Consider the following 144,179-nt stretch of genomic DNA (forward strand, 5'->3'; position numbering starts at 1 on the left):
ATCATGTGCCCCTCTGATGAAATGTGGTATGTTTATGGACCATGTCAAAGTACCTCCGAATGTCACTACCTTGAGATCAATAAGTGATGCCAAAAAATCTGATCTGAGAAACCTACTCAGTAGTAGATTCGGAGACAATTGGAAAGAGGTTGATTCACTGAAATTATATGATTTTGTTATTAATAAAAATTGTATTACTAAAAATGAAAACAATGAGAATGAAGAATGTGATTGTATGCATGAAGAACCAGGTATGGGTAAAATTTAAAATGTTAATGAAATTATGTGTGTAATCTAAAGCAATGATTAATACATTTTTTCAGTGTTCACGCCACATTTCATAAATTTGTTACAAAGCTTACTTAAATATTGTAATACTGTATTTTAATACAAATCTTTACGACACATTTTTCATAATTTTGTTATAAAACTTACAAAAATATTGTAATACAAGTGTTCACACATTTCTTAATTTTGTTATTAAAACTTACTTAGATATTGTAATAATTAATACAAGTGTTCACACCATATTTAATAATTTTGTTATAGAGCATAATAAAATATTGATATACAAGGATTGAAGAATAAAGTATACAGGGTGGGCACAAAGTCTCATTACTCCCTATTATTGTGTGTTATGAGAATAATGGGGAACATACTGATTCTTTAGACACTTAGGTATGCACAGTTAGTGAACAGTGGTTATTTTATTTGTAGGTTTGAATTATGATCGGAATTACATCAATAGTGTGCATATTTGAGGTATTTAAGATATTTAAGGGAGCAACGGGACTTTGTACCCACCCTGTAGATGCCATAATTATTTAAAATGTATATTCAATGTGAGTCAGAGATCGACCCGAGTGGCCGCACGATCTAAAGTATACCTCTTTAGGCAGCACGGTCCGAAGGGTTGCAGGTACGAAACTCGCCGTTCTTTATCATTATTTTCCAGCAGAAAACAATAAAAACTATTGATGTATCATCCTATCTAGTATGCTGCTGTAAAAACCACAGAAAAACTGTCTAATGAAACGGCACAATTCAACATGGTTTATAGATGCAAATCGTATTATGTGACAAAATCGCTTCAAAACTTATTAATTACAGTGTGTCGGTGCAAAACGTATTAAGTGCAAACTTCAATTGACAATATCTCGCATCATATTAAACTTCAGTGTCAGTGTTTATTACATTTGGTGTCATTTCACAATGCCTAAAAGGTGACATTGAGATATTTAAAATTTTTCCATTATCTTAGCCGTGAGACGTTTTTCACGTTTCCTGTAAAATTTGTTTTTCTGCATTTAATACGATTTGAAACGACACTTCACATTTGATCTCGTTTTTAAATTATATAATTTAAGTAGTAGCCAATTTTATTATATTATATTGTAAACCAAAGGGTAAAATAAATGTGGTACGACCTAAAGAATAATACTAGTTATGAGTCTCGCAATAGACTCTAGTGAGAACCTTGATTGACAATGGAAAGAAAGAAAAGTACATAAATGTAATTAATTTTTTACAAACTGGAATATTATAATAACTGCTAATAATTTTTCTATTTATGTGACTGCATTTAAAGCGATGTAAATATTTAAATACATCAGTAGAATATCGATACAGTACTTTCCTTTCGATTCTAAACATAAGACCTTGCTTCATTGGTTCACCAACATTATAACAAAATTATTTATAACTCTGATAATTCTTTAACAATGAGTGACCCTCCATTATGTGCTCATGTCGGGAGGTTATAGAACTTAAAAATTAAATTCGGAACTAAGATATAAATAAATTTGTAATCATTTTTATCACAATTTATTGTTCATCAAAACTAACTTCACTGTAATAATTAAATAAAAATTATTTTATTACAAGCGGATAATGACGCACCGATACTGAATATGAATAAAATCCATATGAAAGTTATGCTAAATTGCTGTTCTCAGACAAACGGCATCTACTCAAAATAATTCTTTTCAGTATTTTAGGAATTCTAAAAACGTGTATTTCCTTGAAAAACTCGAAATCTATGACAACACTTTAATTAAACATATAGTTAAATAACATGCGATATCGCGATATAAAATTATTCCTGATAAATTGAAAACATTTTACATTGTGATGCCTATATTTACTAAATCATCATATGTTTAGTAACAATTTTTTACACCTTCCGAATAAATAAATAAACAGTAAGTAAATAAATAAATAAATAAAACAGACTATCCACTCATCAAGCAAGCCTATGTCTGTTTTATCACTGCTCCATTTCCAAAACCCAATTCCCTGTTGGCAAATAATTGTAGGCCTACCACAGAATTTAATATTTTTGCAAGTCCCAAAGACTGAACTTACTTGTTAGAATCTCTGAAAGTGTCTATGTACTTTGATGATATACTTTTCCTTTAATTTTGTGATTGTATTCATATGTATTCAATTCAATCTTTTTCTTAAGTTAACACTTCTATAGCCAATGTATTTTCCGGTATGTTCTTTCATCGTGGTCGAGTGGAAGAGAAAGCCTGATGGCCTTTACTTCTGCCAGAGGAAATAAAATTATTATTATTATTATTATTATTATTATTATTATTATTATCATTAAGTGGTTCATATTTAAAATGAATGAATCCTGCCTAGGTTCAATCCGCCGAACATTGGTTGTTATTCAAGAGTTGTTATAAATTGGAAATTTGTGCACGAAATATTCTGAATCAATATGTGCAAAAATTTAATTTTTCCTTTGAATAAAAAACCTAGATGTTATCATCTTTCTTCCTGGACTGTCTTTTGATATTTTGATAATAATGTATTGCTACGAATAACCCAGCTGCAATTTGAATTACAGTAGAGCATCGATTATCCGAAACAATTTGGGATAGGGGATGTTCGGATAACTGATTTTTCGGATAACCGAACGTTTACGAAAACAAATTGTACCGGTGTCATAGGAGCAGTATGAAACAAAGAAACACTGATATTAAACACAAAACTGTACATATATAATATTTTGTATCACACGTCTTACAAATAACACAGAGAAGTGACTAGCCTAGTTTGACAAGTTCAAAATGGCCATTAAAGTAAAATTTGCTGACTGGAACGCTTTCGGTTAACCGATGTTTTGGCTGATCGATATTAATCGATGCTCTACGGTACTAAGAGCATAGCCTTAATAGTAATCCGGAGTTCAATCATATTCTAATGTATATTCTTTTAACACTTGTGAACCAACTTCAGATTTAAAAAACACGGTGGGAACACCGATGACATTTTTTTTATTTGGTTATTTAACGACGATGTTATTTAGCGTTGATGAGATTGGTGATAGTGAGATATTTGGCGAGATGAGGCCGAGGATTCGCCATAGATTACCTGACATTTGCGTTACGGTTGGGGTAAACCTCGAAAAAAAAAACCAACCAGGTAATCAGCCCAAGCGGGAATCGAACCCGCGCCCGAGAGCAACTCCGGATCGTAGGCAAGCGCCTTAACCGACAGAGCTACGCACACCGATGTTGTGATGAATGTCGAAGCTTGCAAATGTCATAATTCTTCAAAATCAATAATCTTTAAATTAGACCTACTATTTGTAATTGTTTTGTTTCTTGCAGGTGTCTCTCTTAATCCTGGCGATTGATGCCGCAGAAGACAAACAGAAACGTGGCATCCATCTAGGGACTGTCTACAGTTCCGCTGGTGGTCACGGATTCATCAGCACTCCTTACTACTCGTACGATCATGGAGGTCTTAGTAGTTCTGCAGCACTTGGTCAGAGCGGGATAAGTACTTCTACGGCACATGGTCACGGAGGACTAACTACTTCTGCGGCATATGGTCACGGAGGACTAAGTACTTCTGCGGCACATGGTCACGGAGGACTAAGTACTTTTGCGGCATATGGTCAAGGAGGACTAAGTACTTCTACGGCACATGGTCACGGAAGACTAAGTACTTCTGCAGCATATGTTCACGGAGGACAAAGCACTCCTGCAATACATGGTCACGGAGGACTAAGTACTTCTACGGCACATGGTCACGGAGGACTAAGTACTTCTGCGGCATATGGTCACGGAGGACAAAGCACTCCTGGAATATATGGTCACGGAGGACTAAGTACTTCTGCGGCACATGGTAACGGAGGACTAAGTATTCCTGCAATATATAGTCACGGAGGACTAAATACTCCTGCAGTATTTGGACATGGAGATCTGAGTACTTCTGTAACACTTGGCCACGGAGCTACAAACACTCCTACAGCTCTTGACCATGCAAGTCTGAGTCCGTCTGCGACACTGGGACACGGAGGACTAATTACTTCTGCTGCACTTGGTCACGGAGGTATCAATCCCTCTGGAGCATTTGGAAGCGGACTAGGTACTTCTGCAGTACTTTTTCACAGAGGTCTCAGTACTTCGACAGCCCTTGGTCAACCTGGACTCGCCTCAGGATTGGGGGTCGGACAGAACAGCGGCGTCGGAAACGGTGGTGTGCCGGTCAACTTTATCACTCAAACAGTGCCAGTTCCTGTACCTCAGCCGTACACTGTACCAGTCACCAGAGCCGTTTCTGTACCTGTCGGCGTCCCTGTGGCTGTCGCTAGACCTGTTCCTGTCCCCGTACCTGTTTTTCAACCCGTTCCCATCACCGTCACCAGACGAGTTCCAGTTACTGTACACAGACTTGTCCCTGTGCCTGTATTCCAACCTGTCGCTGTCCCTGTGGCTCGACCATATGCCGTGCCTGTTCCTCAGCCTGTACCAGTACCAGTATCTCAACCCGTCCCTGTGGTTCAGCCAGTCACTATAAATGTCCCTGTTCCTAATGTGGTGGCATCTGGTAACTCTGAAGGAGCTGGTACTAACGGTGACAGTGGGAGTCAAAGGGGAGCTAGTTACCTCTCCTCTGGAGGATACAGCAAGCACTGATAAGTGTATATTTTTAATTGTTTGTTTCTCTGTCTTGTTGAATTATTAAACGAGATGATTGATTGTTAATTTTATGTTTTTATGTAATAACTATCTAATGTCAAATAAATGAAATGTATACATATTTGTGTATTTCATCCTATGCACCTCACATTCAACGAACGTAAACGACTCTCTTTGAACTATTGAGTATACTTAAGACAAAAATAAGACAATAAAGCTCCATTCACAAAGATATCAAGCCTAAATATGTATAAGTATATATATGAGAAATATTCTTTGAGTTTTGCACAGTGTCTCTGAAAGATGTTTTAGTCTAGAATTCTCAAGGGAATAGGGAAAAAGGAAAGGCAAAACAAACATGGCACTCGAATATTTGGGGTATTACGAAGAAAGAGAAACGTTGAATAAGTTGATGAACCTGACGCAGAACACAATCCGATGGAGAGACATTTCGAGGATGTTCAATGCTACTGCTACGACATAAATAAGATGATGGTGATGATAATTATGATAGGCAGTGTATTGGACACCATATTTCCAACTCATTCGAATTACGAGTTCTTACAGGTTTCATCAGAGTAATATAGCAACGAAATTGAAAAATACCCTACTCTCTTGAGCCCGTTTTACTTGGCTAATACTAACAAATAGACCCTAATAATGAAACCTGTAAATAGTCCAAAATCTTTCAGAAACTTAAATGCAAATACACTGTGAAAACCCAAACATTTTCTTCTAAACACAATTACTATAAGACAGTGGTTCTCAAACTTCTTAGCACTGCGGACACCCTTTCCATAGATTAATATTTTCTCGGACCCCTTTCAAGTTGTCAGTGGAATGAAGGATAGATTATATTTTGGGGTTAATATTAAGTAGAAATGATCAGTGATATTTCCGTTATATTTTGCAAAATTGAATCAATATTAACTATTGAAACATAAAGAATATAATACTCTCCCGAAAAAAGTGTATGGCCTTCAGTAATATATCTGCAGTGCTCGGGAAAAGTGACATAAGTCAGTTTCTACAAACCATTTTTGATAATTTATTGACAACTTACGGAACATCTGCTCGCTTGGAAAAAAATATATAAGTATTTCTCCCATTACAATAATTCATAACAAATCGACATAAACCAGTGTAAGTTGTCAATAAATTATCAAAAAAGATTAGTGGAAAATGACTTATGTCACTTTTTCCAAGCACTACAGATATTACAACACCACTGATATTAAAATAGTAGAACAAATAATACTCTAATATCAATATAGTCTTTGTATAATATTCTTGTTCTGAAAAAGAAATCAACAATTGAACGAATGTATAAGTTGTACCGACAAGAATAAATGGCAATGAGTTTGTGACGTTGTTGTTGTTTAGTCAAATGTCCGAAGACAGGTTTGAACATCATAAGTAACACCAATAAGGCATCACTCATGAGGCAACTAGGCCAGGAGATAATGTGGTATAGTGGCCAGTTCCTTTCCTCCTCCAATGCATACATCGCCGATTAGCTACTATTCCACTAATCAGTCTTCAGATGCGTATAAACAATTGTTCTTCCTCTGGCGCATATCGTCAAGTGAGATGTACTGCCTGATAATAGATGTACCGGGTAAATATTCTCATCCTGTGAATTGAGAAGTTATGCATTACCGGCTTTTGCAGACTATATCGTAAACACAGTCCCCTGCGGCGTCGTATAACTTTCGGCCGTCGTATAACTGAGCACGAGCAGCTGGAACCACCTATTTATAGGCAAATTCAATGTCTAGAATGTTCTACGCATTCAGAAGAAAACGTGCTTTTATAGAACGTTTCAAAACATAAGTAGATTAGGAAGAAAAAAATATGTATCCAGAGCCGTGATTTGAACCTGGACAATCCAGCGTGTTAACCGTTGCGCAATCACAACACATTAACGCAGGTCAACATTGTACCCTTATCGGACGAGCTGGTAAATGCGATGTGAACACCTGCATTTCGCATCGTCTGTAAAATGCAGGTTTGCCTAATTACCAATCCGCAGGATGAGAAGATTCACCCTGCATATCAACCAGAACCTCAATCATAGGTATTTTTGACATTGCCACATAAAAAAATAAAAATCCTTCTGAAGGAAGAAAAAATGTTCATATCCAGAATATCTGCGGAACACCAGAATGAGCCGGGTGTAAGGGGACCCATTGCTTCATGTTGCTGTGAAAAATGCAACTAACACACTCTAATTTGAAACTTACAGCATATACAAAACAGCTTTAATAGAATTTGGAGTAATTTCAATTATCCTTTGATTTTTCACAGCAACATAAACCTTCAAAACTCAGGTTTAATAATAATAATAATAATAATAATAATAATAATAATAATAATAATAATAATAATGTTTTATTTTCGCTGGCAGAGTTAAGTCCATAAGGCTTTCTCTTCCACTCAACCAGCCTTAATGAATACAATACATATTTAAATTACGAGTATTTACACTACACTTAAAAGGTTCTCCAGCAATATTCTTCACTTAAGTTAACGACTAGTAGACTACATATTTATATTTATATAAACCTATAAGGTAAAGTAGTAACTTAATTTATGAGCTAATTTAATTCAATCAATTATAATTAATTTGAGATAGCTAGTAAAATGATGAAAATTAATTTAATATAAGCTTACTAGAACTATGTTACATGGAGAAAAAAAATATATATAACTAAAATACATTTCTATAATGAGAATATTAATGTAATTGCAATTAGAGGTTTTGGAAATCTATTTAGAGAAATTAATGATATTAATAAGAATGGACAGATATTAGTTTCATTATATGTAATAAATATTAATCAGCAGTTAATTTCTTAAGTAAGAATTTATGTAATTTTGACCTAAATGAAGTTATTGTCCAACAACCCCTTACATCACTCGGTAGCGAGTTCCAATTTCTAGCAACTGAAACTGTATAAGATGAAGAATATAACGATGTCTTGTGGTAGGGTATAATGAGTAAATTGTTATGATGAGATCTTGAACTTAGCTGATGATATGCGGATAAAGTTTGAAAACGAGAAGCCAAATAGTTTGGGGTAGCGGTGCGCAGAATTTGAAATAAGTGAACAAGAGAATGCAGGGCTCGTCAATCGCTTAGCCTTAGCCAAGACAGAGTTTGGAAAGACGGGGAAACATGATCATACTTACGAATATTACATTGTGTGCATTATGCACACGTTATAGCCTGCTGCTCAAATTTGCATTTAGGTTACTTAATATAATATCGCAGTAGTCAAAGTGTGGCATCACGAGTGTTTGTACAAGGATTAATTTTATCCATTTTGAATCTTGATTAATTTTAATTTATCAGGAAGAAAGTGCTTCAGTCGCTTTAATGAGTGAATAATAGAAAATATTTTTTGGAAGTGTGATTCACTTGTTCATTCCATTCCAGGTGACAATCCATATAAATGCCAAGATTCTTCACAGTCGAGCTGTATGGAATAGTAGTATTATTTACAACTATCGGTGGCAAATTTTGTTTGTCACACTTCGATCTTTGATATTCTATTAAGATAGCCTGCGATTTACTTGCATTTAGATTAAGTCCGTGCGTTTTCGACCATATGGATATTGAATTCAAATCGTCATTAATTTTAGTTATAGCGTAATTTATGTTATTAGGTCGAGTATGCAGATAGATTTTTATGTCGTCAGCATAAATATGGTGTCGACAGTATGTTAGATTAGAAGAAATATCATTAATATAAGTAGAAAATAGTCTTCGTGGTACGCCAAGTGGAATAACGATTATTAATGGACAGGCACTGTTGGCGTTCACGAAGATAGGAGTCCATCCACGCTAAGGCATTATCAGAAAAAAGCAGTGCTCATAATTTTGCAATTAGTAACTCAACATCTACAGTGTCGAAGACTTTGGAGTAGTCTAAAAGTGTTAATATTGTGATCTGTCCTTTGTCTAAAGCTTCACGTGTATCCTCAGTCACTTTAAGCAGTGCAGTCGATGTGCTGTGTCCCGTTCTGAAGCCTGATTGATAAGGGTCAAGAATATTGTGAGTATTGAGGTAATCTGTCAGTTGTTTGTGCACAATTCGTTCCAAAGATTTTGAGAGAACAGGAAGAATACTAATTGGTATATAGTCATTAGGTGTTACAGGTAGCTTAATTTTAGGAAGGGGACGAACAATAGCCTTTTTCGATATGTCTGGATAATGTGAAGTCATTATGGATGCATTGAATATATGGGTTAGTGTCGGAAGAATTATGTCCATAATTTTGTTCAGAAGTTCTATATTTATATTGTCTACTCCTTGTGATTTTGACTTGATGCGCTTTAGTGCTGATTTTACGTCAGAAGGTGTGTAGGAAAAGAAGAACTTGTCTCGTCTCGTGCTGGGACGGGTGTAGAGATTAATTCATTAATAGTCTGTTGTTTCGTTGCGGCGTCAGGTGCGTGGGTAGCGGTGGATGTGAAGTAATTGTTTAGATCATCTAGACAAATAGTATTGTCAATTTCTGACTTAGATTGTCCCAGTCCCATTGACCTAACATTTCTCCACATATCGGATGCTCTAATAGCAGGTTCAATGATTCTGTAAGCATGTCTAAGCTTAGCATTTCTAATCGTCTGTATGGTCATATTTCTTAGTCGCTTGTACCGCAAGAAATTTGTGTCACTTTTTAGGCTCTTGAATTTCCGAAAAGCTTCGTCTCTGTGTCTCATCAGTGATCGGATTTCTGTAGTCATCCAGGGAGTTGGAGGTCTCGTAATACGTCTAGTTTTTATTGGGGCATGTTTGTCATATAATGTAATACCAAAGTTGTTAAAAGCTTGTACTTTTTTCGTCTACTGTACGGAGAGTCCAAATATCACGCCATGGCAGTAATAACGCATCAGAAATTAAAGAGGCGTCGTTGATATGTCGCAGTTCTCTATACTGAATGCGTTTTGGTGTTGCCTTAGGACACTACAATGCATAATCTACAAATATAATAATAATAATAATAATAATAATAATAATAATAATAATAATAATAATTTATTTAATCTGGCAGAGCTAAGGCCAGTAGGCCTTCTCTTCCGCCCAGCCAGACTCTAATTATAATTAAATACATTTGGTTACATAGTTATTACATTAATATCTAGATCATAAAACGACATGAAAGTAAATAATGAAAATTGGATAACTAATGTTAGTGTGACAATAATAAACACTGGTAAGAAATAGTTATAATAATAATGATAATAATAATGGTAATAATAATAATAATAATAATAATAATAGTAATAATAATAATAGTAATAATAATAATGAGATAATTTAGATATTTATCTGTGATATATATAACCATTAAACATTGAGAAACCTGAAACAGCTATTATTGTTGACAATAATTGTTAGAAAAATATCTCGTTAGCCTATTCTTAAATTGATTTGATGTCTGACAGTCCCTGACATTACTCGGTAGGGAATTCCAAAGTCGAGGAACAGCACAGTGAAAGAAGATGAATATGAGGATGTTCGGTGGGAGGGAATGGATAATATTGAGGAGTGTTGTGATCGTGTGTCTAGGTTATGATGGGTGGATAAATTTTGAAAACGAGACGCAAGATAGACAGGAGTGGAGAAATGCAATATGTGAAAGAGAAGGGAAAGACAGTGGATTTTCATACGATTTTCTAGACGGAGCCAGGACAACATTTCGAGGGATGGTGTTACGTGATCAGCCCGGCGAATATTGCAGACGAAACGGACGCACATATTATGAACACGTTGTAGTCTCTGCGCCGAAGTAAGGCTTAGGTCAGTAAGCAGAATATCACAGTAATCGAAGTGGGGCATCACGAGTGTTTGCACTAACACTTTTTTCATGGAAAAGGGTAGAAAATTCTTCAATCGTCTAATCGAGTGGATTAATGAAAATACCTTTCTGCAGGTTTCTGCAACTTGAATGTTCCAATTTAAACTTTTATCCATATAAATACCTAGATTTTTTACTGATTCACTGAACGGAATTTCGGTGCCGTGTATTTTAATCGGGGACAAATTTGGTATGGTAATAGTGCTTAACAAACGTGAATGGCCCACAATGATTGACTGTGATTTTTCTGGATTTAGTTTAAGTCGGAATTTCCGTGTTCATGTCCAGATTGAGTCCAGATCGTCATTAATTTTAGTTATTGCATCATTTATTTCGTCAGTGTGGAATTTTATGTATATATGAAGGTCGTCTGCATAGAGATGGTGTCGGCAGTACTTTAGAGATTCTGATATGTCGTTGATATAAATTGTAAATAGTAAAGGGCCAAGAACTGATCCCTGTGGGATCCCTGACCTTACGGCCTGCCAAGGAGAAGAACGATTTCCAGCTATCACACTTTGTTGGCGGCCATTAAGGTAAGAGTCAAACCACAGGACAACGTTCTCTTCTATGTGTAGTCTTCTGAGTTTACATATTAACAAGTCAATGTCTACAGAATCGAAGGCTTTGCTGAAGTCAAGTAAAGTCATTATTGTCAATTTACGTTCGTCCCGGGCCTCGCGTAGGTCTTCTGTGATTTTAAGTAATGCTGTACTTGTGTTATGTCCGGCCCTGAAACCTGATTGATAGGAGTCGAGAAGTTTGTATTTGTTTAAGTATTCTGTCAGTTGCTTGTGTACAATGCGCTCCAATGCTTTGGATAGGGCAGGTAGGATGCTGATAGGTCTGTAGTCGTTATAAGATGTCGGTGTTTTGGTCTTGGGAACTGGGTGGACAAAAGCGAGTTTCCATTGCTGTGGGTAAGTCGAAGTCATAATTGAGGCATTGAAAATGTGGGTGACAGTCGGTAGTATTACGTCTATGATTTTGTTTAATAACGAAATATTGACGTGGTCTGGTCCTGCTGCTTTAGTTGTGATTCGTTTCAGGGCTTTCTTTACGTCAGATTGCGTAATATACCAAAAGAGAAATTTTTCCCTTGAGGGGTTGGTCCGTAGGTTTAAGAGTTCTTCGATTGTCTGTTGTTTCACAATGGGGCTAAGGGTTGTAGTGTGAGTTTTCGTAAAGTGGTCATTGAGCCGTTCCAGTGAGATTGAGTTGCCGTCTACCTGGGCCTTTGTCTTAATCCCATTGTCTGCACATGTTTCCAAAGGGTGGAGGGGCTAGTTCCTAGTTCAATAAGGCTGTATGCATGTCGGATTTTAGCATTCCTAACAGTCTGGCTGGTTGTTTCTCAGTTGCTTGTACCTGTTAAAATTAGTTTCGTTTTTGTCTCGTCTATATTTTCGATATGCCGAATCTCGTTCAGCCATCATGTTGCGTATGTCAGCAGTCATCCACGGCGCAGGCAGTCTTCTCACACGTCTAGTTTTTAGAGGAGCATGTCGGTCATACAAGTCTATAATAAAGTTATTTAGCTGTTCTATCTTCTCGTCCACAGTTCGCAACTTCCATATTGCGTCCCAGGGTGTACGTAATGCGTCGTCTATTAAAGCAGAATTGCCAATACGTTTTAGGTCTCTATAAGTAGCTATTTTGGTTGTCAATTTGGGACACTGCAATGCGTATATTACATATAATATATCGTGGGAAGATATTACAGACGCAGGTAGCTGTCCATGTGAGAGAACTTTGGCAGGATTATTGGTGATGATTAAGTCAAGGAGCGTTTCTGAGTAGGCGGTATGATGAGTGGTTCAAGTGGAAGGATAGTCATATCACAAGCATGGAACATTGTCTTTAGTTGTGTCGTCTGTATTGAGTCAGCGGCAAGTAGATTTGTATTAAAATCACCCATAACGATTACATGTTCATAATATGGCAATAGGATCTGTAGGGATGTCTCCAGGTCAGCTAAAAAATTAACCTTCGGAGGCTTATAAACAATACACAGCAAACATTTCTGAAAAGTAACTCGTATTTCTACGAAGAGAAATTCAGGGCGAGAGGAATATTCGCCGGAGGATTGGTGAATAACTTTGGGCTCGAGATCCGATCTAAAGGTGTAATTCCTATGATGCGGCTGACGTAGTGCGTCTGACGTTCACGGCTGACGCATTAGTAGGCGATTCCTATGAAACGTCAGACGCGTGCGGTCTTTTGGTAGTGAGAGGATACTTGCACAATGAGTGAAAGCGATTTATTGTTATATTTGAAGACCTGACATTCTAAATATGCAAAGTTCCAATTTTTCGAATTTCATTTTATTCAACCTAAGGAAGGAACATCCATATGAGAATATGATATTAAATTGTCTTTGTTGTAGCTCAACTGTAAGTGACTCATTCGTGCGCCGAAAGAAGATGTTGTAGGTATCTCAACATGCATTGCGCAGTGTGTTTTTCATCAATATCTCAGAAAGTTGTTTTTTTTTTTTTTTTTGCACTTAACACGTTTAGAATGCTAGGTCCTCAATTGCTATTGGAAGAAAATGAAGGGGAAGAAATTCTGCTCCAACAAATAAATGAGGGAAACGCTGAAGTATATCCCATATTTAGAACAAGGCGGGAGGAAAGTTTTTTACAATATTAATTAATCGGCACATGTTACAAGATGACAAGATATTTCGGGAGTTTTTAGAATAAACATTGCTCAGTTCAACTGTGTTCTCGATCTGATCAAAGACGATCTCAAGAAAGATTCTTCAAGTAGATATCTGTACCCTATAACTCATGAATAAAAGTTAGCCATAACACTGAGGTATGTAAAGTATAAATGCTTTATAGTAGTATTGTAGTGATATATTTAATCAATTTTTTCTTGCAACATTGAAATGTAACAATGAAAAAACTGTAAAGTAAAAATACTTTATTGGTATAAACTGTAGTAATTTAATCAATTTTTATATTTTAACACTGAAAAACAATCACAGTGATTGGAAAGTTCCCTGGTTTCAAATCCCGTGTAGTCATAAGAGTTACGGACGATTGAATGATTACTGATATTCAAAGTTGATCATGTCATCCAACTACTAGTGCTTGTTGATGCTGAAGGTTCCGGTGGCAAAATGAAAGGGCTTGTGTAGCGACTTTCCAAGTCAAAAACCATCTGCATTGATCTCATTTTCACCTCATGAATCAAATTTGATCTCAGTTTTTTTACGGGTATCGCAATACTTTAATCAATGTCATCATCGTGATTCTGACTCAAACTGTCAATGATATTTTTTCTATCGATACGCCTATCCTCCAGCAAGCCTATAGTTTTTTCGTGGTGTCTTTGGCGTTTACTCGGTGGTCGTAGTGAATTCACAGTTCTGTCCACATTCTATGTTGAAGTATTATTTGTGATTTGAGAAGTTTATGGTGCACTAGCGTCCTCCGTTGCAGTGTCTTCCATCATTAGTATGTCGTCTTCTTGAGTGCTTGTATCGTCACACTGAATATTGGATATGCTTCTGTGACATTAAAAATAACAATTTAATTATTAATTAAGTTACTACACTTCACAGTTTATCGTAGTTTAGACTTTATTATGAAGTAGACCCTAATTAACCATCACCATCTAAAAATCTTATACCACTTGCTAAGGGTGTTAGGTTTGCGAATATTGATGGATTTTATGTGCGAGATTCATTTACGAAATATTTCAGTAGTTACGCAGGGACAGTATACGGGCAAAATAATCGTATTATTAGAACTCACTAAGCTAGTTATTTACACATTGTACAACATGTTTACAACAATACAAATGTGTCACATAATGCTAATAAACTATATAAATTTAGGATAGATGATATTTTTCTTACCTGCTCTCTCGACAAATTCTCCCATTTGTTTCCAAAGGTAACCATGAGTGAATTTTGAAGAAATTCTCTCAAAAATCACAATTTTATTTTTAAGTCCATACTCCAATTTTAAAAGTCCCGTGGTGCTTTAAATTCCAGCTGCGACACGCTCAGTTTTGCGTTGTTTTCTCACATTTTCAATTTTCAGCATTTCATTCCTATAAAATGCTCCTTGCGACGAAGATTTTGTGATAGACAGTTGAAAGTTCAGTTCAGTATTTTTTTTTTCAGTTTCTTAATTTTTTTATTTAAAAAAATATTATACGATATTTAAAAAAATTATTGAAACTTATCTAATCAATCTACACGGAAACCCAGGGCAATTTAAATAAATATACGTGTGGTGAGGCTTTGCACAAATTATGAGAACGAAAAAAAGCTTTCGACCAGTTTTTCATCTTCCAGAACGGTAAATAAATCTACCGTATCAGACATTATACAGCACGGAAAATAGAGGCTCTTTTCTCCCAGACGCACTGCGGCTGCGTCTGTACTGCTCTCGAAGGGGTACAGCCGTGCGGCTCAACTTGCACTGCGGTCGACGCAAGCAGCTGACGCAGCATAGGAATCATTTCCCTAACATTCCATTGTAGCAGTGTAGTGCGTCAGACGCAATCCGTCAGCCGCGTGCGTCAGCCGCATCATAGGAATTGCACCTTAATGAAGGCGTCAACACCACCTCCCCGCTTATTTAAGCGATCGTTGCGAAGTAGATTGTATCCGTCGAGGTGAATTAGGGAAGAGGATAAAGATGGTTGAAGCCAGGTCTCAGAAATTAAGATGGCGTGCAAGTTTAGTGGGGAAAATATAGCGTAAAAGTCGTCAATGTGTGCTAAAATACTTTGAGCGTTTATGTGTGCGACTCGAAGGGCATTGGGGTGGAAAGAGAAAGCGGCCTGTAAAGGTGCGTACACACTTAGCGAACGAACAACGAACGAACGACAAACGATTGCATTCGTTGATTGAAATCGGTACGTGTGTACGTCGCAGCAAAGGCAAACCGATCGTTTGGTTTGCCTTCGGAAGTGATCCGTCGCTTGTCGGTACATCAAAGGAAGTTGGTATTCGTTGTGGACGGGATTTGCCACTGTAGCTTGCAGTTCGTAGCAGAACGCAGCGCTTAGTTCAATTTCACTAACAGGATGTCGAAACTGGAGTGGACGGAAGACGCTGTTATAAATCTTATTAATGCATATAGGGAGCAGGAAACTTCATGGAATCCCAAGTATCCTACTTACCACAATAAAATAAGAAAACATGATGTTTGGGAACCTATTGGAAAGATGTTTAGCTGCAAGATAGGCGAGTAAAACACGTGCAAAATTTGAAAATTATTTTTGTTTATTTATTTTCAGTAGATATATGTTTTTTGTTTATTGTAGGGAGCAGAAGTCAAAAAGAAAATTGAATCCCTACTGACATCATTCTGGAGTGAAAGACAGAATTCCATAAAACGTTCTGGAATGGGGAGTGATGAAGTGTACGAGTCAACTTGGTTCGCGTATAAACATATGTCGTTCCTTTTGGACAAATTCACGCCCAGAAAAAACAAAGTTCCAACCTTGTGCACACAAAATAAATTATTGGCATTGAAAAGTGTCTTTTCGTAAGCATGATACGCATACGACAAACACAGACAAATCTCTCTTTTTAATATTTTAAGATAATTATTGTCAGTGAGGTATCCGTGTACTGAAACTTTCCCCTGGGGCCTATTTCATAACAGTAATATTACTAAAAAGGTAATAACATTAAGTAATATTATTACTGTTCTGTTTCGTAAAAGTAATATTTAATAATATTATTTATTACTGTAAACGCTCATATTATTACTAAAATAAATAATAATATTACTAAAGTGTTTCATAAAGCAGCAAAGATAATTAAATTTATTAATAATATTAACGTTAGTTCCATGACTGTATTTTAAGTAATAGTTTAATAATTTGTAAAAAGTAAATGCCAATGTAGGGTTAGATTTTGAAGATAAAACCATGAAACCATTTGAAATGGATAATTCTGACTCAAATAGTGATGAAGAGGGAGTGTTTGTCCGACGTCCAAGAAATTTTAGACAACGAATATCCTACAACCATATGCAAGAAAGTTACGAATATAATGAAATAGTTGACCTTTCAATTCGAGAACTTTTCGCAAAAAACTCTGTTCCTTCAAGTTATTTTCACGTCTTTTCCCCATTTTAAAAAGCATAAGAGACAAAATGAATGACTAACAAAGTCCCTCTCCATACTTACAAATACTTACAAACTGTCATAGACGCCAATGTAGGTGGACCAGGCTGAAATTGAAAACTATCTCATCTAATTGTAAAAGAAGAACAATTGGAAAGGATGAAACCTAAATTAAATTCAATTACAGTATAGAACTGTTAGAAAGTAATTACTGTATATTTTACATTATTTTATGTTATTTGAATGATTGAACTTAACGTTTTTCCCTCCTTTCTCGTCATTTTTTAAATTATAATAATTGTTCAGAAATATATGCCTATGTGACATCTACATAACAAAATACAGTAATATTAATATTTTCTGTACCTATTGAAATGTTTTTTCAGTGTATACTTGTGACAACCTGAATCTATATACTCTTCACTAATTAACATTGTGAAGATCTTGGTGAGCCAAAATCTTTTGCAGACATATATCAACAAGTAGATCTATTACAAAATATGTGGACTACTTTAAACCACCCCTATTGAGGGCATAAACTAAAATTAACTTACGAGATTTATAGGTACCGTATCCACAATTCCACATCACAATCTCTAATTAGAACATATGTATTTGCATTTTGTATAGTCAGGTAACTTCTTGAAAATACTACTTACAACATAATCAGCAATAAAAACCCATTAAGACAATTTCAGTATTTTTATTAATTTCGTCATAACATTAATCTTCTGCAACATCCACACCTTCAAACTCAAACACTATATTTTCTAGGAACGACTTCACCGCGTAAGTACTTATGTCGTTATTGCATTACTTATTTATTTTTGGTAAAAGAGTAATTTTTATGTGTATTTATTTACGCTTGCACCAATAATTTTAAGCCTTTTTATATAAGTACTTGCGCAGTATTCCGAATTATAACGGAACTTGAAATATCTTACATAAGACGCTTTGCAGGGTCCACTAACCCTGTCGTTAAACACTGTCCTTAAGGCTGGTACAATATTGTCATCAAAAGTTTTCACTGCTTAACATTTTCATATGGTACTTCTTTAGATAACGAGGTCCAATTTTTACACACGCGCGCGCACACACACGCTTCTGTCACTGATACACTGTTTTTGGAATTGCAAACTTTACAACAGCAGAGACGTGAACAATTAGGAATGATAAATATCTGTTCACAATATTTTAGATTTATCATATTGTTTCTTTTACTCGTAAATCAACTGAATCAAATAACAGAAACAATAACTTCGAGTCGCAGTGATTTACAATCTTATCTGAAATAAATTGTCTCCCAAACCTTCATACATATTACGATTTACTCTGTTGTTGCTATTAAAGATAGTACTTCAAAACTTATTTCATTCAACAACTGTTAACAGAGAGAATAATATAAATAGCTGTAGAGTGCAGACCAACTTGGTTATGTTTGTCAGCCTTAACCTCAAATCATCTGGCTACTGTACGTATTTTATGACTCGTGCAAAACGTTTATGAAACAGAATTTAGTCGGTTAATAAAATTGTTTTCATGACTGCAATACTATTACTTAATATTATTACTGTGTTTATGAAACAGGCCTGCACTTGCTATAATTATATTTTCGTCTGCCTTTATAGCGGATAATCAGCGAATGTGAATGTTTTCTGACAATTTGCTGATGATTTGTACGTCGCTTCAAACAGCGAACGAACAACGAAGTTTTGCTTCATCATTCGTTCGTTGTTCGTTCGCTAAGTGTGTACGCACCTTAAGATATCTGCCGTCTGCTGGGGCAGGTTGTTACTGGTAAGGGGAGGGGAATTATGAAGGTCAGTGTCATTGTCAGAGACTGTCAGAATTTCCGTTTGACAAGGGTCCACTTCTACCAACTCTAAGAATATTACACTACTAGTCTAAACTACACTACTTCTACCTTTTTGTTAAAAGTTTCAATCAAGACTATCACTACTTTCACAACACTTTTCCTGTCAATAAAAACTAACAGCTAGTAAGTTAATATTAAATAAGAAAGCAAAAAAAAAGTAGATAGGCTTAAGTACTATGTAATTATAACTAGATTTAACAGAATTAAACCTTGTGTCGTGATACAAAACTCTCGACTTCTAAATGTTGCGAAGATCGCTCCAGCATGTCACACGTCGCTTCGAGTCACCTCTGTTCACTATGATAACACCGTCCTGAGTCCACACACTATTCACTCCAAACTTAGTAATGGCTTCTTTCAGGATGGTATGCGGATTCTGGTCAGGTCTTCTCGAATCGTTACACCAGTTTTTTTTAAGTAGGCGCTTATTTTTGAACACTTCACTCCTCTTCCGATAACTCACGAACTTGACAATGATAGGTATAGGCCTATCATTGCCAACGTCGCGCCTGCCAATCCTATGGCTCCTATCAATATCCATCACATTCACATCTACTCCGATCCGTTTTCCTACCTCCATAACCAACTTGTCGGTGTCTTCTGCCTCCTGTTCTTCCACTGCCTACGTTGATATTGTTCTAGTTCGTCCACTTTAGCTTCCAGGGCTTCGATTTTTTCGCCCCTTTTTACCAAAGCACTTTTCAACTCACTTATTACTTCGCTATTGAATTCAATTGTCTTCTGTAGTTCAGTCACAACTGAATTCGTTACAGTTTCTTTTATCAAGTTGGCAAGAATTTGCAGCATACCGGTGTCTTGTAGAGCTTAATTTACAACACGCTTAACAGTTTCCTCAATTTCCTCACTTTTGTCACACTTTTTAGGGCCCATTGTAAATTAATCAATGCCGAACAACTTAACAGATTAACTATATGTCGCCACTTCCTTAACCACTTTTTATACACCTCCTATGAAGCTTCAAGTCGAGAGCGTTGTTTCAGCGTCTACTCACTATCCGCCATGACACTATGACATCAATATAATATCATGTGCAGAAATCCCAGGCGCCGGTAGTCGTCCGTGCGTTATTATTTTGTGGGGATTTGTAGTTCCTATGATGTCTAGTAATGTTTCTGCAGTTTCTGTGTGATGAGTGGCTTGCGGCGGTAGAATTGTCATATTGCAGCCCGCAAACATGGTTGAGAGCCGTACACTGGAAGAGGTCGTTACTGGAAGATTGTTGTTTCTCAAAACTTTTAATTTTGAGTTGTTTCCTTTTCGAATTGGGCCGTCGGATATGGCTTTTAGTTTTCACGTCAAGCGTTATGATTACATTTAATTCTGCATCGTAAAATTATGGCTTGCTTAGAGACAGGCTGAATTAGCTCTCAGTATTTATAACTGTAATAGTCCACCTATAAAAACAGAAATATATACAACTTTCAGTCATTTGTTTTTTATTCTTCCGGAGAACTAGCTCGGGACCTCGAACAGTGAGGATGATTGTTGATTAATGTTGGCAAGTTGATGATAACGGTGAGGAGAAACGGGAGAACCCAGAGAAAACCCTCGCGCCTGCTTTGTTCACAGGAATTTCCTCCATAACCCAGACGGGGATTGAATCCTGGTCGCTGCGGTAGAAGGAAGCTCTCAGTATTTCTGCTCTACTATACCGGATTTTTCAATAACTGCTGTAGTACGTATATTACAAAATTTTGAAAACATAATAAAAGGTATTCGGCTTGCTCATAGGTGCTCGAGGGACTATACCAGTTTTTTTCGAAGAATTTCGACAGCAGTTGGCTCTGCCAACATCTCTGATGGATGACATTGTGTTAATTGTGTTAAAAAAATCCTGCCAAATTCTAATTAATCACATGGTACCACGTTAATAGCAATTCTACTCTTTCATGCCCTTTTCTTTGTTTCCCTTCTTTAAAATTTAGTATATATGTTTACTTACTGTATGTTGATAATGTTTTTTGAGGTTATACTGAGTCCGTAAGGGCTACCCTCAATGGGAGGCAGCTTAATATATATAAGATTTAAGCACTGATTATTCATGACGGGTTTTTGTCTACCTTGGTTTTGGCTTACATTAAGAATCTCTGCAACCTGAATATCACTAATATATTCTATATTTACTGTTACAGCCTAATTCAGAGGATTCCCGGTCTTAGTCAAATACGATCATTTGTTAGAATGCAATTTCTGGTCAAAATGGATTCACGAATGCAGAAATTATTTGCAAGGTTAACAGTTATACACGAATGCATAAACACTCAAGGATGGCAGCATTAACAATGTTCAGCTCCTTTCAAATGGAAGTGATAGTCTTACAGATCACGCCGGGAAGCTGGAATGTCACAGAGATAAAAATCCCTTTCAGATGTATATCGTTATTTTAATTCAACTTACAACAATCACTCCACCGCCCATGCGTAGCTCAAATGAGCATATAAGCTCATATTACTGCAGATTGCAACATCATTCTCTCTGACACAACACATCTAGCAGACATGAGAATAATCATCCTGGTAAGTTGAACAGCTTTAGAAGATAACATGCAGCTTTACATGTCATTTATTTAATATGAACTGTATAAATACAATTTCTGTAATAAAATTATCTTATGACAGGGTATGATAATGAGTACCGAGAAGATGGCATATACTTTATCATATGTATTCATTTCATGCGTTTTGCAAAAATTCGGTACATTTATCACGTTGCAAATGTTACTCTTTACAGTTTATTTTCTTTTACCATTATTCAAAGGACACACTTCAATCAAATCTTTCAATTCCCATAGAGGTAAAAACCTAGAATTTCATTTCCTGGATTGCACACAACGCTATTCTTTATAATTCAGAAAAAAATATTTGATCTCGTTTATAAATTATATAATTTAAGCAGAAGCCTATTTTATTGTAAACCAAACTGCAAAAGAAATGTGGGATGACCTAAAAAAATATATATTGCCAGTTATGAGTCTCGGAATAGGCTCTAGCGACCTTAACCTTGATGGGCAATGGAAAGAAAGAAAAGTACCGTATATAAATGTAATTAATTTTTTTTACAAAATGATATGAAATATCTGTACGCATACTCTAATAATGTCTAATAATTTTCTGCATTGAAAACGATGTAAATATTGAAATACATTAGTGGTATATCGATAATTTCCTTTCAATTCTAAAAATAAGACCTTGTTTCAGTGGTTCATCAACATATTATATAACAAAGTGGTTTATAGCTCTGTGGTAATTTTTTAACAATAAGTGACCCTCCATTACTTGCTCCTGTCGGGAGGATATGTAACTTGAAACTTCAATTCGAAACCAAAATATAAATAAATTTTAATAATTTTTATCACGACAATTTACTGTTCATAAAAAGTAACTTCAATGTAATATTTAAATAAAAATTATTTTATTACAAGCGGATCATGACTTACGGATACTGAATATGAATAACATCCATATGAAAGTTAAGGTAAATTGCTCTTCGCAGAGAAACGCATACTCAAAGTAATTTTTTCAGTATATCAGAAATTCTATAAACGTGTATTCCCATGAAAAACTCGAAATATATGATAAAACTTAATTAAATATATAGTTAAATAACATGCAATATCGTGATATAAAATTATTGCTGATAAATTGAAAACATTTTACATTGTGATGCGTAGATTTACTAAATCATCATCTGTTAGTAACAATTTTTACACCTTCCGAATGAATAAATAATTAAATAAAAGTAAGTAAATAAATAAATAAATAAATAAAATAGGCTATCCATTCATCAAGATGATCGGGACGAAATTGAAATACAAACTGCTGAGCCATTTATAATCGTACCCACACTTTCTGAAGTCGAAATTGTGATAGAAAATCTGAAAAATTATAAATCTCCGGGTATCGATCAAATTTCAGCAGAATTAATACAAGAGGATGGAAGCGCATTATCTAACGAAATTTATAAGCTTGTACTTGCTATTTGGTAAAAGGAAATTGTACCAGAACAATGGAAGGAGTCCATAATCGTACCTATATTTAAGGGGGAGGGCAAGACTAACTGTAGTAACTTTCGAGGAATATCACTTTCGTTGACGTCGTACAAAATTTTGTCCAATATTCTTTCGAGAAGATTAACTCCATATGTAGATGAAATTATTTGGGATCATCAGTGTGGTTTTAGGCGTAATAGAACAAGTACTGATCAGATATTTTGTATTCGACAGATAATGGAGAAAAAAATGGCAGTTAAAGGGTTCAGTGCATCAGTTATTCATAGATTTCAAAAAGGTATATGACTCGGTTAACAGAGACGTATTATATGATATTCTTATTGAATTTGGTATTCCCAAGAAACTAGTTCGATTAATTAAAATATGGCTCAGTGAAACATACGGCAGAGTCCGTATAGGTCAATTACTGTCAGCTGCGTTTCCAATTCACTGTGGACTAAAGCAAGGAGATGCACTATAACCTTTACTTTTTAACTTTGCCCTAGAGTATGCCATTAGAAAAGTCCAGGATAACAGAGAGGGTTTGGAATTGAACGGGTTACATCAGCTGCTTGTCTATGCGGATGGCATGAATATGTAGGAGAAAATCTACAAACTCTTAGGGAAAACACGGGAATTTTATTTGAAGCAAGTAAAGAGATAGGTTTGGAAGTAAATCCCGAAAACACAAAGTATATGATTATGTCTCGTAACGAGAATATTGTACGAAATGGAAATATACAAATTGGAAATTTATCTTTTGAAGAAGTGGAAAAATTCAAATACCTGGGAGCAACAGTAACAAATATAAATGACACTCGGGAGGAAATTAAACACAGAATAAATGCCTGTTATTATTCAGTTTAGAAGCTTTTATCATCCAGTCCGCTGTCAAAAAATCTGAAAGTTAGAATTTATGAAACAGTTATATTACCGTTTGTTCTTTATGGTTGTGAAACTTGGACTCTCACTTTGAGAGAGGAATATAGGTTATGGATGTTTGAGAATAAGGTTCTTAGGAAAATATTTGGGGCTAAGAGGGATGAAGTTACAGGAGAATGGAGAAAGTTACACAACACAGAACTGCACGCATTGTATTCTTCACCTGACATAATTAGGAACATTAAATCCAGACGTTTGAGATGGGCAGGGCATGCAGCATGTATGGGCGAATCCAGAAATACATATAGAGTGTTAGTTGGGAGACCGGAGGGAGAAAGACTTTTGGGGAGGCCGAGACGTAGATGCGAAGATAATATTAAAATGGATTTGAGGGAGGTGGGATAAGATAATAGAGACTGGATTAATCTAGCTTAGGATAGGGACCAATGGCGGGCTTATGTGAGGGTGGCAATGAACATCCTTAAAAGCCAGTAAGTAAGGAAGTATCCATTCATCAAGCAGGCCTATGTGTGTTTTGTCACTGCTCCATTTCCAACATCCAATTCCCTGTTGGGAAGTAACTGTAGGCCTGCCAGAGAATTAAATATTTTTTGCATGTCACGAAGACTGAACTTAGAATCTTTGAAAGCCAAATGTACTTTGATGATGTACTCTTCCTTTAATTTTGTGATTTTATTCATATGCATTCATTCAATATTTTTCTTAAGTTAATACATTTAAGTTATATGTTTTTTCCGATATGTTCTTTATATTGGCCTGATGACCTCAACTCTGCCAGGGAAAATACAAGCATTATTAATATTGTTATTATTATTATTATTATTATTATTATTATTATTATTATTATTATTATTATTATTATTATTATTATTATTGTGCTTCACATTTAAAATGAATGAGCCATGGGCTGAATCTGGCGAACATTGGTTGTTATTCAAGAGTTTTTATAAATTAGAAATTTGTCCACGAAATATTCTGAATCAATATGTAACATTTTATGCCAAAATGTAACTTTCCCTTTGAATAGAGAACTAGATGTTGTTATCGTCATCTTCCTTCTTGGACTGTCTTTTGATATTTTGATAATGATGTATTGCTATGAATAACCCAGCTGCAATTTGAATTACTAAAAGTAGTGTCTTAATTAGTAATCCGGAGTTTAATTATATTTTAATGTTTATTCCTTTAACAATCGTGAACGAACTACAGATCTGAAAAAATAAAATGTGATGAATGTTGAGGCTTGCAAATGTCATGATTCATCAAAATCAATCATCTTTAAATTAGACCTATTATTTGTAATTGTTCCGTTTCTTGTAGGTGTCTCTCTTAATCCTGGCGATTGATGCCGCAGAAGACAAACAGAAACGTGGTACCCATCTAGGGTCTGTCTATAGTTCTGCTGGTGGCCACGGATTCATCAGCACTCCTTACTATTCGTACGATCATGGAGGTCTTAGTAGTTCTGCAGCACTTGGTCAAGGCGCTATAAGTACTTCTGCGGCACATGGTCATGGAGGACTAAGTACTTCTGCGGCACATGGTTACGGAGGACTAAGTACTTCCGTGGCACATGGTCATGGAGGACTAAGTACTTCTGCGGCACATGGTCATGGAGGACTAAGTACTTCTGCAGCACATGGTCATGGAGGACTAAGTACTCCTGCAATATATGGTCACGGAGGACTAAATACTCCTGTAGCATTTGGATATGGAGGTCTGAGTACTTCTGCAACACTTGGTCACGAAGTTATAAATACTCCTGTTGCTCTTGGCCACGGAAGTCTGAGTCCGTCTGCAACAATGGGACACGGCGGACTAATTAGTTCTGCTGCACTTGGTCACGGAGGTATCAATCCATCTAGAGCATCTGGACACGGACTAGGTACTCCTGCGGTACTTGTTCACAGAGGTCTCAGTACTTCTACAGCGCTTGGTCAATCTGGACTCGCCTCAGGATTGGGGGTCGGACAGAACAGCGGCGTCGGAAACGGTGGTGTGCGGGTCAACTTCATCACTCAAACAGTGCCAGTTCCTGTACCTCAGCCTTACACTGTACCAGTCACCAGAGCCGTTTCTGTACCTGTCGGCGTCCCTGTGGCTGTTCCTAGACCTGTTCCTGTCCCCGTACCTGTCTTTCAACCCGTTCCCATCACCGTCACCAGACGAGTTCCTGTTACTGTAAACAGACTTGTCCCTGTGCCTGTATTCCAACCTGTCGCTGTCCCTGTGGCTCGACCATATGCCGTGCCTATTACTCAGCCTGTACCAGTACCAGTATCTCAACCCGTCCCTGTGGTTCAGCCAGTCACTTTGAATGTCCCTGTTCCTAATGTGGTGGCATCTGGTAACTCTGAAGCAGCTGATGCTAGCGGTGGCAGTGAGAGTCAAAGAGGACCTAGTTACCTCTCCTCTGGAGGATACAGCAAGCACTGATAAGTGTATATTTTTAATTGTTTGTTTCTTTGTTTTGTTGAATTATTAAACAAGATGATTGACTGTTAATTTTATGTTTTATGTAATAACTGTCTGAAGTCAAATAAATGAAATGTATACATATTGGTGTATTTCATCCTATGCACTTCAAATTCAACGAACGTAAACGACTCTCTTTGAACTATTGCGTATACTTAAGAGATTAATAACACACTAAAGCTCTATTCACAAAAATATCAAGCCTAAATATGTATATAAGAAATATTGAGTTTTGCACAGTGTATCTGGAAGTTGATTTTAGTCTAGAATTCTCAAGGGAATAGAGAAAAAGGAAGGCCAAAACAAACATGACACTCGAATATTTGGGAAATTATGAAGAAAGAGAAACGTTGAAGAAGTTGAAGAACCTGAAGCAGAATAGAATCCGATGGAGACACACTACGTAGATGTTTAATGCTACTGCTACGACATAAATAAGATGGTGATGATAATTATGATGGGCAGTGTATTGGACATCATATTTCCAACTAATATGAATTACGAGTACTTACAGGTTTCATCAGAGTAATATAGCAACGAAATTGAAACATACCCTACTCTCGAGTCAGTTTTACTTGGCTAATACTAACAAATAGACCCTAATAATGAAACCTACAAATAGTACAAAAGCTTTCAGAAACTTAAATGCAAATACACTGTGAAAACCCAAACATTTTCTTCTAAATGTAATTACTATAACACAGTGGTACTCAAACTCCTTAGCACTGCGTACACCCTTTCCATAGATTAATATTTTCTCGGACCTCTTTCAAGTTGTCAGTGGAATGAAGGATAGATTATATTTTGGAGTTAATATTAAGTAGAAATGATCAGTGATATTTCCGTTATATTTTCCAAAATTGAATCAATATTAACTATTAAAACATAAATAATATAATACTCTCCTGAAAAAAGTTTATGGCCTTCAGTAATATATCTGTAGTGCACGGGAAAAGTGACATAAGTCAGTTTCCACAAACCTTCTTTGATAATTTATTGACAACTAACGGAACATCTGCTCGCTTGGAAAAAAATATATAAGTATTTCTCCCATTACAATAATTCATACAGAAAAAAATCAAATCGACATAAACCAGTGTAAGTTGTCAATAAATTATCAAAAAAGGTTAGTGGAAACTGACTTATGTCACTTTTCCCAAGCACTGCAGATACTACAACACCACTGATATTAAAACAGTAGAGCAAATAATACTGTAATATCAATATAGTCTTTGTATAATATTCTTGTTCTGAAAAAGAAATCAACAATTGAACGAATGTATAAGTTGTACCGACAAGAATAAATGGCAATGCGTTTGTGACGTTGTTGTTGTTTAGTCAACTGTCCGAAGACAGGTTTGAACCTCATAAGTAACACTAATAAGACATCACTCATAAGGCAACTAGGCCAGGAGATAATGGAGTAGAGTGGCCAGTTCCTTTCTCCCTCCAATGCATACATCGCCGATTAGCTACTATTCCACTAATCAGACTTCAGATGCAAATAAACAATTGTTCTTCCCCTGACACATATCGTCGAGTGAGATGTACTGCCTGATAATAGATGTACCGGGTGAATATTCTCATCCTGCGGATTGAGAAGTTATGCAGTACCGGCGTTTTACAGACTATCAGTCTTACTAATAAAAACTCTATATACAGATGTTTAACTGTCTTATACAATGAGTAGCTCGTTTATACGTCGTGTGTAAATTCCTTACTAATAATCTCTACATACGTCGTGTATAACGGTATAACTGTTACACAGCTACGTCATAGTTTCGTCATTAATTCGTTACGAAATATAATAAAATATCTTAAGTTCTCTATTGCATCCGGTAGTGCGCTCTAGTGTGACGTGTTAAGTATCGATAGTACAACTAGCTCTAATCTATAATCACACTATATTTTGGTCAAAGAGTACAAGCTAAAGCAATATTATTCTAATTATTTTCTGCTCTTTGGTTTGTTCTTCTGTGGTTACAAGGCAACCATCATCGTAAAATGGCAGTCGATACGAACAGCTGTTAAAGGGGCGGCCATTTTTTCTCTATATATAACGCTTAAACAAGGGGTTTCGTGTGTATAACTACTGCAAAGCAATTTCCATTGTATAGTTACAGCCTGTTTATACATCCATCGCTTATGCAGGGTATATTAGTAAAGTTTTATGTCTCAACTCTGCATAAGTCTCGTATAAAAACTATGCACGGTTTATTAGTAAGACTGAAAATCGTAAACACAGTCCCCTGCGTCGTATAACTTTCGGCCGAATTGACTGCTATATACCGCAATGAGCACGAGCGGCTGGAACCACCTATTTATAGGCAGATTCAATGTCTAGAATGTTCTACGCATTCGGAAGAAAACATGCTTTTCTAGAACGTTTCAAAACATAAGTAGATTATGGAGAAAAAAATATGTATCCAGAGCCGTGGTTTGAACCCGGACTAGCACCGGAACAATCCAGCGTGTTAACCGTTGCGCAATCACAACACATTAACGCAGGTCAACATCGTACCCTTATCGGACGGGCTGGTAAATGCGATGTGAACACCTGCATTCCGCATCGTCTGTAAAATGCAGGTTTGCCTAGTTACCAATCCGCAGGATGAGAATATTCACCCTGTATATCAACCAGAACCTCAATCAGAGGTATCTTTGACATTGCCACATAAAAAAATGAAAATTCTTCTGAAGGAAGGAAAAAAATGTCCATATCCAGAATATCTGCGGAACCCCAGAATGAGCCTGGGTTAAGCGGACCCATTTTGACAACCACTGCTGTAAGATGTTGAAATATCGAATGCAAACATAACTTTATTTATAACAATTTTAGGAAGAAAGATCAACATTTAGATGAAGAAACCTATACGTAAGAACAATCAATTTCAATGGTTCTGGAATGGTATTTTGGAATATTTTGCATTAAATTATAGTCAAGACATTTTTTTCCTACATATGAAGTCATGGTATCGGATAGTGGCACAAATTGTTACTGCAAGCAAGTTTTACAGTACTGTCCAATGACTTACATTTTCAAGAGTGTGAAATTAATTATCATGGCACTTGTCTTGTAAATGGCTAAATTCTTTGTTCGGACATAAACTTCATTGAATAAAAGTTGAGCTACAAAGTTAGTATTTTTTCAGTTAGTACCGTTACGTTTGCGTGAACATATTGTGAAAGACATTTCAAAAGGGAAACAAAAAAATTTAAAGTTTTGAGAAAATTGAATTTAAAAGCTTCATGTTGCTGTGAAAAGTCCAGCTAACACACTCTAATTTGAAACTTACAGCATATACAAAACAGCTTTAATAGAATTTGGAGTAATTTCAACGATCCTTTGATTTTTCACAGCAACATAAACCTTCAAAACTCAGGTTTCTCAATACTTTTAATTTTGAGTTGTTTCCTTTTCGAACTGGGCCGTCGGATATGGCTTTTAGTTTTCACGTCAAGAGTTATGTTTACATTTAACTCTGCATCGTAAAATTATGGCTTGCTTAGAGACAGGCTGAATTAGCTCTCAGTATTTATAACTGTAATAGTCCACCTACAAAAACAGAAATGTATACAACTTTCAGTCATTTGTTCTTTATTCTTCTGGAGAACTAGCTCGGGACCTCGCACAGTGAGGATGGTTTTTTATTAATGTTGGCAAGTTGATGATAACGGTGAGGAGAAACGGGAGAACACGGAGAAAGCTCTCGCGCCTGTTTTGTTCACCAGAAATTCCTCCAGAACCCAGACGGGGATTGAACCCTGGTCGCTGCGGTAGAAGAAAGCTCTCAGTATTTCTGCTGTACCATACCTGCTTTTTCGATAACTACTGTAGTAGCCTAAGTATATTACAAAATTTTGAAAACATAATAAAAGTCTTCAGAAATTCCCGGCAATGCTATAAACACATTCTTCTCTTTTCCTTAATCGAATGATGTAGTTGGTCAACTGTCCGAAGACAGATTTGAACCTCACAAGTGACACCAATAAGGCATCACTCATGAGGCAACTAAGCCAGGAGATAATGGGTAGGTTACCCAGTTCCTTTCTTCCTCCATTACATAAATCGCTGACTAGTAACGTATTACACAAATCAGACTCCAGAATGATATTATCCGTTTTAATTTCAAGATAATTTTGGCTGGAACACCCTCATTCAGAGAATAGGTTCTTTTCATACCGTAATTTTACCACAAGGATAGGCATAGTTTTGCTTCTCTTCAAAAGAAAACCATACTAAGAATATTCATCCCCAGTGTCTTCGACCCAGTCTCTACCCATGCAGAATGTAAAAGCTAATATGGTAATCAATAGACCATCGAGATACATACAGTCTAACATAAGAGGTTGCGATTTATAATGGAAAATGTGGGATCACGTGTGATTTAAGGACGCAGTTGTAACTTATAACTTATCTCAGGGTTCTCCTGTTTTTCCATATTTGACATCTACAACATTCCGTCAACATTTCTCCATTTCGTTATCATTCCATAGCATTCTCCCAAAGCCGGCTGGCGATGGAGGGGAATGACTTAGTGACGAGTGAGTTTGCGTGCTCAAAACCTGGTTACGCAGCGAACCTTAGTATAGTCAGCTGGTGTGGGTTTTGGAATGCGTCTAGCTTGAAGGTTAGCGCAATAGATTGTGAAAGGTCGCTGTGCTCGTCTATAAAATCCATTCAATACTACTGTAAAGAAATTAATACTAAGCACTACTGAGATAGTTTCTATAATCTATATTCTGAGTGATACATCTAATTCAATTTCATACAAACAGTATACATTACTTCACTCTCCTATATTCCTTAGTTAACTGTCCGAAGACAGGTTTGAACCTCATTATTATTATAATCCTTCCAAATAAGCTTCATACAAAGATTCATTCATTCATTCTTTAATAGTGTTCTGCCCAAGGGCAGGTTTTCACTGCAAACCCAGCATTACTCAGACTTGCCTATTTTCTGCCTTTCTCTTGTTAGTCTACGCATATGATCGATATATATATATATATATATATATATATATATATATATATATATATTAATGTCGTCTATCATCTGATATCTTCTTCTGCCCCAAACTCTTACTCTAAAATATTACGGTTTCAGAACTAACTTAATTTTCCCTGTTTCTTTAGAAACTTTAGACGTTCAGTTATCCTCTGACGTCATCTTACTACCCCAACTCCCGTCTTTTCTTTCTTGTTATAATACCGGGAAATCATTCACTCCCAATTTCACCTAAACCGATTGAAAATACACCTTTCTCCACTCCCACCGCTTCCACTAAATCCCATCCCTACCAATAGGACTCAAGTAGGAATAGATCTGTCAGACCTAAAAGAATATTATATTTTATTTTTTATTTTATTGGGTTATTTTACGACGCTTTATCAACAGCTAGGTTATTTAGCGTCTGAATAAAATGAAAATGCCGGTGAAATGAGTCCGGGGTCCAGCACCGAAAGTTACCCAGCATTTGCTCGTATTGGGTTGAGGGAAAACCCCGGAAAAAACCTCAACCAGGTAACTTGCCCCGACCGGGATTCGAACCCGGGCCACCTGGTTTCGTGGCCAGACGCGCCGACCGTTACTCCACAGGTGTGGACAATATTATATTATATTATATTATATTATATTATATTATATTATATTATATTATATTATATTATATATCACTAGCTAAAAGCACCCCGCGTTGCCCGGGTTTTCCTTTTTGCTTCTGATTCAAGGAGATCTCGGCAACTGAACTATAGAAAACCAAAACGAATTACTGTCTTTACTAAGCTTTCCTTGTCCCTAAAGATGAATCTTTACATAGCGTCACTTACATGAATTAATGACCTTCTTAGCCAAAACGCCTACTAACATTAACACAATTTAAAACAGATGAATATCAGGCACCAAAAAGAAGAAATGTCATGTGCCTTATTGTTTTTGTTTCTAATTAGCTATGTCTTATAGTTTACTTACTTACTTACTGGCTTTTAAGGAACCCGGAGGTTCATTGCCGCCCTCACATAAGCCCGTCATTGCTCCCTATCATAAGCTAGATTAATCCAGTCTCTATTATCTTATCGCACCTCCCTCAAATCCATTTTAATATTATCTTCGCATCTACGTCTCGCCCCCCCCCAAAAGTCTTTCTTCCTCCGGTCTCCCAACTAACACTCTATATGTATTTCTGGATTCGCTCATACATGCTGCATGCCCTGCCCATCTCAAACGTCTGGATTTAATGTTCCTAATTATGTCAGGTGAAGAATACAATGCGTGCAGTTCTGTGTTGTGTAACTTTCTCCATTCTCCTGTAACTTCATCCCTCTTAGCCCAAATATTTTCCTAAGAACCTTATTCTCAAACATCCTTAACCTATATTCCTCTCTCAAAGTGAGAGTCCAAGTTTCACAACCATAAAGAACAAACGGTTATATAACTGTTTCATAAATTCTAACTTTCAGATTTTTTGACAGCAGACTGGATGATAAAAGCTTTTCAACCGAATAATAACAGGCATTTCCCATATTTATTCTGTGTTTAATTTCCTCCCGAGTGTCATTTATATTTGTTACTGTTGCTCCCAGGTATTTGAATTTTTCCACCTCTTCAAGAGATACATTTCCAATTTTTATATTTCCATTTCGTACAATATTCTGGTCACGAGACATAATCATATACTTTGTCTTTTCGGGGTCTTATAGTTTAGCTAAACAAAAAATCCCGTTGGTCCCTCTATATCCGTTGAGCATAGACGCAATGTTCTACATTGATCTAAAGCTGTGCTGACAGAAATTTAATATAATTTCCTGTCTGTGTGTGCTTTCGCTTGACTTTTAAAGACAGCTGGTGATAATAGGGAATTCTCTTGTTCCCAGTCTGAATCCCTTTTGGTAACTTTTTTTTCACTTGGTTATTTAACGACGCTCTATCAACTACGAGGTTATTTAGCGTCGAAGAGATTGGTGATAACGAGATAGTATTTGGCGAGATGAGGCCGAGGATTCGCCATTGATTGCCTGGCATTCACATTAAGGTTGGGGAAAACCTCGGAAAAACCCAACCAGGTAATCAGTCCAAGCGGGAATCGAATCTGCGCCCGAGCGAAACTTCAGACCGGCAGGAAAGTGCCTTAATCGACTGAGCCACGCCGGTAGATTTTTTTTATGTAACCGTTGGAAATATCTCATAATAGAACCAAAACATTTTGATAAATATGATACTGTTTTGTTTTGCCTTTTTTTATCCATCAAACATCTCTAATGTTATTTATTTCAATGGTGTATGTTATTCAAAGTTACGAAATCTTTCCACGCCGACTAAATGCTATTTCGAGAATGATGAGCAAGACCCGTAGCGCACGAGAGTTCCGAGACGAGACTCGAAAGACAAGTGCAACGAACATAGCGAAAGAGAGCGGCATTATATCATGTTATATTATATTATATTATATCATTATCATCATCATCATCATCATCATCATCATCATCATCATCATCATCACCAATGAGGTGCCAGAAGAAAATGTTCAGAATATGATTCAGTCTGGACTTCAAGAACACAAAAATCTATCGAGTGCTTTACTGTGAAATCAGGTGAAATACATCAAGTGTTTCCAAATGTGCAAAAGGGGGATACACCGGTGAAAACAAGTTCATTTCGATGTCATTTCTTTCTTTTTTCAGATGTGCTCAAACAAGTTTAAAATATTCACTACTAAAACACCAAAATAAATTGAACAAAAAATTGAATTGTGTAATTCATGGCGCAAATCATTGCACATTTAATCTCAAATGCAAATATTTACCAACGTGAGAGTGCGAGATGCAGAAGCAGTGAAAGCAAATAACTATCACTGAAGCGTGCTTGAAACAAAGTATATAAACTGGGGACCGCGGCAACAGCATCAGCATTCTCTCTGCAGACATGAAGGTCCTCCTGGTGAGTACTCAGCATCGCTTTCTGAACATTCTATGTATACAGTTAACTCTTGCTATTACCAGCTAACTGCGTCTGTAGCTCAAGCGCTAGCCCACTAGTCTTCCATCCAGGCGGCTCGGGTTCGATCTCCGGCCAGGTCATGATGGAATTTGTGGTGGACAAGGCAGAAGTTTCATAGGGTTTTTCTCGTGGTACTCTCCTTTCCCTCCATCAGGGGTTCCTGGGGCTTATCAGGCTGCTCGTCCGCGAAACGGACTGAGGCAGGATGGCTAACCAGTCAGCATCGGATTCACAAATGCCACCTGTTATACTTCGAAACCATCGCACATATAGGGCACACAATGGGTCAAAACATGAAGTCCGGGGTCCAGTCCTCGTAAGGCGAGCCAACTATTCATAATTAGAGCTACTAATATTGCCGATTACAACTACCATACGTATTTCGGTGTAGTATGCAAATCATTTACCTATATATTCTCACGATTCTCAACAACTCAGCTCTTTATCATATCAGCAATGTTTTTTTTATTCCTTGTTTATTTTCTTGAACTATCATTCAAAATCAGTGGCGGATAATGAAACCCAGTCTTTTTATATACATTTTTTCCTGGTAAGTCGGTTTACCCAGTTTTTTACTGTTCAAAATTGCTTGAACAGAGTACATTATTTACGTTTGTTAAAAATTAATACATACCACAATGCCATTATTTACAAAAGCGTGTGTTCAGTAATATATTTTGATTCACAACACACTGATACACTATAGCATATACCAGTATTGTAATCCCATTCGCATAGATTGATTACTATAAATACATGGCAGTAAATATTATTCTTAAATCTTATACACTAACATACAGATATTTCAATTCATACCACCACCACATTCAGCCAGCACGTGTTTGAAAGCCAAACTGTGCCATTATGCTGACACTGAAGTATACTAATTCACAAACTATACTCTCGTAGCAGCACTGTGCACACATCCACACAAAGTAAACGTTCCGACAGTGAGATGCTGACACCTACAGGCAAGAATACAGACTATTAAATTTCATACTCGAGATATAGCACGTGAACGATAGCATCGATGCACCTGACATTTGTAGGACAGATTCACTGTTCACTTAACGCTTTGTGCTCTTGACGAGTCATAAGCGGCCAGCGAAAGAGAATTTTCTCCCGCGCATGCGTGAAATTCCTGTAACCTTCTTGATAAGAGCACGGCTTGTACGTGAACGGATGTTGCCAAGTTTACATAAGAAGTTTATGCAAGATGCGGGAAGTTTAAAATACTCGATTCTGATATTATACATCCCCACCACGTCAATACGGTATTAAATAATAAAACTGGTCGTGCATTAATGGAAACAAGGTGTTCACGTGCTTTTGTGCTCTTATTGACGCACCGCCACTGTTCAAAATACAAGAATTAAATACATAGCCTACTGTACAACGACACAAAAAAATAAAACTTTCCATTTCTGGAAAAAGAATTTCTATAATCGCAAAAAGTAGCATATCTAATGTAAGATAAAAATTACTCTTTCCATATAGGCTATCAATCTATTAAACCGTATTCATTAGGGATTTCATCTCTTGAACTTCAGCATTTATTTTTTCTCAAAGAGTTCATTTCTAAAGTTTCTATTCTTTCCTTGTTCCTTTTTGTTAAAGTCCATGTTTCGAGTACATACATTGTCAATGGCGTGGTAATAGCTTTATAATACCTTTTTTTATCTTCTTTTGTATTTTTGAAGTTCTATTTATTGTGTCACACATAATTTGAGAATTATTATGATTGTATCTAAATATTATATTAGATCTATTAATAAACATGTACCCGTGCACTGAGTTATTATTTATGGAACTCCTGTTAATCTACTTGATTTCTTACGATAAAACACAGAACACCTTCTTGTCATTCGGTAATTTACAATAATGTACCTCTAATAACTTGACATTTGAGACATCTGAACTATATGTTTGGGCGATATACGAGTAATAACAGTAGAGTGGCACAGTTCAGATATAGTACAATTATTTGAAACAATTTTCTAAGACGTCGCTATAAGTAAAATCCCGTCACATGTATGCTGATAATGAGGACAATGAAAAGGCAGATAAGGTTGCCAAAATGCCTGTAGATCAAATGTTTGAGAACAAAACATTAAATTCTGATTTTGTGACAATAACTGACACTTATCTCACGGAAATAATGACTACCAAATGACAGTCATATTTTTTATCAACTGAAGCTGGCATTAATTGATACAAGTAGACGTATAACTCCCGACTTTCAGTCACTGTTTTTGAGAGACTAAACTACATTATATTAACACATATTAATGTTTTGTCGCGTATGATGGGCAGCATATTAATAGTATCGTAATCTGAGAAATACTAATAAAATATGTAAAATAAATTTATTGCGTCATTAGTTGAGTTGATTTAGAGAATAGCTGTGAACAGTTCTAGACACTGAATAATTTGTAACATATTGTAGGCTACATAACCTACAAGATCTACAATTTTAGAATCCGCCACCGATAGAGAACGTTATTGCTGTAGCTTTGTATCTACTTCGCTCCTTAACCATCCCATTCTGCTGCTTTATGGGTTACTTTCGAGTGAATCCGAAATCTGTTTCATTTTCACTACCATTGACATAGATGATTCTTATATATCGATGGCTAAGAAGTGATACCTCGTATCTGTAAATTTTGCTGGTGATTCAAGCAACTGTTTTAAAAATTATTTTTTTCTCAAACTAAACAAAATTGAAGGGTTCAGAGCCATAGTGGGCCAAGCGCCATTTATTAAAAATGGAGAAAGCAAGGGTTAAAGTTAAGTGAATACCATAGTTTAATGAAGATTGACATATCATTTAGTTTTAATGTCTATACTTTATATTTAATTTTAACCCTGTTTTCTACGTCTTCAGTAAATGGCGCTTGGCCCACTGTGATTCTGAACCCTTCAATTGTTATACATGTTTCTGCTTTGCAAGATCTTCTAATCGAGGATAAAATGTTAGATAACTATCCACTTTTGTGAACATAATAATGATATAGTTAATCTAAATACGAGGTATCACTTCATAACCATCGATATGAAACTTTTCCATCATGACCCATATATCTAACGACCTTAAAATTCTGATACCTAACCTATTCCAGATCTGTGTCCTGGCTCTCGCCGTAGATGCCAAATCAGCGCAGAAGAGAGGGATAGAAGGACTAGGCTACGGCTCCGGTAGCGTTCATCACAGCCACGGAGGAGTCAGCTACAGCTCCATTACCCGTGGGTCAGGTGGCCTTGTTGGTTCTGGAGGATATGGTTACGGAGGAGTTTCAGGAGGTTACGGAGGAATTTCAGGAGGTTTCGGTCAAGGAGGATTCGGTGGTACCGGTTTCGGCGGTAGCGGTGGACTAGGTGGCGGCGTCGGAGGTTTTGGGGGAGGCGCTGGAGGCGGTGATGTACAAGTCAACACCATCACTCAAACAGTTCCAGTCCCTGTGCCTCAGCCCTATGCAGTCCCAGTCACCAGAACCTTTCCAATTCAAGTCCCTGTTCCTGTAACCATCTCGGTCCCTCGCCCTGTACCTGTGCCAGTTCCCCAACCCGTCCCTGTGACCGTCACTAGACCCGTAGCTGTTCCCGTTGAACGCCCTGTCCCTGTTCCTCAGCCTGTTGCCGTCCCAGTGCCACAGCCCGTCCCTGTCCCTGTCTCAGTGCCTCAGCCTGTACCTGTGCCCGTTTCTCAGCCGGTACCTGTACCTGTAGCCCAGCCTGTGGAAGTGCCTGTACCTGTGATTGTTTCATCAGGAGGTGGTGGTTTCGGAGCTGGAGGTGCTGGTTTCGGAAGCGGTGGTTTCGGAGCTGGAAGTGGTTTCGGAAGCGGTGGTTTAGGAGCTGGCGGTGCTGGAATCGGAGGTGGTTTCGGCTCAGGTGGCCTAGGACATGGATTCGGAGGATCTGGAGGACATGGTCTTCATGGAGGCTACAGTAAACACTGATTGCACTGAAGCTAGGACATCTCTCCATCTTTGATACTAATATTATTTATAAACTTAAGCGTAGTATAAAAATTTTCCATTTTTGAAAACTGTAAAAAAAAAAAGCTAATGATTAAGAAAAATGTTTTATACACAATAAATTAATTTCATTCTATTCTGTGCTTTGTCCTTCAATTACTTCCTGTTCAAGATTTTCACGACTATAAATCTATAGGCAGTGTTAATCTGAGATCTATATCGAGCAAATAATAATTATAAATATTTGGAAGAGAGATAACTGTTATGTACATACAGTGTGGATAGTGATGGAGGAAATAAATTAAATACCGATATATTGATATCGCAATATATTGCAAACCTAATTTCGATAAACGATATATACCGCAGAAAATTTATCGATATATCGAACGATTATCGATTTATCGCTATTCCGTAAGCAAATTACATTTTCGGGCGTACATTTACTGTATTACAATAAAATTACTTACATTTTAATATTCCTTTTTACCATTGAAATTAACTTTATAACAGTCAAAAGCATAAATGTAAAATTGTAACAATAAACAATACATTTTCAATACCATAGATGTAGGTCCTGACCTAAATCATAATTATGGTGGAGGCAAGGGAGATTAAATGATTTAGTGGGAGTGAACTCTACATGGTTGAGTATTTCATATTGCAACACGATTCAATTATTCTAATGTTATATAGGATTCAATCCACGACATAGATATAATGCTCTTTTCTACCAGACAACGAAATCATTTTTAAATGTAAGTAAACAGAACTTGTAATTATTTTTAAATGTAAGTAAACCGTACTAGAATGTTACAAGTGTTAACAAACATCACAGTTGATTTGATACAATCCTCCTATAGTAAATTCCCATTGCAAGTTACTGTTACACTATAACATTCAAACAACAATGATGATGATTATAGGGATACAATTTTTATGCACTAAAATATATAAGAAAACAGAATGTCAGCACTAGGTTGTGCATAGAAAACATAGCCGTAAACAAATGTCACATCGGTATTAAATCCTTGTTTCTCTTTGCATTTCAGAATATAGAAATAAAAGTTTTGATACTGGTTTTGAGGTCAGACGGTTCCCTTTCAGGGTGGGAGTTGCTCCTACCTTAGAGAACATTAATAACAATGTTACAACAGTAGTAGATAAACCTTCCGTCTGTCTCACGTTTGCACACACTGGATTTTGAATTTGGTGCTGCATATTAAAACAGTTTGAATTCGAATTTCAGTCCAGCCAATTAGAACAAGGTACTCAGTGAGGTTGCACAATTATGTACTGTAACTGTCCACCTTCGTTAGCGCCATCTCTCGGGAATTATCGGATTTGTCTAGTGTGGATTTTGTTGTTGATAATGATAATAATTCCACAAAAAAAAAACGATAAATTTATGAGAAAAGCGATACGATATATTGAATCAAAATTTCGATATTGATATATCGTTATATCGAAACGAAAATATCGATATTTCGTAAAAACCGATATATCATTCCCACCTCTAAGTGTGGAAGTGAAATAACCTTGCAGATTGAAAGGGACGATAGGGTACACTAAACACTTAAATGAGTAGCAAACCTCATATTACGTTTTGTCATTAAATGCACGGTTAATTAGAAAATTAAGTTTGAAGTTTCAGCAATATGTCAACAACGCCGCTAACACATTCGTCTCGTAATACAGATGTAAGAGATCAACGAACTCGATCTGTCTCGCTAGGTGAGCTATTCTTTGGCTACGACATTGCAATCTGCTCGCATCGTGCAGTGGCTTGAAATTAGTGAGTTTTAAATTAAATTTAGCCTACGCGAAAACCATTCATACTATTGAAATACGCCAGAGGTATAAATGATTCTTTATTAGATTTCCTAACGATACGGAGAAAGATCATGATCCTGCTTGCAATAGTAACCGAATAAGAGGATGTTAAACATTTTTTTCTGAAAAACTATCAACTTTTCACCAATATTATAGGTTACAGTTTTTTTGTTACATACAACATGAGCTATTCGCTCTGAAAATCTGCAAGGTCATTTCACTTCCACTCTTTTATAACTGAAAGATATCCCATTACCGCTCCAGAAGTTCAGTACTACAGAACGTTCGCTAGAGATGAGGTTTCGCTCAAGTAAATAACGTCGCACTTTCACTGTTAAGGATCTAACGCGTCTGCCAAGAGAAATAGTGTGTACATTTCCCCTGGATCAAGTGTGGGAAGCTTTTGTATTGCGTAATATGAATAGATAACCCATGCTGAAGAGACGTAAAGATCGAAGCATTAGTATACGCAGACTTCCAGTCCATGCAGTTCAGTTTAGTTCGTGGCAATTCAGTACACATTGGAACAGCGGATCATATATCCTACATATTTTATGAGAAATCGTACAAAAAGTGTCATGCTATAACTAGGGCCGTGACATCGGTATATTTGTATTAGCCTGAGATGAACATACGACGCCCCGGACAGAATGTAGTCGACGTGTTTCAAGTACAGGCAGGGAAGCGAATTTGACACACCTAAGCAAGCTCGTTCCGTGTTTTGTATAAGATTATTGCGTGTTATAAAATCAAGACAATACAATCATTGTATAATAATCGGAAAGGTCTAAAATGCTGGTGAAGTTGAGAAATCATACTTAAATTGTCACAAATGTGGTAAAACATAAGCCTGAAAAGATGTTTTTTTTTTCTTATATATTTAGAGTTTTGCATTACAGGTTTAGAAAGCCGAAAACATAATATGGCGTACAATTTTGCTTTCTCTATATTTAACTGTTACATTAATTTATTTATCACAATTTCGTACCTTACTTTTCTTGCGTGTTATTTCCCTGGTTTCGGTTCCTGCTGCAATAAACAACTTTCATTTTCAAAGTTTCAAATGAAAATGACCGCCGAGTGCCGGATAGTATAACCGTGTATGCTGAAAAACTGCGTTGCAACATTGGCTGAAACCATATGTAAAATATTTAATATTATCAATTTCATTTCTACATCACACAGTAATACAAAAAAAACGTGGTTTCAATTCATTATGCAAAATTGCAAAAATTGTATCAGATGACAAGTACGATTGTTATAAACTTGATGTAGAAATGAAATTGATGATGTGAAATATTTTACATTTGCGCTCTTGACATCAGCCGATGTAGAACGCAGTTTTTCCGCATACAAGGTTATACTATCAGACTCTCAGCGGTCATTTTCATTTGAAACTTTGAAAATGAATGTTGTTTATTGCAGCAGCAACCGAAACTAAGCGAACAACATGCAAGAAAAGTAAGGTACAGAATAGATGTGATAAATAAATTAATGTAACAGTTAAAGCAAAATTGTACGCCATATACGTTTTCGGCAGTCTAAAATTGTAATGCAAAACTCTAAATATAAAAAAGAACATCTTTTCAGACTTACGCTTTACCACTTTGTGAGAATTTAAGTATGATTTCCAACAATTATTTTCAACCTCACCAGACCTTTCCGATATTATTCCTTGTTATACAATAATTATATTGTCTTGATTTTATAACACGCAATAATCGTATACAAAACACGGAACGGGCTTGCTTAGGCGTGTGTCAAATTCGCTTGAAACACGTCGACTACATTCTGACCGGCGTCTATGTTCACCTCAGACTAACACAATTAATGTACCGATGTAACGGCCCTAGTTATAACCAACTCTTATTATGAAGTAAACCAATAAACTGTTCCATACAAACAGATGGATCTGCACTTAACTGCTACATCCTTTGATAATACCAACAAACACAAAGAAATATAATCTCGCAAATAGCAGGGTTCTTTTCAAGTCAGAAGAAAGATAAAGCGAAATGAGCTTGAGTTCCAGTCAGTCACTCACCTGGAACATAAACAGATATCTTTGTTCTGAGATAGGAACACATTCTTCTCCATCAGCTCTCAAAGAAACAATAGCCCTTTTATCCCATTAAGTTCTCTTCGAGATATTCTCCAATACTGAGCATTCACTAGAATGTCATAAAACTTTACGTCAATATGACCATGGGTGGGAAAACTCGTGCTCTCAAAGCGTGAACACAACCTCAGTGCAGGTAGAACGGACTCTGTACTAGCTGTAGTGTCTGTATGAGGCTCTTGCAAGACGCAAGTTTGCTCGCGTCTGCAGTTAGTGGCGGTTCGTTTTAAGTGAAAAACAAATTAATCCCCAGATCATTTCCCTTTAGTGATGAGTCGAAAGAGAGAGATTCTTTTTATTAAGAAGGAATGTAAAGCTTGTATTATGTTCTATTACACTTCCTCGCGCATGACATTTTATGTTACAAATAAACACAGTGAAGGTTTTAGTAAAGAAATACTGTCTAGCTCTGCTTTAGAATAGCTAATGGTAAAAATGGGATCAACAAGGTGAGACTGATATCAAATATCGTTAGCACGTTGTGTGTGCAAGTTGCAGAATTGCACGACATATGATCGACTAGCTAAGAGCATTTATGGATAAATTTGAAATGTGGCAGTATCATGTAAAACAGTGATGTCAAAGCAAGCGCATTTTTCTGACCTTGACGTCATGCGTGGGCATCAAGCACTAAGTATGGAAAGAGGAAGGGTTGTGTATATGAATAAGCAACCTGTTGGATTAAGAAAACAGTGGTGCACAAACTTCAAACGGAACATGAAATTTTATGTCGTTATTTTTATATGACTTCTTTCTGTTTAATATTATGTATATTGTCTGAAAAACAAAAGTACTAACACTGATTTCTTAATATTGCACTTGCGTTTTAAATCTTAATAACATAATAGAGAGTCAAGAAGGAATATTCACTTAAATTCCATAGTAGTATAATATTATACTGTATTAAGTGGATGAAACACATCATGCATAAAGAAAGTGATATTCCAAAGAAAGAGATTGAGTATGACATGATAAGTTGGAATTTATATTGATGGTATCTTCAGCCTTACAAAAGTAATCAATAAACTAATCAAAACAATATTACAGTACAAAGCAAAGTTACCTAGGTACTGTATCTGTTTTAAGTGTAAATATTACATAACAAAACTCTTATCGCATTATGCTTTTAAGGTGATATTTGTGAGCAACTTCCTATCATCAGAATATTAAATTATTTTCTCGAAATCTGCTGAAGCTATAGAGATGACATTTTTACAACACATGGGCACGTATCTTTTGCTTATGATGTAACATTAGTTGCTTTGTTAATTAATTTCCTTACAAACAATTTCCATGCGAATATTTTCAAAATTTTCAATACACTATCTTCAGTAATACGTATATACGGTATATTAGATTTAAGAAACCATTCTGTAAGGCTACTAAATAAATAGGCCTATATATGAAAATTTCACTTTTCTATACGGAAAGTTGAGAAAATATTTCTTTTGAAAAAAAATTAAACTTGTGAAAAATGAGCATTAAAATTAAAACTTACATTCTTATAATGCACTTATACTTCTCGAGCAAATCTAAAAATTAACATGGATACAGTTTTAATAAGTTCTCTTCCCTTTATCTATTGAATCAGTGCTGGCCATCCCTGAATATAGCTCGACCAAGCGGCATAAACCACCTCTTTCGTCTGTCTCTGTCCTTTCCGCTGTAAAGCGCTCAGGCTCTCCTGGGCTCTAAAGCACGCGCTTGCTCCTATGGGCATCAATTGACATGTCTGATGTAAAATATAGACAACTTCACTTTCTTTAACTATAAACTATCTTGAAGAGTGATAATAAAATCTTATCAAATATAAAACATTACTTCAAGACCTACAGCAGAATTCACTGTTAAGTTTGGAAAAACAGTGACAATTGACAAGGAATCGAGATTTTTCTGAAATCCTTTTGGCTTGTAGCCGATAAAAGATCCTAAAAGTTCATAGCTTGAATTGATAAATCTACAGAACAGACCGCCACTCAGATTCCAGCGAAATCAGGATTCAAATTGTTCTTAATGCTGCCTAAGTCAGAACAGAACAGCACGCCACTCAGATTCCAGCGAAACCAGGATTCAAATTGTTCGTAATGCTGCCTAAGTCAGAACAGAACAGAACAGACTGCCATTCAGATTCCAGCGAAACCAGGATTCAAATTGTTCGTAATGCTGCCTAAGTCAGAACAGAACAGCACAGACTGCCACTCAGATTCCAGCGAAACCAGGATTCAAATTGTTCTTAATGCTGCCTAAGTCAGAACAGAACAGAACAGCACGCCACTCAGATTCCAGCGAAACCAGGATTCAAATTGTTCGTAATGCTGCCTAAGTCAGAATTTCCAAATATAGGCTACTCTTTGCTTCCATATATACTGTATGCGCTTAAGGCAGAGTTTAATACAAGAAACAAGTGTAAAAGCTTTCAATGTACAGAAAGAGCTTAGAAGTAAGTTTACTTCATCTGCCGTGACCCATTTCATTAATGCCGTCACATATTGAAGTTGCATTTAGTCAGTATTTCATCCCCTCCCGCTGTTATGGTACAAGACACAGAGACAGACATTCCTACGAGCAGTAGCGGCACGCTGCACCTGTGAAATGTTGGCATACATCACAAACGAGTTCTAATTTGTGATACCGGAGCAGCTGCTACTCTAGCATGAACACTATTGAAAACCAAAATACACAATATAGATCAGTCAAACTCACGTGCACGATAGAGGTGGGGGTAGAAGACGCAGTTTCGTTGTGAGTACCCCCACACGTTACCTGCACTTTGTTTACGTTTCCGCTCTACTCTATTCCTTTATTTAACTTTTATTTCCCACTTTAATATGCCATATTTAACTATTTATTTATACAGGATGTTTCCGGGCTAGTGTTATAAATTTTCAGGGATGATGGGGAAGGGCACATGTATCAATTCGAGATAAGGAACCCTGGTCCGGAAATGACTGAGTCGAAAGTTACAAGCAAAAATAGTTGTGTGTAAATTAAATAATTTTTATTCCTCTGTAAACCTCATTTATGTGTATTTATCTGTACATCTTACACACACTATATTCATCTGACGTTGTTTACGTTGTCTGCTTACAATATTCAGTTCAGTGCGCTGTCTGAGGGGTGGAGACAGGAAACTACACTAAAGCAATGCAGATAGCGTAATATGTAACGGACATGGTCGGTCCTGATATGCACGTCTGTGTACAAGTTGCAGTGTCCAGTCGATCAGTCCTAGCGAAATGGAGAAGTAAACGAGAGAGGAATATGCAGACCTAATTTTCGAATACGGATGAGGCAATGGGAACAGTAGACAAGCTCATAGATTGTACCCACGTAGGAAACATCCGGCCCATACCATCTTTCCACGACAGTTCCAAAGGTTAAGGGAAGGAGGGCACATGGTGCCAAATTACAATTCCATTTCAACACAACTAGGCTATTTTTGCTTATAACTTTCGACTCAGTCATTTCCGGATCCAGGTTCCTTATTTCAAATTGATAGCCTACATGTGCCCTTCCCCATCATCCCTGAAAGTTAGCAACACCAGCCCGGAAACAACCTGTATAACAAAATCTTTTGGTAAAATTCACTACAATTTCCATCACTGTTGAATTATACAAAAAGTTCATTTTTTAATAACATTTTCGGTATCCTATTTTTTTCATCCTTCCATTTTGTAGCCATTACTGAAAATAATCGCCGTAAGTGGAGAAAAGCTTAGCAGGAACTTTATTACAAATAGGCTATAATATTTCTCGTTTTTTTGCACCAGTTTAACCTATAAAATACACCTATTTTTCTGGTACTGTCAATAATAGTACTACGCCACCACCAACCACAATGCAAATGTGACTAGATACTGCGTGCGGGATTTGGAATTTGAAAACGGAACATTTAGCGTTCAAGACTCGCACCGTACTCTGAATAAAAAGACCTAAAACCGTATTGTTCCGGGTAAAACTGTACATCTGAGAACCCTAATCCAAGGGCCGTTCTGGACGTTTTGGCAAGGAGAAAACTGCCATCACCCCCCCGGAATTGAACCCGAAACTACCTATTCTATAGTGAATTGCTCTACCAGCTGAGCTAACCGGTAGCATCATCTTATCTGGGACTTGTCCCTAGTAATTAACAGCTAACGACTCAAACGCGTGAGAGAAACATTTACGTTTCAGAAACAAGAAATCTAAACTATGCTTAATTAAACAATTTTCTTAGCTGTCAGAAACGAACTCAACTGTTACATGAATAAATAGAACAAATAGCAAATATTCTCAGTAAATTACATGTAGGCTACAAATTTAATAATACTCTTTAGAATATATAAATACAGAAAATGCAATAAATTGCATCATGTTTCACGCAATCCAAGACGTGCGGGTCCACATCTGTGGAGTAACGGTTAGCACGTCTGCCGCGAAACCAGGTGGCCCGGGTTCGATTCCCGGTCGGGGCAAGTTACCTGGTTGAGGTTTTTTCCGGGGTTTTCCCTCAACCCAGTATGAGCAAATGCTGGGTAACGTTCGGTGTTGGACCCCGGACTCATTTCACCGGCATTAACACCTTCATCTCATTCAGACGCTAAATAACCTAAGCTGTTGATAAAGCGTCGTAAAATAACCTACTAAAATAAAAAAAAGACGTGCGGACAATCCTTGTACTACACAGGACATCAGATATGCCCCATTCACTGGTGGCTGCTTGATTCAGACGTGAGCCACTTAATTACAAATTCTTTACGCTTGAAGCAGTAAGTCAACCACTGAAAAGTGAAGTAAACATACTACATCTCTTTCTCCATAAACGTTCAACTGTGTAAGATATGAAAGAATTGCATCACTGGTCTCTATTCTACCATAACTGTTATATAGTACATTACATTACTAGATGCGATATAGTGGGTGATAGCACAGTTTACATAATCATTAAACTATGTCTCATATACGAAGACAATGGAAACACTACTGGCACTGTCATAACGCTTTCCTCAATAGATTCATCAAGCTTCGTCCCTTTACTCCTATGTATGATACCGTTACTAGAAAAAACAATTTAAATTTTAACATATGTAGAGTACAAAATATCATCTCTGTTAATTTTCGATGATCTCCACGCAACATGGCATTAGTCATTCCATTCGTTCGAAATGGGTAGAAGTTACTGAAAATTAGCATATACTAAAATTTCGTCTGTCTCTGTCACTGTCACATTTAAAACATGTATTTTCGTAATTTCTAAAGTTTAAGTTTTTGACTAGGAATTTAATTCTTATCACAGATTGTATGCAAAAAAAAGAATTAACTGTAGTCGCAAATTATTGAAAATCGATTAATTTATTCATTTTGTTCGATTTAATTATTTAATGTTGTAACTGTCACTCAATTTAGTTTATAATAGAATGTGAAGATAATAATAATAATTATTATTATTTTAAATTCTAAAAACAACATAATGTAATTTTTCTTCTCTGTAATAAATCTAGCAGATTAAAGTTAGTTTTTTTTAAGTATTATAAGATGTAAGTTGTATTGCATATTTGAGTAATAATGCGGCATTTCTTCTGTTTTTTGTTTTCCTGTATGCATTAATATCCTGTATGCCTTAATAATTTTTGTACTGATTTTGGTTGTGTATTTCGATTAATTGTTAACAGTTTCACGTTAATTGTAATAGGCATAATGTAGCTACATTAGGTCTATACAAAATCGTCTGTAAATGGATATGCACGTTGTTATAGCCTACAATCTACATCATTGGTCGTCAGCACTCGCTGAAATGGGTTACGGGTAAGCAGTGCATGGCAATGCACCCTCGTGCAGGAGGAAGCATACCCGCCAGCAGCCACGAATGCACGCTGGTGCTGTAAGAGACGCTAGCCCAAGAGTGCAGTGTTCTGAATGACCGCTGACTTTCATACTTCTTTATTCTACCACGATTAATGAGAGCATCTCGGCTTAGCAAAGTTCCAGTTACATGGCGAAAGAACAACAGCAGGAGCAGTCGTTCTCCCTCCATATTAGAAAAGAGGTAAAAATTGGAAAGAATTGACCAGTGTAGCTAATCCAAAAGTGGGAAGTGATTATTTAACACGTGAAATGTAGATGTAGAACACTTCAAAATGAACGCGAAACGCACATTTCACTTCCCTTCGTATATTTCAAGGTAGACCAAAAGCTTAAAATAACCTGTCACAGATTTCTATATGCAAGGCATACCAAAAGCCTAACCTAACCTGTCACAGATTCGTATATGCAAAGCATACGAAAAGCATACGTGTGGGATTCTGTGACAGGTTACATAGGTTGTTAGGTTGGGTTAGTTTTAACTCAACCTAACCTATGTAACCCTGTCGCAGATTCCCGCTCCGTAGAAGTTAGAAAAATGCAAGTAGGATGTTTCAGTTCGCGTGGTATAGAAAAGCCGAAATATGTATGGTGAATATTACCAGCAATGCAGTGTCGCTTCTCACTGGATGCTAACAGACTACTTTTTCGTATGGTGTAAGAAAACGAAGAATAACGATCCAGGACATAACAAAAGCCGGTAAAATCCAAGAATCAGTCGCTGTTTGCCAGACCAATAGGAAATGGATGACGCGATATGACATCACGCACGATGAAAATTCACATATTCGTGCACGCAAGGCATACCGTAAGTGTACACTAGCGTTAAAGTTTCGTAATATCACCAAAGTTATGTTAGAGCTTTAAACATTTGTGAAGTATCAAGGGAACTAACTCTGCGCTAGTTTAGCCGCGTTTCGTTATGGGTTAGATGGGTTAAATGAGGGGATAGCTAAGTGACATGAAGCCGAGGTATGTGACAAGGTTAATGGGTTAGTTGAGTGGATAGCTAAGTAGCATGAGGCCGAGGAATGTGAACAGGTTTCAATTATTTAAGTACGTCCTCTCTCCCGTGTGTAGTGTGGGGAGATATCCAAGTTTCACCTATAGAAGATAGGCCTCCGTGGTAATGTACCTCCGTTATATAGGCCTAAATATAGAAAGTCGCTACGTTTTAAATAAGACCAATCTAAGGAACCTGTCTATGAAACTTACTATGCTTACATAAAGTAAAATTTAAACGGCACCACTCAATATGACAACAGACCTAATATATCATCGACAACTTGTCATAACTTTTTCAATTCTTTAACAATAAATGGTGCGCATTCGCTACAACAAAATCTCAAACTTAATGGAAATTTAAGCGAAAAGCGTTCTCTACTCACCACCATCGGGACGTCCATTCACTGTTCACTGTTGCAAGCTTTATTTCTTTCAGACACTTCCTATTTCATACACGAAAAACACTCGTTCTATACACTTTTCGTCTTATATTCACTGCATTACACCAAACTAGAAGCAAAATGTATCCTCTGCACAAAAATTCACTGTTTCCAGCAGCCACAACACCACGTTAGATTTGTTATAAATTAAACGAGATCAAGAAACTAGCCACAGTCAAAAATCACGGTAAATGTCCGGAGTGGCATATTTTCGTAAGAAATTAACCAGATGTTTGTAATAAAACACAGAAGAAGCTTTTTTCGCATTGCCGAAACGATATTTGCAATAGACACGCATCACATCCTACCTACCTATAAGAAACGATTTACTTACATGCGTCGTTCTCAAGGACGCAGATGAAAAAACTACTTCGTAATTTCAAGCGATGTCGGCCAGATTCAGTACCGCCAACATGTATCTGATCTGCGGTCGAAACAATGTTCCCTCAGCAAAAAAAAGGTTAACTAATAAATCTTATTCTGTTGTTCTTTACTTTAGAGACGTCCTATCCAACAAATCTTATTCTAAATTCTAACCTCTCTACGCTGCTCCAATAAGTTTTCGGTTTATAGACTGCAGTGCCATGTTGTGGAAGACGTAACTATTTATAAATACAGGCTTTTCATAGTACTATGACCACGGTGTCTCACTGAATCCCTATTAACTGCCCTATGCGTGCTCTGACATATAAAGTAGGCCCGCCCCTACTGGAAATTCAAACTTTTCTACTTTTTAATATATTATGTACATTTTTATAATATGTTATGTTCACGATTATGTATATTTTCCACGTAGGCTACATTGATTTTGATTCAATATATCGGGGGAGAGATAATCAGCACAGAATATTATCTTAAAAATTAAAATCGTGAGTACCGAGGGAGTGTTTCATCCCTCTGATATGAAGACCTGCGGGCGCTCCTTACTGAAATTGACAAAACTTGTAATTCTATAAATTTATAGAACTACAAGTGTAGCATATGATGTAAAACACTAATCAAATTACCCATTCTATTACAGAACTGTGATACAATAGTTATTGTTTGTACATCAGCTTTATAAACATCTTCATCGTTAGTCAAAATCGTGCATAATATGCCACATTATTAAACTAATGCCAACTAAAACGGTTGGATGATAATCTTTCGTTCAAAATTCTTATATATATATAATTTATAGCCTGCATTTACTAGACTGACGCCTCTGTAGTTCTGACATTTTCCTATGTCTCTTTTTGAAAATTGAGATTATTCAAGCTTCAGACCACGACTTTGGTATTTCACACCTTTTCCATTATTCTATTGAAGAATAACGATTGAATGCATGAGAAAATGTAACCTACTGCAAGGCATTATATCACCGTATATAGGTAAAGGATCTAAGTTTGTTAGGAGAAATATCAAGTTCCGGAACAGTGCATGAAGCAAATTGCATAATGATAGAAAGCCAAGCTGAGAGGGTGTGCGCTATTTGTTTCCTTTCCGCATTGCAATCATATGAGCACCGGTGATAGTTATGTTGCACGCCTTCATCAGTTCCTTCATCCTCTTCACGCGTGACATGAGAGAACTTACAATCCTCAATGTTTATTGTTATTATTCTCGTCACCATTATTACCGTGTATACTAATATAAATTTGTAACTGATTTATACTGTACTGATACCTGCGGACATAAGCGCTGACTTCTTTTAAATACTGGGAGGGTAAGACTGCAGAGAAGTCTGAGAGTTCACCGCTGTGGAGTACCAGTTTGCAAGTCTCACAATGAAGCAACCGGGCTAGGGTTCAAATCCTGGTTGAGATTATTTTTTTTCTCGATTCACTAAGAGCATATGCTGGGTAACTTTCGGCGCCAGACCCTGGACTCGTTTTGCTGGTATTATCACCACCATTTCACAAGACGCTGGGTAACGATCACAGTTAAAACAGCGTCGTAAAACCAATTTTTAAAAAGTCTGAGAAAACTTTACTTGCTGTTTCTCAAAAATATCGTTACGTATTTTTTTTAGAAATTAACATCTTGTGATTTTTCATATATTGTTTCACCCAGGATGGTTGAAAACTATGGCCCTTTTACTGCTTTGCTCATCCTCCGTTGATTCCTGCAGCAATGATGAACATAAGCTATTAGTGTTATTGCCACTACTCCACATTGTCTAACTTTCCACTGTTACATTTGTGGAGGACAATGTTACAGTTCGGTGTTTTCTGGGTGTTTTACAGTTTTTCCACATTAGGCATCAACGTAATTCCGACAGAACTCTATTCCATTATTACGCTGTAGTATTCTCTGAAAGCCAACTGGCGATGCACAGTGGGGATTGGTCTTGTGACAAGTGGGGTTGCTGCTTGAAACTTGGGTACAAAGTGAACATTATTGTAGTTAGCCAGTGTGGATTGACAATATACCTAGCTGGGGTGTAAGCACAATAGATCTACAAGGTTGTAGAGCTGGGTCGTAGTGAAACCTCCAACAGTAAAGTACAATATTCTGAAAGAATGGTTTAACCCTCTCCCAGGCTGAGTCTTCCGAATCATCAGATACATTCTTTTCCCACACAAAGCCTAGTAATCGCTGATTGACTGCCACATGTCATTGCGAAGAAAGAGGAGTTTTTCACACCATCTCTTACAATGGCAGAAACAGACTTTAAAAATGTTTTTTCTGGCATTTAGAAGCTTCCTGATGAATAGTAGTAGACATACTGTTAATTTAATATACCTGGACAACTGAGATCAAATCTAGATGTGACAGTGTTTGGGAAGATTTGTTGCGGAGTATCTACATTTTCCACCTGCAAAAATTGAGTGAAATTAATTTTTTTAATATCTCAGCTACTATAAAAGCTAAATAAACAAAACTTTTCATGCTTAATACATACATTACACTTTATAAAACACTGTTCTGAATATTAAAGTAGCTAATAATTACCTGTAAAAATAATATGATAGATAGCTTTATTGATATTGTTCACAAAAGTACAAAAACTTAATAATTTAACAAAAGATCTATATACAAATGTAGTTCTACATAATAAATATACAATTTCCTAAACTAATTAATCTATCGCAAATGACAATAATTTATCGGTTCAAACTTGCACTGTAAAAATAATATGAAATTTGCATATTTTTTTTACAACCATAAAGCATTTACATAATTAAATATACCATTAATTAAATATCTGCCTGATTCTTACACTGGAATGTTTTAAAGTGTCAACACTTCAAAACATAGTCTAGGTAAAAGATCGTAGACTATGTTGTTGATGTAGGTCTTTAGAATATTTCTGTAAAAGAATCAGGCAGGTATTTAATTAATTGTAGATTTTATTATGTAAATACTTCATGGTTGTAAAAAAATTATGCAAATTTGATATTTTTACAGATAATTATTAGCTATTTTAATATCCTGAATAATGTTTTATAAAGTGTAATGTATGTGTAATAAGCATGAAAAGTTTAGTTCATTTAGCTTTTATAGTAGCTCAGATATAAAAAAGAAATGAATTTCAATAAATTTTTGCAGGCCAATGGTGTATCTCCCCACTGAATTCAACAATTTTCTCAGCATTATCCTTAGTGAAATACAGATGTACCTCATGTAGTGAACTGAGGGCAACATCTCAGGCAACGAAGTGACTAATTTAAACAGGAGCATAATTAGTTATTTGTAGAGACAGGATTTTCATGCATCATCAAATCATACTGCTGTATTTAGAGCCTGTCCTTCTTGCTGGAAGATTTGACAAAGAAGAAGTGGAAGCAGTACATATTCCAAATCCTTCTCGCAAAGAAGCCCTTGCCACAGTATCTGTAATTTGTTAAAGTTTCTATAGTCTCATTGCTCTTATTTCCGGCAGCCAATCACGTTGCAGGTCGTCTATATTTAAACGTGTGCATCCTGTGATTCGCTGCTGATGATGTTATGCATTTCCTAAGGCTCGATAAATACTTGATATATTCGCCCGCCATTTTGGCTCTTTCGTTGGCATTCGCAGAAAGCACATGAGGACGTTATTTGCCGCTCAATTATTTGCTCAATTACAATGCATTTGATTTATTATGATAATGTTTAATGGTGCGGCAAATAGATTCCTCGTCTGGTAGCTCAACAACGAAAGAACAAAAATGGCAAACGATACTACCTACCTAGACTTTATAGAGTCTTCACTTCCTAAGGTGTAAGCAAAGAGGAGGAGTCACGCAGGAAATAACAGCGACGCGACTTTAATAGTCAATTACTGATGTCACTTCCGATTTAAATCGTGTGGAGAATGCAATTTATTCATAGTACTGGATCAAGTGCAAGACAGAAAACAATTTTTTTACTTGTTTAATGGGACACTTTAATTGATAAGACAGTGTATTTGTTCTGACATTTCCTGAAAGGAAAGAAAATAAAATAACCTTTTATCCTGCATAATTACAGTATTTAATTCTTAAATTTCTTCAACAAATGTTTATACTGAATCTTACCTTTGTGTTAAAAGTTAAAACATCCAAAAATGACCCACTCTCACTAATACGCAGTCCCATTTAATATGCTATTTTTTTGCAGTCCTTTGAAGAACGTCTTACCGAAGTTTCAATGTATAACCATGGAAGTTAAGGACCAACAATTCCATCCTGAATATTTCCACACTCCAATTCCAAGGAGTGTTCTTGCTTTTAAATCTGTAAGTTTCAGCAAGTCTTAAATTTCAATTGTTTTACAGAAAAAAGTCACTAATGAACCAAGCAATATTACAAATTTAACCAGAAGTCAGAGAAAAATTACAAATAACATAAAAAATTAAGACAGAGTAAGAGTCACTAAGAAAGTAATCACATTTTTCTCAAACAAAATTTATTTAACAAAATTAAAGTTTAGCATAAAATGTAAACACTTGTAATGGTTATGTCTTACAATACAGTTTCTTTCTTTAAAGTTCATACTGCAAAGAGTTTTCTCCCTCTTGACAGTTTATATGTGATCTTTAAGATGTTATCACTAGTTCCTGATGTGCCACATCATCTTGTGATCAGCTTCTGATATCTTCACCCAATCTGCGACTTAGCCAATGATTCTGTCCACATTAGAGGAAATCTCCCTTCCTTTGACTTTTTGCTACACTGAACCGAACTTAATTTGCAAAGTTTCGCAAACTCATGAACTGTAAAATCAACACCATAATATTCACTACCTTTAAAGCAACAAATTCAATGCATTCACACTGCTTTAGAACACAGTTATGTTAAATTTTGGATCAGATTGAAAAATTTCATGATACATCAACATTTAAAGTAAGTTTCAGGAGTACAGAATTATGAGCTTCAACTTTGTATCTTATCCATTTTTAATTTTTCAGGGTCTGTTCATAATGCAGCCCCAGACATAATGTAGCCTCTTGCCTTATTGTACCCATCCTCATTTTTTTTTTTTGGTAAACAAAGACACGTGTTGTCACAAGATACCATCCTATAGCGACATTTCACGAAATAGGGAACTTGTGGGATGAGAAAGGGTTGCCAGCAGTGGCGGCTGGTGGTTTGAAAATATGGTGGTGCACAATGGATATCAAAGAGGAGTTATACTTTAAAGTTTAAAACCGTTTATATCTGAGGGCGTATATATATAAAGCTAATTTATATGCAATTAATAAGTAAAATGACTAAATACAATACCTATTTATACAGAAAGTCCAAAAATGGAAGGGGTCGTGGGCGGAGCTCTCTTTATTGCGATTTACCCTCATGAAAAACATTCGAGCACAGAATCGTCATCAGAATGCTACCAAGTACCAAGTGCAATGTTTTCATTCATAAAATTCAAATACTTTTTTCTAAGGCTGTCGGGAGATAGCAGCATTTATTGTCAGAACAACAACTCTTAGAATTTTAAAGCAAAAATACAAGCTCCTTTATGTATTGTGCCGTTTGTGTGCATGTAGATTGAAAAAGTGATATGCGAAATATGCGACTGTTTGTTGCACAAGCCGAATGAATACATTTTTCATGCTTATTACTTCGGACAAATGTCTAGTTGAAACAGATACTTTCCCAGTGAATTTAGTTTCTTCTGCACTGACGTTGGTGTCCATGTCAGGGAGTGCGACAAACCGTTCTCAATGAGGAAAGCAGTAGACCACGCCTCTAATCCCCCTGTCCCCGCATTAGCCAAACATCTCAATAAACTACCTTCCCTAGGTTTTTAACATCTTTGCAAACCAAGAGGCTCGGAGGCTCCTGCAGATGTACAAAACAAGACGCCAGCTGTAGATAGTCACGAATGAAAATTGTAAAATAAAATTATATTTTTAATAGTAACAAAGCCGGGAGATTAGGAACATTAATGGGGGCGTGTACAAACCTGCAACCCCCTTAACAAGCCGTCACTGGTTGCCAGATTTTCATACTGAAAATAAGGAAAATTTTGCAATTTACTGTTAGTTTCCAGAGTTTTCAAACTGAAAAGAAGGGAGATTTTGGAAGTTATTGCCTAACCTACCCAAGACAATATTACTGTATATAAGTCTTTTTTACCTTGTAGATGGTAATGTTATGTTTCAATTCATTTATATACAACTGCACTCAAATATATTTATTTAGAAACACTCAAATTACTATTTATATTTACAGTATGATTACCATTCATTCAATATCACCTTATGGTGGCCTTGAGAGCCACAGTTTTCAGTAGGTCATCTAGTGGAATCCACTAGAACTAATATGAAGGGTTCGAAAATCTTTTAGGATTCGAATTCAGATTTGAGAAAATTCAGGACTCGTCCAATCACTAAAACGAAATTCAATATTCAGAAAAGCTGGAAATATTATGTGACTAGAATGTCACTGAAAATAATTCCGTGGCAAGTAGGCCTGCTGAGAAATACAGACCACCAGGAAGACGGAACAAAAACTAGATGGAAAGACCAATTTTGACCTTGAGAGAAGATGAACAGGCAATTTACTCCTAAATCTGATGACAAATTATGTGACTGTCGCGATTTATTATTCAAAAAAACATCTATGAAATAATTGGTTTCTATTCAAAGAAAATAACTGTAGCATAATTTTAAAAATTATTCTAGGTCTAGTGTAGGGTGAGCAGATGTCCTGTTTTTAACAGAATTGTCTCTTTTTTCAGCCTCTTGTCCCATCCTGCAAAAAGTATGTTCAGGACACCAAATGTCCCATTTTTTTAAATGATGTCTTGTTTCCCTAAATTATTGTTAAAATATTTATTTTATTTTATTTTATTTTATTATGAAAGATAAATACATTAGTTTTACAAATATAATTCAGACTGTAAGTTCTGTGTTAGAAATATCTCGCATTAATGTATCATCAGAAAGAATGTTTTCATTGTTGAATTCAATTTGGTCTAACAAAAAGAATCAGTTTTCAGTTAAAACCATAAAGGCCATATTAATCACAAAATGTCATTTCAAAAATGTATCTTGCATGGATTTCTATAATTTCCTGAAGGAAAGACCAACACTTCTAGAGTAAATTCAATCATCAAAGAAAAATATTATGCAGATTGTACAGTTGATCTTCATGGAGAATGTTAAAATAGTTAAAAGATAATATGAGGCAAAAAATTTTGTTATGAAATAAGTTCAGAATACAGTGACATGAATATGTTGTAAGGTCCAATTAACCTGAAGTATTTTTAAACAGACAAATTAACTTATTTAATCCAGACTAGGTGCAATATAAAAAATTGTCAACAATGACTTAAGTCAAGTATCCATGCTTTTGTATGTACTTTTATAATTATTATAGACTAGTTATTATAAACAGTGCAGTATTTATTACTTGGCAGCACGAAAGGGCACATCATAGTGCTATTGCTCTACACGAGATCCATGTTTTGATCAATTTTGGCATCCAAAAATAAACATTCAACACTGACTGAGTTCGTGGTAGTGCCTCCAAAATATTTAGTGAAATGTTTTAATTTTGCAAGTTTGAATCAAGGTTTTAAGTAGTAATAATAATAATAATAATAATAATAATAATAATAATAATAATAATAGTAATAATTAGACCGAAACTTCATACAGTTGCACGTTTTATTCATTTGGCATATTGGAAAAGTAAAAGTGGATCTTTGTCGATCATGGATTTTACATTCAAATAAAGCAAACTTTATTTTACATAAATGCATATTTCGAGGGTTTTCCCTTTTAAATGCACATATATTTTAATTTGCATATTTAAATGCATTATATTAACATCTTTCCTTGTTTTGCCCGATTTATTCTCCAATTCCAAATTTCTCACTGATAAAAAATAAACATAATTTCCAAGAGATATAAAAATATGAGAAATACTCGTAAAACCAATAAGTTAATTACTGTTTATGAAATTGCTGCGACGACAATAAATACTTCTCCCTAGTTGTTTTCCACTTTAACATGAAGTCTAGCTGTGTACCTACATACTAGCTGTGTAAGTGTAATGATTCAGTTGTCAGGACGAAAATATGCGTCGCCTAGATACTTTTACTGTGATTTTACAGAAACAAATATGAGTGTATTTAGACACCTGTGGCAATAAAATTACGTATTGTTGAGGTCACGAACTGCTGCGACGACAATGCTGCAGGAGCACTATGATTTCATAGAAACAGAACTAAACGTACTTAAACACCTGCGACAATGAAGTCACATGTCACATCATGTGATATCGAGATCGTTCTCAGCATTTAAACTAATTCCAACAGCTAACAGAATTTTCACAGTAGAAAGCCTGGAGAAATCGTTGGTTGTTTACTCCTATAATAATTAAGCGAAAGGCAAGGAAATTAAAAAAAAAAAAAAAAGTTAGAAAGTTAAAAATGTACCAATAATTCAAATACTAAAATGAATAATTAACACATTTATAGAACAAAAATAGATTTAATAAAAATAATGGTTACTATAAATTATTTTCATTTATATCATATTATTAAACCAAATTAACCTATGACGTGTATTTTTTACTGCATATATTTCAATTTTTAGTGCATATATAAACAGTTCTTACTGCAGAGTTGCATGCATATTTTCAGGTCTTTTAGTGCATAATGCTTCGTTGTCTAGTAATAATAATACTAATAATAGTACTAATAATTATAACAACAATAATGATGAAGAAGATGATGATAAGCATATTTACAGATGATGATGATGATTATGATGATAAACATATTTACGGATGATGATAATGAGAGCACATTTACAAAATCAGGAAAGTGCTGTCGAGTTTTTAGCAACCTCTCCTCCATGCAGCAGTGCAAAAAGTATGATTAATGGATTTGAATATTATAATAAATAAAAAAGTGTTTTTATTACATGCATTATTCAAAATGTAAAATTATTTCTTTAAATTGTTTTTATTATATAGTATTTAGGCTCATTATAGTCACTTTAAATATGAAGCCATATCCCAACTGTCAACTGCCTGGGGTGATACACTAGAGTGCTGCCATTTACTGGCCAGTATATGCAAAATCTCATAGATATTGCCACCTATTACCCTTATCTACCAATATTTACACCACATGTAATACTTATGGATTCAGGTCTTGCAAAGCGGTATCTTATTCACACTCACAGAGTCAGTCGGTCGGTCAGTCATTTATTTACTAATTTATTAGAATGCAGACAACTTGACAAGTGAGACACACTTTGAGAACCAATGCTGCAGACTTCCTTCTTCTTTAAGAAATTCATATCAAAAAAGTTACTTATAATTCCTTCAACCATTGTCCTCATCTGGGTTTGAACTCAAGAAATTGAGATCAATTAGCAAGCATGGTAACCATTAGATTACCGAAAATTATACTCTTCCACAATGCATCCTCCATCCTCAACACACAAGTATATATTAATTCATTTCCAAAAGAAAGATGAATATGTAGTGATTGCAGTGATGTATGCAGGATTTTGTCAAGGGAGATTATTATTAAAATTATTTACAATTTACATTATCAGTTTTTTTCAATTTTATGTACCGGTATTCCAAATAACTATTATTATTATTATTATTATTATTATTATTATTATTATTATTATTATTATTATTATTATTATGTTACCAATTATTTTTTATTATATTCATGAAAAGCCTCATAAAATTTTTGAAACATAATATTTTCACAGTCATCCAATTTTTAACAAACTTTAACTTCTGTTTAATTTTGTATAATAAAAAAATGCTTGTGTCATTATTACACTTGCACAATAATCATTTATATATATTTAGTCAACAGTTATATGTATATGATAGGAAAGACGCTTTATTTTAGATAACAGGAAAATAAATGGAAACAATCAAATATATTGAATGAATGAACAAGCCAATGTGTCCCGTGAAGGGCAAAGGCCTCCTGGAAGCTTAATCGGTGGGTCACTCCGAGTAAGTGTTTATACCTAGCTAATGTTTGCATAGTCTAATTCCTTAGCTTAATCTAATTCCTTAATGGCATATAATATATATGTATATACATACATGCAATATACTGAAATAAATGTAATTGTATACACAATAATGGAATAATGAACTCACCAAGGATGAAAAACTGGCATGATGAATATACTGAAGGAGGGGTAGGAGGACTTATGTCGATGTAGATTTTGTTACTCTGATAGTGAAAAATTAGAGAAGGGAAAACGATTATGAATTAAAAAACTCAAATCTAAATGTATTTTTTTTAAGTTCAAGGGGGCAGGGTTCTGACCCTGTAACTCCCCCCTTGCATTCACTCCTGAGTGGATTGTATTTTTACCTAACATTTTCAATTGGTGATATTATTCAGCGTAACATCGAGATTCAACATGGACTAGAAATGGCCAACAAAATTTGCCTCGAGCCCTTATCAGAAATAGGATTCTTTAAAATGCCATATCCGCAACATGCACCCACAAGATTTTTCGCCCACAACTGTGTTCGAAACTGTGAACCTCGCATCCAAAAGTCAGACAACTAAGGATGATACGTGAATAGGTGACAGACTCTAATGAGGATGGGACAAGCTGCAATAACTTCAGATACTGTAAAAACACAATTTCAATGACAGAAGTTCCATAATCAGGGTTCGAATTTCTATGACCTAAAAGTTACTATTGCAACATGATAAAGTTAAAAATCAGTAAACATTTCCACTGTTTCAGATAGAATCCTCATTGTCACTGGGTACTTCATTTACATCTGGTAACAACGAAATCTAGTGAATAATATTCACTAATGCTTTGCAATGAACATAAAAGGAAGATATCAAAGTTTTATTGTTGAAGTCGTCAAACTTATCAAATTATATAGTGATAAACACAAATATACAATTATTTACATGTTGGATGAACCATCATCATATCTCTCGTAGACACTACAAACAACTTATGCTATAATGTAAACAAAGAGTGTGGCATAGATTTTAAATATGAAGTATAATTGAATCGGTCGGAGCTACAAGGAATTAAGTCAAAATATGCAGTTTTGGGTTATGCAACAATTTGAACAACGGATGTCATGTGCATCTAACGGTGGAAGAAGGAACTAAGACTTTTAAATATTCTTTTGTCTTCTATAACATAAAAATATAATATTTGTGTTATTAGTGGAATGTTTTTTGCTCCTTTTGAAAAGTTCTGAAAAGTGACTTAGTTCCTTTTAGCTCCGACTGATTCAATTGAACAATTTGATCACTTGTAACGATGCATATGAATAGATAAGAAATGATAAAATGGCAAACTTACTAGTGTTAATTATATAAGCACGTGTGGCTTACAGTTGTTTCGGTGTATACTGTACACAATCATCAGAGCCTACACATGCTTATATAATTAACACTAGTAAGTCTGCCATTTTATCAATCATTTGTATTTAAGTGTTAAAAGTAGTGTACGCAAGATTCAAGATGGAGATAAGAAATAGCAATAAAATCCATATATACAGAAATAAAATTGTTAAAATATGATTAATCCATCAAATATTTGAATTAAAACTATATAAGAAGTCACAATAAGACCAAATCCATATACAGTAGTTAAAATATGTATCACAGAAGCAATGTGAAGACTGCATGTACAGGATCTCAAGTCGATGTGCTGGTACAAACTGATGAAAGGAAGTAGATACATAGTTTCATATGTAGATAAAGGGATGTAATGTTCGAAACATGTGAGGTTTTGTATTCTGAAATAATACGTAGTAAGTTATTTTACTATGTTAGAAAAATTTATTTTGAGAGTTAATAAATTTTGAAAATCAAGTCATGTAAAGATAATAATAAGCACATCAACTTGACATCCTGTTCATATTGCTTCTGTTACATATTTCAACCATATGGATTTGGTCTTATCGTGACTTCTTATATAGTTGTAATACAAATATTTGATCGATGAATCATATTTTAACAATTTTATTTCTGCCTATACCCATTTTATTACTATTTCTTATCTTTTCATGTGCATCATTACAAGCAATCAAATTATTCATTTACACTTCATATTTAAAATCTATGTCACACTGTTTATTTACATTATAACATAAGTTGTTTGTAGTGTCTACGAGAGATATGATGATTCTTAGAACCAAAAACGTTCATCCAACATATTTGTGTTTATCACTATGTAATTCGATAAGTTTGACGGCTTTAACAATAAAATTTTGGTAACTTGTACGACTTATCGGACCCAATATGGTTTTTAAATAAAAGGAAGAGTTTAGTACACTATTCTCAAGTAACAAAGTCTGTGGTATTAGAATTGATTTGAAATACCATGTGTTAATCCTTTCTTTCTCTACAATATTATAGTACAGATGTTCCACCATGCAACCACCCCTTGAGGATACACAGAGGTGCCATCTGTGTTTAAAAGCATTTTAAATCAGGCGCTTACCTTGCATATTCTTACACATAATCAACAAGATATACTCAGCATCATTTTTAACTTTTAGATAGATCATAAAAAATCGGAATCTTGCACATAACAAATTAAAAGCAATGTGAATTCTTTAAGTAAAGAAGCAGGTTCCTTCCCGAAATTGTCAATATGAATATGTCCTAAATATCTAGTACAATTTGGAATGAAAAACTTGTCAGAAGTGAATTACAATATACAATGATCATACACAGTCTTCTTTATTATTTTGACACACTACAATTATGTGCAAAAAGATGGAAATATCTGAACACATACACAAAAAAGTGCAGTAAATGAAATACTGCAGCACGTGTTAAAATTGTAGAACAGAACTTTCTCAGTGAAGTTCACGGTTCAATATGCAAGAGTCAGTCAGACACACCAAGTCACAAGAAACTTGTGTTGCCTACTATGTCTCATCTCAGAACTAAAGTCTACTATCAATCATTTACATGTGTTAGTGCACCCTCAGTGATTCTATCACGGGTGGGGGGACCGGAACCAAACAAGCACATGTAGACACAAACCTCTGTCGTGTAATCAAATGCCTATGTCTGGTAGACTAGATTGCAATTAAATAACAGAGAGTTAAACATTCTGCTACAGCCTAAATGGACAGAACCATTTAAGTTTGTCAGCTGAAGGAATATCTTCATGAAGAAAGCTGCATTCTGTCTTTCTGCTGCAATATCGCCCATAACGGCAAGGCTGAAACGAAGAAACAATAAATAGTATATTTCCAATTTTCATACCAGGGACGAACCTGAAAGGAAAGAATCCAAAATAATAGTAAGAGGTTGGTTGGTATCTCATGCACAGGTACCTGGGAATGAAGTCAATATGTCATCTCACAATCCAGTAGCATTACATTCAATTCATGTTATCAGAAAGAGCCTTGCAGTACAGTAAATGATTTCCATCCACCAATACATCTTTTTTTTTTCTGTATAGACCTCAGTTCAGTGTTTTGAGAATTCTATTCAGTTAAAGCATAGCAAGGAAGTCATATTCATTTAGGAATCCAAATTTTGCAACTGTTGTTCTTCAGGATTCTTCTTGAGTACTACACGAATAGGGATATCTTATGCGAAGTTTTATTGTTAGATGGCAGGAGTGTTCCATGCTGTAGGGCTACATTATGTCATATGCTACAGTTGCTTACATTCTCCCACTTGTCGGTTTTCTGTGCGTGTCAAAATTATATTTATAATTTTTTGTATAACCTAGCACAATTTAACATAATTCAATATATTCTTACCACATACTTTAATTTAATGTAATTTAGAATAAATAATAGCATAAACGTGTATAATACTGAGCGATTCCCCTTAAGAGATGGGTGAGGAAATCTGTAGTATGCAGAATATACATAGATACGAATAAAATGAAGGTTCATGAACCTAAACAATAACTTTGAGAACGAGGTGGACGAAAAAATAAATAAAAAAATAGGAACTTTGTCGAAGGTGAGTCCTCAGCCTCACTTCACCCCTGTTTGGTCTGATTACCTGGTTGGGTTTTTCTGAGGTTTTCCCAACCATAAGGCAAATGCCAGATAAACTGTTGGCGAATCCTCGGCCTCACCTCATTCACTACATCTCGCCAAAAAATTGTAAAAAATTGAAATTGAAAATTGTAAAAAAAATTGTAAAAATTGCAATTGTTGTTGTTGTCTAGTGCCTTGCATCTGGCAATGAAACCATTAGCAGTCGTGCTTTCCAATACTTTTTAACTGTAGTTTCTTCTGATCTTAATGCTTCACAGGTCTTCAAGTGATCTTCATTCATTTCTGCTGGATCGTTACACAGGACACATATTGGTGAAGCTGAGATACCTATTCTGTAGAGATGACTTGCTAGACAGTCATGATTTGTCAATAGTCTGAAGGCTGCAACTGCTGTTTTCCTTGGTCTCTGGGGGATTATATCTGGGTTGGAAAGTAGTGTAATCCATTTTTTGTCTTTAGCAGTTGATTCTATTTCTTGTAGGTATGAATGAGAAAATATTGTAGTGATCAAGCGTTTTATTGAGGAATATGAGAAATTAAATTTAGACTTTTGTTTTATTGTTGTGCCTTTCTTTGCAAGTGTGTCTGCGGTTTCATTCCCCATGACTCCACAGTGTGCTGGAATCCATTGGAGATGGACAATCTTATTAACTTTTTGGAGTTGTGTTAACATTTTGTAGCATTCTCTTATTTTTGTTGACTTGTTTGTAGCATTTGAACATATTCCCTGAATTGCAGCTTTAGAATCTGAAAGAATTACTGTCTTGTTATATTTATTTAAGGGAAGATTTAATAATTGTCGGAGAGCCTCTATTTCACCATCATAATTTGTTGTGTCTCTGCCAACAGAATGATAAAAGGAAAAATGTGTACATGTAACTCCAGCTCCAGTAAATTGCAATTGTAATATTGTAAAATTTTGACTTGTTCCACACCTTAAAGCTTCATTGCTAATGTAAGATCTATGGAATATAATAATATAAAATGAAATTAATGTCTTTTTAATCATTCGTACTGTATGTTGTGGCAATTGGGCCCGCCACTATTCTGGTCCTGTTTCTGTCCTTTTATCTTTTTACTATTTTGTTGTATTTATTTTATTTATTCTTTTTGTTCTATATATATATATATATATATATATATATATATATATATATTTATTTATTTATTTAATTTGAACTGTGGCGGAAAATTTTATGAAAACTATACATCTATGTAAAGATTAATTTTTGGTCCTACAGAATTTATCTGTTATGGTAACAATAGTTATTAGAGGAGAAAAATTCGCTCCAGTGCCAGGGATAGAACCCAGGTCCTTGGTTCTAGGCTATGTACCAAGCGCTCTAATCACTGAGTTACGCCGAAGTTCAATCCACAGCACTGAATAGAATCCCTCTCCTCTAGTGTTTTTCCCTTTGTGGCCTGACTCCATGTTCGACATATGTGTTGCTGCAAAACACTTGGTGAGAAGTCAAATGCAACTAGGACATGCCAAAACACAAAAGGCGTGCAAGTAAATTTCTATACAACATACGGTATTATATGGCTATATTATAACAGAAGAGAAGGCCTATTAGCCTTAACTCAGCCAGAATAAATAAATAAATAAAACAAATACATATATTTATGCACTGACTTGCAAAACTTTCTTATTAGCAGTTTTTGTCCAAATCACTGTATATTTACGAAATGATGAGAAGTTAAATTCAACAAATTATACACACCTTTGGATGCAGAAACCGACAACTAACATTGCTGCACTTGGGGAAGAATTTGCAAACCTGCTGTGAGACTCTAGTTGATGCGGCAGGCCTCACTTTTACACCAGCTGTAACATCAGACAATGACCTCTGTAAGATCGCACATTTACATAAATTCACAATGAAACTGGTATTCCTTCCAGTACACCAAAATATGGACTTAAATTAACCATCCTACCAAATTTCATTACCGAAATTGATATAATACCTACTTAGAAGTTTATCAGTCCATAACCTCTCCTCACATCCCATCATCTGTGGTGCAACCTGTTTTTAACAAACGAGGCTCTAGAGACTGAAACAGCAGTATAACTGTTCCATAAAAAAATGACAGAAATGCCATTTTAGTATGCTGACCTGCCATGGCATGCATAAGCGTTCCCTAAGTAGTGAAGAAGGGATATGGTTGGTGGAGTTGCCTGACAATCCTCCTGCCTAGGTCATATGGACCAGCTAACCAATGGCAGGTGTGGTCCTCCAAACAGTTTGTAGAGTGTGTATAGGTGATGTAACCACCATAACATAAAAATATGGCACCTACTAGTTCATACATTAGAGGTGTTATGTTCGGTTCAAGTTTGTCAAGTATGATGAAGTTCCATATTTGCCAATGTTCGCTCTGCAGGAGGAGGCCTGTCCTGTTTGTTTCACCCTGTTACAAAAATATTCACTGTTTTCAACTCCCACTCCATGTTTTTACTACTTAAGGATTTTAGCACAGATGTTGCGATTAGCATTTCATATGAAATAAGACTAGTTTGTAATGTCTTGGTTGTCCCTCACATGTTCAAACATTGCAGGACATTAACGCCTATAATAAAATGGTTATCCTTTTTGCTACATTACATTACTATATCAGAAAGCAAGAGAGTTAATGGCTTTATTGCCGAGAACTCAGCATTAGTTACCAACATATTTATGAAGAATAATGACTAGTCTTATTTAACAGGCACTTCATTTATGCTGAAATATTTCTGTCCGTTACAGGGAGATATAATATGCAGTTTTACAGATAGATGATTGGCATTTATTACATTATGTTGACTGCAAGGAGAATCTCCGATCTTGTAATTATACAATATCCTCTGGATATAATGCCACACAAGTGGATTTTTTCCTTGTTCTCAGGTGGGATTAAAAATATATGCAAGGAAGAGAGTCGTAAATAACACAGAAATGGTCGGATTTCACTCGCATATATATTTTGTGTCCGTTTTATCTGTTTCAAGTAAGAATCAAGACTAAAGAAAATTTCTACACATTGATTTGTATAACATAATTGCCTTATAACACAGGTCACTGTGGTATAATTGGACAGCAGTGCACAGTTTTATATGTTAAAAAAGGGACAAGACAATTATTATAACCAGTGCACAGCTAAAAAAAAAAAAAACAAAAAGAGCAAATCTCCTTTCAGGACCTATCAAGAATGATATACATAAATAAACTTTGACTTAAGGTACGGTCATACGTCGCTACTTTTGCTGCACAACTTTTGTACAGCAGCTGCAAAAGTTGCGTGTCGTGTTCACACGTAAGCCGAAAGTAGTGCGCAGCATGCTACTTTTTGTGCTGCACAACCCGAGCACTGCAAACGATGCAACTGGAGGTTACGAGTCTGTTCACACATTAGGCGCTACTTTTGCAGCCGCAGTCTAGCTGCAGCTTTCCATCTCCGTGTTGACTTTCCAATATACATTTTGTGGTTATGTTCGCATTATGAAACTCATGCAATAACTTACTTATCTATTATTTGCTTTTCTGTCCTAACTAGTATTCAGAAATTGGCATTATTTTTACTATAAAGTTATTAAAAAACGTCTACATACTTAAAGGATAACCAACAGCATATTCACGTAATCAATGTTGGCAACCCCCCTATTTGAAACTACGCTATGAAAAAAAAAATGAATTATATAATTAACAAATATACTCTGACTGTGTTGTACATTTAGTAACTGTTACAAATAATTTATTTTCAATACATCTACCAAAAAATGTATCCAAACAATAAAAGTATCACTGGCACATTTGGGTGGCAACACTGGTCGCAACCGCTGCAAAAGTTTCAACAAAGCCAATATCAAAAATGCTGCGGCTGCAACCCTGAAAATCCTGTTCACACGTTGCTACTTTTAAGCTGTGTGCAGCATGAAAAAGCAGTGTGCAGCAGTTCGGCAGCCGCTACTTTTCGGGGTGCACCGTTGTTCACATGTAGCAGTACGAGAGTTGCGCAGTTTTTTGTACTGTAGCACTGCAAACGTAGCGACATATGACCGTACCTTTATGGAGATCATACATACATACATACATACATACATACATACATACATAAATTAGGACTTCTATAGTAAAATTCCTGTAAAAACAAATCTATAGAATAATGTTACACAATGAGACAGAAATAAATAATAATCCAGACTGCAAGAAAACGCGTAAAATTATGGCACACAGTACTGTCCGTCTGAGTGATTATGTCACATAATTATCAAAACAGACTAGTCACGTGAAAGTTAATTACTTAATGGGGCCCTTTTCTTTACATTATTCTAAACAGTTCTTTAATATTACATAGACTTCCAATTCCGTACAGCAAGTATTTTCAGGAAAGATCCTTACAGCCCAGTCACTAGGCTTTACAGAGAAGCCAGCAGAAAAGATTGGGGGAAACTGGGATGCGACATAACCACTCGGACAGCCAGTAATTCAAGTCATCACAATCATTACCGTCGTCATAAATCATAATCATCTTCTTGATGTCGTAATTGTTATCCACAATCATTATTATGTACAAAACTGACTGTACTGTACAGATACAACATTATACTGGGTCTTCCAATTATCATCTGATCAGAGCTGTGGCAGGGACTGTGCCGGCCGTGCAATACATGAGTCTGTGGTTCAGTGGTTACTTGTTATGTTAGAGTGACTGCCTAATAAATTATGAGCACTTCACAAGTTAAATATGTACTCATCCATGTCACGCAAGGAGATGCTGGAACTGCCTGCCTCCATCTTCCACACATTTCTGGCATATGCTTAGGAAATTACCGATCACTTTTCTTAGTTCTCTTTGAGAAATTGATTGATCCCTTGGCGGATGTTATCCTTTAGTTTGTCTGAAGTTCGTCTTGTACACTTCCCATTTTACGAAATTTATTAACTAATTCATTAATCACATTAATTAATCGGCTTGGAACTCGATTACCTGGGAATTTCTCTTGAAATAATTTGCCAGGACAAGCAGAACCTGTACAGACATACAAATCATAAATAAACACCTGATGTAGAATAGATTAATTAAGCATAATTATTTGTCATTTACTTTTAGCAGACTGTACACGTGTGGTTACTTGCACTGTTCAAACACTAACTGTATCACATGAGAGTGAGGTCGAAACCAGTTAACTTTGTCGCTCACTTACCCATCCAGCTGTAGGCGATGCCTTATTGGCTGAAGCAATTCCCACTGCAGTTCTGGTTAGAAGATAATTGGATGACTCAGTATATTGCAGTAATGTTTATTATTTAGTGTAACTTGCTTTCTTACTAAGAGTACTATTAGACTATGAGCTGGCATATTATGTAGATTTTGACTTGCATTATGAATAAGGATTCACCTAAGTCAGTCAGTCGGTCGGAGACTGTCTGTACTTTGCTTCAATAAGTTCTTTCTTATTCCTCTCAAAATCTACCTTTCATTAGTTGAAGTTAAAATGAAAAGCAGACTTGTACAATAATATGGAGATGTCTTTAGAATTTCAGTGCACTTTTATAAATGTATAATTAAAAAAATATCACATTATGTGGGTCCAAAAACGTCAGAACTCAATTATCATGAAAATGTCAAATTTCACACAATAAAACTTACCTGTTGAGACTGATCCACTCATATTACGTGGACTTGCATGTGTGAAAGGGCAATCTCGTCGAGTGCATGACGCATCAAATTTACAATTTGGGTGGATGTACAGACACTTGTCGCCAAACTTGCAACTGGGAAATGATCTATAAAAGAAGCATCATTTTGTTTAGAACGACATTCTAGTGTATCTTTATACATTTGGTATGAAAGTCTCAAGAATATTCTATGCCACATCAATAAATTTAAGAATGCAGTTATATTGTCAGACTCCAAAGCAGCTATTCTATCAATAGTCTCTAAACACACACATACATCTCAAACAGCAGAAATAACTAAAATGCTCTCTCAATTAATATCACTCAATAAAAGAATTGTATTCCAATGGATACCATCCCATTGTGGAATCCTGGGAAACGAGAATGTGGATGCTTTAGCAAAGACGGGCAGCACTGCTACTTACAGACCTGTTACTAAATCTACATATTACTCTGCGAAAAGATTTATTAAATCTACATACTTAGACTTCAACAAACAAAATTTGATAATACTATCTCAAGGGAAAAAATGGAAATCTCTGCATCATAATCCACAGTTAATTCCCGATTTACCACGTAAATCGTCTGTAGCTGCATTTAGATTGGCAACAGGCCATGACTGTTTGGCCAAGCACCTGCATAGAATTGGAATATATCAGTCCCCTAACTGCCCATTGTGCAACTCAAATCAAGAAATGGATTGTGCTTCAGTGGCTGACCATGATAGTATCTTTGAAAAATATTGGAGTGCTTGAGGTCAAATGAGTTTATTGTCAAACGCCTGGCATTAGAAAAACAACAACAACAACATATTTGGTATCATATAGATATTACTCACTTGCATGAAACAGTAGGATGTAAATAATCACATTTGTCGCCCAATCTGCAAGCTGGCCAATACTTGCATCTTTCATTTATCTTCTGTTTTATGGAATCTGTCACAGTACCTGAAAAGAACAAATTTTAATATTAAGTTGACAGCTTCAAATACTTGGAATGTACTATAAGCAGTAACATGAGCTGGTGCCAGGAAGTTAAAAGGAGGATAGCAATGGCAAAGGAAGCTTTTAATAGAAAAAGGAGCATCTTCTGCGGACTTCTGGAGAAAGAACTAAGGAAGAGAGTAGTCAAGTGCTTTGTGTGGAATGTAGCATGGGGCAGAAACATGGGCATTACGACGAAGTGAAGAGAAGCGAATAGAAGCATTTGAAATGTGGATATGGAGAAGAATGGAGTGTGTGAAGTGGACAGACAGAATAAGAAACGAAGCTGTGTTGGATGATGTTGGCTCACAGATGTTGCTAATGCTGAGAAATGCAGACCATTTAGTTCCTCAGAGACTACCCAGAATGCACCACACAGTGGGTCTATATTACATTCATAATGAATGATGATCATAGAAAATATTGTTAAGATGTCAGAGGGGGCCTGGAGTACCCAGAGAAAATCCTTGTGTTGCCTGGACCATGGGCGTGCTCAACATGTTATAATTCAAGGTGGAATGACTGGGATTTGAATCCGGCCACCTGCTTGCTAACACTAAGCCAATTACCTTTGAAACACTGTGAATTCTAGCATTCATAAACAACGGAAAAAGTCCAATTCTCATCTCTAACGAGTATCAGAACTTTAATTCTGATATCTATATATATAATTTGAACTGGTAATGGAAATTACGGGAAAATGGCTGGACGGATTTTAATAAATGACCCCTCATTTTGAAGCTTGGAACTCAAAGTTTTTCGGAAAAAACAGTAGTTTTCAGTGAAATGTCAATTTTTAAACATAATTTTCCTATTTTTCAAAATCCATCTGTCGTCAGTTTTGAGAACTAGCTAATAGCATTCGCGGCCGACTTGATATTCCCTTCACTTTTTTGTAAAGGAGAAGCGAAGCGAGCATCAAGTCTCAAGTTGGCCGTGTTGCATTTCAGAATAAAACAAAACACATACTACAGTAAACAATATTACACGAAGGCCATGATCTGCAAGAATGCTGACATATTTAGAGCTCAAATTAAATTGGTTATTAAAAACTTAACTTACTAAAAATAATTTACAGGTTCGATTCTGTGGTGTGTAATTTTCTGGGTATAGCTGTGTATTGGATATTAAAAACTACAAAACCTGAGGTGGTTTGATGACATTATTACCATTAGAAATGAAATATTATTGTAGTTAATGCCATGATGTGACTATTTTTCATTAATTATACATATTAATGCTATATTGATGATATGAAAGTGAAAAGTTTTGGGATTATATAAGTAGATGTAGAGAATAACTTAAATTAGATTTTGATTTCTATATTTTACTGAGTTGCGGCTATATAGTATATATAGTATATGTTACTGAAAGCTATAAAACTTATGTAAGATAATAATATTAATAAAAATCAAATATTTTTATAATTATTAATCAAGTGGGGTTGGGTCTTTTTCATATATTTAATGGCAGTGTGGTGTAGATATTTATATGCATGGTTCTCTTCAGAATTGACGAGAGAGAGAGAGAGAGAGAGAGAGAGAGAGAGAGAGAGAGAGAGAGAGAGAGAGAGAGAGAGTATCTTTCATTATTATGGAAGCAAATAACTTTCCGAATGTCTGGTATTCTTCATTGAAAATAAATCTGAAAAATGTTTATTTGAATGTCTAATGAACTTAGTTTGCAGCATTTGCTGCAAAAGCCACTCATATGCTGTAATTCTGTGACATGCTATTCACAGCTTTACTTCCTCGAGGAAACTATGAACCTCGGCCGGCTTGAACCCATGAATTTTGTGTTCGATGGCCAAGATGATAATGACGAAACCACCTAAGGATGACATTTAGATGTTATTCTAAGAGATTCTGCACAGAAGCCATACTTACCTGTAACCTCAGAGTTGTTAGGCTTCTTATATAATATTGGAGATGCAACCCTCTTCTCAGGTTTCTTCTGTACATCGTCACTGCCAACTGCTGTCTTCTCATACTTCGGCTCTGCATTAGTACTGCTAACAATGATCTGTGATTGCTTTTTGCGCGTTTGTGAGGGGAATATTGAGGGATCCAGACCATCCAGAGTCACCACAAACTGAGGACTCTCTACCCTCGCAATTTCGACCGCACTGAAATGTGACAAGAAACAAACCAGGTCCCAGTAAATCTGATAACCAATTTTCCTTCAAAACAATGACCCTAATAACGTCCACAACTGTCGAAAAGGGACTATAATATTAACTTTTACTTAATAAAATTTCATTTTTCTACAAATCATATTTACTCGAGTATTTCCCCCCACTTTCACAAAATTTGGAAGCGAAAAATCTGGGGGGGCGGGGGGGGAGGAATTACGCGATGATTAAAAAATCGGAAATGAACTAGTTGAAGGGAAAAGGAGTACTCATAATTATTTTTAATAAAAGAGGGACGGATTACGCGAGGAGTATAACATTTTGAAAATATGTCCTAAAAACTTGGGGAGGGGGGAAGCAGAATTAAACACGGAGGGGGCGAATAAATATGGTATAATATTTGAAGGAGAAATAATATAACATCGCATATCATACATAATGCTGCAAGCAGATATGCATCTACCTTCTGTTATTTCAACTGTTATAAAGTTCATTATTCATGTATCACAGTTATTAGGCACCCTACACATTTCACAGAATTTTATTTTAACTTATGAATAATTTCAGTACTCATGAACCAGTGATTAGTTGTTCTCGGTGTTGACCATCCATTGATACCACAAATAATATTTTATTTTTTATTCAAGCATAGTTTATCTCATTTGGAACATTTTACAGTTGATTACCACTTACAAGTTCAAGCAGGTAGCTGGCTGTTCTAACTCTTTTGTTACTCTAATGGCCAGTTTCACCAAGCTTCTTTAAATCAGCACAAACGTTTTGTCAACAAATGGGTCGTTTAATTTTAACGAGAGCTTTAAAAGTTGACTGTTTCACCATGTCTCGTTTCTGTAAAATTAACGTGCATTTACTAACGTGGAGATTTTGTACTTGAATCTTGCATGTTATATTAATTCTCATACGACCATGACTTCGAAATCGCGAATTTCATTGGTTACATATGATCACAGCCGACTTTGTTTTGTTTGATATGAGAAAACAATGATAGGCAAACTGGTAAGAGGCAGTAATTTCAAGAACATCTAAGAGTTCTTAGTTCTTGATATTCATACCGTAATTAAAAACAAAAGACAGATGGAATAACGTTAAAAAAGAAGAGATTTGGGTACCATATGAAAAAGAATTAAATAATTGTCCAAATGTAAATACGAGAAATGTAGATGGTAACCTCAAAAGTAAATCCAAGAAGATATTTGTGGACGATAAGATGGATAGCTTTAGAATTTGATTCTACAATTATATACATAGCATTCTCTCCATTTGTTCTTAGGCCTAACTTTAGGACGGGAAATCGCCTCTTCCATAAATTGCATACTACTTTTAGACTGTATTTCATGCAGATTTTTGTAGGTAGGCCTACCCTGTAACAATTATGTCCTGCTTGTGTGGCAGGATTCAGGAGAGGTGTCATTAAATTGGATTTTAAGGGGTATGCATTGTCTCCTAAAAGTAAACCTCTTTGCACCCTTTCCATTTTAAAAGGCATCCTCCTCTTACATCTTTGGAATGTTATGCTATCGTGTACTGACTCTAACCTATTTACAATGTCGCTAAAACTAGCACTGAGAGAGTTACGATGATTTCGGAAGTGAACATGGATTTTTTTTATGTGGAGATACAGTTGATCGTATATGCAAGGCATAACAAAATCCTAAACTAACCAAACTTAACTTTTCGTATGTGCAAGGTGTATAAGTGAAGTACGAAGGAAACTCCTGAGCACTAGTTTAGTCACAATTTCTCTATGCGGAGTGTTGAATATGAAATTGTTTCAATACTGAATGAAAAATAGGATATTCTATTGTAGAATCTTTCGTCCATATTACTGCTAGGAGATATGATTGAAACTTGTACAAAATCTATTGTGTCAATGACAACAGAAAGTTTACAGTAGCTATAGGCCTATCATAAAAATAATGAATGTATTGTGGTCGTAATGTTGATAGTACATCTGATACGGTACTTTATTCACATATCTAGATAATACAGCTTGTGACACTCCGTTCATATCACCAATTACTATTTTAAAACTTTAAAATCTTAAAGTGAGAAAAATCTGTTGAAGAGACATTAAGTGGGTGATTCCTATCTGTCGTATTCTAACCTATATTCAGTTTATTCTATAATCATTCTTACTACTTATTTCCTTAATGTGTTGCTTTCGTGGAATTCTTTAGGACTTAAATCTTCAAAATCATTATTCCGAGTGTTATTACCACATATAAGTTCGCCATTTTGTTTAAGTTTTCAATAAAGAATTTAGGCATCGAATACCTCCGCCATGTTGTCTTTTTAACGCATCGTTACTGTTTTAATGCGACAAATAGGTTCTAATAAATTAAAGATGAATTTGTAGATGTGTTAGCAATAATGGTGTTTGGTAAATAACAAAAACTGACTAACGTACCATTAAATTATTTAACGAAACGTTATAATCAGGGAACGGATTTATATGGACTAAAAATATATGAAATATGTAAATATATATGTAGTTATTTTTACCAAAATATGGAATTAAATATGGATTTTTACCAAAATATGGAATTAAATATGGACTTAAAATTATAAAAAAATGACTATGTACGTTAAATATTGGTACATTTTAATCAAACTAAACAAAAAATATAATGGACGTACCTTATCTTCCAATGTAGTTTCAACAAAACACAATTTTTATTGTCTGTTACCATAACAATAGGTTACAAACATTTCTTTCAAGTGCTGAAAAGTGAATCTTCTTCTATTGTCTCTGAGGATAGATTTATACTGACTAAAAGAGCGTTCGACGTCACAAGAAGTAACTGGTACATAATTCAATTTCACAATGTCTGCTGGGGATAAGTCCAAGTTAATCTTCACTGTTGATTCACCACTCATCACAGCAACAACCTTTTGTAGTTCTTCATATCCAGGGTTTTTTGAAAGTACAGTGTCCACCTTAGCTCTTACTGCATCTGCAACTTTACCTCTACCACGATTCAGTTGTTCCACAGTACTATTTATAATTTCAAAACTTTCAGATAGTGAAAGGTGCCTATTTTGGAGACTTTTGAGCGTTTTTATGATGCATGAAAATGTATGCTGAATGTGAGCTAAGTCATTCTTCACACTTATGTCACAGGTAACTGTTTTCGCAGTATCAATTGAGACTGCATCTTCAGAGTCCAATGCAAGGAGAACATTGTTAATAGAGTCTATATGTTCGGCATAATATTCAACTGCTTCTAGCCATGTACCCCATCTAGTTAAAATTGGCTTTGGTGGCAATGGAATTTCAGGGTACATTTCTTTCAACACGTTAACTCTACTGGGAGCTTTGAGAAATACTTTTTTCACTGATGAAATCAACAAATCTACTTTAGGGAAATTGTCTCTGACAACTTCTGCCACACGATGAAATGCATGCGCCACACAAGTAAAATGAGTCAATTTAGGATATACAACAGATAATGCTTGTCCAGCTTTGACCATATAAGGGGCAGCATCGCTAATAAAGAATAACACATTATCGTACATAATACCCTTTGGCCACAGGATACCCATAGCTTCGTTGAACAGTTTAACTATAGTTTTGTTATTGCACTTTTCTAGAACATCACAATGTAAAAGAATTCGTTCAGAATATTGTTCACTTAACAAACCGATAACTACATTACCAACAAGTCTACCTTCTTTGTCGGGAGTCTCATCAATGGAAACCCAAATTGAACTATCTTTAATTTCATCTCTTATCTTCTGTATTGTCTCATCGTAGATGGATGGAGCATACGTCTTCCTAAGTGTTGACTCATCCGGGATTGTATGTTGAGTATATTTTTCAAGGAATTCCCTGAAGACCTTATTCTTTAGTTTGTAGAGAGGAATATCAGCAGAGATGAGAGAACGGCACAGGTCGATGTTAAACTCAGATCTTACATTCGATGTTGTTGGTTGTGTTAAAAACAATTGTCTCTGCTTGGAATTTAGTTGTTTGTTGGCCTGATGTTTACTAGTTGTAATGTGTTGTTGCACCAGGAACTTTTGTGTAGATGATACTGCACACTGACACAAATTACAAAATAATATTTTATTGTCAGTTGATAAACCATCTTCTTTAAATTCTGAAATGTAACTTGTTAGTTTTGATTTTAAATTGACTGAATGACGTACTTTTGGCATATTTACCGTCTTTATAGTATGATTTACAAAACTGAACCTATGTGTACTCTGACTGGCATTTAACTGTTGAGCTGCACAACTGAAGTCTGTTAAAAATTTTAAATTAAATTAATACAGTTTTGTAACTTACTTTCCCATTGTTGATAGGACTGCTAATTTTCAAATAACTCTGATGTTAAAGGGATTACTGAACATGTGTTTAAATCTCTATTGTTGAAATGTATTTTTAAAAGTTAATGGAATTTTGTTTTGTTTTATTGTTAAACCTAATATAATATGGACTGTTTTATATGAAATATGGAAAATATATGGAAATTAACGAAAATATGTACTAAACTCTAAAATATGGAAAAATATGGAAAATAAAAGTAGGATTTTTCAACCCTACACATTGTGAAACATAAAGATAATGCAAAATATAAATTATATTAGCTTTATAAGTAAATATGTATTTACATATAAATCCTTTCCCTGGTTATAATGATAATGAAGGTTGGTGAAACCGGCCATCAGAGGAGTTGAAATGTGAAACCAGGTATATTTCCTTTTTTCTTCGAAGTTCTTTTCTTGCTTGTTGCCTTGTTTTCAGAATTTTTGTACGGTAATTTTTACACATCTCTGTTCTTCCCAGTTCCCATGCTAATGAATGGCCAGTCACTTTTGGAATTCAGATTTTAATGGTACAGCAGTACCTACAGTGTTCATAATTGACTACCTGTTTTGAAATTCAATTATTTGTCCCTTCCAGAAACGTTACTCACTAAAGGCTCTAAGGTTACATTTCTTACTGTAGACTGGCAGTTGTCAGTATGTCTTCAAAGACAAGAGTTGTGCTCGATCTTAACACTAGAGTAAAAGTGATTCATGTAAGTGAGCCAGATAAATTGTCTGTTAAGCAGATCAGGAAAATGGTCAACATTGGTAAAACTCAAGTGCACGAGATTTTAAAGAAGAAAACGGAAATGTTGAAGCTGTGGGGAAAACGTACTAATGGAAAAATAAAACGAGAACTTAAAAAAATTGCAAACGAAGACATTAAAGTGTATGTGGAAAGTAAAGCAGCCAAAAATGTAAATTGTATGCAAAAAAACCTTGCTTGACTACTGGAAAAATATGCAGAAAAAATGAATTTTTTGTTCTTTTCAGTATAATGTTTGCAAGTATTCAATTATAGTGTGAATAATAACTAAATGAGTAAAATTTTATTTCATCTGAATTACGTGCATGTCCCTGGTCTAATTTTTAAAGTACACTTCCACTAAATGGAAAACTGGCTTTAGAAGAAAATTTTTTCTGTTCCTTGCAATTTTGTTAAGGGCAGATTTTATTGTATTTTACATAAAATATTTTATAATTAGATCTGATATTTAAAATTGGCACTAGTACTAAGGTACGACATATAGTATGCTAGTTAGTGGTGTTAACTTGTGGTTTCTTATGGAATGAATATGGAAAGTAATCTGGCATTTACTTCTTAAATGAAGGAGCGAGAATGATGTAGTCCTAAGTCATACAGACAAAATTTTACCGGAGAGCATGTTAAAGGTTTACAGTCCAATAATATTAGGTGTGGTATCATAATTTCTTCAGCGTATACTTACATCATCTGTTGAGTAATTTTTATAATATTTTAATAATAGCTTCCCCATGTGTGCAAGAAATGAACTCAAACAAAAACCATTTTTGTTAAAAGTGTGACTTGACTATCTCATTTTCATCCCTTCAAATATTAGGTTTATAGTTATTTTATGATTGAGAATGCCAGATCAGAGTTCTAGTACAAGGGCATTTTTGGAATTCTGGAAAGATAAAATTGTAGTGAAGTAAAGAAAATTAAGGCATTTCTTTTACAAAATTTTCGTATAGGCTTTCTGCATTGTAACTACTATTCTCTTAAACCTGTATGTAATGTCTATGCTTTTAGATAAATTACCTTACAGTCTCCGATTCTGAAATTGTCTGAACAGACACAGGGTCATTCTCCATATCCAATTCTTTGGACCATGATGACTGAGACTCGTATGAGATCAGTCTCTCCAGTTCATCATAAGAATCATCCTTCAAATCATCTGTTTGATCGTCAGGAGTAGCTGCAACTACTTTTGTACTTCCCACTTCATAATCAGGCATTAAACTAGAAGATACATCTTCGATGACCTCCTCTTCAAATTTGGCACTTGCTGAGTCTGGAGCTGGTACAGCTGTGAATAAATCAGTAATAAATTAGGAATACAGTACTGCATAATTGTCACATTACAATAGTCAACGTTTCTGGGCACATGAAGGGTGCGAATTAATGGGGGGGCATGGGGGGATTTCCCACCTGTTGGAAAGTTATCCCCCTCTCATAAATTCATATTAACATCCCTGCCAGGGATAACTTCTATCCCCCTCACAAAATATAATTGTTTTAATACGGGTATATCTACTTTATAAAGTACCAAAGTAAGTAAAAATAATAATATTGATATACTGTCATCACTGACAAGCTGACAACAATCAATAACTTACTTAGGAATTACACACCATATCTCAAGTCTGCTCATGGATATAATTATTATTATGAACAAGATCCAAGACAAGCAACTCAGTGCAACAAAGCGTTGAGCCATAATAATAATAATAATAATAATAATAATAATAATAATAATAATAATAATAATAATAATAATAATCAGTAGAACCTCTATTATCCATGGTAATGAAGGGAATGGGCTGAACGGTTAATTGAAAAAATCGGATAATCCATACCATGAAAGACTTTAATAAATTAAGTGCATAATGCAGTTCTGTTTCGTAATTTTCTTAGTGATCATGTGTTTTAACACGTTAAGTAGTGGATCAGTCTAATTGTCAATGACGGGTTTTTAAGTGTCAGGAAACTTCCTATAATTTCCGTCTGTGGAAAGGTGGGAAAAGTATAGGTCTCATGTTATAGATTTAAGCAATTTATACTTTTTATCCTTGTTTTTTATTAAATCTCGCACTTGTAAGTCCAATCTCGTATCCTGGTGTGAGATGAATCACAGTTACTCTTTTCCAAAAGCACTCAATTATTTTCACTTTTCTTCTATACTTAGCTTAGCACAACATGTTTTCTTTTTGCACTTGTGGAAGACGTCTTGCAGAGAAGTTAGACAGTCACTCGAACAGTAGATCATACAGTATAAGGGCAAAAACTTGTAATAAAACACTCTAAAAAATGGTACTAATATAATGTACAATACTCAATATTTTTTCTGTAGCAAAAAATAAAAAAAGGAGAGAGTAACAGACAGTTAATCCGCCAATCGGTTAATAGGGTGACTGATAATCGGGGTTCTACTGTAGTAGTAATAATAATAATAATAATAATAATAATAATAATAATAATAATAATAATAATAATAATAATTATTATTATTATTATTTACTTATTTATTTATTTATACTGACAGAGTTAAGGCCATAGGGCCTTCTCTTACAATCTACCAGGTCACAAAGTATAGTTAAAAATAGTAGTCATATTAACAATGATTGTTGCCAAAAATTGAATGAAAAGTGCACAAAAGACCAGAAAACACATGGTTAGAGTAAAGTGAATATGTACACTGTGAAAGAATGAGTTTTTATAATTATGTGATACTATGTGAAGTGTTTATAGCGGAGAAAAGTCAGAGAAGATTTTGTAGAAATATACTTCAGCCTCAAAAAAAAAAAAAATCTTATCTGTCTTGCATCCATCTAAGAGATACTCACCATCTTGTTTGTCTGAAGAGACCTGTATCACAATCTTCTGTTGTAAGTTGACACTGGAAATGGAGCGTGTTGCCTCCAATTTCACAGGAATCACAATTCGCTCAATATCAGATGGTTTGTCTGTAACCAGTGACAAAATCCTGCAGTTACTGTAGCACATCATGGTCGAGTGAATATCCTCCTTGGTGAGGAAGATACACTTGTGTTATCACTCATTATGTGCTCGAAATAATGTGCATTATGCAACAACACCACCATGTTACACAGGAAGGATATGAAATGGCATGGGTTTATGGAGTACAGGAGGAGGATGGAATGGCTACATCTTGTTAAAACATTTTCTAAATCATCTTTATGTAACGTCATGTAGTTTCTGCCAAACTTGAGTCAGCATCTTCAAATACAGTTGTGCTTCAATTTCTACTAACCATTGTTCGTTATGTAATAGGTACCATAAAATTCGATTCTTATCAAAATTCTGCGATTGTTGTTTCTAGCAAATTAGATACTGGTACATTTCTCCTAGATGACTACCATTCGCACAATTTCGAGTATCCACTCAAGCACTCAAGTGTTTCATAATGTTTTGAATCAAAGGCCAGACCAGTACTTCAGGGATTCACAGTTTCCACAATTTATTATTGAAGAATTATTCCATATGTGATGTTTACTGTTAAAGTCACCAACTATGATAAACTTGCGATCAGATGGGATCAATTGTTCTATATCATCCATTACTAGGTTTAGGCCTGGAAGTATATATACATTGACAAGTGCAAATGAAATATTATTTTGAAGTAATAATTTTGTCCTAATGTATTCAATTTGGCCTTTAAATTGTTGTTTAGATTCAATTACATGAATGGAGTTGTGGATCATGGTAACAACACCTCCACTCCTCTATCTTCACGAAACAGATTAAAAATTTTGTAGTCAGAAAATTTGTAAAATTTTAAAATATCAGCAATCTGAAAAGATTCTTGTATGTATATTATAGAAGGTTTTTTGTCCTGAACTTCTTGCTTTAATAAATCCATTTCGTTTCTTAAAGACCTAGAGTTCCATTGTAAAATTTTTAGAGTGTCTATACCTTTTCGTTAATGTTGCCTTTTCGTTTTAATTCTCGGTCTTTAAATGTACTACCCAATGAGACATGGAATTTATTCTTTTTAGCGTCATTTCTTATATTACAGACAATGGATTTTGTTTCTGCATTGGACTGACACCATACTGACTGAATAGACTACAGTGGACTATAGTGGACTTTATGTTGTCAGCAAACAGCTGGATACATTAAGAAGATTGATTATTGAAGAATTGAAGCATAGCTATGAGTGAAGTAACTGATTGTTTTCATTTAGAGTGGTGGTTTTGTGCTATGCAAAATGAATCCAAAAAAGTGCTACAAATGCGAAAACAATAAAGAGATCTAGAAGTGTTACTTCCTTATAAGTTAGGCTAAATGAAATATTATTAGTTATGTTGATATCAAAGAAGTACAGAAACAACAATTAGTTTGGTATGGACACACAGCAGGGGTGATTCAATCAAAATAGCTTAGGAAGATTCTACAGCGAATACAGCAGAGAGACAGAAATGGGGACAACCAAGACATATAGCTAATAAGACGACATTGAGGAAACCATGACACGTGCATGCACCAGTACAAAACTTTGCATACAATGATTAAAACAAACAATAATTCGAGGGTGCTCGTGTGAAGGAGGTTAAGTCAAATTGTAAGGTATGTAAACTTCTCTCCTTTGGGACTGAACAAAACCCCTTTGTCACAAAATACGGAGCACAGTAACTGCATCATGGATGGAAGAATGATTTAACCCCTTTAACACAAGAAAACAGTAATTGTAGGGAGTTGAAATCTGTACTTATCCCAGTTTAGCGAAAACATACTTAACCCTCTTTACACAAGCACCCGCGAATTATCAATTCGAAAAGCAGATTTAAAACCAATGTATTACTTGAAAATAACAGTAAGCATTGAAGCCACTAATTTATATGCAATTAAACTGAAGTTAGAAATTGAAGAAGAAATGAATATTGAAAGTAAAATACTATGCAATTACCATAAATAAGATCTGGAAACTGCGTAAAATTATACCATATCCAGTATTATAAGCAGTATTATAAATTTCGTTAGGTAATGCGCTTCCACCCTCTTGTATTAATTCTGCTGGAATTTGATCGATACCTGGAGACTTATAATTTTTCAGATTTTCTATCGCAATTTCGACTTCAGAAAGTGTGGGTTCGGATATAAATGGGTCAGCAGTTTGTATTTCAATTTCGTCCCGATCATTCCTATTTGGCCTATGTATATTTAGTAGTTGTCCAAAATAGTTTTTCCCTCTGTTCACGATTGAATGAGTGTCTGCAAGCAATTATCTGCAGTATTATATTATTATTCAGTTGAGAAGCTTTTTCATCCAGTCTGCTGTCAAAAAATCTGAAAGTTGGAATTTATAAAACAGTTATATTACCGATTGTTCTTTATGGTTGTGAAACTTGGACGCTCACTTTGAGAGAGGAACATAGGTTAAGGGTGTTTGAGAATAAGGTGCTTAGGAAAATATTTGGGGCTAAGAGGGATGAAGTTAAAGGAGAATGGAGAAAGTTACACAACACAGAACTGCACGCATTGTATTCTTCACCTGACATAATTAGGAACATTAAATCCAGACGTTTGAGATGGGCAGGGCATGTAGCACGTATGGGCCAATCCAGAAATGCATATAGAGTGTTAGTTGGGAAGCCAGAGGGAAAAAGACCTTTAGGGAGGCCGAAATGTAGATGGGAAGATAATATTAAAATGGATTTGAGGGAGGTGGGATATGATGATAGAGAATGGATTAATCTTGCTCAGGATAGGGACCAATGGCAGGCTTATGTGAAAGTGGCAATGAACCTCCGGGTTCCTTAAAAGCAAGAAAGTAAGTAAGTATGCAGTATTATCACAATTGTCTCTACCTAGTCTGGTTTTCTTTCAACTTACCTAGCTTTTAGGGTTGTAAAGCAGAGTCCAGAAAAATACAAACGTTAAATATTCACTTCTGTAGGTTTTTACTAAAGAAGAGAGTTTACATTTTAAATGTTCAATGTTTATCCAAGATAACAATATTGGTATTACTAGTTTCTTTTTTACATGTCTAGACAATATTTAAATAGACACTTGAGCTTACCACTAACAGGCGATTCCCTCTGTGGCCTCACTCTTCTGTTGGGCAGAGTGATGGCAATTTTGTCCCTGCCCTTGCTGTCCCTCATCTTCTTAGTGAACAGGCCCTCAGGACGCTGCAAAATATGAGACACACACATGTTATCATCTCAAAAGTACTGTCATACTTAATATGGTCAATAATGTTGATACAAATTGTATATCCACTTATCACAGGGAAGTGGGAGTGAGGCCTGATTGCTTTTCTGAGGGAGAATAATTTGTGATGGACTTCCTTGTTGCATAAATAATTATTATACACTATTTCAGAAGTACTACGTGACTGAATACATCTACCTCGCCCAACTAAAGGTACCGTTACACGTCGCTACTTTTGCTGCGCAACTTTTGTACTGCAGCTGCAAAAGTTGCGTGTCGTGTTCACACGTAAGCCAAAAGTAGTGCGCTGCACGCTACTTTTCGTGCTGCACAACCCGAGTGCTGCAAAAGTTGCAACTGGAGGTTGCGAGTCTGTTCACACACAAGGCGCTACTTTTGCAGCCACAGTCATGCTGCAGGTTTCCATCTCCGTGTTGACTTCTCAATATACATTTTGTGGTTATACTACTCAAACTCTCACAGATTACATCCCAATATCAAAAAAAACTGACAAATTTATCAAAAGAGAATTACATAAAAATAATAAAAACAATATTACTAGTACAAAACCTGAAATATTTCATCAAAATTTTACTTCCAAAGAATTAACTCTAGCTATACAACATTTAAAAACCAAGAAATCTCCTGGCCCCAACAATATTCATTCCGAATTTTTTAAACATCTGGGGGAAAAAGCCAAGTCTGTACTTTTATCCATTTTTAATTTATCATGGAACACCTCAATTCCTGCAGCTTGGAAAAAAGCTATCATTGTACCAATTCACAAAAAAGGGAAACCTGCTCATGATGTTAATAGTTATCGACCAATAGCACTATTAAGCATGATAGCAAAAACCATGGAGTCCATGATCTCCAACAGATTAACTTGGTATTTAGAATCCCAAAATCTTTTATCACCAAGACAAGCTGGCTTTCGACAACTACACTCTACCAATGAACAAGTATAAGCCTCGGCCAAGAAATAAAAGACAGTTTTAACAAGAAAGAAGATACCTTGGCAATATTTATTGACTTTCAGTTAGCATATGACTCTGTTTGGAGAAATAAATTATTACTAAAACTCCAGAAATCAGGTATCACCAGCAATATGTTCAGATGGATATCAGAATTCCTTAGTCAAAGATTCATTGCCACTAAATTCAACAACTCACTTTCTAGTTACAGACAAACATATCGAGGTCTACCTCAGGGCGCTGTCCTCAGCACAACTTTATTCAATATTTATATAAATGACTTACCCTCCTTATTAGAAGAATCAAACATGAAAACAGCATTATTTGCAGATGATACAGTTTTGTGGACTTCCGGATCTTACGGACAGAGAGACAAAATTCAAAATTCTGCTCTTAAAGCTCTAAATCAACTACATGAACGGAATACATCAAATTTGATGACACTCAATTTAAGTAAAAGTAACTACCAAATATTTTCACTCGATAAAAAAGAAAGAGAATTCAATATCCAATACAATGGCCAACACCTTCCTAGCACTTATGAATCCAAATATCTTGGAGTTATTTTCGATACTAAGTTAACATGGAGCAACCATTTGAAATACATTTCTGAAAAAGCTCATAAAAGATTCTCCCTTCTAAAAAGACTAGCAGGAAAGAAATGGGGATGCTCTAGGAATACTTTGAACACTACATACAAAATGTTTATACAGCCAGTGCTGACATACTGCGGAGAAATTTTAATTACTTCACCTTTCATAAACGACATAGAATATGTTCAAAACCAAGCTCTCAGACTCATTACTGGTGGAATCAAAACAACTCCAATAGATTCTATGAGGTTCCTCACTAATATTAACAGTATCAAAATGACAATAGAAGAAAAAGCACTGATTCAATATGAAAAACTTATCAGATTACCAGGAAACAATTGGCATTCATACAGTCCTCTCTGTAGATTGAAAACTCAAAAAAGTTTCATATCCATTGTTCAAGAATTAAAACAGAAAATCAATATCCCGAATTTAAACGAAAACTTACAAATTAAAGCAAACCCTTTAACTCTATTAAATATAGAACATAATCTAAATTTAACAGAAGAAATACTGAAATCAGAAGTAAACAATGAAATACTGAAACAATTGTCTTTAGAGACAATTAATATTAGGTACCCTTCACAAAACTGGCTTCATTTATACATCGATGGATCCTTGATCTCCAGAGAACAAGGTGCCGGTGCAGGTGTTACGTGCTGTCTCTTCTCATTTTATAGATCTCTTGGATATGGAATAACAAGTTTTAATGGAGAAATCGTTGCAATAAGTGAATGTCTCAGGAATTTTCTATGCCACATCAATAAATTTAGGAATGCAGTTATATTGTCAGACTCCAAAGCAGCTATTCTATCAATCGTCTCTAAACACACACCTTCATCTCAAACAGCAGAAATAACTAAAATGCTCTCTCAATTAATATCACTCAATAAAAGAATTGTATTCCAATGAATACCATCCCATTGTGGAATCCTGGGAAACGAGAATGCGGATGCTTTAGCAAAGAAGGGCAGCACTTCTACTTACAGACCTGTTACTAAATCTACGTATTACTCTGTGAAGAGATTTATTAAATCTACATACTTAAACTTCAACAAACAAAATTTGATCACACAATCCCAAGGGAAAAAATGGAACTCTCTGCATCAAAATCCACAGTTAATTCCCGATTTACCACGAAAATCGTCTGTAGCTGCATTTAGATTGGCAACAGGCCATGATTGTTTGGCTAAACACCTGCATAGAATTGGAATATATCAGTCCCCTAACTGCCCATTGTGCAACTCAAATCAAGAAATGGATTCGGAACACCTCAAAATCTGTGCTTCATTGGCTGGTCATGATAATATCTTTGAAAAATATTGGAGTGCAAGAGGTCAATTGAGTTTATTGTCAAATGCCTGGCATTAGAAAACAAGAACAACATTTTGTGGTTATGTTCGCATTATTAAGAAACTCATGCGAAAGTTTACTTATCTATTATTTGCTTTTCTGTCCTAACTAGTATTCAGAAATTGGCATTATTTTTACTATAAAGCTTTTAAAAACGCCTATATACTTAAATAATAACCAACAGCATATTCACGTAATCAATGTTGGCAACCCTCCTGTTTGAAACTACGCTACGGAAAATTAAAAAAATGAATTATATCGTCAGCAAATGTTCAGAATAGTCATATATTCAAATTTATTGTCATCATACGGCTTTCAAGTAGTGGTTTCCCTCACATTTCTGCGTAAGGTCCACCACTACCTTGCTTACATTCCGTCATATATCTTTTATATTCCTCCTATCATCTATATCTCCCCATATCTTCCAATTACCTAAAGTTAAACCCTACTTCTGTCTATTTCTTCCTCCATCCTTTTTGATGTTCAGTATTTTCAACTCTTAAGCTTCTTTATCTTCCCTCGATCTCATTCCCGAATGCTATGCAATACTGTCTACCTTGCTCTTATATACAGAAACATTCTCGTCTGCATCTACTCCTCCATCTCTACTACTATCATTGTCATCTTTCATTACTGTTATCCCTACTTTTATGTTTATTGTTAAAACCTTTTTATCTCTGACTAGTATTCACTAATATTTCTACTATCTCATCTACTTTATCGTATTATATTATTTGTCTCAATTATTGTTGCAATGTTCTAATGTTTGTGATACCTCCTTGTTATTTCTTGTTCGATTCACTTATCACTTTTTCACTTATTGGATAACTTTTACGGTTCACTCTCACTACTTGCACTCACTTTCTACCTCCTCACTTCCCATATTTTCTCTCACAATTACATCAAACCCTACCTATTATTTACATACTATCTCCAACTCTTATTAGTCTCACTACCATATTGCTTTTCTTCTCCCTAATTTACTCTATTCACCTTCTCATTAACACTTCATTACTTGTTCCTCTATATTATTCACAGTTCCCCTTCAGGTTGATCTAATCCTCATATTTTTGACCGCATCTAATGCCTCAAACTAAGTCAGATTTCTTCACTAGTTCGCTTATTACACTTCAGACGTCTTAGTTTGCACTTCCTTGTTTCTTTAACTATCACATAACTCCCTGAACTTTTTTACAAGTTTCCTCTAGTTTTTCACACATCCCGTCAGCAAATATGCTCAGACTGTATTGTGCATTTAATAACTGTTACAAATAATTTATTTTCATCACATCTAACATTAAAATATATCCAAACAATAAAAGTATCATTGGCACATTTGGGTGGCAACACTGGTAGCAACCGCAGCAAAAGTTTCAACAAAACCGATATCAAAATGCTGCAGCTGGAACCCTGAGAACCCTGTTCACACATCGCTACTTTTAAGCTCCGCGCAGCATGAAAAAGTAGCGGGCAGCAGGTTCGGCAACCGTTACTTTTCGGGTTGCACTGTTGTTCACACGTAGCAGTACGAGAGTTGTGCAGTTTTTTGTACTGCAGCGCTGCAAAAGTAGCGACATGTGACCATACCTTAATGTCCTTTCACAACAGACGACAGAACGAGAATCAAAGAAGAATTGGAAATGCATGGAAGAGATTTTAAAGCCTCAGTTTCATTCTGACAGACAAGACTTACAATTTAAAATTAAGAAGCGGAGTCATGAACAGCTGCATCCTTCCAGTTCTCCTATACGGAGCACAGACATGGTCTCTAACGGAAAGAGGGAGAGAGACATGCTGAGAAAGTGCCAACGAAAAATGGAGAGGAAGATGCTGAACATCACACTCAGACACAGACTACATAACGAAGACATAAGAGACAAACACATCTCAAAGACGCAGCAGAAACGGCCGACAAGCTGAAGAAGAAATGGGCAGGACACGTGATGCGACTCAACGCGAACCGGTGGACACACATTCTTAAGATATGGGACCCAAGGATTGGCAAACACAACGCTGGAAGACAGAAGACAAGGTGGGCAGACGAACTTAGATCAAAATTCGACCATCTATGGTCAAGAACAGCGAAAGACCGACAACAGCAGAAACTATTCACAAAGTGACTTGCACCCCAATCAGTGACTAGTGAACAGTGGACCCTTCAGTGTTAACTCGGACAGCATCCCAAACTATTGCATTACAAAAGTGACCATCATTCCCGGAGTGGCTAACCGGGAACTGCTTGACAAGCCACCTGCATAGTCAAGAGGCCCTTGCCCTTCACGGGATTTCGTGGCTAATTCTTAATTCTTAATTTCAGAAGGAAATCGAAAATCAGCTGAGGTAAAATTCTGACTTCTTACTCAGCATGACTGCCTGGCCAAGTACCTACATAAAAATTGTAATTTTAACTTTACAGAATTGTGAGTTATGTAAAAATGTATCAAGATATGGTAGCCAGGCCACCTACAGATTTGTAAAGCTCTTTCTCAGGCTACTAAACTATCCACCACAAAATTTAAAAGTATCCTAGGTGTTCATGTATTATTTTATCTAGCTCTACATCTTTTTTGAACTAGTAAGATAACTTTATTAAAAATAAAATAGTGAACAATAATCCAGCTGTATAAGACAACGCATACATAGTGCAGCAAATGAAGACGAAAGGGTTGATTACCCATCTCTCTCAAGTGTGTGACATGAAGTAAGAATGGAACTATGAGCAAACAAGGAATCATAGCCAGAACAACGAAATTAAATACATAAAAAAGTATGGATATAGGTACCCATAAAAAAAATTGTGTAACTGTGAAATGAACAAATTAAAGTCTTAGCTAGGTAAATATTATAGTAGTTAGATTTTAACCATATCAGAAATATGTTGTTGTTCTTAACTAGAGCTGAGTTGTTGCCAATAAAGTCATTAACTCTCTTGCTCTGCAATACACAAAGTGATCCGTTTGGGTATGGATAAAATAAAAACACCGTAAAACATTTACTACCGAACTTTATTTGTTGAAACTTTGTAATGCAACACTGAAAGATGGGAGATTCCTCAGAGCTCAACATGACCCCCATTGAGACCCTGCACAACTCATAACGGTGATGCAATTCAGCCCATGTCTGTTGTAACGTAAGAGAAGATTTGTTGAAAAGCTTGAGTAATTTTTACTCTGAGGTCATCAATATTCCCGATCAAAATACCCCTCATTTCTCATGAAAAACAAGAACTGAAAAGACTATAGTGGACTTTTTGTTCTCAGCACACAGCTGGATACATTAAGAAGATTGATTGATTGATTGATTGATTGATTGATTGATCATCAATGTTCCTGGGTTTCTATGAATAGACAATGTCTTTAACAAAACCCCACATGAATAAGTCAGGAGGGGTTAGATCTGGTGAGTTCGGGGCTAAGCCAAGAGATAGCTGCTTCTCATACTGGGTTTCGCCTGCAACCTCCTGCATGTTTTTTTAACACAGAACTGTTTCTACAAATGCTCGATACCACAACATTATGGAATCGTATTTAGGTACATTACGCACACCATACTCACGTCGAAATTTCTTTTGAACTCTTTTAAAACTCAAATTTAGCATACCAAAGAACACATTGTGCCTGCTGTTGATTTGTAGTAGCCATTTTAATCATCCACGATTTTCATTTCTCCTTTCAGATTATGCATTGTTGATTGTCATATATGAAAACTCCCAGCTTTTAATCATAATATAACCAGCAAGAAATTTTTCTTACCATCATAATACCTTTATAATAATAAATTAATATTATCCATACTCATACGGATCAGACTGTAGAAGTAGCAAAAAGTATAGGCCTAACCATTTTAATGCAGGCACCATATTTTTATGTTATGGCAATTATATCATCTAATATCAGAAACCTATGAAATTTCAAAATTAAACAGTGAATCAAAATGGGTTACAAATTCTAGTCAGAATTCAGAACTTTTACGAATGAACACATTTTGCTGCCTGTACACAAACTTACATCTTCTGGTTCCACTCGCTTTGGTGCACTGGCAACTGATTTCTGAGCCTCTGCCATGGCCTTTAGGATGAGGTTCTTGTTGGCTTGCAGAGCTGCAGGAACCTTAGGTCGAGGTTTCACACGAACAACAGAGGCCACAGAGCCAACTGCCGGGTTTGCAGGGTCGTACTCCTCTTCCTCTTCCTCCGTCCTCTCCTCTGCTTCTCGACGCATGGCTACGACTCTGGACAGTAGTGGCCTTTTTCTAGGTGACTGAAAGATAACCAGAATGTCTGGTATAAACTTTTTGACAGTACTATTACCTTAGGTTTCACATAGTGCAATTTTTAAATTATGTACCGGTAATAGCTTGCAAGCAGGCTGTTTAGTTTTGAAGCCCTCACATTCGTCCATAAGCATGCAGCATATCTTTCGGTAATAAAACACAGTATTTTCGTCGCATTTCAATAAAAAATAATATACCAGTACTTCAAATTCATTTGAACAATATCTTGTGTCAATGATGCAAACAACTAAAGTCTGTGTGATGAATCTTGTCTCACTGTGAAAAGAGAGAGAAAGGAAACGTGTCTTATCTCGTCTGTGTTGTTATTGCGATGGGGGGGAGTGAAGCGATGCCAGTGGCGGAAGGGACTAGTTGATACATTCTGTAGCGCAAAATAAAGTAACAAAATATCTCTCTTTGTACTGTATAGTTCCGTCACTGAGCTTGTCTTTCAAGAAACTGAGTTCCGGTAGCTTGTACAATAACAAGATTTTGAAAGGAATCCTGAAAATTTACAACCCTCCTATAATCTCTACCCTCATTTGAAGGGATTTGGTTTTATTGCTACTGAGACAAGATAAACCTTACCAGGTATAACTGTTGAGTTACTGTTCATGCCGAAAGTACAGCACACATTAGAGTAATGATTATTTATGTACGAAATTTCTTAGACAGGACGAAAATTGCACAAAAAAATTCCGTCATATCATATATGATTGACTACAAAATTTTGAAGTATGAATGTAAATCATTTCTTTACAGAGGTTCTGGCAGTATATCTCACTTGACAATATGTGTCAGAAAAAGAACAATTATTTGTATGTAGGCCTATCTGAAGTCTGACTAGTGTAATATGTAGCTAGTCAGCGATGTATGCGATGGAAGGGGAAAGGCACTGGCCACCTTACCCCATTATCTCCTGGCCTAGTTGCCTCATAAGTGGTGCCTTCTTGGTATATCACTTCATGAATCATAAGCAGTGAAAAATATAGTGGGACTGCGTTGGTGTTAATGCAGCTTATGTGGGTACCTCTTTGTTACTTGTTAGCTTAAACAACAAGTTTAAGCTCCATCACCATGACAAGGTGAGTACCCACGAGAGGGTATCTCTTCAAGTGATATCTCTATCCAGTCCTTTTGCTTCAGTAAAGTCTCATTTTACAAACCTATGGATCAACAATTGACTCTCTTCTGACAAAGGAAAACTTTTACAGTCTGTACAAAAGAAACCAAATGACCTGGAAATGTACAAAAACTTGTCCAGACATGTTCAAACATTTTTAACAATAGAACTGGAATATATCAGTCCCCTAACTGCCCACTGTGCAACTCAAACCAAGAAATGGATTCGGAACACCTCAAAATCTGTGCTTCAGTGCCTGACCATGATAATATCTTTGAAAAATATTGGAGTGCAAGAGGTCAAATGACTTTATTGTCAAACGCCTGGCATTAGAAAACAACAACATTTTTAACAAGAGTCAGAACAGGTCACATTGTCATTCAATTGTACCTACACCGATTTAACATTTCTGATAATCCTACTTGTCTGTGGTGTAATAATCATGATGAAGATCTGGAACACATTCTTCTATACTGTCCATCCATAAACCACAAAAGAAGTAAATTAAAATCATCAGTACCAGTTGCAGAAGACACAGCCCTGCAGTATATATTGACTACACCCCAACTCTGGCTACTAGCAAAAGGCATCTATAATGAACACTGATCAAAATACCCCTCATTTCTCGTTAAAAACAGCAACTGAATAGACTACAGTGGACTATAGTGGACTTAATGTTGTCAGCAAACAGCTGGATACATTAAGAAGATTGATTGGTATATCACTTGTGAGGTTCAGACCTGTCTTCGAACAGTTGACTACACAACAACACTAGGCTTCTCTGAGATATTTACATCACTGTAAAGAAATAATAGAGTATATTGGGAACACAATGCCGACTGTACATTTAAAACTGTGTAAAAGCAAAAGCCTTTTTTTCTCAATAAATTTTTTATCATTACCTCACGTTCTTTTCTCAGAACAATGAAGACACGATGATGATTATGATGATGTTGATGATGATTCATGGATCAACTGATGCAATGACAGTGAGACAGATAGAAGAACTATGCGAAAACCTATCTCAAACACTGTCTTTGTCCATTACAAATTTTACATGGTCTTACTGAGATTTAAACCCAGGACTATGACACGAGAAGTCATTAGCTATTCAACTAATAAAGTATATCAGTCTTTATATATCTCTCAACAGGATAAATCAAACAATTCACTTTTTCTATAATCATACAACAATACATTGCAAATAAAGGAACATAGTGTAATGAGACTAATGATTTCACTTGCATTTACTGATATTTCATTCGTATTGGTGACATTGAACTTATCGTCTAGCCAGAGTATGTGAAGCTTTCAGCAGTCTAGTCCACAATCTTTCAAATTTATGTCCCAATTATTCTGTTTTCCTTCACCAAGAGTTCTGCCTCATTTAGATCGTCTGGCTTGAGTTAAAGGGTTGTGCTCCATTTAAGAATTTCACCCCATTTTCAGAATCATAAAGTATTTTATCGAGTCTAGACCCAGGACAGGCGTCTGACCTCAAGGTCAAAGAAATGAGGGTTCAAAGGTTACTTTAGGAAGGGTGCTAAAGGCACCACTTATCAGCTTGCTGAAACCTATAAAACACCTCGACCCAGACTCAGTGTAACAACACTTACTTGGAAACAAATATTCAGGCAATAAAGATGTATTTATTCACGCTATCACACTGAGAACTTAGTTTCTGCACGAACCCAGTACTCACGTCTGTCTGTCTGTCTGTCTGTCAACTCGACACGACAATAGTGCAATGCAGTACACAAAAGGGATTAAGCAAACCTTCGATTATTTGTGCCTGGATTATCTAGTTTGTGGCTTTATTCATGTTTGATTCATATTCTTAATTTTATAAAAAGAAGATAAGCAGCTGAGCTTCAAATAAGCTACTGTGAATTGAGCTTACAATCTCTCCTTTCATACCATCTACCCTAAGCTGATTGAAAAGCACCTTTCTGCCAACTGTCTCATTATAGTTTGCTATACAGTTACATTACATGAATGTAATGCTGGAACCTTCTTCTCCGCCCACACATATTAATTTAAAAACATTGCCGTAAATGTTACTTCGTTCATGTTTTGTCTGTTGTGAATGACATTACTATGATGAGATAGAATTGTCGAAAAACGCAAATAATCTGTTCATCTCCAATACATACAAGGCCTGTCTAAAAAGTATCCAACCTTAAATTTTCCCACGCAAAGTAGTGATTCTAAGGCGGCGCCACTGTGCACGGTGGAAGGAGGAACCGTAATGCGCATGCTTGAATTTTTTCACCGCATTCGCTTGTGTCAGTCACTGGCTGGTGGTCGCCAAGTAAGGTGCTGTTCTAAGTGTTTGTCGGATTTAGTTTTCTCGCAAGATGACTGAACGAATTGAGCAAAGATACTGCATCAAATTTTGTCAAAAGCTTGGTGATTCTCAAAGTCAAACAATTCGTAAGATTCAGCAGGTGTTTGGGGAAGATGCAATGGGTGTAACACAAATTAAGAAGTGGTTCAACCGATTCAAAGATGGCCGCACATCAGCGGAGAGTGAGCAGCGTTGTGGCAGGCCCCAAACTGCTCGGAGTGCAGCTGTTGTGGAGAGGGTGCGAAATTTGGTGATGGCAGATCGTCGTTTGACCGTGCGGGAGATTGCCGAAGAGGTTGGAGTGAGTAAAGATTCTGCACATGCAATTTTGCGTGATGATTTGAACATGAACCGAGTGGCTGCGAAATTCGTGCACAAGTTGTTGTCCCCGGAACAAAAAGACCTCCGTCGTGACATTGCACAGGACCTTCTGGACACCGCCAACACTGATCCTGGGTTTCTGAACACCGTGATAACTGGAGATGAGTCATGGGTGTACAAGTACGACCCAGAAACAAAAAGACAGTCGTCGCAATGGAAGCATCCCGAATCTCCAAGGCCGAAGAAAGCGCGGCAGGTGCGAAGCAAAATCAAGGTGATACTGACTGTTTTCTTTGATGTCCGTGGAATTGTGCATCACGAATACACACCGGAAGGGCAAACGGTGACAAAGGAGTACTATCACGATGTTCTCCGGCGACTCCGTGATGCAGTTCGGCGCAAAAGACCAGACATGTGGACGGCGAACAACTGGCACTTGCATCACGACAACGCCCCCACACATTCATCCCAATTGATCCATACTTTCTTGGCCAAACATGGAATTACAACCGTTCGCCAACCTCCCTACTCTCCAGACCTGGCTCCTTGCGACTTCTGGTTGTTTCCAAAATTGAAGACACCACTGAAAGGATCCCGTTTTGAGAGTAGAGAAGAGATAATGCGGAACGCGACGACAGAGCTGAACACCATTCCAAAAGAAGACTTCCAGAGGTGTTTCCGGCAGTGGAAGGATCGGTAGGCTAAGTGTGTGCAAGCACAAGGGGCCTACTTTGAAGGGGATTAGGGTCCCAACCCCGTCAGGTATTTGAAATATTTTTTCTGGCTAAAGGTCGGATACTTTTTAGACAGGCCTCGTATAGTACCAATGTTTTCAATTACCATATTTTCCTTGAATAAACCGTGCATCCCACTTTTGAAAGGCAAAAAGAAATCAAATAAAATATTATATAATAAAAAATATAATAAAACAAACGCAAATTATAAAAATAAAACTTTTAACAAAAAAAAATACAATTAAGCACAAATATAGTTCAGTTAATAAATTTTATCTTGGAACAGGACATATTTCAAACCCATCCTATGCACAAGCACTGCACGCGTGTCAGTTTTCTTCTTAATTGGCCATTTACATGATATCCTGCAGTGTTAACAGCATGCGCCAGTAAATTAACTTCTTTATTTTGTACGACACAATGTGGTTTTCATGTTCCTCTGCATCTTTGATAATTTCAAGTTCTTTGCTGCAAGTATAGGATCGCAATATCATACCTTTAGTGGTATTCATTTTCAGAATTGAAAATATAAGATGCACAAACTATACACTTATCACACTTGAACGTGATTCTGACACATGTACTGCTAATCCAAATGCCATTTAGCAATTTTTTTAGTAGGTTATTTTACGATGCTTTATCAACATCTTAGGTTATATAGCATCTGAATGAGATGAAGGTGATAATGCCAGTGAAATGAGTCTGGGGTCCAGCACCGAAAGTTACCCAGCATTTGCTCATATTAGGTTGAGGGAAAACCCCAGAAAAAACCTCAACCAGTTAAATTGCCCCGACCGGAAATCGAACTCGGGCCACCTGGTTTCACGGCTAGACGTGCTAACCATTACTCCACAGGTGTGAACTTTAGCAATGTTAACAACTGAAATACCCATGCATGCTCTACCACCTTAGGAGTTGCACGGGAGGAAAATTGGGAACTTCATTTCAAATAAGCCGTGCACCCGTATTTTTTTTTACTTGCATATTTCGGGAAAAAAAGCACATGGGGTAGTTGAGAAAATACAGTATCTACCACTTGTGTGATTTAACTGATAAAGTTTTCAGAAGCATATCATCACTGCACCTCTAAAATCCGCTATGAATTTTGCAGGACAAAGAAAAAAGCATTGTCACTTTTATGTCCCTTGATTTTTTAATTTACTTTCGGTATAATTTGAAACTGTACCGAAAGTAGCTTTGAAAAGTGGCAATGCTTTTTTCTTTGTCCTGTAAAATCTTTTTAAAAACACATTTCACTACTATTTCTAATTCCCTTCTTCTCTCTGTATTTGTTTCTTGTAAATATTTATTTGTATTCTGGTGGTGTGGTAGAGAAGGCCTGATGGCATTACTCTACATTACCCCATTCTCACCTGTTCTTTATCATCTGCTTCTTCAGCTTCAGAATCGAGTGGCCGACGAAGAGATTTTGATCCTACTTGCTGTGGTTCTGACTTGTTTATGATTCTTGATGTCCTATTCACTGTCGTGGGTGCTACCTGTGCCACAGACACATTGCGTCGTTCTGAGTGCGATGCCATAGATATATTTCTTCTATCATTTGACAACGTGATTCTACCACTAAGTCTATTTGCAAGTCTGGATGAAACAGTGCTCTGAGAGTCTACATCATCTGACCGCAAGCTGCCTGTCACTTTATCACCCAAGCGATCAGCAACACGGAGTAATGGTGAATTGCTCTTATTTGTGTCATAGGTTACTGATGCCATTTTGCGTACACCCAATCTGTCTAATATAGACCCTGTTGTCACTTTGGCACCTAGTCTCTCAGATAACTGCAGGCCCCTCTTGTCTGTTGCTAATGCACTTTCTCCTTTGCTAGAAACCACCTTCGTAGTTGATGTCACTCCATTCCGAGTTGTATCAGGGACTTCCTTGGGCAGTTCGGCATCCAGCAGTTCCTCTGAAGAAAGATCAAATAAAATCAGGCATCTCCCTCTTTAACACTTTCTACTCTACAATGGTAGATCTATCATGGCACACAATTCAAATGTCACACAACCATGGTAGAATACAACAGAAAATTATGTATTTAGTTTACAATAATAATCCGTGGCGCTACAGCCCATGAAGGGCCTAGACCAGGCCTGCACAAGGTTTGCGCTCTCCGAGCTGGCTCACAGCTCATGAGCGGAAAGCAGATATTAGCTGCGCTCTGTATACGGGTGGACTGGAAGAAGAGGTGGATCTCGTACAAAATGTACACAAAAGGAAGTACTATTACAAGTGCTTATGAAATGAATTCCCATTCAGTGTTTGCAAAACTATCTTGGACTATTATTAGTTAATTAATAAAGAAATATTTATTTTACAGAAATAATGGAAATTCTATAGCTACTTAAATGTACAATATCATTTTGTTATATTTTTATTTATCAGTAGGCCTACATCAAATCGAGGTTTTATGCTGTTGGCAGCTGAAAGGAACAATAGATTACTGATCACAATGAAACATCAGTTACAGATGTTCGATGTCTGCCTTTATTAAAGTTGATTATAGAAAACAGTTGCTCACAAATATAAATGTTGAGCCAAACACAGCAATCTTTTTCACAGCCAGCCTGTGTAGTCGTGAATATTATTGCTAATGTTTTAGTCTTGTAAAATTCAACCAGGCTAGTAGTATTATTCAAACGATCTTTAGCCCTTAAGTCACATTAAAGATCAATAAGTTCGAGCTATAAATCGTTAAATGTTAAATGTTATGTTCCGTTTTTTGATTCCTCCATACTGTACTGTAGCAGTAGGTAAGCAACGTGAAACAGTTACTGAGAATAGGCCTACACACTGCACTCCACTAGATAACTGAGTGGTCGTTTCCCTCTCCTCTACCCATAGCAAGTCTATGTCATTCTGACATCTCTTCCTCTCTGTTTCGGCGAGTGGTAAACTCGGCTCTCCCGCTCCGAAGGAGCAAGCGCGCTCGTTGAGCGCTGTTTGTGCAGGCCTGGCCTAGACTGACCAGCCGGCTGCTGGCCTCACGCCCACATGCCGAAGCAGAGGTGGACGATCATCCAACCAGAATGGAGGTATCGTGTGGTTAGCACGATGATCCCCCAGCCATTATAGCTGGTATTCGCAACCGGATTTCGCTACCTATCGTAGCTCCCCAAGTGCATCACGATGCTGGGCGGACACCGGTCCCATACACTGGCCAAAATTTTTTGAGAAAATTTCTTCTCCCATGAGGACTCAAACCAGCACGCACTCTGCAACGCGAGTCCTAGACAGGATGCCTTAGACCACGACCCCACGGCGCAGGAAGTATTTAGTTTACATAATTGACAAATATCCTTCATTGACTGTTAAGTAATATGGAAACGGATTTTTAAGTAGGGTAGACCAGGGTAATTTTAACACTTTTCACTGATTTCAAATATATTTCAACATTACACAACCCTCAGTAACAGTAAGCATGACAAAGAAACATTGTGTTATTTTTAGATCTTTCCTTTCCCTGAAAATAGGTTTAAAATATTAAGGTTAATTTTTTTTTCATCTTTTAATTGCTAGTTTACATTTATCCCACCTGTTTACATTTACCCCTTTGAGAGGGGGTAATTGTAAACACCAATTTTCGCACAGGCTATCAGACACTGAACATTTTTTGTTCTGTTTCAGAAGAAAGAGCTGTACTCCTTCCAACTCCAATTTTGGTCACTGGTACATTTCGTCCCTTTAACCTATGACATATGACGATATAGGAACTGAGTACCTCTTCTGAGCTTCACGATAACTGTAGTTACTATTTTTCACATCTGTGACAGCCCTCCCTAAATCCTCTACAGTGTAGTTGGGGAGTCTCTTTCTAATATAATTTCTTGGAATTTTGATTATTGAAAAGTACGAAATGTAACCATAGTAAAACATGTTTACAAGTAGCTACCCCCAAGCAATTAAAACTATTGGACAAATGTAAATAGGCTACATCATAATTTAATGAATTGAGATTATGGGAGATCTCAAAACCATTGTAATAAATGTTAACTACCATACATTACTCATAAAAACAACATATTCTTAAAAAATAGCACTGTACGTTTACTTACAATGCCAAAAATGAAGGTGAGGCAAAATTCTTTCTCAACTTTTTTTGTAGACTCTTAACAAAACATTCGTTCACAACTAAGCAGTTACTTCTATTTGGCGCCAAATTGCTTTCTAGGTTAGCCAACATGTTAATTTAAATATTCCCCTGAATTAAAATTGTTATATTGACAGTTTTGTATTTCTTACAGCATTTGTTTACAATTACCCCCTGTTTACAATTACCCTTATCTACCCTACTAAAAGTTATAAATTAAACTGAGTACACTTGAATGGATACAAGCCAGAGGCCTTATTCACGACCTGGCTTGGCTTTATGACGAGGGCCAGACCTGGGATGGATCCATATACTCTAGGCACAGTTTGGTCTTATGTGCACCCTTAAGGTATGGTCACACGTCGCTACTTTTGCAGTGCTACTTTTATACTGCAGCTGCAAAAGTTGCATGTCGTGTTCACACGTAAGCCAAAAGTAGCACGCTGCACGCTACTTTTCGTGCTGCAAAAGTTGCAACTGGAGGTTGCGAGTCTGTTCACACGCAAGGCGCTACTTTTGCAGCCACAGTCATGCTGCAGGTTCCCATCTCCGTGTTGACTTCTCAATATACATTTTGTGGTTATGTTCGCATTATTAAGAAACTCATGCGAAAGCTTCCTTATCTATTATTTGCTTTTCTGTCGTATCTAGTATTCAGAAATTGACATTATTTTTACTATAAAGCTTTTAAAAACGCCTATATACTTAAATGATAACCAACAGTATATTCACGTAATCAATGTTGGCAACCCTCCTGTTTGGAACTATGCTACGGAAAATTTAAAAAATGAATTATATCGTCACCAATTATGCTCAGACTGTGTTGTGTATTTAATAACTGTTACAAATAATTTATTTTCATCACATTTAACATTAAAATATATCCAACCAATAAAAGTATCATTGGCACATTTGGGTGGTAACACTGGTTGCAACCGCAGCAAAAGTTTCAACAAAACCGATATCAAAAATGCTGCGGCTGCAACCCTGAGAACCCTGTTCAAACGTCGCTACTTTTAAGTTGTGCGCAGCATGGAAAAGTATCGGGCAGCAGGTTCGGCAGCCGCTACTTTTCGGGTTGTACCGTTGTTCACACGTCGCAGTACAAGAGTTGCACAGTTTTTTGTACTGCAGCGCTGCAAAAGTAGCGACGTGTGATTGTACCTTTATATGTGACCACTGTCCATGACTGACAGGTGGCCTGAGTGGCATTCGTGAATCTGACGCTGAAAGGTGGGCTATCCTTCCTCAACCCCTAACAGAGCCAGATCCCATCCACACATGTGTAGTCTAACAAGCCCAAGGGACTCTGAGTCCCAAGCCCATCCTATATCAGCATCGGAAACCTGTACTACCCTCAAGACTTCACCCCAACCTATTTTTACTATTCCAGATGACAGATGAAATGAGGGGGAAGTGGAACGTGTTGGTAAAATGATGGATGAAATAGGAGTACCTCGAGAAAAACCCTGTGTGTCTGCTTTGTCCACTATAAATTCTATCACGACCTGACCAGAGACTGAATGCAGACCACCTGGGTGGAATACCAGTGTGCTAGCACTTGAGCTACAGATGTCCCTATTCAAGATACTGAAATCTAACAGAGGAGAGCTGGGTCACACAGACTAGAGAATGAATCTAGTGAAATAATTAATCTTGCTATTTGTAAATAACAGCTGTTCAGACCAGTCATTTAAACTTGCAATTGAAAAGCAAGCACTGCTTACTAAAGCCATCCACAAGTCTACATCAGTGGAAACTGTAGCCAACAGCATAGAATGATGCGAACTTCTTCAATTAAACAGTTAACATGGAGTTTCATCATTTCTACAATTGGCTACTGCTTTCATATCCAGCAGAATTATTTATACCAGAGTGGGGGTATTGCTTGCTTGTTTATAACTATAGCTAGTTGGAATATTAACTTTTAGAACTGATATCTAAAACTCTGGTTCCTAGCAATAATCCATTCTGTAATTTTTAAAAAATCCAGCCAGAGATAAGTTTAACTGGATGTTTTTAATGGCTAAAAAGTTCAATAAGACAAGCTACTATCAGTACTACATTCTAATTTATGCAACAGGCTTGGCACAGACAAAGCATCAGAACTTATGTTCCTATACAAACATTCGAATAAACAGACACCATTAAACACAATCCAAGATCAAGAAACTAGGCTATATGAGAATAATTTGCTGAGTTTTCATCTATTTGTGGTTGTGGCGTTGTCTTTTAACAGTCAATTTCTGCACGTGATGTGCATGGACAGTCGGCTGAAGTGGTTTACAGTGATTCTATTTTGGCAACAACACAGCAAACTGTCACAGTTTTTCTTTGTTATAATGCTCTATTGAATATATTCATAGTGCACAAAATAGAGAAGGATTTATGATGCACAAAGGATGGTGGTGATGATCAACAAATAATGGAAAAATGACAGCAAAAAAGGAAATACACTACTACAACCTATCTCAAACACCATCTTCGTTAACTACTTACTCCACTTGGTATTGTGGGATTTCAAAAGTGTGAACTGTATCAGGATGTTTTCTCACCTGCTTCAGCATCAGCTTTGATGTTGATGAAGTCTTCATCATCGTCATCATCGCTTTGCATTAACACAATCTTGGGTCTGGATGCAGAGTTCGGCTTCACACCGCTTGTTGAGACCTCCACCTCATGCGCACTACTCACTGAACTTTCAGGTACAATGGATGAATTTTCGAGTTGGTTGCTAGTACTTTTGCTGGAGACACTGGATTTCACAATTCGAGACACGCCCTTTCCCAGTTCACTCCCTTCCCCACTAGCCTTACTAGACTCCTCCTTAACATCACTAGTGCTGCCTTCTTGTGCCTGTGATTTAGTCACATTCTCAGTACTTCGTGAAGTCTTATTAGCTTTAACCTGATCACCTGTGGAATGACCCTTTGTGACTTTTTCTGTGTCTTTGTTTTTTCCTGGATCAGAATCTTTGCTTTTTGTCTCATCACTCCGCCGAACTTTCTTTTTTTCTGATGATTTCTTCTGTTTTTCTTTCTTTGCACTTTCACTTTCACTATCAACTGATTTACGTTTCTTCTCTGAAAACAAAGTTCCAAATTAGAACATAGTTGCCAGTTGAACATTAATGACAGCATAACAATATTATGAATTAAATAACACTACAAACTGCTATTTTCATACAGTTTACAAGTAGAACACATCTCGACTTGTTATAGACTGGAAGGAATGCCAGGTTTAAGTTCTTAAGGGGGAATATACAGATTTGAGAGTCGAAAAAGTTATTTTTCGCGCACGTCTCTCTCTCTCTCTCTCTCTCTCTCTATATATATATATATATATATATATATATATATATATATATATATATATATATTTATATATTTATATATAATAATAATAATAATAATAATAATAATAATAATGGCTTTATTTAATCTGGCAGAATTAAGGCTGTAAGGCCTTCTCTTACACTCAACCAGGATTGAAACTTGCTTACATAGTTGAACATACAACTGGATCAGATTTAAGTAATTATATACTGATACGATTTAGGTACATAATGAGATCAAAAGAGGTAGTTACATAAAAATTTAGCTCATAAAATAAAAATAAACATAGTGGAATACATATTAATGTTGTTAGAATCAAATATGAATCATATAAAAACAGAAGCCGATAATGCAATAAAAAATGTACACAGCAAAAATAAAAATAAACACATTGGAATACATATTAGCATTAGATTACAAGTAAGTAGGATTCACATAATTAAACCAGAAACCGACATTTGAATAAAATGTATACAATAAAAAAAAATAGACTATTAATAAAAAAATAAAAAAAACAACACAGTGGGATACATACTGGCGTTAAGTGATAAATAAACACTATTCACATGATTACATAATAAAAATAAGAAACAGAAAATAAAAATAAACACAGTGGAATATATTGCATTAAATATTTGCAACGCATTAGGTCTGGCAACTCATCATAAGATATTTTTCTATACATTTAAAAGAAATTAAAGTTCGGCGGCCCTTGACTTCAGGCAGTAGAGAATTCCAGTGACGAGAAGTAGCAACAGTGAAAGATGAAGAATAAAGAGATGATGTGTGGAGTGATATTTCTAGTGTAACTTTCTCCTCTCATTTAACCTAAGCCATATATATATACACACACACACACACACACACACACACACACACACATAGTGTACCTCACTGTTTTCGGATTGTGTGCCTGGTCATGTATGACGTGTATTATATAAAGTCAGAGAAGATAATTATATGGATTTAGGAGAAAAAATCGAAAATACATACTACATTTACAGTTACAAGTTGTGTGAGATGCCAGTCAACTATCTCATGTAATCATTATATCATCTCGAAAACATGTGTTCGGCAGTGTGGCCTTCATGGACTCGATCCATCTTGCAAGAGGACGTCCAATTGACTATTTCTCAAGGAGTTTGTGGCGAAGAATTGCTTTGGGGTTTCTTTAGTGTCATCCTGTTAACATGGTTCTTCCAGTTTTCTCTTTGTGTTACCATGTATTCTATTACAGGTTCGATCTGAAGCTCTTTTAACATGTCTTAATTTTTTGTGTATCCATCCATGTACCATGTACAAATTTCATCTATCCCAGGTATAAATTTATAATACTGAGAAGATGCAGAGGAGATAGCCAAATATTCTGGAAGTCAACCCATACATGCAAAAAGACAGACAATTCAAAATATGCTATAAGAATTTGTAAACCTGGAAAGAGAACACCAACTGCCAAAACCCAACATTCCCCAAGGGACAGTGACAAAAAAGATGAAAATGAAAGAGAATAGAGAAAAAGGCGATGATCAATATATGGTGGTATAATGATATACAAGGCCCGTCCATAAAGTAACTTTCCCACTCGTCCCACAGCTAGCAAACCATATGGTACGCAAAGCGACTGCATGTACATGACAGAGTAATGTCCTGGCATGGCGCATATGCTAGCGGAACTTCCCGAGTGCTCTCAGTAGCTTCATTGCATTGCTTGAAGATGGATGCTCCTATTCCAGCTCCCGCCATGTGTGAAGTGCGATCAGTGATAAAGTTTTTGAATGCACATGGCATAGCGCCGAAATTTATCGTCAGCTGTGCCAGGTCTATGGGCCTAACATCATGAACAAGCAGATGGTGCGTTGCTCCACAAGGTCGTCTGTGATGATGGTTGGCCTCCCACTTCGCTCATCATACACATTTTGGCATCCTGCTGAAAAGTGTCTACAGCAGCAACGCACCATCTGCTTGCTCATGACATTAGGCCCATAGATCTGGCACAGCTGATGATAAATTTCAATCAGCGCTATGCCCTGTGCATTCAAAAACTTTATCACTGATCGCACTTCACACGCGGTGGAAGCTGGAATAGGAGCATCCATCTTCAACCAATGCAACAAAGCTACTGAGAGCACTCGGGAAGTTCTGCTAGCGCATGCGCCATGCCAGGACATTACTCTATCATGTACACGCAGTCGCTTCATGCAACATATGGTTTGCTAGCTGTGGGACGAGTGGGAAAGTTACTTTATGGACATGCCTCATAGCAAACAGGGATATTTCCACAAAACTTGCCTGTATTACCGAATTTGATGTAAGAGGTAAAGGCATCCCCTTTACACGTCATGAAGGCTCATGAGGTGCATGGAGGTAGAGTTCCATACTTGCATGGCCTCAGCACTAGAATGAGGTGGTGTGGGTGGCACCACCACTGACTGCATTTTACCTCTGGAAAAGACCTGGTACTCAGTTTGACAAGAAGCTGAGTGGAACTTGGGGCCATTCTGGAAGTTTTGATAATAATAAAAATTCCGTCATCACCCAGGATCTTCCAGTCCACAGCCAGGTACTCTATCAACTAAGCTACCCAGCTGTCACTGGATTGGTGTGAAACATATAAAATTCTCACCCAAACTTGCAACAGTAACTTCTTGTAGCTTCTGCAGCACCTGATGAAGCCAACTCGTGAACTCCTCAGTGTTAGCACCTAGAAATAGCTGGAGATCATCTTCCATCTGCTCACGACTCCGCTTGTTGGCCACCATCACCATGATGTAATCTGGCAACTCCTCATCTGAAAAAAAAAAAAACAGCCTGTACATCCCTTCATGTTGATTTAAATTCATAACACATACATTTTATAGTAAAGAAAACGTTTCAGAGTTTCATAAAATGATAGTAGAGTTAACAAGATTTGCACCATTTCCAATAAAATAATCCACAGAGCTTTTCGAAAGTAAAAGGTAGGCTAACTTTAATTGCTCAAATTTTCATTTCTACACAGTCTTAATAACATTTCTAACACTGGCATATTACACAAAAAATGGGATTTTTTGTATCACCAACCACTGCTGTTAACTTCATCGTACACATTCAATGTGTCCACCATTTTGTTCTTGTACAAGTAATAGCCTTTCTTCAATGCTGTATACAGTAGCTCTTGAGTTCGTATTCTGTTCTGTGTGATGGAGTCCTTCAACTCATTAACTGTCGTAGGTTTGCTCAAGAACACTTTTTCCTTCAGATAGCTCCACAACCAATAATCTGCTGGGTTAATATCTGACGATCTTGTAGGCCAAGTTGCAGGAAAGTACCTACTGATAAGTCTAGGGGGCGGATTTTAGCATATTTGCATGTCCTTAGTCGCAAATCATATGCTACCTTTATATAAACGCAATTCAAGTCATTTGCAACCAAAGATCAAGATTTTATGGTGCATACATATGCATACTTAAGGGGTTAATGCATATTTTAGCACTTATGGCATATAAAAGCATATTTTGTTAATTTTTTAGCAATCTGGCACTTAAACCAGGATTAAAATTACGGAAAATCGGGAAAAATGGAATACTGAAGAAACGCGGGCATTGAAACACATTACAGTAGTTACATATTATTTATTGCAATCTGACAACATGCAGACAATGTAATGTTGTTGGCAAATCATTGTGGACAATTCCACGGCACTTAACAAAGCACTCCATAATTAAATGCATTGCTGACTCTGTGCAAATGTAGAATATTGGGACGTTATGATGGATGAAAGTTGAGATTAAAAGAACAGACAGCACGTGCATAAGATTTTGACAGTTGTCACGAGAATGTTGCAATATGATTGGCGCAGAAGTTACAAGAACTGTTGATAGATTTCTTTGTGCTTGCTAAACTCGAATTTCACCACCTGTCAACAATAACATAGGCACGATAATCGATTTTCTGTTTTCTACTTGTAGACTTAGCAAATTTAAATATTTCATTTTATTATGTGAAGTCAGAGAAACTTCAACAGTGTGTAGAATGCATTGTATTTTATAACAGCTTAGCAGCAAGACAGAAACCCAAATATAATTAAATACAGAAAAATTAATTAAAATTACAAATACACGCAACAAACCATATCCTCCCAGCTTTAATACACCAGCTAAAATCATTGAAATCTGACTTAGTTTTATCAATTATGCCTACCGAAAAATGTGCCAGAAATGTGCTGCTTAAGCAGTGGATTGAGCTTTAAGAACTGATGGTATCTCAATATTCTTATATATAAAGAAAACCACCAATAACAGTAAATTGCTTGAAATAAAAAGTTGTTAAATTTTCCAATTTTAACGTGCATATGCTGATAACACAACCACCAGAACAATCAGAAACAAATTCGTTGTCATGGTAATGCAAAAAAAAATCCCATTTCTTGTGTCTTAAGCCAGTGCCAGAATTTTTAACATTGCAAAGAAGATGAAGATAATATGAGCAATTAAAGTTTCCTCCTATTTTTTAAAAACCTTATATATTTTTCTGCTTCATTTGAGAGTTGAGTTAAAGCAGCTGCTATCAAAACTCTGTTGTGTTGCAAATTAACATCTTAACAGCATCTAACATGAATAAAGCGCAAACACAAAGTGTTCTTTTATTTGGAGTCTATTTCCTGATTGTACAGCAATTTCGATAATTTAAAGTGGTGTGCTGTTGCCAATAAACTTTTGACCAGCTTTCTGGGCATTAAAATTGTGTCCTAACTAGAGATGGCGGCCGATATTTCACAAACCGATATTTTGTCACAGGTATTTGGTTGTCATTTATAAACCTGTGACGGATGACATGAAATATCTGTGACAAAATATTGCTATCGAAATCTACTTCGTAATAGAAAGAGTACTGAATATTCTGTACTCTGCGACTGATATTTCTATCACTTGTGATCGAAGAGTATTATTCAGTACTCTTATGCCTTATGACAGTGATTCGCGATCTTCTCGCAACTTTCTCCTCTACGTCGTGGGTTTGTGCATGCGCATGATGCAATAACAGAAATCCTGGGGTGATATTTGATTATTTTTCGTGATATTTTATTCAATATTATATTTTGCGAAGTGATGATTTGTTGCAAAGTTATTAATGACATTATAATAATATAATCATGAGTCTGATATTTTGTTTTCATGGTTAGTCTGTATAACTTATATGCTTTATAAATATTTTATGTATTCCCTGAGGTCTTCACATTATCATATAACTGTGAATTTATATTAACTTATATGTTTTTTCCACTTAATTTTTATGCAGTAACAATATTTTTTCAGTTATATTTTTAATTACAAACTGAATAGTTAAAGCCTACAACATTATTTGTACCAGTAATAACTTTACCTGTACTTCTCTCATTTATGTATGATCCAGTTTCAATGTATAGCTCTAACACGAACATACCAATGAATGGTAGTATTAATTAGAATAATTAAACTTAAAATAAAATTATTTGTAATAAGTTCATTATGTTTATGGTTATTGTTATTATCTTAGGAAGTCGTGCAGTGCTTCCTAACATTAGTTACTCATATGGAGTGTTACTCCACCCCAATTAATAGGCCTAATCAATGTTTTGGACTTGATATTTAATGATATTTGTCTAGATATTGTTAAAATCATCAACTTGCAAGTAATTTTCAACTTTTAAGTATAATAAATAATAGGGGGTAGTTAGCAAAAATTGGCAATTTTATAAATTCCAAAAGGATCTGACTTCTAGCAAACACTGCTCCATCAAATCGTTCTCATTGCCCTTGCACACTTTTAAAGTAGCCTAGGCCTACACTTACTTTTGCTTACTTATCAATATTATAAAAATATCAGTGTGACAAATAACGGATAAAAGTCACAGATAGGCTATTTGTCACAGTCACAGTTATCAGAGATACTTGAAAATATCGTTTAACCCATCTCTAGTCCTAACTTAAGTACGAGCAAACTTGTAACAGAATCCCAGAGTGATGATTCCCTTCTTGGATTCGTGCTCTATAATAATTTCTAGCAACAGTAACACAGCAATGTTGAAAATGTTTACATGAGAATAGTTTTATAGTTCACCTATAGTTGAGAACTGTTTACAAACACCACCCTAAGTCTGCCATGTTTCCCTTCTGAGTGGAAGTGGATGGAGCAATAATAACAGGACCACAGACAAGATAGTCAGAGTACAAGACTATTAAAAAGAACGTAGATGGTTGAGTATTAGTTTACTCTAAAAGTTGTACTTTTTTACTACCTCACATGAGAGAGAAAATGGGAAATCGGAAGTAAATACAGACATGGAGAATTAAGCTTCATTTGTAGATTAAACAGACAGGCAGAATAGTGAAACGTGCAATATAGGGCGAAATTTGGTCTTTCTATCAAGACCAGCAGGCCCTTCTGTAATCGTCAACTAAGAAAGCAAGTTTCTACCAACAAGATTTGACATGTTCCATAACTATTGACCACAAAAAGGGACTATTTAGCATATTTATTTCTACTTTTTGTTTTCTATTTGATAAGATGTAAACCAACTTAAGTTCTAATATAAAGAGGAATTTTTTAGTCTTACAGAATTTATCTGTTATGGTAACAATTGTTATTAGAGGAGAAAAATTCGGTCTATTAACAATTGTTACCGTACTTACTTACTTACTTACAAATGGCTTTTAAGGAACCCGAAGGTTCATTGCCGCCCTCACATAAGCCCGCCATCGGTCCCTATCCTGTGCAAGATTAAGCCAGTCTCTATCATCATACCCCACCTCCCTCAAATCCATTTTAATATTATCCTCCCATCTACGTCTCGGCCTTCCTAAAGGTCTTTTTCCCTCCGGTCTCCCAACTAACACTCTATATGCATTTCTGGATTCGCCCATACGTGCTACATGCCCTGCCCATCTCAAACGTCTGGATTTCAAGTTCCTAATTATGTCAGGTGAAGAATACAATGCGTGCAGTTCTGTGTTGTGTAACTTTCTCCATTCTCCTGTAACTTCATCCCGCTTAGCCCCAAATATTTTCCTAAGCACCTTATTCTCAAACACCCTTAACCTATGTTCCTCTCTCAGAGTGAGAGTCCAAGTTTCACAGCCATATAGAAGAACCGGTAATATAACTGTTTTATAAATTCTAACTTTCAGATTTTTGGACAGCAGACTGGATGACAAGAGCTTCTCAACCGAATAATAACACGCATTTCCCATATTTATTCTGCGTTTAATTTCCTCCCGAGTGTCATTTACATTTGTTACTGTTGCTCCAAGATATTTGAATTTTTCCACCTCTTCGAAGGATAAATCTCCAATATTTATATTTCCATTTCGTACAATATTCCCGTCACGAGACATAATCATATACTTTGTCTTTTCGGGATTTACTTCCAAACCGATCGCTTTACTTGCTTCAAGTAAAATTTCCGTGTTTTCCCTAACCGTTTGTGTATTTTCTCCTAACATATTCACGTCATCTGCATAGACAAGAAGCTGATGTAGCCTGTTCAATTCCAAACCCTGCCTGTTATCCTGAACTTTCCTAATGGCATATTCTAAAGCGAAGTTAAAAAGTAAAGGTGATAGTGCATCTCCCTGCTTTAGCCCGCAGTGAATTGGAAAAGGATCAGATAGGAACTGACCTATACGGACTCTGCTGTATGTTTCACTGAGACACATTTTAATTAATCGAACTAGTTTCTTGGGAATACCAAATTCAATAAGAATATCATATAATACTTCCCTCTTAACCGAGTCATATGCCTTTTTGAAATCTATGAATAACTGATGTACTGTACCCTTATACTCCCATTTTTTCTCCATTATCTGCCGAATACAAAAAATCTGATCAATAGTCGATCTATTACGCCGAAAACCGCACTGATGATCCCCAATAATTTCATCTACGTACGGAGTTAATCTCCTCAAAAGAATATTGGACAAAATTTTGTACGACGTCAACAAAAGTGATATTCCTCGAAAGTTACCACAGTTGGTTTTGTCCCCCTTTTTAAAAATAGGTACAATTATGGACTCCTTCCATTGTTCTGGTACAATTTCCTTTTCCCAAATAGCAAGTACAAGTTTATAAATTTCGCTATATAATGCACTTCCACCCTCTTGTATTAATTCTGCTGGAATTTGATCGATACCTGGAGACTTGTACTTTTTCAGATTTTCTATCGCAATTTCGACTTCTGAAATCGTGGGTTCGGGTATAAATGGCTCAGCAGTTTGTATTTCAATATCGTCCCGATCATTTCTATTTGGCCTATGTACATTTAGTAGTTGCGCAAAATAGTTTTTCCATCTGTTTAGGATTGATGAAGAGTCTGCAAGCAAGTCACCATTCTCATCCTTGATCACGTTTACCCTTGACTGATATCCGTTCTTAAATTCCTTTATACCCTTATATAAATCTCGAATGTTTTTATTCTTACTATTTGTTTCTACCTCATTCAGTTTTTCCTTCAAGTAACCTCTCTTTTTATTCCTAAGTGTACGACTTGCTTCCCGTCTTTCATTGAAATAATTATCTCTATTCTCCTCAACTGGATCCTGTAAGAATTTCAATTTTGCCTGTTTCCTTCTTTCTACTACCATGCAACAATCTTCATCAAACCACGGTTTCTTTTTCTTAGTTTCATAATAACCTATGCTCTGCTCAGCTGCAATTTTGATACTATCTCTGATATTTTCCCACACGCTATTAACATCTAATTCTTTCTCAACTTCGTCGGAACTTTCTAAAGTGGCAAACCTATTCGAAATTTCGACCTGATAATTTTGCTTAGCTTCCTCGTCCTTTAATTTCAAAATATTGAATTTAGTAATATTAACTTGTTGCTCTACTCGCTTGGCTACTGATAATCTTTCTCTTAATTCTCCAATCACCAAATAATGGTCAGAATTACAGTCTGCACCTCTGAAAGTTCGAATATCTACTATACTAGTATGTCTCCGTTTATCTATCAAGATGTGATCTATTTGGTTGTGTGTCAATCCATCTGGAGAAGTCCAAGTATATTTATGTATATCCTTATGGGGGAATGTTGTACTTTTGACAATTAAATTTTTCGATGTGGCAAAGTTGACTAATCTAACTCCATTGTCACTACTAATTGCGTGTAGGCTCTCTTTTCCAATAGTTGGTCTAAAAATATCCTCCCGTCCTACTTTAGCGTTGAAATCCCCCAATAAAATTTTCATATGATATCTAGGAAACTGATCAAAAGTATGTTCCAATTCCTCATAGAAGCTATCCTTTATATAGTCGTCTTTCTCTTCTGTAGGGGCGTGAGCATTTATAACTATGATGTCGCACCATCTACCCTTAAGTACTAAATATGATAACCTGTCACTGATAAATTCGACCTTTTTTTACTGCTGATTTTATTCTTTTATGTACAAAGAATCCTGTTCCTAATTGGTGATTATTATTTCCTTCCCCATAATACAACAAGTAATCTCCTATTTGTGATATGCCATTCCCATCTAACCTAACCTCTTGTACTCCCACAAAGTCTATTCTATATCTAGCTAGTTCTTTTGCTACTAATGTTACCCCTCCTGTTCTATAAAGACTAGTTACGTTCCAAGTGCCAAATCTCAAAACCTTATTCCTTTGCTGTGGTCGTGCCAGAGAATCAGTCCTATTCCGAGGCTTACTGTAGGAATTCGTAACAAGCTGTTTTTTACGGTGATGGGTTGTTAGCCCTTCGCCCAACCCCCAAGCTGGAGGACCACCCCTTATCGGCTGTCCACGACTGCTTATTCAATATATTCGCAGCTACCCTCCATATCTGGAGGCTGTCTCCTCTATCCGCAACCTGAGGACGCGCCATGCCGTGGTGATAGGGACCCACCATACATGGACAATTGTTACCGTAATAGATAAAATCTGTAGGACTAAAAAATTCATCTTTACAGTGCACATACTGTGGAATCCCGGCCACCAAAGTCACTCAGTTGAGTGTGCTCCTTGTATAAAGGCAGTTGACTTAATATAATATGTCAACATATATGTCGAACATGGAGTCAGGCCACAAAGGGAAAAATACTAGAGGAGGGGGATTCGATCTGGTGCTGTGGATTGAACTTAAGCGTAGCTCAGTGGTTAGAGCGCTTGGTACGTAGAACCAAGGACCCAGGTTCGATCCCCGGCACCGGATCGAATTTTTCTCCTCTAATAATACCACAAAATACATCAAATTCCAATTCTCTTGTCATGTAACGGAACCTTAAGTCACTAATTTGTAAAAATATTTAGAATTAGTTTGCATTGTGCAATTCAGATATTTTTTATGAAATTTTCTTTCATATCTCCTTCAAAGCATAGATTAGCTTTTTATTAAACAGCAAACAAAAGCAACAGCTTGCTTACTAATAGCAGACCAGACTACAAACATGGAATGAGTCCTGCCTACAGTTGTTTGTTTAGTCGACATGTCCGCAGACAGGTTTTAATCTCATAGGTGACACTAATAAGGCATCATTCATGAGGCAACTAAGGCAGAAGATAATGGGAGATGGTGACCAGTTCCTTTCCCCTCCATTGCATACATCACTGAATAGTAACATATTACCTATACTAATCAGACTTCAGATGAATACAAACAATTGTTCTTCTTCTGATACATATTGTCAAGTGAGATGTACTGCCTGATCTTAGATGTACATATTAGCTGCATACAGTATGGTTTAGATTTCATGCTATACCTGTCTCAAGACAATAAGTATAACACATGGGAACCCTGAAAGATATAGCAGATTTCTACTGCATTCTCATGGTAACTGACATTCCCACTATCACGTACACACAGTTGAGAATGTAAATTAGAAGTCATAGGCCTAAATATTTTTTTTGTCATGACATCTGGTGCTTTTATGTTGAAAGATTATGCTTGACAAGAGTTTACTGTATCATGTAATGATGGAAATACTCACCAACATAAGCTCCTAGTTCCATCAATTTTGCTTTAATGGCACTCTGGAAAAAGAAATCAACACATTCTATCAATACAATAATAAAATGTGTCATAAAATTAGAATTTTGGGCACTAAACCAAAATCCTGAACATATAAAAAAATACTGGACCACTACTACGAATCTGAAGATCTGGAAGACTGTTAGATTCTATTGCCACACTGGCTACTATATCATTTGCTTAACTTAGTTCAACAGACTTACTAAAATATTTACTTTGAAAATTGTACTACTCTGTTGTGCAGATACTGTCAGCTTAGTTGGACTTGAAATTATTTCCTATTACCGTACCAGATACCTGAGCAGAATATTGGTCTGTACAGTATCAAATTTAGTAGCAGAAACTTAGGTGAGAGGAATAGAATTTGTTCCAGAGTTTTGTTTATATATAACTTGTGTTACAGTTTTATTTTTGTGATTCATTTACATACAACGTAGTAACTTCAGTTCTGATAGGCCTACCTTAGGAAGTTGTAAAGCACTCTGGGGAGAAAACACTTGATATGAATATGAAAGCTGTGGGATCTGCTTAGCAGGTAACATTATTTTCAAATTTCTGTACCTATCATAATAAGATAATGTCACATTTGGCAAAACAAAAACAGTTCGGTTCAATTGTTGTTTAGAAAAAGCCAACATTACATGTAGGCCTATCTTTCATGCGTTCACATTTTTAATAAGAAACATGTTAATATTTGCATTCTACTTCTTAATTTCATAATGACACATGAAACAGCATTCAGATCAAGTTACGTCAGTTCTTAACACCTTATTGTGGTAGGTGCAGTTTTGCATATACTCACAATTGTCTAAGAATGTGCCATTTCTTCCCAAGGCATACCAAAAACCTAAACCAGCCCTGGGCATAAAAGGAGTAGTGAAAGGGATGGAGAAACCCCCGCCCATGTCCTTCCTGCTTATATCTCCTTATAAACAAACGTAAGGCTCTGTGCATCAGTGGTGGATTTTAGGCGACCAGCGAGAGCCGAAAGTTCGTAAAAGCTATGATGCCCGCCTGATACAACCCATCACTGACCTCCTTGCATCAAAACATAACTGTCTCAGCCAAGGTTAGGTGTGATCTGCAGTGCCTCAATCAAGTTAATAACGCCCAGGCCTGACCTAAACTCACCTGTCACTGATTCGACCTTACGAAAACTCGCTGTTTCTCTGTAATCAGCAAAGAAACGCACGGAAATTATGTGTATGTGCTACTCCTTCCTGCCGCATATCCCATCCACCTCGCTCGAGCGATTCCGCGTGGCTACACAACTCTGCCGGCCACCACTTTCACAGCAGCATTCTACCCTTATTTTCGGAGCGAAATTGGTTTTGGCACACTCTTTTTTTGGCCAATGTTACTTATGTCCCGCCCACTATAGACATAGGCCAATTTTACAAATAACTTATTTAGTATAACTTGTTGCTTCTTTGACAGGTTAGGTTTGGTTAGTTTAGGTTTGTTGTTATAGCCTACCTTGCATATACGATTATAGCGCAACATTGGCAGTGATAAAAGTGAAATATTCGTTCAGTGGGCGTTGGATACTCTACATTCACCCTTTTTTTTTATACATCTTCATTACACAACTTTAACACTTTATATAGGTTATCACTTAGGAATCACTTTCATGTGTAAAAATGTAAGTTGTAAATTATCCAGTTTGTTTGTCTTGTATGTATGTTGATGTTTGTGTTGAGTGCTTGTATTCTGAATGCCATTTTGTAATTTACTTTCCTGAATAAAGATGCGACCTTGCGTGTGTTTTTATTTTCGTATGTTAGTGTGATGTATTTTTTGTGTTCTCGTCTTTTGTTTCTTTACCGATTCTTGTAGGCCTAAAATATGTTTCGTCTTTTTTATGATGTTGTCTAAATATGTTGGGGTTGTAGTCCTACTCATTTTCTTGTACTAGTTAAATTATGTAGCCTATCTGATGATCTGATGTGTATTTCTTCATTGTAGGCCTAATCTTGCTGATTCATTGGTATGTTGAGTAGTCTGAGTACCATGGCTCGAAATGCGGCATCTTTGTGTTGTGTTCGGTGACTGGATGTGTTGTGTATGTGTGTGACTGTTGTGAATTTCCTTCCTATACAATACGTATGACTCGACTAGAACCCAAGAATGTAAAGACATACTGTATATACATTAACGTGGTAACGCAATAGTAAAGAAATAACGTGTATTTTATTCCCTAATTATGAGTACAATCCTACAAAATATGGATGTCTAACCTGTGATAGTCTACTAAACATTTGAAAGTCTTTATTGTAAATTGCATACCGGTATTACCTAGAACTGTAAGATAGGCCTAGTAAATTTAATAAGCGTGTCATCGGAGATGTAAAATGTAAATGCATAGTAATATAACTTGCCAGAAGAATTTCAATGTTGCAGTATAAAACACCAACATGGAGCAAACAGTTTTCGAATTATAGAAGAGCTGTTTGCAAGGTAGTAGGCCTACATAAACATATCTGTTCAAAACACTCACCCGTATCTTTTGACTCACTTCCACTCCTATGCCATCCATGATGACACGAATAGGTTACGATTAAACACTGTAATGATCTCTTATATTTTATTACTTTCTGTTGTAAAGTAATATTTTACATTGCGTACAAAACTACGACCATAATTACAAAATCAACACCATGGCTACAGTATATTTTGCTTTGGCAGACATGTTATCATTGCCAACGTAAATCACTTAGATTAATATGAGAACTGTCGGAATAATTTTATGTATCTCAAAGTTCTATGTATCAATATAATATTTTTTTTTTCAGAAAACGCTTATATGTTCTTACTAAAAGTACATACATGATAATATTTCAATGAACTGTAAAAATAAATTTAGTTTGGCAGCATTGTGAGCTACTGTACTGCACTCTTCAGTTAAAATTTGTACAGACATGTTTATGTTAACTCAATTGTTTTATTTTTCTTAAACGCATCATATAAAATTAATTTAATTAATAAATTATTATAATACTCAACATCAGTTGTATAGAGTAGTTCAGAGAAAGTTGTTATAACTGAAGGAAGTTTAATATTGCTCTTTCTACTATTTGTAAATGTGGGACTAGCGGTCCTTTGCTTATTCACTTACCCAAGTATTAAATTTTCACTTTACGATTCCAGTACAGTAAGTACTGGTACGTATTGTATGGGTTTCAGTCTACCGGTCTCCTGAGAAGAATGCAGGACGGTAGTATCAAGTCTGCATCTACACGGTTCAAAAGATAAACTTCAGGACACGGTTACCTTCCTTCCCCTCTATCCCAAAAATTTCAACCTAGTGCACACAAAATAAATTATTGGCATTGAAAAGTGTCTTTCCACAGCACGATGATGCGCATTCGACAAACACAGACAAATCAGCTCTTTTTAGTATTTTTAATATCATTGTTGGCCGTGAGGTATCAGGTAACCGTATAATGAAATTTTCCCCGGTTCAATTTTCAATGCGAGTACGCATGAAATCTGGGGAGAATACTGAATGAATCAAGTTGAAAACAAATGTTCAATTAAGATGCATGCACATTGCAAATTTTTTGTCTACACGGTGAGCCGTGTTGAACATCTTCACTACATAATATACGGAGTGAATCAAAAGTCTGAACCATATAAATATCTTCCATACAGGGGCGGCTCGTCCATAAGAGCTGCGGAGCTGCAGCACTCCCTGCTTTGACAGAAAAATAAAAATAATATTTATTTTAATTTGTAGAAGAATTGTTACAGCTTTTATTGGTAAATTGGGAATATGTACTATTATCTTATGCATAATCTTTTTGCGCGTCGACTGTACTGGAATTGACACTGCATTCAAAGTCGTCCTGGGATCTGCAGGGTGGTCAGCTCATAGAGAGTGTGTCTTGCATGGTCAGGGTGTAGAGAGGTGAAGGGAAGCAGAGGGAAACTGCCGCTGTTTAAAACCCGTATCTCGCTGCAGTGGCTTGCAGACCAGGCCACAAGGAATCTTTCCTCTCCTCCCACACCGCTATTGTAATGCTGCGTCAAATGGATTCTCTATTCCCTTAAAACTTATTGACAAAATTTTTATTTTCTTTTCACATACTTATTGTTGTAGAATCTTATCGAGTTAATATAACGAAATTAATATTCTCTTTTGCCTTATTATTACGTATATATCCAGCCTCCAGCAGAACCTAATATTTGCCTTAACTCAAAATGATTGCACGAGTAGAATCCTTTTGATATAGCACGTAAAATACGAAAGAGACTTCTTTTCCAGTTTTAGAAAATTGTTGACCATCAGTATATCTGAGTGTTGTTTTGGTGTGACGTCTTAATACCGTAACTTAACCAGTGCAAATGTGCAAGCATGAGTGTGTGTGAATTACAGAATATTAATTTTATTTTTCTCAAATTTCCCTTGCGGAGAAGATTGATGTAATGAATTGAAATTAAAGGGCCGTCCGTTACCCGACTTAAATCTTACTCAAGCTTCATCCAGCCGAAATAGTGCATATATGTAAGGAAGTATAACAATGAAATTTACGCTAAGCATTTGTGGTTACGTGGATGTGAACGAAAAAAAAATCTGTATTTTCTTTTCCTTGCCTCCTCTTCGGTGGTGATGCTGCATGGACTAGAAGTGATGTGACAGATTTAGGACATTTGCCCCTAAAAAGCAAAATGCACGAATCTTCGCAGTCTCACCTGAAAAATGTTGTTTCATTGGCTGTGTTACGCAACTCATACTGCTGTGCAATTAAGTGAAACGAATAGAACAAACATTCTCAAACATAATCAAGAAGTGGGAAAAAATCGTGAAATTATTTTTTTAAAAATATTGATTGTATCAAATTTTCTGGCCAATATGAACTTCCCCTTAGGGGACATGATGAAAAAAACGATTCGAAGAATCCTGATGTGTTTCGTGGGTTGCTACAGTTCGTAAGTAATCTAAACGAGCCTCTCAAAAATCATTTGGAACATGCCACTGTTTAAGGTTATTCTAAGACAATTCAGAATGAACTGGTAGATTGTAAGTTGAGTGTCTGCCGATCTGAAATTAAGACTGAAATCGATGGTATTAGTTTTTCTTAGGGACTAGCAAATGTTCCCACATACATCTCCCAAATAAGTCAGGATATGTAATACATTTATTTTTGTCCTATACTTATTAGTAATGGTATCAAGAAGTGAAATTTGTATGTACCGAAATCTACTGCAGCTCTCCCAATCCACAAGTTCACGAGCCGCCACTGCTTCAATATGCTTGATTTTCGATTACTATAGGTGTTACCAGTATTTATAAGACCAAATGCTCTACCAGTGACACATTCGATTCTAGCCCTCAGCTATCTAAAAAGCCGCCATTTTGAATGTAACTTTGAAATTTTAAATGGAAAGGGGGTCATGTAGGTACTCAAAATTATGTGAGATTTTTAAGAAAAACAATGGTGCAACCCGTTTTGAGATATATCTAATCGTTTTCAAGTTATTTAAAGATAACTGTCATAATGACACAAACATTAGTTATTGCAATTGCAGATATTTTGTAACATGGTACGGTACTAAGGACGCAATGGCGATTTATCTTAAGGAGCATAGGAGCAGTGCACCACCTCTTGAAATAACATATATCAACGAGCTGCAGTAGACTATGTGAGCGACATAATTATTTATTATAATGTAGAGCAGCTGGCTACGGACTGGAAGGTCCGGGGTTCGATCCCAGGTGGTGACAGGATTTTTTCTCGTTGCCAAACTTTCAGAACGGCCCCGAGGTTCACTCAGCCTCCTATAAAATTGAGTACCGGGTCTTTCCCGGGGGTAAAAGGCGGTCAGAGCGTGGTGCCGACCACACCACCTCATTCTAGTGCCGAGGTCATGGAAAGCATGGGGCTCTACCTCCATGCCCCCCAAGTGCCTTCATGGCATGTTACGGGGATACCTTTACCTTTACTATGTAAAAATAACACTGCATGACTGTGTACTGTTGTTGTTGACGCCTAGGACTTACATTTACCGCTAGACTCTTGTGGCACACTGTTCCATTCGAGCATGCGCAGTAGTACTGTTTCACTGGCCACAGTATAGAGAACATTTCTCTATACTGTGCACTGGCAGGCTTTGGAGCGTTGCTTACGAGATTATACATAATCTCGTAAGCAACGCTTTGGAGCATGGTAGGGAGGCAGTACAGTGTGCGTAGGAGGGGTTAGGATCACTTTCAGATGAGTTCTCAAGCTCGTTCCATCATAAATGTTACAATGAATAGTGTGCAAAATCTTTTAAATGTGTAATTTTCTATAAGACCTTTACACGAAAAGATCAAAATAAAGAAGATGAGTAGACCTACACATGAATTAAAATTATAAGTGACGAAGAACAGTAATAGAGAAGTGACAAGTAGATTCAACATTCGGACTTACGAAAAATGCAATATGCGGCTGCAATATAAAAGACGCTGTATTTTGTTTTCCTTGCCTATTGTTCGACGGCGAACATTTATTGACAAAAATAAGTACGTTTTATGAATTTTATTTATTTTTCTGTTTGAATGTAGGACTGTGCGTAGTAACTAAATAATTTTGATTACCATTCTGTAGATATGATTGACTTGAAGCACATGAATGAAAGAATTAAAAAAACACGATTCTTCAGCTGCACACATCAACAATAATGTTAAATTAGCAGTGTTGGGTCAAACAAACATATAGACACAATTGGATTCAATTGGATTGTTGCACTTCACAATGATAAAGTTACCAAGAACAGATATGTGCGTGCGGTTTTGTGGAGCTTTTGAGTTGGCTTTAAGAGGTCACGAAGACGGAAACTCATATTTAAACGCTAGTTAGTATTTTTCTTGGCCTCATCAATTTCAGTTCTGAATTAGACGCACTCTTAAGGAACATTTGGAAAGAAGAACAGTGTTTAAGAGCACATCAAACACTATACAGAACGAAGTCCTTCAAGCCATTTTGATGTATGCCATGATGAGATTTCAAAGAAATAAAGAAAGCTGCTGACTTTTTAGCAGTTACGGCTGATGAGACGACACACGTATCGAATGCTTTTGAACGTGTGAACTGTGTTATAAAACGCAATATAGCGAAAACAATATTATTTACGTTGTGCTGCAATATAAATTGAACACTTTACTTTGCTATTACTGGACCTACATAGGAAATTGATTAACTGTAATTTCTTGACTAACAAAATTATGTAAATCTATATCTACGTAACATATGTTAATAGTTATGTAGTAGTTAGTACCTATAATAATAATAATAATAATAATAATAATAATAATAATAATAATAATAATAATAATAATAATAATATGATAATCATAATCATAATAAATATTTGTGCACCACCAGGATTATTTATCACGACATGCCACTGCAGTAAACAGGCTTTGGAAAAGGTGTTTTTATGCAATTTTGGTAATTAACTTTTCCTGCTTTACTGTTTGGTTAACCTGTTACAGTTTCAATTTATTGTTGTGATTATTTGAAGCTTTCCTGTAACAAATCTCTTGATTTTCGTGCTGACATTATCGAAAGAGGAAAGAATTGATATCATTCTTCATTCTGGTAAGTTAAGCCACAGAAATCTTGCAGCAGACAGGACGAACAGTTCCCTGGACATTGGATTGATCGACGTGGACCAGTATAATGGCCGACCAGGTCTCTAGATTTAACACCCCTTAATTGTTTCTTTTGGGATTATATAAAGAGCTTGATATATGAAGAGAAAATTGAGAATGTGGAACATTTAAAGAACCGTATCATTGAATTTGAAAGTCATATTTGGTTTCAGATAAGTTGGAATTACGATAGAAAACGTTATATGGTTTCAGTCAGCAACTTATCATTGAAGCCTGTGCTGAAGTCACCCCGGAAATGCTACAAAATGTTCTATCCACATTCTAAATTTTTTCATATTTATTTTTTATTATCCAATTTAATAAACCCTATTTCACCCTGAGGTATATTAGGGTTATAGTTGATATCAAAATACATATTTTATAAGCAATAAACAATAATAAAATTATCATACAAAATTGTGGTCAAGGTTACAATTCGCATGAATTATGTACAAGAATGCACCTTAATGAAAGAATGGATCGTTTCATAAAGCTCAAGGCATGTCTCTATATTTATATCTAATGGTTATAGGAAGAAATATATATATATATATATATATATATATATATATATATATATAATAGTTATTAAACATGTCATTTTAGAAGCAATAAATAGTTATACTAAGAGATGGCTTAAAATTTACGAATTAAATACATTATTTAGTAACAACAATTGGCAATAATCAGGTATTACAAGAAATGGCTCAAATTAGAAATCAAATGCCTAATTAAAATAAACATTAAAACCAATAGTACAATATTATAGTATGCGAAATTGAAGACTTACAGTTTCATTATAGTTGATTAGAACTAATACGATTTTTTTTCCCCGGAATAATTTAACATTTTACAGTTTCACGAATATTCTATTCAAGAAGGACATGAAATACTTACATGATTTGGAGTTGGTAAGTATATTGGTTAACGGTTTGGTAAATGTATAATTTAGAGTGTTTAGTAACAACTCAAGCTCGTATCTTTCACGGCAAAAGACTGGACAATCATATAATACATTTTTGGCATCTTGAGATTCTTCCCCACAAATGCAAGTTGCATCGTCTTTAATATGGAATCTATTAAGTATTCCCCGAATTTTCCATGCCCAGTCAAAAACTTTGTCAGTACGAAATTTGGAGTTATTACTTTACATTTATTACGATCATAGAACCGTTGGAAAATACAGCTCTTTTGTAAGAATTCCCTTATCACTATTGACCCATCTTTCGTTCCATTCTTGCATATAATGTTCTTTGGCTACTTTTTTGATATATGATATCGGACATAAATTGTACGACAGTGGCACATCAGAGTTGGCTGCCATCTTTGCCAATTCATCGGCTCTCTCATTTCCAATTATCCCAGTATGCCCTGTGACCCAAGTTATACAAATATGGACGACATTTTTCATTATTAAAGTTCTTATCTCTGAGGCTATAATGTTAGTGTTATATTTATCATTAATTGATATTACTGCTGACTGCGAGTCACTGTGAACGCAAGCGCTGTAACCAGACTGACTACACCATTTGATTGCTTCTCGCAAAGCTAATAGTTCCGCCTGAAAAACACTGAGCACTCTGAGGAGAGTCTAAAGATGGCTGAGGTGTGTTCGCTGTCGTTCCTGTAGGCGACAAAGGCACAGCCTACTTTGGCATTTTGATTCGACAGTTTATCCAAACGCGATCCATCTGTATAGATCAAACAGTCATGGGAATCTGCATCACAAATTTCTTTGAGACAGGAAATGTATAAAGATGGATGCCCTGCCTGGAGAGGATTTGCTGGTTCTTCTACACGGAGATGTGTCAAAAACTGAGGGATTTTTCGGCCTTGTTTTATATCGCTGATGTTTGCTTTAAATTCACCAACCAAATATAATGGTTCAATATCTGCTATAACCTGAGAGGCTGCAGTAGATATTGTACGATATCCTCGGATGATTCGTAAGAGATATCCTCGTTGAATCTGAGACAGTTTTTCTTGCGCCCATTTTTTCTGTAATATATGTTGAAATGCTGCCACACAGTACAGAACCATAGGTTCTACTGCTCCCCGATATATTATCTTTAGTACAGAGGAGTTAAGGCCCCATGTGGGTCTAGTTGCAGCGGAGAGAGCAGAAAGTAGCTTGTTAGCTTTACCAGCAATGTGTTGAAGATGTGGGCGGAAAGTCAGGCGCTTATCTAGGACTATGCCTAAGTACTTAAGTTCATCAACTAGTACAATGCTTGTGTTATCCATAGAGATGCTTATCGGTTCTATTTTTCTTTTTCTTGTAGTTAGCATTGCTGATGTTTTGGACGCATTGAAGTTGAGTTTGTTTGTCTTGCCCCACATGTGGACGGCCGCTAGTGCTTCATTGGCTATGTCCTCTAAGTGCCCAAATGTGCTTGATTTTGCAAGTATTAGAGCATCGTCGGCGTAAGCGTGCAGCGTGCATCCTTCAGGGAGTCGTTGTTGTAGCAGATCATCATAAAGTATAATCCAGAAACCTGGACTGCATGCTGATCCTTGTGGACATCCTCTCGTCACATTCTTGATAATGGTCTCGTCGCTTATGGTGAGCTGACTTCTGCGGTCTTCGAAACAGTTTTTAACTATTCTATATAAATTTCTAGGACATTTTTTTAGTTTTAGTTGATGGAGTATTTTTGGCCACCAGGCATTGTCAAACGCACCTGATATGTCCAAGGAGATTAATAGTCCAATTTCTTTGTTTGAGTGTACCTCCTGTATCCACTCTACAACTTTACAAACTGCCAATTCTGTCGATTTCAGCGGCATGAATCCAAACTGAAGTTCACTGAGGGAACTGTTGCTTAGTAAGTGATACATAATGCGATCTATGACGAGTTTCTCTAGGCATTTTCCCAACACAGGCAGCAAGCTGATTGATCGGAAAGAAGAGGTAGTAACTTTGTTGCTACTTTGAAATTTCGGTATTACCTTAGCTACACCGAGTTTCCAGCAATCAGGGAAAACTCCGAGCTCCAAACATTTATTATACAGATTTAACAGAAGTGAAGGATGTGAGAAATGTATTTGTTTGACAACATTTGCCGATAGTCCATCAAGTCCCGGAGCCTTAAGATCATTTTGCTTCAGAATTATGCGTTCCACTTCACGAGGTGTGAAGTATAAATCATCTAACGTATCTGGCTCAGCATCTGTTGTTGCACGAATTACTTTTTGGACATCATTATCTTCCGTGTCATCCGACAAAAATTTTCTAGCCAGTGCGTTTGCAGTGTCTTTTGCATTTATAGCGGGTCCATTTTCCGTTTCCAGTGTTGTTAGCACTTTATTAAAATATTGTGGCTTCCGAGAGTATTTATATACAATACCCCAGGGGTTTGTTTGTGTAGAACAAAAGATTTTCCAACTGTTTGCTTTCGCTTGCGACATCATCAATCTGTATTGAGATTTGACCTTGTTGTAGATTTCTTCATACTTCACACGAAGAAGGTCACACTTAACTCGTTTATACCTTCGGTGACATGCGAGGACACGTTTTCTCATTATTGTAAGTTCAGTGTTCCACCAGTAGTTCTTCAAAGGTTTCTGGCTTAGTTTTGGTAGATGGGCTTCACAAAGTCGTGCTATAACATCCGTGAGTTTTTTAGTAACAATATTTAACTCGGAAGAATTATTAACATTTTGTAGCTCTGCTGACACTGGTTCGAGTTTTCGAGTAGCTAATTTTTTTAAATGCTCCCACAGTACATTTTTCGTTCTATACTTACTTGTTAAATACATTCCCTCAATGTTGCCACATATCAAGCTCTTTATGTACCCCAAAAGAAAAAAAATCAAGAGGTGTTAAATCTGGAGACCTTGCCGGCCTTTCTACTGATCCACGCCGACCAATCCAATGTTCAGGAAACTGTTCGTTTAGTCTGCTGCAACATTTTTGTGGCTTAACCTACCAGAATGAAGCATGATATCAATTCTTTCCTCTTTCGAAAATCAAGAAATTTGTTATAGGAAAGCTTCAAATAATCACAACAATGCATTGAAACTGTCACAGGTTCCAAAACAGTAAAACAGGAAAAGTTAATTACCAGAATTGCATAAAAATACCTTTCCCAAAGCCCCCTTAGTACTGTATCATGTCATAAAATATCTGTAGATGCAGTACCTAACTAATGTTACGACAGTTATCTTTAAATAACTTGAAAATGATTAGAGATATCTCAAAACGGATTGCACCATTGTTTTTCTCAGGAAATTTCAAATGATTTTGAGTACCTATATGATCCCCTTTCCACTTAAAATTTCAAAGTTACATTTTTTTTATTAGGTTATTTTACGACGCTTTATTAACATCTTAGGTTATTTAGCGTCTGAATGAGATGAAGGTGATAATGCCGGTTAAATGAGTCCGGGGTCCAGCACCGATAGTTACCCAGCATTTACTCATATTGGGTTGAGGGAAAAGCCCGAAAAAATCTCAACCAGGTAACTTGCCCCTACCGGGAATCAAACCTGGACCACCCGGTTTTGCGGCCAGACGCGCTAACCGTTACTCCACAGGTGTGGACAAGTTACATTCAAAATGGTGGCTTTTTAGATAGCTGAGGGCTAGAATGAAATGTGTCACTGGTAGAGCATTTGGTCTTACAAATACTGATAACACCAATAGTAATCGAAAATCAAGCATATGAAAAATATTCATATGGTTTCAGACTTTTGATTCACTATGTATATTAATTAATATTAAATATCAATCCAATAGCCTACTTAGGCCTACTTGATTCTCAAAAATGTGGTAAAATCTAGCTACTTCCGGCTCTTATTTCGACATGAATGTACCACCAAGTAACCAACATCAACAATAACTGAATAATAATAATAATAATAATAATAATAATAATAATAATAATAAATACATGCATATTGAACTCATCAAAGTGAAGTCAGGCAATGAAAGGAAAATTTGCCATCCAAGCCCCATATACTGTATATGAATTCGAAGATATTGATGATCAATATAAGATAACTGTAGACGGAAGTAGATGGCTATTGCATTTCAATTTGGAATAAGATGAAAAAGTGTTAATTTTTTTAACAGATTGCATCTCAGAATGCTGCAATATAATGTATATTTTACTTGTCGAAATAAATTATTATTTTTAAGAAAATGTGTACTGGTGACCAAAACACCGGGTGACAAAATTGCAGTGACTAGGTGTAACAATCACCGGACCGGTGGACAACAATGACGTCACGCTGCAGCGAAATAGGAACAAAACTGCTGGAAGGATCGATGGCTGTCATGGCGACTGTATAGGTACGGTTTGTTTACGGCGATCATCGTCGGACGCACATCGCCGGCGATTATAAACGCTGGCGATGATCGCCGAGAAGTGGTTTCTTTATTGACGCACATCGCTGTAGATTCTCATTTGTTTATTCCTTCATCTACTATATATGGTCAAGTAAATTAATGTAGGCCACGGACATAACCTAAAAATTATATGAATAAATCTAAGATAATGAAGTTGCTATTTATTCTAGAAGAGGGAGATGACGATATCAAAATCTCGCATGCGTATTATAAAAGGAACAAGCTACAGACTAATGAAATATTCAGGAATAGGTTTACAGAATTCTGTTTTAACACATTGATAAAGAGACATCTTTATAAAAACGCTACAAAATTTAAGGAATATTTCAGACTCTCACCTGACCAGTTTGATTATGTTTTGAGTTTAATTCAAAATGACAATGTTAAATTAATTACCTACAAATTTTGACAAGACCCCCGTAACTCCAGTTGAAAGATTGGCAGTAACTCAGCTTATGAACTGATTATTATTATTATTATTATTATTATTATTATTATACTGTGTTACATTACATGGTGTATTCCAAACAACAATAAAAAAAAAACTGGCTAAACTAGCGTTGAGGTAGTTCCCTTCGTAATCCGCTTATACACTTTACATGTACGAACATGTGATAGGTTAGCTTTGGTTCGTTTGGGGTATTATTATGCCTTGTATATACGATCAACTACATTTCTACAAAAAAAACAGCTATATTTCAGAATACCGCGTAAGTACTTAGGTACGAAGACTGTGCAAATTAAAAGTAATTAAAAACACGTTTTTATTGGTGGTAAAAAATTATATAGCTAAATAAATAACTACATAAAAAGAGATAGTTAAAAGACATGTAAAATAAATTTTAAAATGTATATGTGCATATAATGTAACAAGATCTACCTATGTACCCGTATATATAAAAATTGTATGTTGATAAGCGAGTGATGGCTATATGACCCGAGGTCAATGCTGCCATTCAACTTTGTGTAATAACGCACTGCAGCCAAAAGATTATTATTGAGGTTATGGCAGCCGAAATCTAGTGCAAGGGAGCTGGTGGAAAACTTACAGAAGAGAGAATTTCCCCCTTACCCAACACTGAACGAAATTCTCTGGGGATCGGGCGTGATAAAAATATAATATGTAATGTAAGGGTTTATTGTTTAATTTGTTTATTAATTCACATGCTCATATTAGAGCATTATGTTGTGACACATATTCAATAATAATTTCGTCTTCAGACAGCGAAAAATTACAAAATGTCTTGATATGTTTTGCAGCCAAAAAGTATAGACGTGGTTAACGTGTACAGATTAGATATTCGATATTATAACATGACCTTGTCTAAATATCGATTATTGAACATGAATGCGGCGATGTGCGTCCTGAATTTGCTTCAGAAGCAACCTCCAGCGATCTGCGTCGCGTCCAACAAACAGCGCTGGCGATCTTCGCTGTAAAGAAACCATGCGCATTCATTTCAATTGCTAGCAACTCCGGCGACAATCGCTGGCGATGTGCGCCCGGCGATGATCGCCGTAAACAAACCGTACCTTATAAGTTGTGGTCTGTGCTACGCTAGCAAAATTTTGCGAAATTTCCGTATTGCTATCTCGTTCAAAGAAAAGAGAGCATAAACAATTTATTTCTTGAACTGGTAGAAATAATTGGTCGGTTGACATGTTCACTCATAAGCCATTAACATATTGTTTCTACGTTGTGCTCATTACAAACAATACAGCAGAACCAAAGCAGAACACACCGCCATGACACAACAGTGCACGATGTCATTCGTCTGCTAATTCCCGCCCTGTACAAGAACCAAACAGATTCACTGATGGCAGCTGATGGAGACTGCCTGCAAGCTGATGGCACCGGTGCGACACCGGTGGAGCACCAGTGACGCCATCGGTGAAATTCGGAACACCGTGATGCCATCAGATTGCTCAGCGCTGAGGTTCGGAATACGTTCAATGACGAGAATTCCGGTGACGGGAATTCCGCTTCCCAAATCTGCCTTAGCAAGGAATCCAAAGCGTTTTCCGAAACTAGTCCTCTTATAGACAGTGGTGTATTTTCTTGAGAACGTTTAATTTGAGGGATAATATTTACTGTATTAATTTGTAATTTTCATTTTTAGATTTTGACCATTTTTTAATTACCTTTTGTACTCGTAACTTAGTAAAATCAAGCTGCAAGCCACAATTTGATCCACGACGTATTCATCCATGTGCTGTGCACTTATGGTATCGCATAATGAGAGACGAACTCTCAACATATAACATTACCAGCGTAACTATGCATTTTCCTGTAACACGTTGCTATTATACATGGGTCACTTATTACTTGCAGCCGACCTTTGAGTCTCAAACAAATTCCCTTAATAGGATTTCACTCTGATCACACACATGCGAGCTAATTAAATAAAATATCGCGTAGTTGGCTTAACAGTGCTGAAGAATGCATAATGAAACGCCCCGAGAATACGGTAAAAATTCGAAATCCTCTTAACTTCTTTTGTTCTACGTAGATTTCAATTAATTAATTTCTGCATACACTGTTACATCGTGTCTTATATCCCGCACATCATCATGACACACGACCCATTTGATTAGCAAAACCTTGGAACATATGATTATAGGGATTTTGTTTTGAGATAGGAAACAAAACAATTTTATTAAAAACGTTAGGAGCTGCTTACTGAATTATGATTCTTAAATACTACTGTCGGTCTTGAAGCAAAATTTTAACTGAAGTGTTACTGTGACAAGAAATTAACCTAATCTCCAAAATAGAGGTCATTCGATTCTATGGTCTTCAACTTCCTGTCAGGGAGATTAGTTGTCACGCGACGGTACCAGTTTCTGGGTTTTAAAGGGAATAATTCGGTTACACCCACTTCAACGGCTTTAAGTTTTGGAAATTTCTTCCACGAAGGAAGTGGGGCATGGATCGAAACAGATGGTAAACTGAAGACGTAAGATCAGAGCTATAATTATATTGCCGCTGGATTTACTACAAAAGAGAATAATCAAAATTTGTCTGGAAAAGTCTATTGATTACTCTACTAAATATCGAACTGGAGCAGATATATAAATATACATTATTAACTTTCTTCCATAAGAATAAGAATTTCAACACATACAGTAGAACCTCTATTATCCGCGGTAATGAAGGGGATGAAGTGAACGGTTAATCGAAAAAATCGGATAATTCGTACCATAAAAGGTTTTCATAAATTAAATGCTTAATGCAGTTTCCTAATTTGCTCCGTGATCTTTTGTTTTAACACGCTAGAGAGTGGATCAGAAGTTCTCTAATTTAAGTCTGGTTTTGAAAGACGAGTTTTTAATGGCCAAGAAGACTCCTTATAACGGCTGTCTGTGGAAAGACAGGAATAGTAGAGGGCTCATGTTGTAGATTTACGTACTTTATACACTTTATAGGCCTACTTGTTTTTCATTAAATCTCGTAGAGTTGTAATTCCAATCTAGTATTGTAATACGATATGAACCATAGCTTCCCTTTTCCTGAATCGCTCAATTGACCCTACTAGCACTTTTCCTCGTAGAACAACACGTTTTCTTTTGACATCTATGGAAGACATTTTGCATAGAAGATATACAGTACGGACACACGAACAGTAGACCATACTGTGTGAGGGTGAAGGTTTGTAAAAGGAAAACACTCTAGTATTTTTTCAGCAGCAAAAAAAGCGAGATAAAGACAGTCGGATAATCCACCATTCGGTTAATAGAGTGAAGGATATTCGGGGTTTTATTGGCATAATTATAATACGAGAAGAAACATAAGTTATTATTTCATTTTACAGAATCCAAAAGTTCAATGGCTGCTGGTATGAAACATGGCTTCAACTGTGGCTTAAAACTATACAACAAAGAGCACTTCAATTTCAAGGTTCGCAAGAAATAGCATACTTAATAACACAGGAATCCTTCTTCACAGAAGACATTAGACACTGCTTCGATTTACCAGAGACGCAGGCGTACAAAACAGTCATCGAGGAGAGACTAAGCAAAGCCAGGGAGATGGAAACAGAAGCGATGAAAACAGAGGACTGGAAAGGACCGAACTTTCGACTCCGTACACACGATTCGCCGCCCATGGATTCCACGGGAAGATATGCCAGAATGGATCATACCATGACCCCAAGGAGGACTGAATTTGTAAACTGTGCAACAAACCTTGCCGCAAGTATCATTTAGTAAAGTGTGGAAGCAGAACTCAACCACTAAACACAGTAACAAAAGACTGCTGAAAAAAGTAACATATGTACACGTTGCAAATCAAGCTTTCAGGAATAACTCCCTGTAAAGTTAATTTGAATAATTTCGAGGGAAAAAATTGTTCCGGGGTCGGGTATCGAACCCGGGACCTTTGGTTAAACGTACCAACGCTCTCCCAACTGAGCTACCCGGGAACTCTACCCGACACCGATCCAATTTTTCCCTCTATATCCACAGACCTCAAAGTGGGCTGACAACCGTCAAGCAACCAACATTGAGTGCACACTAACTCTGTGTGACTTAAATTGTGGTTTTCTGTTACGTACAGTGACGTGTATTATGCAAATCAAGCTTTCAGGAATAACTCCCTGTAAAGTTAATTTGCATAATACACGTCACTGTACGTAACAGAAAACCACAATTTAAGTCACACAGAGTTAGTGTGCACTCAATGTTGGTTGCTTGACGGTTGTCAGCCCACTTTGAGGTCTGTGGATATAGAGGGAAAAATTGGATCGGTGTCGGGTAGAGTTCCCGGGCAGCTCAGTTGGGAGAGCGTTGGTACGTTTAACCAAAGATCCCGGGTTCGATACCCGGCCCCGGAACAATTTTTCCCTCGAAATTATTCATAGGCCTATGTACACATTGTATTTAATACAACTCTCTAAAACTATACAACAAATTAATTTCTCAGTACCCTGTTTCAGCAAACATTAGTAGCTATAATTAAGTTTAAATTCGAAATTAAAGAAATTATTAGGGGAACTTAACATAGCAGGGTTAGATAATTAATTGCTAAATAGTATTAGTCTTATATTATTATGGTCTGTGGATAAGCTTCGGGGGGGCTTCTACCTCGTTGTCTTGGTGTTGGTGGCTGACGTTTCGACCGCCGTGTTGTGGTCATCTTCAGAGACTACTATATATATATATATATATATATATATATATATATATATATATATATATATATATAAAGGTAAAGGTATCCCCGTAACATGCCATGAAGGCACTTGGGGGGCATGGAGGTAGAGCCCCATGCTTTCCATGACCTCGGCACTAGAATGAGGTGGTGTGGTCGGCACCACGCTCTGACCGCCTTTTACCCCCGGGGAAGACCCGGTACTCAATTTTATAGGAGGCTGAGTGAACCTCGGGGCCGTTCTGAAAGTTTGGCAACGAGAAAAAATCCTGTCACCACCTGGGATCGAACCCCGGACCTTTCAGTCCGTAACCAGCTGCTCTACCAACTGAGCTACCCGGCCGCCCATATATATATATATATATATTCACAGACCATGTACACCAGCCGCGGAAGCCTACGCGAACACTTATATTATTATACTTGTGAATATTGGTTATAAACATTTTCAATTGTGATTGTTATTTATCATATAGGCTCTTGTTTTTGTAATCTGTGCTATTTTTTTTTTTGGTTATATTAATTTGTTTATTTTGTCTTCTTCATCTTTCTGCTTATCTACAGTGCGGTTTTGAACTCCCGACCACGAGCGTTTGCTCATAAGGTGGTAAATTCTTTAATTTATATTTATGTTTTATGTATATATTACTCCGTCTGTTCCAAAATATGGTACACATTTGTTGAAGTTCTCAGTAATATAATGTAACTTTAATACATCGTCTAGATACTTATTTATTCGATAAATTAACATAAGAAAATCATACAAATTACGTACATTTCATTCTGTGTGATGAGAAATTAATAAAATAAAAAACAAACATTGTTTAGAGAGAGGCCAATTAACATAAAAACTGCAATAAATTAGAACTCGTTTTTGTACGACTGTTGAGTCTTAGATATTCTAATGAAAATTGACTGTGTTGGTGTTACATTTTCTGTAACAGGAACATCACAGAAGGTGTCCATTTTATTTCTGTTCATACTGAACTATTTAAATATTATAGTCTGATGCAATACAGATGATTAGAAACATTCACAACTGCACTATCTGATAGTCCTTTCATTACTGAACAGAATACCACACCGCGAAACATTTTGTGCGCGCATGTGTAATAATCAGGGAACGGATTTATATGGACTAAAAATATATGAAATATGTAAATATATATGTAGTTATTTTTACCAAAATATGGAATTAAATATGGATTTTTACCAAAATATGGAATTAAATATGGACTTAAAATTATAAAAAAATGACTATGTACGTTAAATATTGGTACATTTTAATCAAACTAAACAAAAAATATAATGGACGTACCTTATCTTCCAATGTAGTTTCAACAAAACACAATTTTTATTGTCTGTTACCATAACAATAGGTTACAAACATTTCTTTCAAGTGCTGAAAAGTGAATCTTCTTCTATTGTCTCTGAGGATAGATTTATACTGACTAAAAGAGCGTTCGACGTCACAAGAAGTAACTGGTACATAATTCAATTTCACAATGTCTGCTGGGGATAAGTCCAAGTTAATCTTCACTGTTGATTCACCACTCATCACAGCAACAACCTTTTGTAGTTCTTCATATCCAGGGTTTTTTGAAAGTACAGTGTCCACCTTAGCTCTTACTGCATCTGCAACTTTACCTCTACCACGATTCAGTTGTTCCACAGTACTATTTATAATTTCAAAACTTTCAGATAGTGAAAGGTGCCTATTTTGGAGACTTTTGAGCGTTTTTATGATGCATGAAAATGTATGCTGAATGTGAGCTAAGTCATTCTTCACACTTATGTCACAGGTAACTGTTTTCGCAGTATCAATTGAGACTGCATCTTCAGAGTCCAATGCAAGGAGAACATTGTTAATAGAGTCTATATGTTCGGCATAATATTCAACTGCTTCTAGCCATGTATCCCATCTAGTTAAAATTGGCTTTGGTGGCAATGGAATTTCAGGGTACATTTCTTTCAACACGTTAACTCTACTGGGAGCTTTGAGAAATACTTTTTTCACTGATGAAATCAACAAATCTACTTTAGGGAAATTGTCTCTGACCACTTCTGCCACACGATGAAATGCATGCGCCACACAAGTAAAATGAGTCAATTTAGGATATACAACAGATAATGCTTGTCCAGCTTTGACCATATAAGGGGCAGCATCGCTAATAAAGAATAACACATTATCGTACATAATACCCTTTGGCCACAGGATACCCATAGCTTCGTTGAACAGTTTAACTATAGTTTTGTTATTGCACTTTTCTAGAACATCACAATGTAAAAGAATTCGTTCAGAATATTGTTCACTTAACAAACCGATAACTACATTACCAACAAGTCTACCTTCTTTGTCGGGAGTCTCATCAATGGAAACCCAAATTGAACTATCTTTAATTTCATCTCTTATCTTCTGTATTGTCTCATCGTAGATGGATGGAGCATACGTCTTCCTAAGTGTTGACTCATCCGGGATTGTATGTTGAGTATATTTTTCAAGGAATTCCCTGAAGACCTTATTCTTTAGTTTGTAGAGAGGAATATCAGCAGAGATGAGAGAACGGCACAGGTCGATGTTAAACTCAGATCTTACATTCGATGTTGTTGGTTGTGTTAAAAACAATTGTCTCTGCTTGGAATTTAGTTGTTTGTTGGCCTGATGTTTACTAGTTGTAATGTGTTGTTGCACCAGGAACTTTTGTGTAGATGATACTGCACACTGACACAAATTACAAAATAATATTTTATTGTCAGTTGATAAACCATCTTCTTTAAATTCTGAAATGTAACTTGTTAGTTTTGATTTTAAATTGACTGAATGACGTACTTTTGGCATATTTACCGTCTTTATAGTATGATTTACAAAACTGAACCTATGTGTACTCTGACTGGCATTTAACTGTTGAGCTGCACAACTGAAGTCTGTTAAAAATTTTAAATTAAATTAATACAGTTTTGTAACTTACTTTCCCATTGTTGATAGGACTGCTAATTTTCAAATAACTCTGATGTTAAAGGGATTACTGAACATGTGTTTAAATCTCTATTGTTGAAATGTATTTTTAAAAGTTAATGGAATTTTGTTTTGTTTTATTGTTAAACCTAATATAATATGGACTGTTTTATATGAAATATGGAAAATATATGGAAATTAACGAAAATATGTACTAAACTCTAAAATATGGAAAAATATGGAAAATAAAAGCAGGATTTTTCAACCCTACACATTGTGAAACATAAAGATAATGCAAAATATAAATTATATTAGCTTTATAAGTAAATATGTATTTACATATAAATCCTTTCCCTGGTAATAATCAAACTTGTTTTGTTTGTTACTATATCATATATCGGAACGGAGCGAGTAGTTTTTTAATGTATATAAATAAGAAATATAAAAATAACTATAAAAACCGATGCCGAGTGTGGTAGCAGTTCAATTTATCAAAATTCCTGAATTTTTTTAATGGTTGTTCGAGAGATATGGTGTTCGAGTCCGGATGTTTAGGAATTTATAACAGTTAAAATAGGCAGGCAATAAGGCAATAAAAACATAAAAAAGGCACAATAATCTTTGAAAAAGACATTATACATTTTAAAAGGCATAATATATTTTAGCAATAGGCCTAAATTTAAATTATGTCAACATAACTCACATATTTACTTCTTAGGTGACACATGTTGACTTATAAAATACTTTTTTCTTTCGTGAATAACTGTCTTTTCACAAACCTTACATAACAAAACTGTTCCATCGGTTGGAAACATATGGGCACCAAATTAACGTAACCATGAAGTTTACTTTACAATGGTTTACTGAATTTAGGCATTCTAGCTAACTGATCTTATATCTCCTGTCACACGACAATAACAGATGTTCCTCACTCAAATTTCTTTCTCCTACAATAATAAATATGTGTAGGACAAAATTGTAACAGTAAGATTAGAAAATATGAAAACAAACAATTGGAAATGCTACGTGACAACTTCTATGAGAACGAGCTTAATATTTAAAATTATAAAGCTGATTGTTGGTATCGTGAAGACATGACAATTGATTGTCGATCATTATTCATATTACAGTGTAATAATTACACCAATAGTATTACAGTACGATTAATAATTATTAGCAGATTAAGCACTGAAATAAATTACTTTTATTTACTATTGGTAGAAAAGTTAGTCATTGTTTCAAATATTTAAATTTGATACACATTACATTATAATTAATTAGAAAATTGCAAATAAACAAAACATATTGCTTTAAAATGACAAGAAAAGGCATTTATTAGTAAGAAACACCTTAAAAAGGCGAAATAGGCAAATTAAAAATTGGCCCTATCACTTTGATTTACTCAAAATCACATCTATGCAGATAATGATTTATTTCCACCCAGAAAAAAAAGGCATTTTGTCAAACATCAGGGATCTATGCAAATCTAATCTTTCAGGTAAAGCTTCCTGTAAAGCAGATATGAATAATTTCAAGGGATCTAGTTATAATGTAAACAAACAGTGAGACACAGGTATTAAATGTGAAGTATAATTGAACAATTTGATCGAATGTAACGTTGCATATTGAATCACGAATAAATAGATAAAAATTAATAGCAATAAAATCTATGTGTATACGAATAAGACACAATATTTCCACCTATGTCCGATATGTTGATGACACTCTTCTCAACTATGAAGATAACAATAACAACATCATTGATATTACCAATTTCTTCAATGATTGGTTCGTCCGAATAGTGCAATGGTGTTAATGAAGTATAAATAAAAGCATTTTTGTAATAATTAGCCGTTATCCGAAACTCGTTAATGCTGCTTTAGAGAAGGAAAATAATGTAATCCCGTCATAATAGCGTTTGATGTGATTTTAACTTTTTCATATTTATTTTCAATTCTCAACTGTTTGCTTTAATTCAGATGATTTAAATAACTAGGCAAATTAAAGCTTTTAATGATGTGCGACTCGATAATTTCATTGTCAGCTCAATGTATAATATCGTCCACATTATTCAGTAATTTACTAATAATATATGAAGGGTTCAGAGTCATAGTGGGCCAAGCGCCATTTATTAAAAATGGAGAAAACAAGGGTTAAAATTAAATGATTACTATAATTTAATGAAGCATGTAGCAAGTAATGTATAAAGTATGCACATTAAAATTAAACGATATGTCAATTTTCATTAAACTATGATATTCATTTAATTTTAACCCTTACTTTCTCAGTTTTTACTAAATGGCGCTTGACCCACTATGGGTCTGAACCCTTCATATGTTACAGGCAACACATACTAGTACACAATTTTTATGTTCTTTATCGAGACATAGTTGGAGCATTAAAATTTATGTTGCAGTTATTAATTTTTTCAAGAAAATCATGACGAATTAAAACACTGTAGGCCGGTGAGTTTAACATGTTCATCCCTCTCCAACCAATGCGTCCGTTCTCCATCTTCCGATGCCTATTTCGTCATCTATCCACTTTATTTTGGAACTTCCCTGTTCCTTTCTCCTCCCTCTTTCCCTCCTAATAACTCCTTCAGCAGTCTTGTATTGGCCATTCTGATTACATGCTCTATCCCAATCATTTCCAACTGGAAAACCTGTGACGTCGGAGCGCGTTCCCCCTCTCGGAGCAGAGCTGGAAGAGAACATGAGGGAGGGTAAAGTTATCTCCGCTATTTAAACATCTCCATCCCTTCCACTGCCACTCCACCCAGTTTCCCCTTTTTCACATGCTTTCCCTCTCAAAGAGCTCGAGAGTAGAGACGTGTGACGTCACAGAGTCAGCAGTTGGAAATGCCTGCTCTATCCACTTCGTGTCTTGAATCTGTTGACCTAACTGGCGCATTTGGGTGAAGATTGAGAAAAGCGAATGGTTGGAGTCTAGTAGTTCGGGAGTGTTTCGGGCAGCATCGGCTCGCGGCCGCTAAGGGGTAAGATGCGCGTGGCAGAAGGTAACATTATCACTCACTCCGTCCAAGCAAATACCTTTCCCGCCAGAGCGGTCATTGGTCCAGCCATCTCCACTCACCACTTGCGCAGAGGGCTTGTTTGTCTTCTAGGTCTATAGAATCTAGGCACAGACAATAATCTACGTCCGTTTGTTTGGAGCTGCAAACTTATTGTACAACTCACAATTCATTTTTATTCTCCACAGTAGATAGTCGAAAGATAGTCCATATATTATTCTTAATGTTTTCCTTTCCCACATTTTTAGAATATTTTTATTTTATCTCTATAAACGTACATGAATTACTATGATATGTGTAGCCTATCTTTTGCAACTCTCGCCTAAGGTGTAGCAAGAATCTTGCTTTTATTTCTATTTCTATATCATTGTGTTCATTATTAGGGATTCCAGTTACTTGAAGTATTCAATTTCTTTCGTATTATTGCTCATCCATCCAATGGCTTACTTACTTACTTACAAATGGCTTCTAAGGAACCCGAAGGTTCATTGCCGCCCTCACATAAGCCCTCCATCGGTCCCTATCCTGTGCAAGATTAATGTACTCTCTATCATCATATCCCATCTCCCTCAAATCCACGTTAATATTATCCTCCCATCTACGTCTCGGCCTCGCCAAAGGCCTTTTTCTCTCCGGCCTCCCAACTAACACTCTATATGCATTTCTGGATTCGCTACATGCCCTGGCCATCTCAAACGTCTGGATTTAATGTTCCTAATTCTGTCAGGTGAAGAATATAATGCGTGAAGTTCTGCGTTATGTAATCATCTAATGGCTAATTGGCTCAAATTCGAGCTTTGGCCTCCCTGATTTTCTGCCTCCAGTCATTTATATTTTGTGCAGCAAGTCTCCAGTTGCGACACCTAAGCAGGTTTGCAGCATCTTCCTTAATACCATCATCCCATCTTTTCTTCGGCCTTCCAATTCGCTTACTCCCCATAAAACTTGCTGTAAGCACTTTTTTGGTACTCGGTCTGTTGAGAGCCTTTGTATTATGACCAGCCCATTCTAGTTTCTTTAATTTAATAAAAGTAACAAGGTCAGAAACATGTTCAAAATATTCCTTCTTTGATAACCTACAACTGTTATATAAATAGTTTCTTCGTAAAATTATAAATAAGAAAGTTACAAGCATTGTTCCATACTTTTTATTCACCCTATATAAGAATTAATAACTTTGTGGCGTAGTAATAAAAATATATGCACTACGTAAAAGTGTGAATTACGTGTTTACGATTAATCATTTCGAAATATTTATTTAAATATAAACAAATTGAAAAACGTACTTTTATGTTAAAATTAATTTCTAACAGTCAGGAAGGTATGTCCAGAATTTGTAACTAATTTAGGAACGCCCATGTTCTCACAAAAAATATTTATTTACGTAATAATCCGCTCCCTAATAACTAGCTGTCAAGCAATTCTGTATAAACAGTCTTTGTGTTTCCTGGCATTGTTTATTTTTATATGAAGTGAGTTTAGAAAAAGCGGCTCTTAATTGTGTTGGTTAATTTGGAAGATTTCAACCGCGGCTTAAACGGGCAGGTTAACATGCGCTAATCTGTAGTAGTTTCAGATCGTTTGTCCTCGTCTTCATGCCGACGTTCCCGTTTTGCGAGGTATAAAACGAACACTGCATCCAAATCCCCTGCGAGTCGCGTGTCGGCCGTCCCGCGCAACACATCTGTAGACAGTGCAGCTCCACGCCTTCCGGTGAGTTACGTTTACTTCATCATAATTATTTCAATGTAACGTAATGTCAGTATTGAATTGCGACATTTGACTGTTGGGGGAAACATATTCAACAAGAGAAATTGACAGTGCGTTACAAATTGAAATTAATCTGTTGAAAAATAAAGTAATTATTATTAGATTTGAACAAAACTAACTGTCGCTCTCGCTCGCTGTGTTCGTTGCATTTGTTTTCGAGTTTCATTTCGTCATTCTCGTGCGCTTCGAGTCACGCTCATCATTCTCGAAATAGCGTTTGGTCGGCGTGGAAAGATTTCGATAACTTTGAATAACATACATCATTGAAATAAATAATGTTATAAATGTTTAAATGAGACAAAAAGACAAAACGGAACAGTATCTTAGTTATCAAAATGTTCTGGTTCTGTTATGTGATATTACCTATGGTTATAAAAATAGAAAAAAGAACAATTCTCAAATAAATTTGCATTTTTAAGAAACATAATAATATCTTTTTACTTGAGATTGCACACTTGATATTAAACATATGAAATGAAGATTCCTAGCCTTTTAATAAGGGCCTAGTAATTAAATAATGATTGGGGAACGGATTATTATACACTGAAAGGTAGAGATGTTTCAAATAGGCTACTTGATTGTTTATACATATGTAACAGTTGCCAAAGTAGATAAAAGTTCAGTCAGGTATAAGCAACTGTGGCGATTTAAGGCTGCTTGACTTCAGGACTTCGGGAGTGATCAATCTCGAGTCTCGGAACACTTAACCAGTCTTTACGTCAAGGACGCGAAGTATACAACATTGTCGTGCGGATTTTCGGCTTTGCGGGCGCTTTTAGTCTCGTTTTCTCGATCGTTGTTCATCTCTAGTAATTATCTCAGTCTGCAACACAACACAAAAGAAGGCACTTTCCATGAACTTCCGTCTGTGTGGGTGTTGCACAGGTACTATTACATAACTCTCCATAATACGAAGCTACTAACTTTGCATTAGAGGTGGAGGATGGTGCAAGACTTCCCACACATACAGTAGATATTGAAATGGGCCTATTCGATGTGAGGGAATAAACGACCAGTAAATTTTACATTGAATCCTCCCATTCAGGGGCAGGGTGTCGTGCCGTTAATCTACAACGCAAGATCTCTTTTTATTCTTCTTCGGAAAGAAGTCACGATCTGAAATTTATCGTCCTTAAAATCCATTACAATTGACCAGATTTGAACTTGCGAAACTCTGATGTAATGGAAAGCAAGATAAACATGTAACTGAGTTCGACCTCTAATTTAATTCATTTAACTCATAGTTCCGGAGACGGAGCAAAGATGCTCCTCTAGCGGAGGTTTCAGTACCTACAAGGAATAGGCCTACATTAGTTACCGGTATAGTTGTTTGCCGAGAGGGAACTCAGGGACAAGTGGAAAGCGCAAGCGTATGCAACTAAGGTATTACTAGGATGCAAGAGAGAAGAATTTAGTCCAGAGGCTATAATTTTAGCTTAAAAGTGTTTAACGTACCGGAAAACTCCCAACGGCTTGAAGTCTCTCCGGAAGGATTTGCGTCCGGATTTTTCCATTCTGAAAAATCCATCTGTCCTAGCCGAATATGAACCCGCAAACCTTGGGTCCAAAGCAGAGCTTACTCCTACACCACTGGGAGCGACAATTTAATTAGAATGGAAAATGGTTTTATGTAAATTTATTCAAATAGTTTGACTTCATATTAATGGATTTATTATTAACTAGCCGTACCCGCGCACTTCGCTGCACTTGTTATAAATAAATAGGCCTATCATTGACTTAAATCTGTTATATTTCCAAATACAGCTTTGTTATTGTTAGTGAATAATTAATTTATTATCAGTTATAAATCGTTTGCTCCTGAATTACTTTCAAAGTTGTATTTAGAACTATGAATTTAACTGTTATTACCATGCAATAGGTTATGGAGTTGTTCTATTAATTCTACTTTTAAGCTTGGTATTATGTTAGACCAGTGTTTCTCAAACTATGGACCGCGGACTACCTGTGGTCCTCGAGGTCTGCCCTTGTGGTCCTTCAAAAAAAACATTACAAAAAATAAAATTCAAACGAATTGCATATCACATTATAGCTGAAAATCTCAGAGTTTGGAAATGACATATGTCAATCGCCTTTCACTTTTTCTCCCAGTACTGACATTTTATGAATTTTATTAGGCTACCCTAGTCGTCTACCGACATACCACTCTACTCTCAACAACAAAAGAGGGATTTAAAGCACTATGAACGTGGTGTTCCTCGCCATATTTTCCCTGCACATCTGGCGCCTGTAACCCAGCCAGGGACCACCCGAATTCATAACAGAGGACCAAAGTACTGAACGTTTTCATGTATTTATGACTTTCTTAATAGTTTTGCTGACACCCAGTCTGCACATTGAAATGTGACGTCATACACCAATAATACAACTCTGAGGTCACAATTTGAAACTTCCAACTTTCCAAGTAAACATGACGAATTTTTATGGGTTCGTGATCCGTTTCATTGCGATATTGAAAATAAAAAACTTTCACTGTATGAAAGAGAACAATTAATTGAACTCTCGAATGACACCGAACTTAAAATGAAATTCGAAGCAGAAGGTATGGTTAATTTTTGGACCTCATCATAAGTGAAAAGACAATATAGTGAATTGTACAATGGTGCTTTAGAGATTATAATTCAGTTTACTTCTACGTATCTGTGTGAGAAAGAGTTTTCATCACTAACTCTAATAAAAACAAAGTACCGAAATCGACTCGATGTATGTGATGATCTCAGACTTAAGCTTACCAGCATACCTACATTCAAATATAGAACAACTGTGCAAGAATCGGCAGGCTCATCCATCTCATTAATGTGAATACCAACATTTATTTATTTTCTTTCAGTTAATAAGTTAAAGATTACTATCCAAACACTAATAGCCTTGAATTATTAGAAAAAACGAAAATGAATTTTCTTCTAGCTATTAACATTAACTTAATTAGTTAATACTAATATAAATCAATTGAATTAAATCAATTTTAGTTAATTAATATTGGTATTAAAATATGGTACAAAAATGATAAATTTGCTTTTGAAGGGAACAAGGTGGTCCGCGGGGACTGTTCTGACTTAAAAAAGTGGTCCCCACTTCAAAAAAGTTTGAGAACGCTGTGTTAGACCTAACAGCGTCTGAAATAGAATATATTTGTAAGAACTGAAGGTTGTTACTCACAGCTGGAAGAAGACTTTGTCACCAAACGACACCATTTCAAATAAGGTGTTGTACTGCCCTAGACTATATTATTTAAAACGTGTGTTGATAACGGATGTACTACTATAAGTACCTACCTAAGTTTTTAATTGGTTGTGGGGGCTCTTGAATCTCAGGAAGTAAAACTTTTCCAGCAGAGCGACATATTCTAGACTAATTTACAAACATGTTAAACTAATTATTCTTGCAATGAAAACGGATGCGCCATAGACCAAATAGTCGTATTTCAATTATGTAATTACTTCATAGTTTCATCTGGTATTGTATGACGTTATGAATGAAATACCTATGTTGTTAATTGTTTTTATTCTAACATTCGGCCATAACTGACCGAGTATGTAAGATCTCGAGCTCAGAGGTGTGGAGTTTGGGGTTTGAGATGGCCTACAAACCACAAGTCATGCTAAAGATGTTGGTTTGTTAATTATTCAATATGGAGCATTGTGCACTACATAGAACTGTTACCTATTAAGTATACATTACCGTAGCTCACCCAAATACGTAATTAAGCAATAAAATATGTACTGTTATGTTACTGAATAATAAATACTTAATATGTGCCGCGTGTATATTTGTAAAATTATTCCTTCTCTGGCTTTCATATATACTAATAATAAATCTGTAGTCAAAATTTTTCAGGTAATTTTCGATTTTTAAAAAATAATTGGTCTTGACATATATAATTAACCACCCTGAAACCGAAAATAGCTTTTTTTGAAATTTTTGTTTGTATGTCTGTCTGTCTGGATGTTTGTTACCTTTTCACTCGATAATGGCTGATCCGATTTATATGAAAATTGGAATATAAATTAAGTTCGCTGTAACTTAGATTTTAGGCTATATGACATTCAAAATACGTTATTTAAAAGGGGGTTATAAGGGGGCCTGAATTAAATAAATCGAAATATCTCGCTTATTATTGATTTTTGTGAAATATGTTACATAACAAAAGTTTCTTTAAAAATGATTTCCGATAAGGTTTATTTCTTGCAAAAGTTTTATAGGACTGGTATTTAATGAGATAAATGAGTTTTAAAATTAAAATACAGTGCCATCTAAGGCGGTGCAATGAAATGAAAACAAATGACTACGCCTATAAAGGGCCTTGGACAACAACAATCG

The 144,179-nt window shown here is 36.0% G+C and overlaps 4 protein-coding genes across 4 annotated transcripts; 3 read left to right on the forward strand and 1 right to left on the reverse strand.

The window, feature by feature from the left end:
• Positions 1 to 4,070: 4,070 nt before the first annotated feature.
• On the forward strand, positions 4,071 to 5,040 carry LOC138698931 (zinc finger protein 512B-like; the record flags this gene model as incomplete). The annotated part of the gene is made up of 1 exon (XM_069825129.1): positions 4,071 to 5,040. A coding segment is annotated over one exon (864 nt), but the record flags the coding sequence as incomplete, so codon positions are not given.
• Positions 5,041 to 11,667: 6,627 nt separating this feature from the next.
• Positions 11,668 to 26,251, forward strand: LOC138698932 (uncharacterized). The gene is made up of 3 exons (XM_069825130.1): positions 11,668 to 11,725; positions 21,259 to 21,317; positions 25,013 to 26,251. The coding sequence occupies exons 1-3, from the start codon at positions 11,668 to 11,670 to the stop codon at positions 26,126 to 26,128; spliced, it is 1,233 nt and encodes a 410-aa protein (XP_069681231.1). The 3' UTR covers positions 26,129 to 26,251.
• A 7,828-nt stretch (positions 26,252 to 34,079) lies between these two features.
• LOC138698834 (pupal cuticle protein 36-like) lies at positions 34,080 to 38,328 on the forward strand. The gene is made up of 2 exons (XM_069825052.1): positions 34,080 to 34,106; positions 37,286 to 38,328. The coding sequence occupies exons 1-2, from the start codon at positions 34,092 to 34,094 to the stop codon at positions 38,123 to 38,125; spliced, it is 855 nt and encodes a 284-aa protein (XP_069681153.1). The 5' UTR covers positions 34,080 to 34,091; the 3' UTR covers positions 38,126 to 38,328.
• Positions 38,329 to 61,195: 22,867 nt separating this feature from the next.
• Nab2 (Nuclear polyadenosine RNA-binding 2) lies at positions 61,196 to 116,638 on the reverse strand. Its single transcript, XM_069823490.1, has 14 exons — positions 116,444 to 116,638; positions 113,906 to 113,948; positions 105,589 to 105,753; positions 102,186 to 102,713; positions 96,899 to 97,449; positions 90,736 to 90,987; positions 83,675 to 83,786; positions 80,478 to 80,597; positions 78,673 to 78,940; positions 72,316 to 72,554; positions 70,285 to 70,393; positions 69,418 to 69,554; positions 65,511 to 65,614; positions 61,196 to 62,987 (listed from the first exon to the last, which is right to left on the reverse strand). Exons 1-14 carry the CDS (start codon positions 116,480 to 116,482, stop codon positions 62,880 to 62,882), a joined length of 2,775 nt encoding a protein of 924 aa, XP_069679591.1. The 5' UTR covers positions 116,483 to 116,638; the 3' UTR covers positions 61,196 to 62,879.
• Between the last annotated feature and the right edge of the window lie 27,541 nt (positions 116,639 to 144,179).

This window comes from Periplaneta americana, chromosome 4 (assembly GCF_040183065.1).
Source record: "Periplaneta americana isolate PAMFEO1 chromosome 4, P.americana_PAMFEO1_priV1, whole genome shotgun sequence".
Lineage (NCBI taxonomy): Eukaryota > Metazoa > Arthropoda > Insecta > Blattodea > Blattidae > Periplaneta > Periplaneta americana.

Bases quoted from the DNA above. Each gene is read 5' to 3' on its own strand.
- LOC138698932 (XM_069825130.1), top strand. From the start codon at position 11,668: ATGTCGGTGTTTTGGTCTTGGGAACTGGGTGGACAAAAGCGAGTTTCC. The intron at 11,726-21,258 runs GTAAGTCGAAGT...ATATTACTGCAG, and splicing joins GCGAGTTTCCATTGCTGTGG to ATTGCAACATCATTCTCTCT. The intron at 21,318-25,012 runs GTAAGTTGAACA...CGTTTCTTGTAG, and splicing joins ACATGAGAATAATCATCCTG to GTGTCTCTCTTAATCCTGGC.
- Nab2 (XM_069823490.1), bottom strand. From the start codon at position 116,482: ATGGATGGCATAGGAGTGGAAGTGAGTCAAAAGATACGG. The intron at 80,598-83,674 runs GTAAGCTCAAGT...CACTGGTTACAG, and splicing joins GAGGGAATCGCCTGTTAGTG to ACAAACCATCTGATATTGAG. The intron at 72,555-78,672 runs GTAATTTATCTA...GTCACATTTCAG, and splicing joins TCAGAATCGGAGACTGTAAG to TGCGGTCGAAATTGCGAGGG.